Here is a 144,179-nt window from a genome sequence, read left to right on the forward strand (position 1 = left end):
CGACTTTCCTAATTTTTATTTATTTAATTGACATGTATGTTGCTTTACTGTATTGCTGTATTTTCCTTGACAACTGAAAGTATATCTCTCAATTTTAATATTTTACTTTTACGCTTGGTTTTTAAAGCACCAAAGCACTATTTGTATGAAAGGTGCTCTATAAATAAAGTTTATTATTATTATTTTTAATATTATTATTATACTTTGTTACATTTTTGGTTAGGACAAAGATTCTAGTAGAGGTGACCTCTTTTACCCCGTTCCAAAAAATTGGAAAACTACCTTCAGAATACACTGACCATGACCATCTACTGTCTCCTTTAACTGTGTATTGTCATCATGCATATCTTGTGTATTATTTATTGTAGTTGGTTTTGTCATTCTGTAAAGAAGCCACCTTTCAAGGCACTATATAAAATAATGTTTGTTATTATTATTTACATTTTTCATCGTAAAATCTGGCGAAGAGTCTTAAGAGAATAACAAAGAACACGTTGCTCTTACCTTTCCATTCCAAGAAATGCCCTCAGCTCGGATTGCAGAGATTGACCTCTCTGTCTCAAATTCTGAGAAACATAGACTCGATTGAAAAACAACCATTTCCTAAGATTCACATAACATCACCAGTCAACATTTGCCACTTGACATCAATAGAAACCATAGAGTACATGACATTTCCAATCAGTTTTCTTTCAAGGTACAATACCAATCGCCTTGCCAGAAGAGTTATACTGCGGTAGATAAATATTACAAATGTCAGATACACGCAGAGTTGTTTGGATTACTATGAAAAGATTGGCAAATATATTTATGTTCATTATATTTCTTGGAGTGACCGAGCTAAAGAGAAAAAAATACTTACCTTTATCTCTGCAGACAGGATCGCAAGGGATTCCCTTATACTGGGTTCCTATATAACAAATAATACATTATTCAAAAAACATGATATTTCTCTGTCCATTGGCAGCATGATTGTTTATCATTACAGTTTTAGTTAGCTTTAATTTTGTAAACCCCAAGTAAACATAGTTTGTGCCTTTCTCTGAACTTTTTGGCATTTCAATTCAGTTGTTTGTAAGCTTATTTTACAGTTGCTAGGTTGATGAAGTTCCTGAACTGTGCAGTATTTCTTTTGGGTTTGGTGCGAATCATATTCTAGTGGTTGGGGGAAAAAAGCACAGGTGCCATCCCACCATTTAACCCTGAAACTTACCTTAGCCGATTCTTCAACTAAACCAGACATGTTAACTAAGTGTTACAGTATGTTTCAAAGTGTGTATTTTAGCAAACACAACTGAAGTTCTTTTGTCTCCTTGGAGACACCTGGAACTGGTGTGATGCTGGTTCTATGACATCATTTGTTCTAAATGTAAATGCAGGTATTGGCACAACATAGTAAATTGGTGTAAAGTTATGGATCCATTTATGATTTTCACTCAGTTTGAAAGAGTTCCTGTCGTGTAGTTAAACTTTGTGTTACGGAGGGTTAACTGGGGTTCTGGCGACTAGTTAGGCTTGGTCATTCAGTCATCTGGTTCATGAAATAGGAAGCTAAGAGATCTGTGTTTTAGTTTTACTGTTTGTTTTTGTTCCATAGAATAAGAAATGTTTCATTAATATTAGTAATAGAGTAGCTGTTTCTCTAAACAGTGTGTGTCAGTTTGCACTGCAGGTGTGCCAGGTAGAGACCATTTAAGAACCCAAAAATATGCTGTCATTTACTGCCGTGGCTAATTTCTGTTAACCTTGTCTCTCACTCACTTTGATGAGCAAAATGTTCATACATAAAGCATACATTTCTGATTGGTCAGAAGAAGCTTCTTAACATATAAGGTATAAACAAAGTCAGAAAGTTAGGCACTTAGGTCAGCCTTAGGCAGTTAACCAAGACCATAATCTGATAAGAAGCTATTCCCTTTCATGTTGCTAAATCACATGTAGGATACATGAGTTACACCTCCACTTAAGAGACCTTAAAGAGACCTTGGCCAGCCAGGAGTGTAGAAAACCGTAAAACAGTTCTTGAGGACCTAATTGTTAACTCTTAACAGGCAAAGGTTCCTTCAGTCCTATGAGAAATATTTTAGAATTGAACTAAAGTGTGTTTCCGATACAGGAGCATATGTCTGTCAGGGCCTGTTGGAGAGGCCCTGCATGAGAACCCCTGGCTGCAGTTCCACATCCCCCTGAAAGTAAATAGAGCCATAAGCACGGAGCTAAGGACACTGCTCCAGGACATGCTGGCTGTCGATCCTGACCAGCGACCAGAAGCCATCCAGCTGAAGAAGCAAGTCAGGCAAGCCATGGCACGAGAGAAAACATCTTTGTAGTGACTGATAGCAAGATGTCCGTGACCAAGGGCAAATCGTCTGAGTAAAGTCTGATTTCATTTTTATGTCCCGAAAGGCCACTGCCTTTGTGCTGTAGATTTCTGATTTAGACGGGCATTTCTATGGACAACTTTGACTTTTCTGTGGGTCCAATGAAAATAAGTTTTTTAACTTATTCTTTGTTACAGTTTTCGAAAGTTTAAAGACATTCACTGAGTTGACGATAAAGGAAAAGTTTCATCTTTCACCTCTTGGAAGGTAGGCCGGTCAGAGGTACAATATATGTCTTCATCCTCCATGTTTGTAACTACAGGTTTCACAGTGTTGAGCTAAGACACAAAAACACCTACAAATGGCAGTTCCAAATGTATCAAATGTATAAACCTGGGCTGAAAAAGTGTGTACAGTATATACTCTGTGTAGGTCTGATAAAAGTATTCGAGTCAAAGTGTCATATGGATACAAATTCTCATGATTTTGTATTGTGTGTTTTTTCTCTGTTCTGCTTTATTGAAAGAAATCAGATGCTCTTCCTGAAACTTACCTTAGCTGATTCTTCAGCTAAACCAGACAGACTTCTGAAATTCTCAAATATTATCAAATCTTGTTGGTTCAGAGGTGGTGGAGCCCATTACCAACAGACTCACAGCTGAAATTGCTGTGAAAAGGGCTTCTACCAAATATTAACATGTGGGTGAAAATGTATACAATTGTAATATTTCCTTTTTTCCCTTTGAAAGTATAACATATGTGGTGTGAGAAAGAGGTCCTCATTTAATTGCATGAAACTCTGGCACTGGCGCAACAAACTGAACAAAGTTCAAGGGGGTATACGCTTTCTGTAGACACTTTATTTCCTCTTTTTCCATACTCTAAGAAATGATTTGGGAAACCTGTGGGACACTGGAGGTCATTATACATGAGCCTCTTTCTGCACCTTTTAAGCCATTGAAACCTAGTTGCCTCGTTACAAGGTCTAATATTACAGTAGGTGTGGTTTCCGTCTCCTAATTTCTGAGAATGATCAAATTGGGGAATAAGTTGTAGGGAATACCACTCTTGCACTTCTAAGAAAAGACTATCTCAAATGAAACTCGCTATAGAAAGACATCTTGTTGAAAAATTCTTTATTTTTTGTCATTTCTAAAGAAAAAACATTCATCAAGTCCTTCACAAATGTTTTGTTTGTGACTTTCTCTGTTGTTCCCTTTCACACTCAACTGAACTATGTGTTATGTCTTGTAAACGTAATCAAACATTTCACTTAGGTGTGTGGGTTAACACAAACCCATATTGTATGAAACATTCAGTTTTTCATTCAAGTTTTTTCTAACAATTGCATCCATGCTAGGACTACAGTAAACAACACTTTTTACTAAAGTAAATGAAATTGTTCATTTAACAAGACACATTGTTTTAAATGTATGCAATACGACGACACTAAAAACAACACTGAAACTTTTCATTGAAATACTGGACGAGATTGTGCATATTCAATGGATTTCTCCTGGTGCTTTTTTTCATCAGTCTTTTCATATTCTTGTTCTCTACTCAGGTGTCTCCTGTTCCTTTGGTGATGTCTGCTGTATACACATGGTATCATACACTTGAGCAAAGTGTGATACCACCGTTTGTTCTTCTCCTAAAATAAAGATGAACATTGACAAAAGTCAGAAGCACTCTTTTCTTTGACAGACGAACAAAACAATGCAAGAATAACCATACTCTCTGTTCCTTACTCATTTCTACCTACCTGTTTGACCACTTTGTCTGCTTCAATCAGGACAGGGTGCTGGGGCTGACTCTGAGCAATCTGAGAAGAGCTCTCTGTGATCTTCTCCCCTACAGTGGCTACATTGTACTCTGTTTGAAATCCAGGTATCGCCTCCGGTAAGTTCCTCGGTCCTTTTTGGGACTTGAAAGGGTAGAATCATTTTGTGACTACATTTCCTTGTCATGCACTGATATGTTCTGGTTTGTGTTCGATTACTGCAGGCGTTCAAGTACTTTCTTTTTGTTCTAGATTGGCAGTGTTTGAGATGGTAGGAACTTGTCATATTCTCAACTCTGAATGCTCTGTAAACATACTATTTTAGCAATTCTTAGAAATCTGAAAGCAGTGTTACCTGTATCATTTTTTGTCTTGGTAGTAGTATTGCAGCTCCAACATCAGCACTTAAATAATGGTTTGTGATGTTACTTGTCCTTGGAGTTAGTATACTCCTGAGAAGTCAAGAGAAATCTTACGTAAGCATTAATTATGTTTCACTTTTGAAAGCAAAGTACGTGTCAAGTACTTTGAAGGCATTTGTTGATACTTTTAAGCACTTTCGTTGATTATTATTATCCTTCAATTAGTTATTACAAGTCCAACATTCTCTACATGATCTCACTCCATATTCCGAATGTGGGAATACAGTTGTTTTAAGGAAATGCCACTGAATAGATAGTAGCTGCACTCTACAAAGATGAATTTGCTAATTAATCAGTCAGGGACACAGCTTATACTTCAGTAGTCTTAGATCATGTAATGATGATTATTGTACTTTATAACTAGCAAAATCCCCATATCCTGTTCATTGCCCCCTTTTCAGTTATGTGGATTGACTTATCCCTGAAGTGGTTAATTCTCACCTTGACATCTCATAGAACAACTGAATCTCTACCAAGGGTGAATGTGTCCTTCCTCTTAATGTCTAAAAGAAAAGGTTAAAATTCATTGAAGCAAAATGCAACAACCCAAAATGTTGGGGAGGTCGTTTCCACAGTTATTTCATATGACAGTGCTTGGAGTGAAACTACATGACCATGGTGAAGAAGAAAAAACACTTTACCTTGTTCCTCCTGACTGATGTCCTTATGCGTGTTTTGCACAGTTGAGTGTTTTGTGTCTTGTCGTCTGTGTAGGCAACAGCCCTCTTCCCTGGGATAGAACTAGATGATATTTAGACACGTTAATTTGACTTCTCCATTGCTCACATTGATGTGGATATGATTATAATGCTCTGTTTTGTGGGCTTCCCAAGAAAACAATAAATCCCTTACTACTTGTTCGAAATGCAGTAGCACAGATCCTAACCAATACAAGAAAGAGAATATCATTCCTATTTTGAAAAAACTTCACTTTTCACCTGTATTATCTAGGATAAATTTGAAAGTTATTTTACTTGATTTTTAAGCTTTAAGCGACCTAGCACGTCTGTACCTTCCTGAATGTCTGTCTTCCTATGTTCCTATACGTGACCTGAGATCTGCACATACTGGCCTACTGCAAATACCACATGTGAAATGCAGAAAGAGTGGAGAGGCTGCTTTTTGTTTTTATGCTTCTAAATTATGAAACTCACTTCCACTTTTTATTAGGCAGTCAAGCTCGGTACATTGTTTTAAAAAACATTTGAAAATGTTGCTTTTAGTTAAAGTGGTTCTTTGTTCTTTCTATTTCTGTTTCTTTTTTTAATTCTCTTTAATTGTTCTTATTTTATTACGACTTTCCTAATTTTTATTTATTTAATTGACATGTATGTTGCTTTACTGTATTGCTGTATTTTCCTTGACAACTGAAAGTATATCTCTCAATTTTAATATTTTACTTTTACGCTTGGTTTTTAAAGCACCAAAGCACTATTTGTATGAAAGGTGCTCTATAAATAAAGTTTATTATTATTATTTTTAATATTATTATTATACTTTGTTACATTTTTGGTTAGGACAAAGATTCTAGTAGAGGTGACCTCTTTTACCCCGTTCCAAAAAATTGGAAAACTACCTTCAGAATACACTGACCATGACCATCTACTGTCTCCTTTAACTGTGTATTGTCATCATGCATATCTTGTGTATTATTTATTGTAGTTGGTTTTGTCATTCTGTAAAGAAGCCACCTTTCAAGGCACTATATAAAATAATGTTTGTTATTATTATTTACATTTTTCATCGTAAAATCTGGCGAAGAGTCTTAAGAGAATAACAAAGAACACGTTGCTCTTACCTTTCCATTCCAAGAAATGCCCTCAGCTCGGATTGCAGAGATTGACCTCTCTGTCTCAAATTCTGAGAAACATAGACTCGATTGAAAAACAACCATTTCCTAAGATTCACATAACATCACCAGTCAACATTTGCCACTTGACATCAATAGAAACCATAGAGTACATGACATTTCCAATCAGTTTTCTTTCAAGGTACAATACCAATCGCCTTGCCAGAAGAGTTATACTGCGGTAGATAAATATTACAAATGTCAGATACACGCAGAGTTGTTTGGATTACTATGAAAAGATTGGCAAATATATTTATGTTCATTATATTTCTTGGAGTGACCGAGCTAAAGAGAAAAAAATACTTACCTTTATCTCTGCAGACAGGATCGCAAGGGATTCCCTTATACTGGGTTCCTATATAACAAATAATACATTATTCAAAAAACATGATATTTCTCTGTCCATTGGCAGCATGATTGTTTATCATTACAGTTTTAGTTAGCTTTAATTTTGTAAACCCCAAGTAAACATAGTTTGTGCCTTTCTCTGAACTTTTTGGCATTTCAATTCAGTTGTTTGTAAGCTTATTTTACAGTTGCTAGGTTGATGAAGTTCCTGAACTGTGCAGTATTTCTTTTGGGTTTGGTGCGAATCATATTCTAGTGGTTGGGGGAAAAAAGCACAGGTGCCATCCCACCATTTAACCCTGAAACTTACCTTAGCCGATTCTTCAACTAAACCAGACATGTTAACTAAGTGTTACAGTATGTTTCAAAGTGTGTATTTTAGAAAACACAACTGAAGTTCTTTTGTCTCCTTGGAGACACCTGGAACTGGTGTGATGCTGGTTCTATGACATCATTTGTTCTAAATGTAAATGCAGGTATTGGCACAACATAGTAAATTGGTGTAAAGTTATGGATCCATTTATGATTTTCACTCAGTTTGAAAGAGTTCCTGTCGTGTAGTTAAACTTTGTGTTACGGAGGGTTAACTGGGGTTCTGGCGACTAGTTAGGCTTGGTCATTCAGTCATCTGGTTCATGAAATAGGAAGCTAAGAGATCTGTGTTTTAGTTTTACTGTTTGTTTTTGTTCCATAGAATAAGAAATGTTTCATTAATATTAGTAATAGAGTAGCTGTTTCTCTAAACAGTGTGTGTCAGTTTGCACTGCAGGTGTGCCAGGTAGAGACCATTTAAGAACCCAAAAATATGCTGTCATTTACTGCCGTGGCTAATTTCTGTTAACCTTGTCTCTCACTCACTTTGATGAGCAAAATGTTCATACATAAAGCATACATTTCTGATTGGTCAGAAGAAGCTTCTTAACATATAAGGTATAAACAAAGTCAGAAAGTTAGGCACTTAGGTCAGCCTTAGGCAGTTAACCAAGACCATAATCTGATAAGAAGCTATTCCCTTTCATGTTGCTAAATCACATGTAGGATACATGAGTTACACCTCCACTTAAGAGACCTTAAAGAGACCTTGGCCAGCCAGGAGTGTAGAAAACCGTAAAACAGTTCTTGAGGACCTAATTGTTAACTCTTAACAGGCAAAGGTTCCTTCAGTCCTATGAGAAATATTTTAGAATTGAACTAAAGTGTGTTTCCGATACAGGAGCATATGTCTGTCAGGGCCTGTTGGAGAGGCCCTGCATGAGAACCCCTGGCTGCAGTTCCACATCCCCCTGAAAGTAAATAGAGCCATAAGCACGGAGCTAAGGACACTGCTCCAGGACATGCTGGCTGTCGATCCTGACCAGCGACCAGAAGCCATCCAGCTGAAGAAGCAAGTCAGGCAAGCCATGGCACGAGAGAAAACATCTTTGTAGTGACTGATAGCAAGATGTCCGTGACCAAGGGCAAATCGTCTGAGTAAAGTCTGATTTCATTTTTATGTCCCGAAAGGCCACTGCCTTTGTGCTGTAGATTTCTGATTTAGACGGGCATTTCTATGGACAACTTTGACTTTTCTGTGGGTCCAATGAAAATAAGTTTTTTAACTTATTCTTTGTTACAGTTTTCGAAAGTTTAAAGACATTCACTGAGTTGACGATAAAGGAAAAGTTTCATCTTTCACCTCTTGGAAGGTAGGCCGGTCAGAGGTACAATATATGTCTTCATCCTCCATGTTTGTAACTACAGGTTTCACAGTGTTGAGCTAAGACACAAAAACACCTACAAATGGCAGTTCCAAATGTATCAAATGTATAAACCTGGGCTGAAAAAGTGTGTACAGTATATACTCTGTGTAGGTCTGATAAAAGTATTCGAGTCAAAGTGTCATATGGATACAAATTCTCATGATTTTGTATTGTGTGTTTTTTCTCTGTTCTGCTTTATTGAAAGAAATCAGATGCTCTTCCTGAAACTTACCTTAGCTGATTCTTCAGCTAAACCAGACAGACTTCTGAAATTCTCAAATATTATCAAATCTTGTTGGTTCAGAGGTGGTGGAGCCCATTACCAACAGACTCACAGCTGAAATTGCTGTGAAAAGGGCTTCTACCAAATATTAACATGTGGGTGAAAATGTATACAATTGTAATATTTCCTTTTTTCCCTTTGAAAGTATAACATATGTGGTGTGAGAAAGAGGTCCTCATTTAATTGCATGAAACTCTGGCACTGGCGCAACAAACTGAACAAAGTTCAAGGGGGTATACGCTTTCTGTAGACACTTTATTTCCTCTTTTTCCATACTCTAAGAAATGATTTGGGAAACCTGTGGGACACTGGAGGTCATTATACATGAGCCTCTTTCTGCACCTTTTAAGCCATTGAAACCTAGTTGCCTCGTTACAAGGTCTAATATTACAGTAGGTGTGGTTTCCGTCTCCTAATTTCTGAGAATGATCAAATTGGGGAATAAGTTGTAGGGAATACCACTCTTGCACTTCTAAGAAAAGACTATCTCAAATGAAACTCGCTATAGAAAGACATCTTGTTGAAAAATTCTTTATTTTTTGTCATTTCTAAAGAAAAAACATTCATCAAGTCCTTCACAAATGTTTTGTTTGTGACTTTCTCTGTTGTTCCCTTTCACACTCAACTGAACTATGTGTTATGTCTTGTAAACGTAATCAAACATTTCACTTAGGTGTGTGGGTTAACACAAACCCATATTGTATGAAACATTCAGTTTTTCATTCAAGTTTTTTCTAACAATTGCATCCATGCTAGGACTACAGTAAACAACACTTTTTACTAAAGTAAATGAAATTGTTCATTTAACAAGACACATTGTTTTAAATGTATGCAATACGACGACACTAAAAACAACACTGAAACTTTTCATTGAAATACTGGACGAGATTGTGCATATTCAATGGATTTCTCCTGGTGCTTTTTTTCATCAGTCTTTTCATATTCTTGTTCTCTACTCAGGTGTCTCCTGTTCCTTTGGTGATGTCTGCTGTATACACATGGTATCATACACTTGAGCAAAGTGTGATACCACCGTTTGTTCTTCTCCTAAAATAAAGATGAACATTGACAAAAGTCAGAAGCACTCTTTTCTTTGACAGACGAACAAAACAATGCAAGAATAACCATACTCTCTGTTCCTTACTCATTTCTACCTACCTGTTTGACCACTTTGTCTGCTTCAATCAGGACAGGGTGCTGGGGCTGACTCTGAGCAATCTGAGAAGAGCTCTCTGTGATCTTCTCCCCTACAGTGGCTACATTGTACTCTGTTTGAAATCCAGGTATCGCCTCCGGTAAGTTCCTCGGTCCTTTTTGGGACTTGAAAGGGTAGAATCATTTTGTGACTACATTTCCTTGTCATGCACTGATATGTTCTGGTTTGTGTTCGATTACTGCAGGCGTTCAAGTACTTTCTTTTTGTTCTAGATTGGCAGTGTTTGAGATGGTAGGAACTTGTCATATTCTCAACTCTGAATGCTCTGTAAACATACTATTTTAGCAATTCTTAGAAATCTGAAAGCAGTGTTACCTGTATCATTTTTTGTCTTGGTAGTAGTATTGCAGCTCCAACATCAGCACTTAAATAATGGTTTGTGATGTTACTTGTCCTTGGAGTTAGTATACTCCTGAGAAGTCAAGAGAAATCTTACGTAAGCATTAATTATGTTTCACTTTTGAAAGCAAAGTACGTGTCAAGTACTTTGAAGGCATTTGTTGATACTTTTAAGCACTTTCGTTGATTATTATTATCCTTCAATTAGTTATTACAAGTCCAACATTCTCTACATGATCTCACTCCATATTCCGAATGTGGGAATACAGTTGTTTTAAGGAAATGCCACTGAATAGATAGTAGCTGCACTCTACAAAGATGAATTTGCTAATTAATCAGTCAGGGACACAGCTTATACTTCAGTAGTCTTAGATCATGTAATGATGATTATTGTACTTTATAACTAGCAAAATCCCCATATCCTGTTCATTGCCCCCTTTTCAGTTATGTGGATTGACTTATCCCTGAAGTGGTTAATTCTCACCTTGACATCTCATAGAACAACTGAATCTCTACCAAGGGTGAATGTGTCCTTCCTCTTAATGTCTAAAAGAAAAGGTTAAAATTCATTGAAGCAAAATGCAACAACCCAAAATGTTGGGGAGGTCGTTTCCACAGTTATTTCATATGACAGTGCTTGGAGTGAAACTACATGACCATGGTGAAGAAGAAAAAACACTTTACCTTGTTCCTCCTGACTGATGTCCTTATGCGTGTTTTGCACAGTTGAGTGTTTTGTGTCTTGTCGTCTGTGTAGGCAACAGCCCTCTTCCCTGGGATAGAACTAGATGATATTTAGACACGTTAATTTGACTTCTCCATTGCTCACATTGATGTGGATATGATTATAATGCTCTGTTTTGTGGGCTTCCCAAGAAAACAATAAATCCCTTACTACTTGTTCGAAATGCAGTAGCACAGATCCTAACCAATACAAGAAAGAGAATATCATTCCTATTTTGAAAAAACTTCACTTTTCACCTGTATTATCTAGGATAAATTTGAAAGTTATTTTACTTGATTTTTAAGCTTTAAGCGACCTAGCACGTCTGTACCTTCCTGAATGTCTGTCTTCCTATGTTCCTATACGTGACCTGAGATCTGCACATACTGGCCTACTGCAAATACCACATGTGAAATGCAGAAAGAGTGGAGAGGCTGCTTTTTGTTTTTATGCTTCTAAATTATGAAACTCACTTCCACTTTTTATTAGGCAGTCAAGCTCGGTACATTGTTTTAAAAAACATTTGAAAATGTTGCTTTTAGTTAAAGTGGTTCTTTGTTCTTTCTATTTCTGTTTCTTTTTTTAATTCTCTTTAATTGTTCTTATTTTATTACGACTTTCCTAATTTTTATTTATTTAATTGACATGTATGTTGCTTTACTGTATTGCTGTATTTTCCTTGACAACTGAAAGTATATCTCTCAATTTTAATATTTTACTTTTACGCTTGGTTTTTAAAGCACCAAAGCACTATTTGTATGAAAGGTGCTCTATAAATAAAGTTTATTATTATTATTTTTAATATTATTATTATACTTTGTTACATTTTTGGTTAGGACAAAGATTCTAGTAGAGGTGACCTCTTTTACCCCGTTCCAAAAAATTGGAAAACTACCTTCAGAATACACTGACCATGACCATCTACTGTCTCCTTTAACTGTGTATTGTCATCATGCATATCTTGTGTATTATTTATTGTAGTTGGTTTTGTCATTCTGTAAAGAAGCCACCTTTCAAGGCACTATATAAAATAATGTTTGTTATTATTATTTACATTTTTCATCGTAAAATCTGGCGAAGAGTCTTAAGAGAATAACAAAGAACACGTTGCTCTTACCTTTCCATTCCAAGAAATGCCCTCAGCTCGGATTGCAGAGATTGACCTCTCTGTCTCAAATTCTGAGAAACATAGACTCGATTGAAAAACAACCATTTCCTAAGATTCACATAACATCACCAGTCAACATTTGCCACTTGACATCAATAGAAACCATAGAGTACATGACATTTCCAATCAGTTTTCTTTCAAGGTACAATACCAATCGCCTTGCCAGAAGAGTTATACTGCGGTAGATAAATATTACAAATGTCAGATACACGCAGAGTTGTTTGGATTACTATGAAAAGATTGGCAAATATATTTATGTTCATTATATTTCTTGGAGTGACCGAGCTAAAGAGAAAAAAATACTTACCTTTATCTCTGCAGACAGGATCGCAAGGGATTCCCTTATACTGGGTTCCTATATAACAAATAATACATTATTCAAAAAACATGATATTTCTCTGTCCATTGGCAGCATGATTGTTTATCATTACAGTTTTAGTTAGCTTTAATTTTGTAAACCCCAAGTAAACATAGTTTGTGCCTTTCTCTGAACTTTTTGGCATTTCAATTCAGTTGTTTGTAAGCTTATTTTACAGTTGCTAGGTTGATGAAGTTCCTGAACTGTGCAGTATTTCTTTTGGGTTTGGTGCGAATCATATTCTAGTGGTTGGGGGAAAAAAGCACAGGTGCCATCCCACCATTTAACCCTGAAACTTACCTTAGCCGATTCTTCAACTAAACCAGACATGTTAACTAAGTGTTACAGTATGTTTCAAAGTGTGTATTTTAGCAAACACAACTGAAGTTCTTTTGTCTCCTTGGAGACACCTGGAACTGGTGTGATGCTGGTTCTATGACATCATTTGTTCTAAATGTAAATGCAGGTATTGGCACAACATAGTAAATTGGTGTAAAGTTATGGATCCATTTATGATTTTCACTCAGTTTGAAAGAGTTCCTGTCGTGTAGTTAAACTTTGTGTTACGGAGGGTTAACTGGGGTTCTGGCGACTAGTTAGGCTTGGTCATTCAGTCATCTGGTTCATGAAATAGGAAGCTAAGAGATCTGTGTTTTAGTTTTACTGTTTGTTTTTGTTCCATAGAATAAGAAATGTTTCATTAATATTAGTAATAGAGTAGCTGTTTCTCTAAACAGTGTGTGTCAGTTTGCACTGCAGGTGTGCCAGGTAGAGACCATTTAAGAACCCAAAAATATGCTGTCATTTACTGCCGTGGCTAATTTCTGTTAACCTTGTCTCTCACTCACTTTGATGAGCAAAATGTTCATACATAAAGCATACATTTCTGATTGGTCAGAAGAAGCTTCTTAACATATAAGGTATAAACAAAGTCAGAAAGTTAGGCACTTAGGTCAGCCTTAGGCAGTTAACCAAGACCATAATCCGATAAGAAGCTATTCCCTTTCATGTTGCTAAATCACATGTAGGATACATGAGTTACACCTCCACTTAAGAGACCTTAAAGAGACCTTGGCCAGCCAGGAGTGTAGAAAACCGTAAAACAGTTCTTGAGGACCTAATTGTTAACTCTTAACAGGCAAAGGTTCCTTCAGTCCTATGAGAAATATTTTAGAATTGAACTAAAGTGTGTTTCCGATACAGGAGCATATGTCTGTCAGGGCCTGTTGGAGAGGCCCTGCATGAGAACCCCTGGCTGCAGTTCCACATCCCCCTGAAAGTAAATAGAGCCATAAGCACGGAGCTAAGGACACTGCTCCAGGACATGCTGGCTGTCGATCCTGACCAGCGACCAGAAGCCATCCAGCTGAAGAAGCAAGTCAGGCAAGCCATGGCACGAGAGAAAACATCTTTGTAGTGACTGATAGCAAGATGTCCGTGACCAAGGGCAAATCGTCTGAGTAAAGTCTGATTTCATTTTTATGTCCCGAAAGGCCACTGCCTTTGTGCTGTAGATTTCTGATTTAGACGGGCATTTCTATGGACAACTTTGACTTTTCTGTGGGTCCAATGAAAATAAGTTTTTTAACTTATTCTTTGTTACAGTTTTCGAAAGTTTAAAGACATTCACTGAGTTGACGATAAAGGAAAAGTTTCATCTTTCACCTCTTGGAAGGTAGGCCGGTCAGAGGTACAATATATGTCTTCATCCTCCATGTTTGTAACTACAGGTTTCACAGTGTTGAGCTAAGACACAAAAACACCTACAAATGGCAGTTCCAAATGTATCAAATGTATAAACCTGGGCTGAAAAAGTGTGTACAGTATATACTCTGTGTAGGTCTGATAAAAGTATTCGAGTCAAAGTGTCATATGGATACAAATTCTCATGATTTTGTATTGTGTGTTTTTTCTCTGTTCTGCTTTATTGAAAGAAATCAGATGCTCTTCCTGAAACTTACCTTAGCTGATTCTTCAGCTAAACCAGACAGACTTCTGAAATTCTCAAATATTATCAAATCTTGTTGGTTCAGAGGTGGTGGAGCCCATTACCAACAGACTCACAGCTGAAATTGCTGTGAAAAGGGCTTCTACCAAATATTAACATGTGGGTGAAAATGTATACAATTGTAATATTTCCTTTTTTCCCTTTGAAAGTATAACATATGTGGTGTGAGAAAGAGGTCCTCATTTAATTGCATGAAACTCTGGCACTGGCGCAACAAACTGAACAAAGTTCAAGGGGGTATACGCTTTCTGTAGACACTTTATTTCCTCTTTTTCCATACTCTAAGAAATGATTTGGGAAACCTGTGGGACACTGGAGGTCATTATACATGAGCCTCTTTCTGCACCTTTTAAGCCATTGAAACCTAGTTGCCTCGTTACAAGGTCTAATATTACAGTAGGTGTGGTTTCCGTCTCCTAATTTCTGAGAATGATCAAATTGGGGAATAAGTTGTAGGGAATACCACTCTTGCACTTCTAAGAAAAGACTATCTCAAATGAAACTCGCTATAGAAAGACATCTTGTTGAAAAATTCTTTATTTTTTGTCATTTCTAAAGAAAAAACATTCATCAAGTCCTTCACAAATGTTTTGTTTGTGACTTTCTCTGTTGTTCCCTTTCACACTCAACTGAACTATGTGTTATGTCTTGTAAACGTAATCAAACATTTCACTTAGGTGTGTGGGTTAACACAAACCCATATTGTATGAAACATTCAGTTTTTCATTCAAGTTTTTTCTAACAATTGCATCCATGCTAGGACTACAGTAAACAACACTTTTTACTAAAGTAAATGAAATTGTTCATTTAACAAGACACATTGTTTTAAATGTATGCAATACGACGACACTAAAAACAACACTGAAACTTTTCATTGAAATACTGGACGAGATTGTGCATATTCAATGGATTTCTCCTGGTGCTTTTTTTCATCAGTCTTTTCATATTCTTGTTCTCTACTCAGGTGTCTCCTGTTCCTTTGGTGATGTCTGCTGTATACACATGGTATCATACACTTGAGCAAAGTGTGATACCACCGTTTGTTCTTCTCCTAAAATAAAGATGAACATTGACAAAAGTCAGAAGCACTCTTTTCTTTGACAGACGAACAAAACAATGCAAGAATAACCATACTCTCTGTTCCTTACTCATTTCTACCTACCTGTTTGACCACTTTGTCTGCTTCAATCAGGACAGGGTGCTGGGGCTGACTCTGAGCAATCTGAGAAGAGCTCTCTGTGATCTTCTCCCCTACAGTGGCTACATTGTACTCTGTTTGAAATCCAGGTATCGCCTCCGGTAAGTTCCTCGGTCCTTTTTGGGACTTGAAAGGGTAGAATCATTTTGTGACTACATTTCCTTGTCATGCACTGATATGTTCTGGTTTGTGTTCGATTACTGCAGGCGTTCAAGTACTTTCTTTTTGTTCTAGATTGGCAGTGTTTGAGATGGTAGGAACTTGTCATATTCTCAACTCTGAATGCTCTGTAAACATACTATTTTAGCAATTCTTAGAAATCTGAAAGCAGTGTTACCTGTATCATTTTTTGTCTTGGTAGTAGTATTGCAGCTCCAACATCAGCACTTAAATAATGGTTTGTGATGTTACTTGTCCTTGGAGTTAGTATACTCCTGAGAAGTCAAGAGAAATCTTACGTAAGCATTAATTATGTTTCACTTTTGAAAGCAAAGTACGTGTCAAGTACTTTGAAGGCATTTGTTGATACTTTTAAGCACTTTCGTTGATTATTATTATCCTTCAATTAGTTATTACAAGTCCAACATTCTCTACATGATCTCACTCCATATTCCGAATGTGGGAATACAGTTGTTTTAAGGAAATGCCACTGAATAGATAGTAGCTGCACTCTACAAAGATGAATTTGCTAATTAATCAGTCAGGGACACAGCTTATACTTCAGTAGTCTTAGATCATGTAATGATGATTATTGTACTTTATAACTAGCAAAATCCCCATATCCTGTTCATTGCCCCCTTTTCAGTTATGTGGATTGACTTATCCCTGAAGTGGTTAATTCTCACCTTGACATCTCATAGAACAACTGAATCTCTACCAAGGGTGAATGTGTCCTTCCTCTTAATGTCTAAAAGAAAAGGTTAAAATTCATTGAAGCAAAATGCAACAACCCAAAATGTTGGGGAGGTCGTTTCCACAGTTATTTCATATGACAGTGCTTGGAGTGAAACTACATGACCATGGTGAAGAAGAAAAAACACTTTACCTTGTTCCTCCTGACTGATGTCCTTATGCGTGTTTTGCACAGTTGAGTGTTTTGTGTCTTGTCGTCTGTGTAGGCAACAGCCCTCTTCCCTGGGATAGAACTAGATGATATTTAGACACGTTAATTTGACTTCTCCATTGCTCACATTGATGTGGATATGATTATAATGCTCTGTTTTGTGGGCTTCCCAAGAAAACAATAAATCCCTTACTACTTGTTCGAAATGCAGTAGCACAGATCCTAACCAATACAAGAAAGAGAATATCATTCCTATTTTGAAAAAACTTCACTTTTCACCTGTATTATCTAGGATAAATTTGAAAGTTATTTTACTTGATTTTTAAGCTTTAAGCGACCTAGCACGTCTGTACCTTCCTGAATGTCTGTCTTCCTATGTTCCTATACGTGACCTGAGATCTGCACATACTGGCCTACTGCAAATACCACATGTGAAATGCAGAAAGAGTGGAGAGGCTGCTTTTTGTTTTTATGCTTCTAAATTATGAAACTCACTTCCACTTTTTATTAGGCAGTCAAGCTCGGTACATTGTTTTAAAAAACATTTGAAAATGTTGCTTTTAGTTAAAGTGGTTCTTTGTTCTTTCTATTTCTGTTTCTTTTTTTAGTTCTCTTTAATTGTTCTTATTTTATTACGACTTTCCTAATTTTTATTTATTTAGTTGACATGTATGTTGCTTTACTGTATTGCTGTATTTTCCTTGACAACTGAAAGTATATCTCTCAATTTTAATATTTTACTTTTACGCTTGGTTTTTAAAGCACCAAAGCACTATTTGTATGAAAGGTGCTCTATAAATAAAGTTTATTATTATTATTTTTAATATTATTATTATACTTTGTTACATTTTTGGTTAGGACAAAGATTCTAGTAGAGGTTACCTCTTTTACCCCGTTCCAAAAAATTGGAAAACTACCTTCAGAATACACTGACCATGACCATCTACTGTCTCCTTTAACTGTGTATTGTCATCATGCATATCTTGTGTATTATTTATTGTAGTTGGTTTTGTCATTCTGTAAAGAAGCCACCTTTCAAGGCACTATATAAAATAATGTTTGTTATTATTATTTACATTTTTCATCGTAAAATCTGGCGAAGAGTCTTAAGAGAATAACAAAGAACACGTTGCTCTTACCTTTCCATTCCAAGAAATGCCCTCAGCTCGGATTGCAGAGATTGACCTCTCTGTCTCAAATTCTGAGAAACATAGACTCGATTGAAAAACAACCATTTCCTAAGATTCACATAACATCACCAGTCAACATTTGCCACTTGACATCAATAGAAACCATAGAGTACATGACATTTCCAATCAGTTTTCTTTCAAGGTACAATACCAATCGTCTTGCCAGAAGAGTTATACTGCGGTAGATAAATATTACAAATGTCAGATACACGCAGAGTTGTTTGGATTACTATGAAAAGATTGGCAAATATATTTATGTTCATTATATTTCTTGGAGTGACAGAGCTAAAGAGAAAAAAATACTTACCTTTATCTCTGCAGACAGGATCGCAAGGGATTCCCTTATACTGGGTTCCTATATAACAAATAATACATTATTCAAAAAACATGATATTTCTCTGTCCATTGGCAGCATGATTGTTTATCATTACAGTTTTAGTTAGCTTTAATTTTGTAAACCCCAAGTAAACATAGTTTGTGCCTTTCTCTGAACTTTTTGGCATTTCAATTCAGTTGTTTGTAAGCTTATTTTACAGTTGCTAGGTTGATGAAGTTCCTGAACTGTGCAGTATTTCTTTTGGGTTTGGTGCGAATCATATTCTAGTGGTTGGGGGAAAAAAGCACAGGTGCCATCCCACCATTTAACCCTGAAACTTACCTTAGCCGATTCTTCAACTAAACCAGACATGTTAACTAAGTGTTACAGTATGTTTCAAAGTGTGTATTTTAGCAAACACAACTGAAGTTCTGTTGTCTCCTTGGAGACACCTGGAACTGGTGTGATGCTGGTTCTATGACATCATTCGTTCTAAATGTAAATGCAGGTATTGGCACAACATAGTAAATTGATGTAAAGTTATGGATCCATTTATGATTTTCACTCAGTTTGAAAGAGTTCCTGTCGTGTAGTTAAACTTTGTGTTACGGAGGGTTAACTGGGGTTCTGGCTACTAGTTAGGCTTGGTCATTCAGTCATCTGGTTCATGAAATAGGAAGCTAAGAGATCTGTGTTTTAGTTTTACTGTTTGTTTTTGTTCCATAGAATAAGAAATGTTTCATTAATATTAGTAATAGAGTAGCTGTTTCTCTAAACAGTGTGTGTCAGTTTGCACTGCAGGTGTGCCAGGTAGAGACCATTTAAGAACCCAAAAATATGCTGTCATTTACTGCCGTGGCTAATTTCTGTTAACCTTGTCTCTCACTCACTTTGATGAGCAAAATGTTCATACATAAAGCATACATTTCTGATTGGTCAGAAGAAGCTTCTTAACATATAAGGTATAAACAAAGTCAGAAAGTTAGGCACTTAGGTCAGCCTTAGGCAGTTAACCAAGACCATAATCTGATAAGAAGCTATTCCCTTTCATGTTGCTAAATCACATGTAGGATACATGAGTTACACCTCCACTTAAGAGACCTTAAAGAGACCTTGGCCAGCCAGGAGTGTAGAAAACCGTAAAACAGTTCTTTAGGACCTAATTGTTAACTCTTAACAGGCAAAGGTTCCTTCAGTCCTATGAGAAATATTTTAGAATTGAACTAAAGTGTGTTTCCGATACAGGAGCATATGTCTGTCAGGGCCTGTTGGAGAGGCCCTGCATGAGAACCCCTGGCTGCAGTTCCACATCCCCCTGAAAGTAAATAGAGCCATAAGCACGGAGCTAAGGACACTGCTCCAGGACATGCTGGCTGTCGATCCTGACCAGCGACCAGAAGCCATCCAGCTGAAGAAGCAAGTCAGGCAAGCCATGGCACGAGAGAAAACATCTTTGTAGTGACTGATAGCAAGATGTCCGTGACCAAGGGCAAATCGTCTGAGTAAAGTCTGATTTCATTTTTATGTCCCGAAAGGCCACTGCCTTTGTGCTGTAGATTTCTGATTTAGACGGGCATTTCTATGGACAACTTTGACTTTTCTGTGGGTCCAATGAAAATAAGTTTTTTAACTTATTCTTTGTTACAGTTTTCGAAAGTTTAAAGACATTCACTGAGTTGACGATAAAGGAAAAGTTTCATCTTTCACCTCTTGGAAGGTAGGCCGGTCAGAGGTACAATATATGTCTTCATCCTCCATGTTTGTAACTACAGGTTTCACAGTGTTGAGCTAAGACACAAAAACACCTACAAATGGCAGTTCCAAATGTATCAAATGTATAAACCTGGGCTGAAAAAGTGTGTACAGTATATACTCTGTGTAGGTCTGATAAAAGTATTCGAGTCAAAGTGTCATATGGATACAAATTCTCATGATTTTGTATTGTGTGTTTTTTCTCTGTTCTGCTTTATTGAAAGAAATCAGATGCTCTTCCTGAAACTTACCTTAGCTGATTCTTCAGCTAAACCAGACAGACTTCTGAAATTCTCAAATATTATCAAATCTTGTTGGTTCAGAGGTGGTGGAGCCCATTACCAACAGACTCACAGCTGAAATTGCTGTGAAAAGGGCTTCTACCAAATATTAACATGTGGGTGAAAATGTATACAATTGTAATATTTCCTTTTTTCCCTTTGAAAGTATAACATATGTGGTGTGAGAAAGAGGTCCTCATTTAATTGCATGAAACTCTGGCACTGGCGCAACAAACTGAACAAAGTTCAAGGGGGTATACGCTTTCTGTAGACACTTTATTTCCTCTTTTTCCATACTCTAAGAAATGATTTGGGAAACCTGTGGGACACTGGAGGTCATTATACATGAGCCTCTTTCTGCACCTTTTAAGCCATTGAAACCTAGTTGCCTCGTTACAAGGTCTAATATTACAGTAGGTGTGGTTTCCGTCTCCTAATTTCTGAGAATGATCAAATTGGGGAATAAGTTGTAGGGAATACCACTCTTGCACTTCTAAGAAAAGACTATCTCAAATGAAACTCGCTATAGAAAGACATCTTGTTGAAAAATTCTTTATTTTTTGTCATTTCTAAAGAAAAAACATTCATCAAGTCCTTCACAAATGTTTTGTTTGTGACTTTCTCTGTTGTTCCCTTTCACACTCAACTGAACTATGTGTTATGTCTTGTAAACGTAATCAAACATTTCACTTAGGTGTGTGGGTTAACACAAACCCATATTGTATGAAACATTCAGTTTTTCATTCAAGTTTTTTCTAACAATTGCATCCATGCTAGGACTACAGTAAACAACACTTTTTACTAAAGTAAATGAAATTGTTCATTTAACAAGACACATTGTTTTAAATGTATGCAATACGACGACACTAAAAACAACACTGAAACTTTTCATTGAAATACTGGACGAGATTGTGCATATTCAATGGATTTCTCCTGGTGCTTTTTTTCATCAGTCTTTTCATATTCTTGTTCTCTACTCAGGTGTCTCCTGTTCCTTTGGTGATGTCTGCTGTATACACATGGTATCATACACTTGAGCAAAGTGTGATACCACCGTTTGTTCTTCTCCTAAAATAAAGATGAACATTGACAAAAGTCAGAAGCACTCTTTTCTTTGACAGACGAACAAAACAATGCAAGAATAACCATACTCTCTGTTCCTTACTCATTTCTACCTACCTGTTTGACCACTTTGTCTGCTTCAATCAGGACAGGGTGCTGGGGCTGACTCTGAGCAATCTGAGAAGAGCTCTCTGTGATCTTCTCCCCTACAGTGGCTACATTGTACTCTGTTTGAAATCCAGGTATCGCCTCCGGTAAGTTCCTCGGTCCTTTTTGGGACTTGAAAGGGTAGAATCATTTTGTGACTACATTTCCTTGTCATGCACTGATATGTTCTGGTTTGTGTTCGATTACTGCAGGCGTTCAAGTACTTTCTTTTTGTTCTAGATTGGCAGTGTTTGAGATGGTAGGAACTTGTCATATTCTCAACTCTGAATGCTCTGTAAACATACTATTTTAGCAATTCTTAGAAATCTGAAAGCAGTGTTACCTGTATCATTTTTTGTCTTGGTAGTAGTATTGCAGCTCCAACATCAGCACTTAAATAATGGTTTGTGATGTTACTTGTCCTTGGAGTTAGTATACTCCTGAGAAGTCAAGAGAAATCTTACGTAAGCATTAATTATGTTTCACTTTTGAAAGCAAAGTACGTGTCAAGTACTTTGAAGGCATTTGTTGATACTTTTAAGCACTTTCGTTGATTATTATTATCCTTCAATTAGTTATTACAAGTCCAACATTCTCTACATGATCTCACTCCATATTCCGAATGTGGGAATACAGTTGTTTTAAGGAAATGCCACTGAATAGATAGTAGCTGCACTCTACAAAGATGAATTTGCTAATTAATCAGTCAGGGACACAGCTTATACTTCAGTAGTCTTAGATCATGTAATGATGATTATTGTACTTTATAACTAGCAAAATCCCCATATCCTGTTCATTGCCCCCTTTTCAGTTATGTGGATTGACTTATCCCTGAAGTGGTTAATTCTCACCTTGACATCTCATAGAACAACTGAATCTCTACCAAGGGTGAATGTGTCCTTCCTCTTAATGTCTAAAAGAAAAGGTTAAAATTCATTGAAGCAAAATGCAACAACCCAAAATGTTGGGGAGGTCGTTTCCACAGTTATTTCATATGACAGTGCTTGGAGTGAAACTACATGACCATGGTGAAGAAGAAAAAACACTTTACCTTGTTCCTCCTGACTGATGTCCTTATGCGTGTTTTGCACAGTTGAGTGTTTTGTGTCTTGTCGTCTGTGTAGGCAACAGCCCTCTTCCCTGGGATAGAACTAGATGATATTTAGACACGTTAATTTGACTTCTCCATTGCTCACATTGATGTGGATATGATTATAATGCTCTGTTTTGTGGGCTTCCCAAGAAAACAATAAATCCCTTACTACTTGTTCGAAATGCAGTAGCACAGATCCTAACCAATACAAGAAAGAGAATATCATTCCTATTTTGAAAAAACTTCACTTTTCACCTGTATTATCTAGGATAAATTTGAAAGTTATTTTACTTGATTTTTAAGCTTTAAGCGACCTAGCACGTCTGTACCTTCCTGAATGTCTGTCTTCCTATGTTCCTATACGTGACCTGAGATCTGCACATACTGGCCTACTGCAAATACCACATGTGAAATGCAGAAAGAGTGGAGAGGCTGCTTTTTGTTTTTATGCTTCTAAATTATGAAACTCACTTCCACTTTTTATTAGGCAGTCAAGCTCGGTACATTGTTTTAAAAAACATTTGAAAATGTTGCTTTTAGTTAAAGTGGTTCTTTGTTCTTTCTATTTCTGTTTCTTTTTTTAGTTCTCTTTAATTGTTCTTATTTTATTACGACTTTCCTAATTTTTATTTATTTAGTTGACATGTATGTTGCTTTACTGTATTGCTGTATTTTCCTTGACAACTGAAAGTATATCTCTCAATTTTAATATTTTACTTTTACGCTTGGTTTTTAAAGCACCAAAGCACTATTTGTATGAAAGGTGCTCTATAAATAAAGTTTATTATTATTATTTTTAATATTATTATTATACTTTGTTACATTTTTGGTTAGGACAAAGATTCTAGTAGAGGTTACCTCTTTTACCCCGTTCCAAAAAATTGGAAAACTACCTTCAGAATACACTGACCATGACCATCTACTGTCTCCTTTAACTGTGTATTGTCATCATGCATATCTTGTGTATTATTTATTGTAGTTGGTTTTGTCATTCTGTAAAGAAGCCACCTTTCAAGGCACTATATAAAATAATGTTTGTTATTATTATTTACATTTTTCATCGTAAAATCTGGCGAAGAGTCTTAAGAGAATAACAAAGAACACGTTGCTCTTACCTTTCCATTCCAAGAAATGCCCTCAGCTCGGATTGCAGAGATTGACCTCTCTGTCTCAAATTCTGAGAAACATAGACTCGATTGAAAAACAACCATTTCCTAAGATTCACATAACATCACCAGTCAACATTTGCCACTTGACATCAATAGAAACCATAGAGTACATGACATTTCCAATCAGTTTTCTTTCAAGGTACAATACCAATCGTCTTGCCAGAAGAGTTATACTGCGGTAGATAAATATTACAAATGTCAGATACACGCAGAGTTGTTTGGATTACTATGAAAAGATTGGCAAATATATTTATGTTCATTATATTTCTTGGAGTGACAGAGCTAAAGAGAAAAAAATACTTACCTTTATCTCTGCAGACAGGATCGCAAGGGATTCCCTTATACTGGGTTCCTATATAACAAATAATACATTATTCAAAAAACATGATATTTCTCTGTCCATTGGCAGCATGATTGTTTATCATTACAGTTTTAGTTAGCTTTAATTTTGTAAACCCCAAGTAAACATAGTTTGTGCCTTTCTCTGAACTTTTTGGCATTTCAATTCAGTTGTTTGTAAGCTTATTTTACAGTTGCTAGGTTGATGAAGTTCCTGAACTGTGCAGTATTTCTTTTGGGTTTGGTGCGAATCATATTCTAGTGGTTGGGGGAAAAAAGCACAGGTGCCATCCCACCATTTAACCCTGAAACTTACCTTAGCCGATTCTTCAACTAAACCAGACATGTTAACTAAGTGTTACAGTATGTTTCAAAGTGTGTATTTTAGCAAACACAACTGAAGTTCTGTTGTCTCCTTGGAGACACCTGGAACTGGTGTGATGCTGGTTCTATGACATCATTCGTTCTAAATGTAAATGCAGGTATTGGCACAACATAGTAAATTGATGTAAAGTTATGGATCCATTTATGATTTTCACTCAGTTTGAAAGAGTTCCTGTCGTGTAGTTAAACTTTGTGTTACGGAGGGTTAACTGGGGTTCTGGCTACTAGTTAGGCTTGGTCATTCAGTCATCTGGTTCATGAAATAGGAAGCTAAGAGATCTGTGTTTTAGTTTTACTGTTTGTTTTTGTTCCATAGAATAAGAAATGTTTCATTAATATTAGTAATAGAGTAGCTGTTTCTCTAAACAGTGTGTGTCAGTTTGCACTGCAGGTGTGCCAGGTAGAGACCATTTAAGAACCCAAAAATATGCTGTCATTTACTGCCGTGGCTAATTTCTGTTAACCTTGTCTCTCACTCACTTTGATGAGCAAAATGTTCATACATAAAGCATACATTTCTGATTGGTCAGAAGAAGCTTCTTAACATATAAGGTATAAACAAAGTCAGAAAGTTAGGCACTTAGGTCAGCCTTAGGCAGTTAACCAAGACCATAATCTGATAAGAAGCTATTCCCTTTCATGTTGCTAAATCACATGTAGGATACATGAGTTACACCTCCACTTAAGAGACCTTAAAGAGACCTTGGCCAGCCAGGAGTGTAGAAAACCGTAAAACAGTTCTTTAGGACCTAATTGTTAACTCTTAACAGGCAAAGGTTCCTTCAGTCCTATGAGAAATATTTTAGAATTGAACTAAAGTGTGTTTCCGATACAGGAGCATATGTCTGTCAGGGCCTGTTGGAGAGGCCCTGCATGAGAACCCCTGGCTGCAGTTCCACATCCCCCTGAAAGTAAATAGAGCCATAAGCACGGAGCTAAGGACACTGCTCCAGGACATGCTGGCTGTCGATCCTGACCAGCGACCAGAAGCCATCCAGCTGAAGAAGCAAGTCAGGCAAGCCATGGCACGAGAGAAAACATCTTTGTAGTGACTGATAGCAAGATGTCCGTGACCAAGGGCAAATCGTCTGAGTAAAGTCTGATTTCATTTTTATGTCCCGAAAGGCCACTGCCTTTGTGCTGTAGATTTCTGATTTAGACGGGCATTTCTATGGACAACTTTGACTTTTCTGTGGGTCCAATGAAAATAAGTTTTTTAACTTATTCTTTGTTACAGTTTTCGAAAGTTTAAAGACATTCACTGAGTTGACGATAAAGGAAAAGTTTCATCTTTCACCTCTTGGAAGGTAGGCCGGTCAGAGGTACAATATATGTCTTCATCCTCCATGTTTGTAACTACAGGTTTCACAGTGTTGAGCTAAGACACAAAAACACCTACAAATGGCAGTTCCAAATGTATCAAATGTATAAACCTGGGCTGAAAAAGTGTGTACAGTATATACTCTGTGTAGGTCTGATAAAAGTATTCGAGTCAAAGTGTCATATGGATACAAATTCTCATGATTTTGTATTGTGTGTTTTTTCTCTGTTCTGCTTTATTGAAAGAAATCAGATGCTCTTCCTGAAACTTACCTTAGCTGATTCTTCAGCTAAACCAGACAGACTTCTGAAATTCTCAAATATTATCAAATCTTGTTGGTTCAGAGGTGGTGGAGCCCATTACCAACAGACTCACAGCTGAAATTGCTGTGAAAAGGGCTTCTACCAAATATTAACATGTGGGTGAAAATGTATACAATTGTAATATTTCCTTTTTTCCCTTTGAAAGTATAACATATGTGGTGTGAGAAAGAGGTCCTCATTTAATTGCATGAAACTCTGGCACTGGCGCAACAAACTGAACAAAGTTCAAGGGGGTATACGCTTTCTGTAGACACTTTATTTCCTCTTTTTCCATACTCTAAGAAATGATTTGGGAAACCTGTGGGACACTGGAGGTCATTATACATGAGCCTCTTTCTGCACCTTTTAAGCCATTGAAACCTAGTTGCCTTGTTACAAGGTCTAATATTACAGTAGGTGTGGTTTCCGTCTCCTAATTTCTGAGAATGATCAAATTGGGGAATAAGTTGTAGGGAATACCACTCTTGCACTTCTAAGAAAAGACTATCTCAAATGAAACTCGCTATAGAAAGACATCTTGTTGAAAAATTCTTTATTTTTTGTCATTTCTAAAGAAAAAACATTCATCAAGTCCTTCACAAATGTTTTGTTTGTGACTTTCTCTGTTGTTCCCTTTCACACTCAACTGAACTATGTGTTATGTCTTGTAAACGTAATCAAACATTTCACTTAGGTGTGTGGGTTAACACAAACCCATATTGTATGAAACATTCAGTTTTTCATTCAAGTTTTTTCTAACAATTGCATCCATGCTAGGACTACAGTAAACAACACTTTTTACTAAAGTAAATGAAATTGTTCATTTAACAAGACACATTGTTTTAAATGTATGCAATACGACGACACTAAAAACAACACTGAAACTTTTCATTGAAATACTGGACGAGATTGTGCATATTCAATGGATTTCTCCTGGTGCTTTTTTTCATCAGTCTTTTCATATTCTTGTTCTCTACTCAGGTGTCTCCTGTTCCTTTGGTGATGTCTGCTGTATACACATGGTATCATACACTTGAGCAAAGTGTGATACCACCGTTTGTTCTTCTCCTAAAATAAAGATGAACATTGACAAAAGTCAGAAGCACTCTTTTCTTTGACAGACGAACAAAACAATGCAAGAATAACCATACTCTCTGTTCCTTACTCATTTCTACCTACCTGTTTGACCACTTTGTCTGCTTCAATCAGGACAGGGTGCTGGGGCTGACTCTGAGCAATCTGAGAAGAGCTCTCTGTGATCTTCTCCCCTACAGTGGCTACATTGTACTCTGTTTGAAATCCAGGTATCGCCTCCGGTAAGTTCCTCGGTCCTTTTTGGGACTTGAAAGGGTAGAATCATTTTGTGACTACATTTCCTTGTCATGCACTGATATGTTCTGGTTTGTGTTCGATTACTGCAGGCGTTCAAGTACTTTCTTTTTGTTCTAGATTGGCAGTGTTTGAGATGGTAGGAACTTGTCATATTCTCAACTCTGAATGCTCTGTAAACATACTATTTTAGCAATTCTTAGAAATCTGAAAGCAGTGTTACCTGTATCATTTTTTGTCTTGGTAGTAGTATTGCAGCTCCAACATCAGCACTTAAATAATGGTTTGTGATGTTACTTGTCCTTGGAGTTAGTATACTCCTGAGAAGTCAAGAGAAATCTTACGTAAGCATTAATTATGTTTCACTTTTGAAAGCAAAGTACGTGTCAAGTACTTTGAAGGCATTTGTTGATACTTTTAAGCACTTTCGTTGATTATTATTATCCTTCAATTAGTTATTACAAGTCCAACATTCTCTACATGATCTCACTCCATATTCCGAATGTGGGAATACAGTTGTTTTAAGGAAATGCCACTGAATAGATAGTAGCTGCACTCTACAAAGATGAATTTGCTAATTAATCAGTCAGGGACACAGCTTATACTTCAGTAGTCTTAGATCATGTAATGATGATTATTGTACTTTATAACTAGCAAAATCCCCATATCCTGTTCATTGCCCCTTTTTCAGTCATGTGGATTGACTTATCCCTGAAGTGGTTAATTCTCACCTTGACATCTCATAGAACAACTGAATCTCTACCAAGGGTGAATGTGTCCTTCCTCTTAATGTCTAAAAGAAAAGGTTAAAATTCATTGAAGCAAAATGCAACAACCCAAAATGTTGGGGAGGTCGTTTCCACAGTTATTTCATATGACAGTGCTTGGAGTGAAACTACATGACCATGGTGAAGAAGAAAAAACACTTTACCTTGTTCCTCCTGACTGATGTCCTTATGCGTGTTTTGCACAGTTGAGTGTTTTGTGTCTTGTCGTCTGTGTAGGCAACAGCCCTCTTCCCTGGGATAGAACTAGATGATATTTAGACACGTTAATTTGACTTCTCCATTGCTCACATTGATGTGGATATGATTATAATGCTCTGTTTTGTGGGCTTCCCAAGAAAACAATAAATCCCTTACTACTTGTTCGAAATGCAGTAGCACAGATCCTAACCAATACAAGAAAGAGAATATCATTCCTATTTTGAAAAAACTTCACTTTTCACCTGTATTATCTAGGATAAATTTGAAAGTTATTTTACTTGATTTTTAAGCTTTAAGCGACCTAGCACGTCTGTACCTTCCTGAATGTCTGTCTTCCTATGTTCCTATACGTGACCTGAGATCTGCACATACTGGCCTACTGCAAATACCACATGTGAAATGCAGAAAGAGTGGAGAGGCTGCTTTTTGTTTTTATGCTTCTAAATTATGAAACTCACTTCCACTTTTTATTAGGCAGTCAAGCTCGGTACATTGTTTTAAAAAACATTTGAAAATGTTGCTTTTAGTTAAAGTGGTTCTTTGTTCTTTCTATTTCTGTTTCTTTTTTTAATTCTCTTTAATTGTTCTTATTTTATTACGACTTTCCTAATTTTTATTTATTTAATTGACATGTATGTTGCTTTACTGTATTGCTGTATTTTCCTTGACAACTGAAAGTATATCTCTCAATTTTAATATTTTACTTTTACGCTTGGTTTTTAAAGCACCAAAGCACTATTTGTATGAAAGGTGCTCTATAAATAAAGTTTATTATTATTATTTTTAATATTATTATTATACTTTGTTACATTTTTGGTTAGGACAAAGATTCTAGTAGAGGTGACCTCTTTTACCCCGTTCCAAAAAATTGGAAAACTACCTTCAGAATACACTGACCATGACCATCTACTGTCTCCTTTAACTGTGTATTGTCATCATGCATATCTTGTGTATTATTTATTGTAGTTGGTTTTGTCATTCTGTAAAGAAGCCACCTTTCAAGGCACTATATAAAATAATGTTTGTTATTATTATTTACATTTTTCATCGTAAAATCTGGCGAAGAGTCTTAAGAGAATAACAAAGAACACGTTGCTCTTACCTTTCCATTCCAAGAAATGCCCTCAGCTCGGATTGCAGAGATTGACCTCTCTGTCTCAAATTCTGAGAAACATAGACTCGATTGAAAAACAACCATTTCCTAAGATTCACATAACATCACCAGTCAACATTTGCCACTTGACATCAATAGAAACCATAGAGTACATGACATTTCCAATCAGTTTTCTTTCAAGGTACAATACCAATCGCCTTGCCAGAAGAGTTATACTGCGGTAGATAAATATTACAAATGTCAGATACACGCAGAGTTGTTTGGATTACTATGAAAAGATTGGCAAATATATTTATGTTCATTATATTTCTTGGAGTGACCGAGCTAAAGAGAAAAAAATACTTACCTTTATCTCTGCAGACAGGATCGCAAGGGATTCCCTTATACTGGGTTCCTATATAACAAATAATACATTATTCAAAAAACATGATATTTCTCTGTCCATTGGCAGCATGATTGTTTATCATTACAGTTTTAGTTAGCTTTAATTTTGTAAACCCCAAGTAAACATAGTTTGTGCCTTTCTCTGAACTTTTTGGCATTTCAATTCAGTTGTTTGTAAGCTTATTTTACAGTTGCTAGGTTGATGAAGTTCCTGAACTGTGCAGTATTTCTTTTGGGTTTGGTGCGAATCATATTCTAGTGGTTGGGGGAAAAAAGCACAGGTGCCATCCCACCATTTAACCCTGAAACTTACCTTAGCCGACTCTTCAACTAAACCAGACATGTTAACTAAGTGTTACAGTATGTTTCAAAGTGTGTATTTTAGCAAACACAACTGAAGTTCTTTTGTCTCCTTGGAGACACCTGGAACTGGTGTGATGCTGGTTCTATGACATCATTTGTTCTAAATGTAAATGCAGGTATTGGCACAACATAGTAAATTGGTGTAAAGTTATGGATCCATTTATGATTTTCACTCAGTTTGAAAGAGTTCCTGTCGTGTAGTTAAACTTTGTGTTACGGAGGGTTAACTGGGGTTCTGGCGACTAGTTAGGCTTGGTCATTCAGTCATCTGGTTCATGAAATAGGAAGCTAAGAGATCTGTGTTTTAGTTTTACTGTTTGTTTTTGTTCCATAGAATAAGAAATGTTTCATTAATATTAGTAATAGAGTAGCTGTTTCTCTAAACAGTTTGTGTCAGTTTGCACTGCAGGTGTGCCAGGTAGAGACCATTTAAGAACCCAAAAATATGCTGTCATTTACTGCCGTGGCTAATTTCTGTTAACCTTGTCTCTCACTCACTTTGATGAGCAAAATGTTCATACATAAAGCATACATTTCTGATTGGTCAGAAGAAGCTTCTTAACATATAAGGTATAAACAAAGTCAGAAAGTTAGGCACTTAGGTCAGCCTTAGGCAGTTAACCAAGACCATAATCTGATAAGAAGCTATTCCCTTTCATGTTGCTAAATCACATGTAGGATACATGAGTTACACCTCCACTTAAGAGACCTTAAAGAGACCTTGGCCAGCCAGGAGTGTAGAAAACCGTAAAACAGTTCTTGAGGACCTAATTGTTAACTCTTAACAGGCAAAGGTTCCTTCAGTCCTATGAGAAATATTTTAGAATTGAACTAAAGTGTGTTTCCGATACAGGAGCATATGTCTGTCAGGGCCTGTTGGAGAGGCCCTGCATGAGAACCCCTGGCTGCAGTTCCACATCCCCCTGAAAGTAAATAGAGCCATAAGCACGGAGCTAAGGACACTGCTCCAGGACATGCTGGCTGTCGATCCTGACCAGCGACCAGAAGCCATCCAGCTGAAGAAGCAAGTCAGGCAAGCCATGGCACGAGAGAAAACATCTTTGTAGTGACTGATAGCAAGATGTCCGTGACCAAGGGCAAATCGTCTGAGTAAAGTCTGATTTCATTTTTATGTCCCGAAAGGCCACTGCCTTTGTGCTGTAGATTTCTGATTTAGACGGGCATTTCTATGGACAACTTTGACTTTTCTGTGGGTCCAATGAAAATAAGTTTTTTAACTTATTCTTTGTTACAGTTTTCGAAAGTTTAAAGACATTCACTGAGTTGACGATAAAGGAAAAGTTTCATCTTTCACCTCTTGGAAGGTAGGCCGGTCAGAGGTACAATATATGTCTTCATCCTCCATGTTTGTAACTACAGGTTTCACAGTGTTGAGCTAAGACACAAAAACACCTACAAATGGCAGTTCCAAATGTATCAAATGTATAAACCTGGGCTGAAAAAGTGTGTACAGTATATACTCTGTGTAGGTCTGATAAAAGTATTCGAGTCAAAGTGTCATATGGATACAAATTCTCATGATTTTGTATTGTGTGTTTTTTCTCTGTTCTGCTTTATTGAAAGAAATCAGATGCTCTTCCTGAAACTTACCTTAGCTGATTCTTCAGCTAAACCAGACAGACTTCTGAAATTCTCAAATATTATCAAATCTTGTTGGTTCAGAGGTGGTGGAGCCCATTACCAACAGACTCACAGCTGAAATTGCTGTGAAAAGGGCTTCTACCAAATATTAACATGTGGGTGAAAATGTATACAATTGTAATATTTCCTTTTTTCCCTTTGAAAGTATAACATATGTGGTGTGAGAAAGAGGTCCTCATTTAATTGCATGAAACTCTGGCACTGGCGCAACAAACTGAACAAAGTTCAAGGGGGTATACGCTTTCTGTAGACACTTTATTTCCTCTTTTTCCATACTCTAAGAAATGATTTGGGAAACCTGTGGGACACTGGAGGTCATTATACATGAGCCTCTTTCTGCACCTTTTAAGCCATTGAAACCTAGTTGCCTCGTTACAAGGTCTAATATTACAGTAGGTGTGGTTTCCGTCTCCTAATTTCTGAGAATGATCAAATTGGGGAATAAGTTGTAGGGAATACCACTCTTGCACTTCTAAGAAAAGACTATCTCAAATGAAACTCGCTATAGAAAGACATCTTGTTGAAAAATTCTTTATTTTTTGTCATTTCTAAAGAAAAAACATTCATCAAGTCCTTCACAAATGTTTTGTTTGTGACTTTCTCTGTTGTTCCCTTTCACACTCAACTGAACTATGTGTTATGTCTTGTAAACGTAATCAAACATTTCACTTAGGTGTGTGGGTTAACACAAACCCATATTGTATGAAACATTCAGTTTTTCATTCAAGTTTTTTCTAACAATTGCATCCATGCTAGGACTACAGTAAACAACACTTTTTACTAAAGTAAATGAAATTGTTCATTTAACAAGACACATTGTTTTAAATGTATGCAATACGACGACACTAAAAACAACACTGAAACTTTTCATTGAAATACTGGACGAGATTGTGCATATTCAATGGATTTCTCCTGGTGCTTTTTTTCATCAGTCTTTTCATATTCTTGTTCTCTACTCAGGTGTCTCCTGTTCCTTTGGTGATGTCTGCTGTATACACATGGTATCATACACTTGAGCAAAGTGTGATACCACCGTTTGTTCTTCTCCTAAAATAAAGATGAACATTGACAAAAGTCAGAAGCACTCTTTTCTTTGACAGACGAACAAAACAATGCAAGAATAACCATACTCTCTGTTCCTTACTCATTTCTACCTACCTGTTTGACCACTTTGTCTGCTTCAATCAGGACAGGGTGCTGGGGCTGACTCTGAGCAATCTGAGAAGAGCTCTCTGTGATCTTCTCCCCTACAGTGGCTACATTGTACTCTGTTTGAAATCCAGGTATCGCCTCCGGTAAGTTCCTCGGTCCTTTTTGGGACTTGAAAGGGTAGAATCATTTTGTGACTACATTTCCTTGTCATGCACTGATATGTTCTGGTTTGTGTTCGATTACTGCAGGCGTTCAAGTACTTTCTTTTTGTTCTAGATTGGCAGTGTTTGAGATGGTAGGAACTTGTCATATTCTCAACTCTGAATGCTCTGTAAACATACTATTTTAGCAATTCTTAGAAATCTGAAAGCAGTGTTACCTGTATCATTTTTTGTCTTGGTAGTAGTATTGCAGCTCCAACATCAGCACTTAAATAATGGTTTGTGATGTTACTTGTCCTTGGAGTTAGTATACTCCTGAGAAGTCAAGAGAAATCTTACGTAAGCATTAATTATGTTTCACTTTTGAAAGCAAAGTACGTGTCAAGTACTTTGAAGGCATTTGTTGATACTTTTAAGCACTTTCGTTGATTATTATTATCCTTCAATTAGTTATTACAAGTCCAACATTCTCTACATGATCTCACTCCATATTCCGAATGTGGGAATACAGTTGTTTTAAGGAAATGCCACTGAATAGATAGTAGCTGCACTCTACAAAGATGAATTTGCTAATTAATCAGTCAGGGACACAGCTTATACTTCAGTAGTCTTAGATCATGTAATGATGATTATTGTACTTTATAACTAGCAAAATCCCCATATCCTGTTCATTGCCCCCTTTTCAGTTATGTGGATTGACTTATCCCTGAAGTGGTTAATTCTCACCTTGACATCTCATAGAACAACTGAATCTCTACCAAGGGTGAATGTGTCCTTCCTCTTAATGTCTAAAAGAAAAGGTTAAAATTCATTGAAGCAAAATGCAACAACCCAAAATGTTGGGGAGGTCGTTTCCACAGTTATTTCATATGACAGTGCTTGGAGTGAAACTACATGACCATGGTGAAGAAGAAAAAACACTTTACCTTGTTCCTCCTGACTGATGTCCTTATGCGTGTTTTGCACAGTTGAGTGTTTTGTGTCTTGTCGTCTGTGTAGGCAACAGCCCTCTTCCCTGGGATAGAACTAGATGATATTTAGACACGTTAATTTGACTTCTCCATTGCTCACATTGATGTGGATATGATTATAATGCTCTGTTTTGTGGGCTTCCCAAGAAAACAATAAATCCCTTACTACTTGTTCGAAATGCAGTAGCACAGATCCTAACCAATACAAGAAAGAGAATATCATTCCTATTTTGAAAAAACTTCACTTTTCACCTGTATTATCTAGGATAAATTTGAAAGTTATTTTACTTGATTTTTAAGCTTTAAGCGACCTAGCACGTCTGTACCTTCCTGAATGTCTGTCTTCCTATGTTCCTATACGTGACCTGAGATCTGCACATACTGGCCTACTGCAAATACCACATGTGAAATGCAGAAAGAGTGGAGAGGCTGCTTTTTGTTTTTATGCTTCTAAATTATGAAACTCACTTCCACTTTTTATTAGGCAGTCAAGCTCGGTACATTGTTTTAAAAAACATTTGAAAATGTTGCTTTTAGTTAAAGTGGTTCTTTGTTCTTTCTATTTCTGTTTCTTTTTTTAGTTCTCTTTAATTGTTCTTATTTTATTACGACTTTCCTAATTTTTATTTATTTAGTTGACATGTATGTTGCTTTACTGTATTGCTGTATTTTCCTTGACAACTGAAAGTATATCTCTCAATTTTAATATTTTACTTTTACGCTTGGTTTTTAAAGCACCAAAGCACTATTTGTATGAAAGGTGCTCTATAAATAAAGTTTATTATTATTATTTTTAATATTATTATTATACTTTGTTACATTTTTGGTTAGGACAAAGATTCTAGTAGAGGTTACCTCTTTTACCCCGTTCCAAAAAATTGGAAAACTACCTTCAGAATACACTGACCATGACCATCTACTGTCTCCTTTAACTGTGTATTGTCATCATGCATATCTTGTGTATTATTTATTGTAGTTGGTTTTGTCATTCTGTAAAGAAGCCACCTTTCAAGGCACTATATAAAATAATGTTTGTTATTATTATTTACATTTTTCATCGTAAAATCTGGCGAAGAGTCTTAAGAGAATAACAAAGAACACGTTGCTCTTACCTTTCCATTCCAAGAAATGCCCTCAGCTCGGATTGCAGAGATTGACCTCTCTGTCTCAAATTCTGAGAAACATAGACTCGATTGAAAAACAACCATTTCCTAAGATTCACATAACATCACCAGTCAACATTTGCCACTTGACATCAATAGAAACCATAGAGTACATGACATTTCCAATCAGTTTTCTTTCAAGGTACAATACCAATCGCCTTGCCAGAAGAGTTATACTGCGGTAGATAAATATTACAAATGTCAGATACACGCAGAGTTGTTTGGATTACTATGAAAAGATTGGCAAATATATTTATGTTCATTATATTTCTTGGAGTGACCGAGCTAAAGAGAAAAAAATACTTACCTTTATCTCTGCAGACAGGATCGCAAGGGATTCCCTTATACTGGGTTCCTATATAACAAATAATACATTATTCAAAAAACATGATATTTCTCTGTCCATTGGCAGCATGATTGTTTATCATTACAGTTTTAGTTAGCTTTAATTTTGTAAACCCCAAGTAAACATAGTTTGTGCCTTTCTCTGAACTTTTTGGCATTTCAATTCAGTTGTTTGTAAGCTTATTTTACAGTTGCTAGGTTGATGAAGTTCCTGAACTGTGCAGTATTTCTTTTGGGTTTGGTGCGAATCATATTCTAGTGGTTGGGGGAAAAAAGCACAGGTGCCATCCCACCATTTAACCCTGAAACTTACCTTAGCCGATTCTTCAACTAAACCAGACATGTTAACTAAGTGTTACAGTATGTTTCAAAGTGTGTATTTTAGCAAACACAACTGAAGTTCTTTTGTCTCCTTGGAGACACCTGGAACTGGTGTGATGCTGGTTCTATGACATCATTTGTTCTAAATGTAAATGCAGGTATTGGCACAACATAGTAAATTGGTGTAAAGTTATGGATCCATTTATGATTTTCACTCAGTTTGAAAGAGTTCCTGTCGTGTAGTTAAACTTTGTGTTACGGAGGGTTAACTGGGGTTCTGGCGACTAGTTAGGCTTGGTCATTCAGTCATCTGGTTCATGAAATAGGAAGCTAAGAGATCTGTGTTTTAGTTTTACTGTTTGTTTTTGTTCCATAGAATAAGAAATGTTTCATTAATATTAGTAATAGAGTAGCTGTTTCTCTAAACAGTGTGTGTCAGTTTGCACTGCAGGTGTGCCAGGTAGAGACCATTTAAGAACCCAAAAATATGCTGTCATTTACTGCCGTGGCTAATTTCTGTTAACCTTGTCTCTCACTCACTTTGATGAGCAAAATGTTCATACATAAAGCATACATTTCTGATTGGTCAGAAGAAGCTTCTTAACATATAAGGTATAAACAAAGTCAGAAAGTTAGGCACTTAGGTCAGCCTTAGGCAGTTAACCAAGACCATAATCTGATAAGAAGCTATTCCCTTTCATGTTGCTAAATCACATGTAGGATACATGAGTTACACCTCCACTTAAGAGACCTTAAAGAGACCTTGGCCAGCCAGGAGTGTAGAAAACCGTAAAACAGTTCTTGAGGACCTAATTGTTAACTCTTAACAGGCAAAGGTTCCTTCAGTCCTATGAGAAATATTTTAGAATTGAACTAAAGTGTGTTTCCGATACAGGAGCATATGTCTGTCAGGGCCTGTTGGAGAGGCCCTGCATGAGAACCCCTGGCTGCAGTTCCACATCCCCCTGAAAGTAAATAGAGCCATAAGCACGGAGCTAAGGACACTGCTCCAGGACATGCTGGCTGTCGATCCTGACCAGCGACCAGAAGCCATCCAGCTGAAGAAGCAAGTCAGGCAAGCCATGGCACGAGAGAAAACATCTTTGTAGTGACTGATAGCAAGATGTCCGTGACCAAGGGCAAATCGTCTGAGTAAAGTCTGATTTCATTTTTATGTCCCGAAAGGCCACTGCCTTTGTGCTGTAGATTTCTGATTTAGACGGGCATTTCTATGGACAACTTTGACTTTTCTGTGGGTCCAATGAAAATAAGTTTTTTAACTTATTCTTTGTTACAGTTTTCGAAAGTTTAAAGACATTCACTGAGTTGACGATAAAGGAAAAGTTTCATCTTTCACCTCTTGGAAGGTAGGCCGGTCAGAGGTACAATATATGTCTTCATCCTCCATGTTTGTAACTACAGGTTTCACAGTGTTGAGCTAAGACACAAAAACACCTACAAATGGCAGTTCCAAATGTATCAAATGTATAAACCTGGGCTGAAAAAGTGTGTACAGTATATACTCTGTGTAGGTCTGATAAAAGTATTCGAGTCAAAGTGTCATATGGATACAAATTCTCATGATTTTGTATTGTGTGTTTTTTCTCTGTTCTGCTTTATTGAAAGAAATCAGATGCTCTTCCTGAAACTTACCTTAGCTGATTCTTCAGCTAAACCAGACAGACTTCTGAAATTCTCAAATATTATCAAATCTTGTTGGTTCAGAGGTGGTGGAGCCCATTACCAACAGACTCACAGCTGAAATTGCTGTGAAAAGGGCTTCTACCAAATATTAACATGTGGGTGAAAATGTATACAATTGTAATATTTCCTTTTTTCCCTTTGAAAGTATAACATATGTGGTGTGAGAAAGAGGTCCTCATTTAATTGCATGAAACTCTGGCACTGGCGCAACAAACTGAACAAAGTTCAAGGGGGTATACGCTTTCTGTAGACACTTTATTTCCTCTTTTTCCATACTCTAAGAAATGATTTGGGAAACCTGTGGGACACTGGAGGTCATTATACATGAGCCTCTTTCTGCACCTTTTAAGCCATTGAAACCTAGTTGCCTCGTTACAAGGTCTAATATTACAGTAGGTGTGGTTTCCGTCTCCTAATTTCTGAGAATGATCAAATTGGGGAATAAGTTGTAGGGAATACCACTCTTGCACTTCTAAGAAAAGACTATCTCAAATGAAACTCGCTATAGAAAGACATCTTGTTGAAAAATTCTTTATTTTTTGTCATTTCTAAAGAAAAAACATTCATCAAGTCCTTCACAAATGTTTTGTTTGTGACTTTCTCTGTTGTTCCCTTTCACACTCAACTGAACTATGTGTTATGTCTTGTAAACGTAATCAAACATTTCACTTAGGTGTGTGGGTTAACACAAACCCATATTGTATGAAACATTCAGTTTTTCATTCAAGTTTTTTCTAACAATTGCATCCATGCTAGGACTACAGTAAACAACACTTTTTACTAAAGTAAATGAAATTGTTCATTTAACAAGACACATTGTTTTAAATGTATGCAATACGACGACACTAAAAACAACACTGAAACTTTTCATTGAAATACTGGACGAGATTGTGCATATTCAATGGATTTCTCCTGGTGCTTTTTTTCATCAGTCTTTTCATATTCTTGTTCTCTACTCAGGTGTCTCCTGTTCCTTTGGTGATGTCTGCTGTATACACATGGTATCATACACTTGAGCAAAGTGTGATACCACCGTTTGTTCTTCTCCTAAAATAAAGATGAACATTGACAAAAGTCAGAAGCACTCTTTTCTTTGACAGACGAACAAAACAATGCAAGAATAACCATACTCTCTGTTCCTTACTCATTTCTACCTACCTGTTTGACCACTTTGTCTGCTTCAATCAGGACAGGGTGCTGGGGCTGACTCTGAGCAATCTGAGAAGAGCTCTCTGTGATCTTCTCCCCTACAGTGGCTACATTGTACTCTGTTTGAAATCCAGGTATCGCCTCCGGTAAGTTCCTCGGTCCTTTTTGGGACTTGAAAGGGTAGAATCATTTTGTGACTACATTTCCTTGTCATGCACTGATATGTTCTGGTTTGTGTTCGATTACTGCAGGCGTTCAAGTACTTTCTTTTTGTTCTAGATTGGCAGTGTTTGAGATGGTAGGAACTTGTCATATTCTCAACTCTGAATGCTCTGTAAACATACTATTTTAGCAATTCTTAGAAATCTGAAAGCAGTGTTACCTGTATCATTTTTTGTCTTGGTAGTAGTATTGCAGCTCCAACATCAGCACTTAAATAATGGTTTGTGATGTTACTTGTCCTTGGAGTTAGTATACTCCTGAGAAGTCAAGAGAAATCTTACGTAAGCATTAATTATGTTTCACTTTTGAAAGCAAAGTACGTGTCAAGTACTTTGAAGGCATTTGTTGATACTTTTAAGCACTTTCGTTGATTATTATTATCCTTCAATTAGTTATTACAAGTCCAACATTCTCTACATGATCTCACTCCATATTCCGAATGTGGGAATACAGTTGTTTTAAGGAAATGCCACTGAATAGATAGTAGCTGCACTCTACAAAGATGAATTTGCTAATTAATCAGTCAGGGACACAGCTTATACTTCAGTAGTCTTAGATCATGTAATGATGATTATTGTACTTTATAACTAGCAAAATCCCCATATCCTGTTCATTGCCCCCTTTTCAGTTATGTGGATTGACTTATCCCTGAAGTGGTTAATTCTCACCTTGACATCTCATAGAACAACTGAATCTCTACCAAGGGTGAATGTGTCCTTCCTCTTAATGTCTAAAAGAAAAGGTTAAAATTCATTGAAGCAAAATGCAACAACCCAAAATGTTGGGGAGGTCGTTTCCACAGTTATTTCATATGACAGTGCTTGGAGTGAAACTACATGACCATGGTGAAGAAGAAAAAACACTTTACCTTGTTCCTCCTGACTGATGTCCTTATGCGTGTTTTGCACAGTTGAGTGTTTTGTGTCTTGTCGTCTGTGTAGGCAACAGCCCTCTTCCCTGGGATAGAACTAGATGATATTTAGACACGTTAATTTGACTTCTCCATTGCTCACATTGATGTGGATATGATTATAATGCTCTGTTTTGTGGGCTTCCCAAGAAAACAATAAATCCCTTACTACTTGTTCGAAATGCAGTAGCACAGATCCTAACCAATACAAGAAAGAGAATATCATTCCTATTTTGAAAAAACTTCACTTTTCACCTGTATTATCTAGGATAAATTTGAAAGTTATTTTACTTGATTTTTAAGCTTTAAGCGACCTAGCACGTCTGTACCTTCCTGAATGTCTGTCTTCCTATGTTCCTATACGTGACCTGAGATCTGCACATACTGGCCTACTGCAAATACCACATGTGAAATGCAGAAAGAGTGGAGAGGCTGCTTTTTGTTTTTATGCTTCTAAATTATGAAACTCACTTCCACTTTTTATTAGGCAGTCAAGCTCGGTACATTGTTTTAAAAAACATTTGAAAATGTTGCTTTTAGTTAAAGTGGTTCTTTGTTCTTTCTATTTCTGTTTCTTTTTTTAGTTCTCTTTAATTGTTCTTATTTTATTACGACTTTCCTAATTTTTATTTATTTAGTTGACATGTATGTTGCTTTACTGTATTGCTGTATTTTCCTTGACAACTGAAAGTATATCTCTCAATTTTAATATTTTACTTTTACGCTTGGTTTTTAAAGCACCAAAGCACTATTTGTATGAAAGGTGCTCTATAAATAAAGTTTATTATTATTATTTTTAATATTATTATTATACTTTGTTACATTTTTGGTTAGGACAAAGATTCTAGTAGAGGTGACCTCTTTTACCCCGTTCCAAAAAATTGGAAAACTACCTTCAGAATACACTGACCATGACCATCTACTGTCTCCTTTAACTGTGTATTGTCATCATGCATATCTTGTGTATTATTTATTGTAGTTGGTTTTGTCATTCTGTAAAGAAGCCACCTTTCAAGGCACTATATAAAATAATGTTTGTTATTATTATTTACATTTTTCATCGTAAAATCTGGCGAAGAGTCTTAAGAGAATAACAAAGAACACGTTGCTCTTACCTTTCCATTCCAAGAAATGCCCTCAGCTCAGATTGCAGAGATTGACCTCTCTGTCTCAAATTCTGAGAAACATAGACTCGATTGAAAAATGACCATTTCCTAAGATTCACATAACATCACCAGTCAACATTTGCCACTTGACATCAATAGAAACCATAGAGTACATGACATTTCCAATCAGTTTTCTTTCAAGGTACAATACCAATCGCCTTGCCAGAAGAGTTATACTGCGGTAGATAAATATTACAAATGTCAGATACACGCAGAGTTGTTTGGATTACTATGAAAAGATTGGCAAATATATTTATGTTCATTATATTTCTTGGAGTGACCGAGCTAAAGAGAAAAAAATACTTACCTTTATCTCTGCAGACAGGATCGCAAGGGATTCCCTTATACTGGGTTCCTATATAACAAATAATACATTATTCAAAAAACATGATATTTCTCTGTCCATTGGCAGCATGATTGTTTATCATTACAGTTTTAGTTAGCTTTAATTTTGTAAACCCCAAGTAAACATAGTTTGTGCCTTTCTCTGAACTTTTTGGCTTTTCAATTCAGTTGTTTGTAAGCTTATTTTACAGTTGCTAGGTTGATGAAGTTCCTGAACTGTGCAGTATTTCTTTTGGGTTTGGTGCGAATCATATTCTAGTGGTTGGGGGAAAAAAGCACAGGTGCCATCCCACCATTTAACCCTGAAACTTACCTTAGCCGATTCTTCAACTAAACCAGACATGTTAACTAAGTGTTACAGTATGTTTCAAAGTGTGTATTTTAGCAAACACAACTGAAGTTCTTTTGTCTCCTTGGAGACACCTGGAACTGGTGTGATGCTGGTTCTATGACATCATTCGTTCTAAATGTAAATGCAGGTATTGGCACAACATAGTAAATTGGTGTAAAGTTATGGATCCATTTATGATTTTCACTCAGTTTGAAAGAGTTCCTGTCGTGTAGTTAAACTTTGTGTTACGGAGGGTTAACTGGGGTTCTGGCTACTAGTTAGGCTTGGTCATTCAGTCATCTGGTTCATGAAATAGGAAGCTAAGAGATCTGTGTTTTAGTTTTACTGTTTGTTTTTGTTCCATAGAATAAGAAATGTTTCATTAATATTAGTAATAGAGTAGCTGTTTCTCTAAACAGTGTGTGTCAGTTTGCACTGCAGGTGTGCCAGGTAGAGACCATTTAAGAACCCAAAAATATGCTGTCATTTACTGCCGTGGCTAATTTCTGTTAACCTTGTCTCTCACTCACTTTGATGAGCAAAATGTTCATACATAAAGCATACATTTCTGATTGGTCAGAAGAAGCTTCTTAACATATAAGGTATAAACAAAGTCAGAAAGTTAGGCACTTAGGTCAGCCTTAGGCAGTTAACCAAGACCATAATCCGATAAGAAGCTATTCCCTTTCATGTTGCTAAATCACATGTAGGATACATGAGTTACACCTCCACTTAAGAGACCTTAAAGAGACCTTGGCCAGCCAGGAGTGTAGAAAACCGTAAAACAGTTCTTGAGGACCTAATTGTTAACTCTTAACAGGCAAAGGTTCCTTCAGTCCTATGAGAAATATTTTAGAATTGAACTAAAGTGTGTTTCCGATACAGGAGCATATGTCTGTCAGGGCCTGTTGGAGAGGCCCTGCATGAGAACCCCTGGCTGCAGTTCCACATCCCCCTGAAAGTAAATAGAGCCATAAGCACGGAGCTAAGGACACTGCTCCAGGACATGCTGGCTGTCGATCCTGACCAGCGACCAGAAGCCATCCAGCTGAAGAAGCAAGTCAGGCAAGCCATGGCACGAGAGAAAACATCTTTGTAGTGACTGATAGCAAGATGTCCGTGACCAAGGGCAAATCGTCTGAGTAAAGTCTGATTTCATTTTTATGTCCCGAAAGGCCACTGCCTTTGTGCTGTAGATTTCTGATTTAGACGGGCATTTCTATGGACAACTTTGACTTTTCTGTGGGTCCAATGAAAATAAGTTTTTTAACTTATTCTTTGTTACAGTTTTCGAAAGTTTAAAGACATTCACTGAGTTGACGATAAAGGAAAAGTTTCATCTTTCACCTCTTGGAAGGTAGGCCGGTCAGAGGTACAATATATGTCTTCATCCTCCATGTTTGTAACTACAGGTTTCACAGTGTTGAGCTAAGACACAAAAACACCTACAAATGGCAGTTCCAAATGTATCAAATGTATAAACCTGGGCTGAAAAAGTGTGTACAGTATATACTCTGTGTAGGTCTGATAAAAGTATTCGAGTCAAAGTGTCATATGGATACAAATTCTCATGATTTTGTATTGTGTGTTTTTTCTCTGTTCTGCTTTATTGAAAGAAATCAGATGCTCTTCCTGAAACTTACCTTAGCTGATTCTTCAGCTAAACCAGACAGACTTCTGAAATTCTCAAATATTATCAAATCTTGTTGGTTCAGAGGTGGTGGAGCCCATTACCAACAGACTCACAGCTGAAATTGCTGTGAAAAGGGCTTCTACCAAATATTAACATGTGGGTGAAAATGTATACAATTGTAATATTTCCTTTTTTCCCTTTGAAAGTATAACATATGTGGTGTGAGAAAGAGGTCCTCATTTAATTGCATGAAACTCTGGCACTGGCGCAACAAACTGAACAAAGTTCAAGGGGGTATACGCTTTCTGTAGACACTTTATTTCCTCTTTTTCCATACTCTAAGAAATGATTTGGGAAACCTGTGGGACACTGGAGGTCATTATACATGAGCCTCTTTCTGCACCTTTTAAGCCATTGAAACCTAGTTGCCTTGTTACAAGGTCTAATATTACAGTAGGTGTGGTTTCCGTCTCCTAATTTCTGAGAATGATCAAATTGGGGAATAAGTTGTAGGGAATACCACTCTTGCACTTCTAAGAAAAGACTATCTCAAATGAAACTCGCTATAGAAAGACATCTTGTTGAAAAATTCTTTATTTTTTGTCATTTCTAAAGAAAAAACATTCATCAAGTCCTTCACAAATGTTTTGTTTGTGACTTTCTCTGTTGTTCCCTTTCACACTCAACTGAACTATGTGTTATGTCTTGTAAACGTAATCAAACATTTCACTTAGGTGTGTGGGTTAACACAAACCCATATTGTATGAAACATTCAGTTTTTCATTCAAGTTTTTTCTAACAATTGCATCCATGCTAGGACTACAGTAAACAACACTTTTTACTAAAGTAAATGAAATTGTTCATTTAACAAGACACATTGTTTTAAATGTATGCAATACGACGACACTAAAAACAACACTGAAACTTTTCATTGAAATACTGGACGAGATTGTGCATATTCAATGGATTTCTCCTGGTGCTTTTTTTCATCAGTCTTTTCATATTCTTGTTCTCTACTCAGGTGTCTCCTGTTCCTTTGGTGATGTCTGCTGTATACACATGGTATCATACACTTGAGCAAAGTGTGATACCACCGTTTGTTCTTCTCCTAAAATAAAGATGAACATTGACAAAAGTCAGAAGCACTCTTTTCTTTGACAGACGAACAAAACAATGCAAGAATAACCATACTCTCTGTTCCTTACTCATTTCTACCTACCTGTTTGACCACTTTGTCTGCTTCAGTCAGGACAGGGTGCTGGGGCTGACTCTGAGCAATCTGAGAAGAGCTCTCTGTGATCTTCTCCCCTACAGTGGCTACATTGTACTCTGTTTGAAATCCAGGTATCGCCTCCGGTAAGTTCCTCGGTCCTTTTTGGGACTTGAAAGGGTAGAATCATTTTGTGACTACATTTCCTTGTCATGCACTGATATGTTCTGGTTTGTGTTCGATTACTGCAGGCGTTCAAGTACTTTCTTTTTGTTCTAGATTGGCAGTGTTTGAGATGGTAGGAACTTGTCATATTCTCAACTCTGAATGCTCTGTAAACATACTATTTTAGCAATTCTTAGAAATCTGAAAGCAGTGTTACCTGTATCATTTTTTGTCTTGGTAGTAGTATTGCAGCTCCAACATCAGCACTTAAATAATGGTTTGTGATGTTACTTGTCCTTGGAGTTAGTATACTCCTGAGAAGTCAAGAGAAATCTTACGTAAGCATTAATTATGTTTCACTTTTGAAAGCAAAGTACGTGTCAAGTACTTTGAAGGCATTTGTTGATACTTTTAAGCACTTTCGTTGATTATTATTATCCTTCAATTAGTTATTACAAGTCCAACATTCTCTACATGATCTCACTCCATATTCCGAATGTGGGAATACAGTTGTTTTAAGGAAATGCCACTGAATAGATAGTAGCTGCACTCTACAAAGATGAATTTGCTAATTAATCAGTCAGGGACACAGCTTATACTTCAGTAGTCTTAGATCATGTAATGATGATTATTGTACTTTATAACTAGCAAAATCCCCATATCCTGTTCATTGCCCCCTTTTCAGTTATGTGGATTGACTTATCCCTGAAGTGGTTAATTCTCACCTTGACATCTCATAGAACAACTGAATCTCTACCAAGGGTGAATGTGTCCTTCCTCTTAATGTCTAAAAGAAAAGGTTAAAATTCATTGAAGCAAAATGCAACAACCCAAAATGTTGGGGAGGTCGTTTCCACAGTTATTTCATATGACAGTGCTTGGAGTGAAACTACATGACCATGGTGAAGAAGAAAAAACACTTTACCTTGTTCCTCCTGACTGATGTCCTTATGCGTGTTTTGCACAGTTGAGTGTTTTGTGTCTTGTCGTCTGTGTAGGCAACAGCCCTCTTCCCTGGGATAGAACTAGATGATATTTAGACACGTTAATTTGACTTCTCCATTGCTCACATTGATGTGGATATGATTATAATGCTCTGTTTTGTGGGCTTCCCAAGAAAACAATAAATCCCTTACTACTTGTTCGAAATGCAGTAGCACAGATCCTAACCAATACAAGAAAGAGAATATCATTCCTATTTTGAAAAAACTTCACTTTTCACCTGTATTATCTAGGATAAATTTGAAAGTTATTTTACTTGATTTTTAAGCTTTAAGCGACGTAGCACGTCTGTACCTTCCTGAATGTCTGTCTTCCTATGTTCCTATACGTGACCTGAGATCTGCACATACTGGCCTACTGCAAATACCACATGTGAAATGCAGAAAGAGTAGAGAGGCTGCTTTTTGTTTTTATGCTTCTAAATTATGAAACTCACTTCCACTTTTTATTAGGCAGTCAAGCTCGGTACATTGTTTTAAAAAACATTTGAAAATGTTGCTTTTAGTTAAAGTGGTTCTTTGTTCTTTCTATTTCTGTTTCTTTTTTTAGTTCTCTTTAATTGTTCTTATTTTATTACGACTTTCCTAATTTTTATTTATTTAGTTGACATGTATGTTGCTTTACTGTATTGCTGTATTTTCCTTGACAACTGAAAGTATATCTCTCAATTTTAATATTTTACTTTTACGCTTGGTTTTTAAAGCACCAAAGCACTATTTGTATGAAAGGTGCTCTATAAATAAAGTTTATTATTATTATTTTTAATATTATTATTATACTTTGTTACATTTTTGGTTAGGACAAAGATTCTAGTAGAGGTGACCTCTTTTACCCCGTTCCAAAAAATTGGAAAACTACCTTCAGAATACACTGACCATGACCATCTACTGTCTCCTTTAACTGTGTATTGTCATCATGCATATCTTGTGTATTATTTATTGTAGTTGGTTTTGTCATTCTGTAAAGAAGCCACCTTTCAAGGCACTATATAAAATAATGTTTGTTATTATTATTTACATTTTTCATCGTAAAATCTGGCGAAGAGTCTTAAGAGAATAACAAAGAACACGTTGCTCTTACCTTTCCATTCCAAGAAATGCCCTCAGCTCGGATTGCAGAGATTGACCTCTCTGTCTCAAATTCTGAGAAACATAGACTCGATTGAAAAACAACCATTTCCTAAGATTCACATAACATCACCAGTACACATTTGCCACTTGACATCAATAGAAACCATAGAGTACATGACATTTCCAATCAGTTTTCTTTCAAGGTACAATACCAATCGTCTTGCCAGAAGAGTTATACTGCGGTAGATAAATATTACAAATGTCAGATACACGCAGAGTTGTTTGGATTACTATGAAAAGATTGGCAAATATATTTATGTTCATTATATTTCTTGGAGTGACAGAGCTAAAGAGAAAAAAATACTTACCTTTATCTCTGCAGACAGGATCGCAAGGGATTCCCTTATACTGGGTTCCTATATAACAAATAATACATTATTCAAAAAACATGATATTTCTCTGTCCATTGGCAGCATGATTGTTTATCATTACAGTTTTAGTTAGCTTTAATTTTGTAAACCCCAAGTAAACATAGTTTGTGCCTTTCTCTGAACTTTTTGGCATTTCAATTCAGTTGTTTGTAAGCTTATTTTACAGTTGCTAGGTTGATGAAGTTCCTGAACTGTGCAGTATTTCTTTTGGGTTTGGTGCGAATCATATTCTAGTGGTTGGGGGAAAAAAGCACAGGTGCCATCCCACCATTTAACCCTGAAACTTACCTTAGCCGATTCTTCAACTAAACCAGACATGTTAACTAAGTGTTACAGTATGTTTCAAAGTGTGTATTTTAGCAAACACAACTGAAGTTCTGTTGTCTCCTTGGAGACACCTGGAACTGGTGTGATGCTGGTTCTATGACATCATTCATTCTAAATGTAAATGCAGGTATTGGCACAACATAGTAAATTGATGTAAAGTTATGGATCCATTTATGATTTTCACTCAGTTTGAAAGAGTTCCTGTCGTGTAGTTAAACTTTGTGTTACGGAGGGTTAACTGGGGTTCTGGCTACTAGTTAGGCTTGGTCATTCAGTCATCTGGTTCATGAAATAGGAAGCTAAGAGATCTGTGTTTTAGTTTTACTGTTTGTTTTTGTTCCATAGAATAAGAAATGTTTCATTAATATTAGTAATAGAGTAGCTGTTTCTCTAAACAGTGTGTGTCAGTTTGCACTGCAGGTGTGCCAGGTAGAGACCATTTAAGAACCCAAAAATATGCTGTCATTTACTGCCGTGGCTAATTTCTGTTAACCTTGTCTCTCACTCACTTTGATGAGCAAAATGTTCATACATAAAGCATACATTTCTGATTGGTCAGAAGAAGCTTCTTAACATATAAGGTATAAACAAAGTCAGAAAGTTAGGCACTTAGGTCAGCCTTAGGCAGTTAACCAAGACCATAATCTGATAAGAAGCTATTCCCTTTCATGTTGCTAAATCACATGTAGGATACATGAGTTACACCTCCACTTAAGAGACCTTAAAGAGACCTTGGCCAGCCAGGAGTGTAGAAAACCGTAAAACAGTTCTTGAGGACCTAATTGTTAACTCTTAACAGGCAAAGGTTCCTTCAGTCCTATGAGAAATATTTTAGAATTGAACTAAAGTGTGTTTCCGATACAGGAGTATATGTCTGTCAGGGCCTGTTGGAGAGGCCCTGCATGAGAACCCCTGGCTGCAGTTCCACATCCCCCTGAAAGTAAATAGAGCCATAAGCACGGAGCTAAGGACACTGCTCCAGGACATGCTGGCTGTCGATCCTGACCAGCGACCAGAAGCCATCCAGCTGAAGAAGCAAGTCAGGCAAGCCATGGCACGAGAGAAAACATCTTTGTAGTGACTGATAGCAAGATGTCCGTGACCAAGGGCAAATCGTCTGAGTAAAGTCTGATTTCATTTTTATGTCCCGAAAGGCCACTGCCTTTGTGCTGTAGATTTCTGATTTAGACGGGCATTTCTATGGACAACTTTGACTTTTCTGTGGGTCCAATGAAAATAAGTTTTTTAACTTATTCTTTGTTACAGTTTTCGAAAGTTTAAAGACATTCACTGAGTTGACGATAAAGGAAAAGTTTCATCTTTCACCTCTTGGAAGGTAGGCCGGTCAGAGGTACAATATATGTCTTCATCCTCCATGTTTGTAACTACAGGTTTCACAGTGTTGAGCTAAGACACAAAAACACCTACAAATGGCAGTTCCAAATGTATCAAATGTATAAACCTGGGCTGAAAAAGTGTGTACAGTATATACTCTGTGTAGGTCTGATAAAAGTATTCGAGTCAAAGTGTCATATGGATACAAATTCTCATGATTTTGTATTGTGTGTTTTTTCTCTGTTCTGCTTTATTGAAAGAAATCAGATGCTCTTCCTGAAACTTACCTTAGCTGATTCTTCAGCTAAACCAGACAGACTTCTGAAATTCTCAAATATTATCAAATCTTGTTGGTTCAGAGGTGGTGGAGCCCATTACCAACAGACTCACAGCTGAAATTGCTGTGAAAAGGGCTTCTACCAAATATTAACATGTGGGTGAAAATGTATACAATTGTAATATTTCCTTTTTTCCCTTTGAAAGTATAACATATGTGGTGTGAGAAAGAGGTCCTCATTTAATTGCATGAAACTCTGGCACTGGCGCAACAAACTGAACAAAGTTCAAGGGGGTATACGCTTTCTGTAGACACTTTATTTCCTCTTTTTCCATACTCTAAGAAATGATTTGGGAAACCTGTGGGACACTGGAGGTCATTATACATGAGCCTCTTTCTGCACCTTTTAAGCCATTGAAACCTAGTTGCCTTGTTACAAGGTCTAATATTACAGTAGGTGTGGTTTCCGTCTCCTAATTTCTGAGAATGATCAAATTGGGGAATAAGTTGTAGGGAATACCACTCTTGCACTTCTAAGAAAAGACTATCTCAAATGAAACTCGCTATAGAAAGACATCTTGTTGAAAAATTCTTTATTTTTTGTCATTTCTAAAGAAAAAACATTCATCAAGTCCTTCACAAATGTTTTGTTTGTGACTTTCTCTGTTGTTCCCTTTCACACTCAACTGAACTATGTGTTATGTCTTGTAAACGTAATCAAACATTTCACTTAGGTGTGTGGGTTAACACAAACCCATATTGTATGAAACATTCAGTTTTTCATTCAAGTTTTTTCTAACAATTGCATCCATGCTAGGACTACAGTAAACAACACTTTTTACTAAAGTAAATGAAATTGTTCATTTAACAAGACACATTGTTTTAAATGTATGCAATACGACGACACTAAAAACAACACTGAAACTTTTCATTGAAATACTGGACGAGATTGTGCATATTCAATGGATTTCTCCTGGTGCTTTTTTTCATCAGTCTTTTCATATTCTTGTTCTCTACTCAGGTGTCTCCTGTTCCTTTGGTGATGTCTGCTGTATACACATGGTATCATACACTTGAGCAAAGTGTGATACCACCGTTTGTTCTTCTCCTAAAATAAAGATGAACATTGACAAAAGTCAGAAGCACTCTTTTCTTTGACAGACGAACAAAACAATGCAAGAATAACCATACTCTCTGTTCCTTACTCATTTCTACCTACCTGTTTGACCACTTTGTCTGCTTCAATCAGGACAGGGTGCTGGGGCTGACTCTGAGCAATCTGAGAAGAGCTCTCTGTGATCTTCTCCCCTACAGTGGCTACATTGTACTCTGTTTGAAATCCAGGTATCGCCTCCGGTAAGTTCCTCGGTCCTTTTTGGGACTTGAAAGGGTAGAATCATTTTGTGACTACATTTCCTTGTCATGCACTGATATGTTCTGGTTTGTGTTCGATTACTGCAGGCGTTCAAGTACTTTCTTTTTGTTCTAGATTGGCAGTGTTTGAGATGGTAGGAACTTGTCATATTCTCAACTCTGAATGCTCTGTAAACATACTATTTTAGCAATTCTTAGAAATCTGAAAGCAGTGTTACCTGTATCATTTTTTGTCTTGGTAGTAGTATTGCAGCTCCAACATCAGCACTTAAATAATGGTTTGTGATGTTACTTGTCCTTGGAGTTAGTATACTCCTGAGAAGTCAAGAGAAATCTTACGTAAGCATTAATTATGTTTCACTTTTGAAAGCAAAGTACGTGTCAAGTACTTTGAAGGCATTTGTTGATACTTTTAAGCACTTTCGTTGATTATTATTATCCTTCAATTAGTTATTACAAGTCCAACATTCTCTACATGATCTCACTCCATATTCCGAATGTGGGAATACAGTTGTTTTAAGGAAATGCCACTGAATAGATAGTAGCTGCACTCTACAAAGATGAATTTGCTAATTAATCAGTCAGGGACACAGCTTATACTTCAGTAGTCTTAGATCATGTAATGATGATTATTGTACTTTATAACTAGCAAAATCCCCATATCCTGTTCATTGCCCCCTTTTCAGTTATGTGGATTGACTTATCCCTGAAGTGGTTAATTCTCACCTTGACATCTCATAGAACAACTGAATCTCTACCAAGGGTGAATGTGTCCTTCCTCTTAATGTCTAAAAGAAAAGGTTAAAATTCATTGAAGCAAAATGCAACAACCCAAAATGTTGGGGAGGTCGTTTCCACAGTTATTTCATATGACAGTGCTTGGAGTGAAACTACATGACCATGGTGAAGAAGAAAAAACACTTTACCTTGTTCCTCCTGACTGATGTCCTTATGCGTGTTTTGCACAGTTGAGTGTTTTGTGTCTTGTCGTCTGTGTAGGCAACAGCCCTCTTCCCTGGGATAGAACTAGATGATATTTAGACACGTTAATTTGACTTCTCCATTGCTCACATTGATGTGGATATGATTATAATGCTCTGTTTTGTGGGCTTCCCAAGAAAACAATAAATCCCTTACTACTTGTTCGAAATGCAGTAGCACAGATCCTAACCAATACAAGAAAGAGAATATCATTCCTATTTTGAAAAAACTTCACTTTTCACCTGTATTATCTAGGATAAATTTGAAAGTTATTTTACTTGATTTTTAAGCTTTAAGCGACGTAGCACGTCTGTACCTTCCTGAATGTCTGTCTTCCTATGTTCCTATACGTGACCTGAGATCTGCACATACTGGCCTACTGCAAATACCACATGTGAAATGCAGAAAGAGTAGAGAGGCTACTTTTTGTTTTTATGCTTCTAAATTATGAAACTCACTTCCACTTTTTATTAGGCAGTCAAGCTCGGTACATTGTTTTAAAAAACATTTGAAAATGTTGCTTTTAGTTAAAGTGGTTCTTTGTTCTTTCTATTTCTGTTTCTTTTTTTAGTTCTCTTTAATTGTTCTTATTTTATTACGACTTTCCTAATTTTTATTTATTTAGTTGACATGTATGTTGCTTTACTGTATTGCTGTATTTTCCTTGACAACTGAAAGTATATCTCTCAATTTTAATATTTTACTTTTACGCTTGGTTTTTAAAGCACCAAAGCACTATTTGTATGAAAGGTGCTCTATAAATAAAGTTTATTATTATTATTTTTAATATTATTATTATACTTTGTTACATTTTTGGTTAGGACAAAGATTCTAGTAGAGGTGACCTCTTTTACCCCGTTCCAAAAAATTGGAAAACTACCTTCAGAATACACTGACCATGACCATCTACTGTCTCCTTTAACTGTGTATTGTCATCATGCATATCTTGTGTATTATTTATTGTAGTTGGTTTTGTCATTCTGTAAAGAAGCCACCTTTCAAGGCACTATATAAAATAATGTTTGTTATTATTATTTACATTTTTCATCGTAAAATCTGGCGAAGAGTCTTAAGAGAATAACAAAGAACACGTTGCTCTTACCTTTCCATTCCAAGAAATGCCCTCAGCTCGGATTGCAGAGATTGACCTCTCTGTCTCAAATTCTGAGAAACATAGACTCGATTGAAAAACAACCATTTCCTAAGATTCACATAACATCACCAGTCAACATTTGCCACTTGACATCAATAGAAACCATAGAGTACATGACATTTCCAATCAGTTTTCTTTCAAGGTACAATACCAATCGTCTTGCCAGAAGAGTTATACTGCGGTAGATAAATATTACAAATGTCAGATACACGCAGAGTTGTTTGGATTACTATGAAAAGATTGGCAAATATATTTATGTTCATTATATTTCTTGGAGTGACAGAGCTAAAGAGAAAAAAATACTTACCTTTATCTCTGCAGACAGGATCGCAAGGGATTCCCTTATACTGGGTTCCTATATAACAAATAATACATTATTCAAAAAACATGATATTTCTCTGTCCATTGGCAGCATGATTGTTTATCATTACAGTTTTAGTTAGCTTTAATTTTGTAAACCCCAAGTAAACATAGTTTGTGCCTTTCTCTGAACTTTTTGGCATTTCAATTCAGTTGTTTGTAAGCTTATTTTACAGTTGCTAGGTTGATGAAGTTCCTGAACTGTGCAGTATTTCTTTTGGGTTTGGTGCGAATCATATTCTAGTGGTTGGGGGAAAAAAGCACAGGTGCCATCCCACCATTTAACCCTGAAACTTACCTTAGCCGATTCTTCAACTAAACCAGACATGTTAACTAAGTGTTACAGTATGTTTCAAAGTGTGTATTTTAGCAAACACAACTGAAGTTCTGTTGTCTCCTTGGAGACACCTGGAACTGGTGTGATGCTGGTTCTATGACATCATTCGTTCTAAATGTAAATGCAGGTATTGGCACAACATAGTAAATTGATGTAAAGTTATGGATCCATTTATGATTTTCACTCAGTTTGAAAGAGTTCCTGTCGTGTAGTTAAACTTTGTGTTACGGAGGGTTAACTGGGGTTCTGGCTACTAGTTAGGCTTGGTCATTCAGTCATCTGGTTCATGAAATAGGAAGCTAAGAGATCTGTGTTTTAGTTTTACTGTTTGTTTTTGTTCCATAGAATAAGAAATGTTTCATTAATATTAGTAATAGAGTAGCTGTTTCTCTAAACAGTGTGTGTCAGTTTGCACTGCAGGTGTGCCAGGTAGAGACCATTTAAGAACCCAAAAATATGCTGTCATTTACTGCCGTGGCTAATTTCTGTTAACCTTGTCTCTCACTCACTTTGATGAGCAAAATGTTCATACATAAAGCATACATTTCTGATTGGTCAGAAGAAGCTTCTTAACATATAAGGTATAAACAAAGTCAGAAAGTTAGGCACTTAGGTCAGCCTTAGGCAGTTAACCAAGACCATAATCTGATAAGAAGCTATTCCCTTTCATGTTGCTAAATCACATGTAGGATACATGAGTTACACCTCCACTTAAGAGACCTTAAAGAGACCTTGGCCAGCCAGGAGTGTAGAAAACCGTAAAACAGTTCTTGAGGACCTAATTGTTAACTCTTAACAGGCAAAGGTTCCTTCAGTCCTATGAGAAATATTTTAGAATTGAACTAAAGTGTGTTTCCGATACAGGAGTATATGTCTGTCAGGGCCTGTTGGAGAGGCCCTGCATGAGAACCCCTGGCTGCAGTTCCACATCCCCCTGAAAGTAAATAGAGCCATAAGCACGGAGCTAAGGACACTGCTCCAGGACATGCTGGCTGTCGATCCTGACCAGCGACCAGAAGCCATCCAGCTGAAGAAGCAAGTCAGGCAAGCCATGGCACGAGAGAAAACATCTTTGTAGTGACTGATAGCAAGATGTCCGTGACCAAGGGCAAATCGTCTGAGTAAAGTCTGATTTCATTTTTATGTCCCGAAAGGCCACTGCCTTTGTGCTGTAGATTTCTGATTTAGACGGGCATTTCTATGGACAACTTTGACTTTTCTGTGGGTCCAATGAAAATAAGTTTTTTAACTTATTCTTTGTTACAGTTTTCGAAAGTTTAAAGACATTCACTGAGTTGACGATAAAGGAAAAGTTTCATCTTTCACCTCTTGGAAGGTAGGCCGGTCAGAGGTACAATATATGTCTTCATCCTCCATGTTTGTAACTACAGGTTTCACAGTGTTGAGCTAAGACACAAAAACACCTACAAATGGCAGTTCCAAATGTATCAAATGTATAAACCTGGGCTGAAAAAGTGTGTACAGTATATACTCTGTGTAGGTCTGATAAAAGTATTCGAGTCAAAGTGTCATATGGATACAAATTCTCATGATTTTGTATTGTGTGTTTTTTCTCTGTTCTGCTTTATTGAAAGAAATCAGATGCTCTTCCTGAAACTTACCTTAGCTGATTCTTCAGCTAAACCAGACAGACTTCTGAAATTCTCAAATATTATCAAATCTTGTTGGTTCAGAGGTGGTGGAGCCCATTACCAACAGACTCACAGCTGAAATTGCTGTGAAAAGGGCTTCTACCAAATATTAACATGTGGGTGAAAATGTATACAATTGTAATATTTCCTTTTTTCCCTTTGAAAGTATAACATATGTGGTGTGAGAAAGAGGTCCTCATTTAATTGCATGAAACTCTGGCACTGGCGCAACAAACTGAACAAAGTTCAAGGGGGTATACGCTTTCTGTAGACACTTTATTTCCTCTTTTTCCATACTCTAAGAAATGATTTGGGAAACCTGTGGGACACTGGAGGTCATTATACATGAGCCTCTTTCTGCACCTTTTAAGCCATTGAAACCTAGTTGCCTTGTTACAAGGTCTAATATTACAGTAGGTGTGGTTTCCGTCTCCTAATTTCTGAGAATGATCAAATTGGGGAATAAGTTGTAGGGAATACCACTCTTGCACTTCTAAGAAAAGACTATCTCAAATGAAACTCGCTATAGAAAGACATCTTGTTGAAAAATTCTTTATTTTTTGTCATTTCTAAAGAAAAAACATTCATCAAGTCCTTCACAAATGTTTTGTTTGTGACTTTCTCTGTTGTTCCCTTTCACACTCAACTGAACTATGTGTTATGTCTTGTAAACGTAATCAAACATTTCACTTAGGTGTGTGGGTTAACACAAACCCATATTGTATGAAACATTCAGTTTTTCATTCAAGTTTTTTCTAACAATTGCATCCATGCTAGGACTACAGTAAACAACACTTTTTACTAAAGTAAATGAAATTGTTCATTTAACAAGACACATTGTTTTAAATGTATGCAATACGACGACACTAAAAACAACACTGAAACTTTTCATTGAAATACTGGACGAGATTGTGCATATTCAATGGATTTCTCCTGGTGCTTTTTTTCATCAGTCTTTTCATATTCTTGTTCTCTACTCAGGTGTCTCCTGTTCCTTTGGTGATGTCTGCTGTATACACATGGTATCATACACTTGAGCAAAGTGTGATACCACCGTTTGTTCTTCTCCTAAAATAAAGATGAACATTGACAAAAGTCAGAAGCACTCTTTTCTTTGACAGACGAACAAAACAATGCAAGAATAACCATACTCTCTGTTCCTTACTCATTTCTACCTACCTGTTTGACCACTTTGTCTGCTTCAATCAGGACAGGGTGCTGGGGCTGACTCTGAGCAATCTGAGAAGAGCTCTCTGTGATCTTCTCCCCTACAGTGGCTACATTGTACTCTGTTTGAAATCCAGGTATCGCCTCCGGTAAGTTCCTCGGTCCTTTTTGGGACTTGAAAGGGTAGAATCATTTTGTGACTACATTTCCTTGTCATGCACTGATATGTTCTGGTTTGTGTTCGATTACTGCAGGCGTTCAAGTACTTTCTTTTTGTTCTAGATTGGCAGTGTTTGAGATGGTAGGAACTTGTCATATTCTCAACTCTGAATGCTCTGTAAACATACTATTTTAGCAATTCTTAGAAATCTGAAAGCAGTGTTACCTGTATCATTTTTTGTCTTGGTAGTAGTATTGCAGCTCCAACATCAGCACTTAAATAATGGTTTGTGATGTTACTTGTCCTTGGAGTTAGTATACTCCTGAGAAGTCAAGAGAAATCTTACGTAAGCATTAATTATGTTTCACTTTTGAAAGCAAAGTACGTGTCAAGTACTTTGAAGGCATTTGTTGATACTTTTAAGCACTTTCGTTGATTATTATTATCCTTCAATTAGTTATTACAAGTCCAACATTCTCTACATGATCTCACTCCATATTCCGAATGTGGGAATACAGTTGTTTTAAGGAAATGCCACTGAATAGATAGTAGCTGCACTCTACAAAGATGAATTTGCTAATTAATCAGTCAGGGACACAGCTTATACTTCAGTAGTCTTAGATCATGTAATGATGATTATTGTACTTTATAACTAGCAAAATCCCCATATCCTGTTCATTGCCCCCTTTTCAGTTATGTGGATTGACTTATCCCTGAAGTGGTTAATTCTCACCTTGACATCTCATAGAACAACTGAATCTCTACCAAGGGTGAATGTGTCCTTCCTCTTAATGTCTAAAAGAAAAGGTTAAAATTCATTGAAGCAAAATGCAACAACCCAAAATGTTGGGGAGGTCGTTTCCACAGTTATTTCATATGACAGTGCTTGGAGTGAAACTACATGACCATGGTGAAGAAGAAAAAACACTTTACCTTGTTCCTCCTGACTGATGTCCTTATGCGTGTTTTGCACAGTTGAGTGTTTTGTGTCTTGTCGTCTGTGTAGGCAACAGCCCTCTTCCCTGGGATAGAACTAGATGATATTTAGACACGTTAATTTGACTTCTCCATTGCTCACATTGATGTGGATATGATTATAATGCTCTGTTTTGTGGGCTTCCCAAGAAAACAATAAATCCCTTACTACTTGTTCGAAATGCAGTAGCACAGATCCTAACCAATACAAGAAAGAGAATATCATTCCTATTTTGAAAAAACTTCACTTTTCACCTGTATTATCTAGGATAAATTTGAAAGTTATTTTACTTGATTTTTAAGCTTTAAGCGACGTAGCACGTCTGTACCTTCCTGAATGTCTGTCTTCCTATGTTCCTATACGTGACCTGAGATCTGCACATACTGGCCTACTGCAAATACCACATGTGAAATGCAGAAAGAGTGGAGAGGCTGCTTTTTGTTTTTATGCTTCTAAATTATGAAACTCACTTCCACTTTTTATTAGGCAGTCAAGCTCGGTACATTGTTTTAAAAAACATTTGAAAATGTTGCTTTTAGTTAAAGTGGTTCTTTGTTCTTTCTATTTCTCTTTCTTTTTTTAGTTCTCTTTAATTGTTCTTATTTTATTACGACTTTCCTAATTTTTATTTATTTAGTTGACATGTATGTTGCTTTACTGTATTGCTGTATTTTCCTTGACAACTGAAAGTATATCTCTCAATTTTAATATTTTACTTTTACGCTTGGTTTTTAAAGCACCAAAGCACTATTTGTATGAAAGGTGCTCTATAAATAAAGTTTATTATTATTATTTTTAATATTATTATTATACTTTGTTACATTTTTGGTTAGGACAAAGATTCTAGTAGAGGTGACCTCTTTTACCCCGTTCCAAAAAATTGGAAAACTACCTTCAGAATACACTGACCATGACCATCTACTGTCTCCTTTAACTGTGTATTGTCATCATGCATATCTTGTGTATTATTTATTGTAGTTGGTTTTGTCATTCTGTAAAGAAGCCACCTTTCAAGGCACTATATAAAATAATGTTTGTTATTATTATTTACATTTTTCATCGTAAAATCTGGCGAAGAGTCTTAAGAGAATAACAAAGAACACGTTGCTCTTACCTTTCCATTCCAAGAAATGCCCTCAGCTCGGATTGCAGAGATTGACCTCTCTGTCTCAAATTCTGAGAAACATAGACTCGATTGAAAAATGACCATTTCCTAAGATTCACATAACATCACCAGTCAACATTTGCCACTTGACATCAATAGAAACCATAGAGTACATGACATTTCCAATCAGTTTTCTTTCAAGGTACAATACCAATCGCCTTGCCAGAAGAGTTATACTGCGGTAGATAAATATTACAAATGTCAGATACACGCAGAGTTGTTTGGATTACTATGAAAAGATTGGCAAATATATTTATGTTCATTATATTTCTTGGAGTGACCGAGCTAAAGAGAAAAAAATACTTACCTTTATCTCTGCAGACAGGATCGCAAGGGATTCCCTTATACTGGGTTCCTATATAACAAATAATACATTATTCAAAAAACATGATATTTCTCTGTCCATTGGCAGCATGATTGTTTATCATTACAGTTTTAGTTAGCTTTAATTTTGTAAACCCCAAGTAAACATAGTTTGTGCCTTTCTCTGAACTTTTTGGCTTTTCAATTCAGTTGTTTTTAAGCTTATTTTACAGTTGCTAGGTTGATGAAGTTCCTGAACTGTGCAGTATTTCTTTTGGGTTTGGTGCGAATCATATTCTAGTGGTTGGGGGAAAAAAGCACAGGTGCCATCCCACCATTTAACCCTGAAACTTACCTTAGCCGATTCTTCAACTAAACCAGACATGTTAACTAAGTGTTACAGTATGTTTCAAAGTGTGTATTTTAGCAAACACAACTGAAGTTCTTTTGTCTCCTTGGAGACACCTGGAACTGGTGTGATGCTGGTTCTATGACATCATTCGTTCTAAATGTAAATGCAGGTATTGGCACAACATAGTAAATTGGTGTAAAGTTATGGATCCATTTATGATTTTCACTCAGTTTGAAAGAGTTCCTGTCGTGTAGTTAAACTTTGTGTTACGTAGGGTTAACTGGGGTTCTGGCTACTAGTTAGGCTTGGTCATTCAGTCATCTGGTTCATGAAATAGGAAGCTAAGAGATCTGTGTTTTAGTTTTACTGTTTGTTTTTGTTCCATAGAATAAGAAATGTTTCATTAATATTAGTAATAGAGTAGCTGTTTCTCTAAACAGTGTGTGTCAGTTTGCACTGCAGGTGTGCCAGGTAGAGACCATTTAAGAACCCAAAAATATGCTGTCATTTACTGCCGTGGCTAATTTCTGTTAACCTTGTCTCTCACTCACTTTGATGAGCAAAATGTTCATACATAAAGCATACATTTCTGATTGGTCAGAAGAAGCTTCTTAACATATAAGGTATAAACAAAGTCAGAAAGTTAGGCACTTAGGTCAGCCTTAGGCAGTTAACCAAGACCATAATCCGATAAGAAGCTATTCCCTTTCATGTTGCTAAATCACATGTAGGATACATGAGTTACACCTCCACTTAAGAGACCTTAAAGAGACCTTGGCCAGCCAGGAGTGTAGAAAACCGTAAAACAGTTCTTGAGGACCTAATTGTTAACTCTTAACAGGCAAAGGTTCCTTCAGTCCTATGAGAAATATTTTAGAATTGAACTAAAGTGTGTTTCCGATACAGGAGCATATGTCTGTCAGGGCCTGTTGGAGAGGCCCTGGATGAGAACCCCTGGCTGCAGTTCCACATCCCCCTGAAAGTAAATAGAGCCATAAGCACGGAGCTAAGGACACTGCTCCAGGACATGCTGGCTGTCGATCCTGACCAGCGACCAGAAGCCATCCAGCTGAAGAAGCAAGTCAGGCAAGCCATGGCACGAGAGAAAACATCTTTGTAGTGACTGATAGCAAGATGTCCGTGACCAAGGGCAAATCGTCTGAGTAAAGTCTGATTTCATTTTTATGTCCCGAAAGGCCACTGCCTTTGTGCTGTAGATTTCTGATTTAGACGGGCATTTCTATGGACAACTTTGACTTTTCTGTGGGTCCAATGAAAATAAGTTTTTTAACTTATTCTTTGTTACAATTTTCGAAAGTTTAAAGACATTCACTGAGTTGACGATAAAGGAAAAGTTTCATCTTTCACCTCTTGGAAGGTAGGCCGGTCAGAGGTACAATATATGTCTTCATCCTCCATGTTTGTAACTACAGGTTTCACAGTGTTGAGCTAAGACACAAAAACACCTACAAATGGCAGTTCCAAATGTATCAAATGTATAAACCTGGGCTGAAAAAGTGTGTACAGTATATACTCTGTGTAGGTCTGATAAAAGTATTCGAGTCAAAGTGTCATATGGATACAAATTCTCATGATTTTGTATTGTGTGTTTTTTCTCTGTTCTGCTTTATTGAAAGAAATCAGATGCTCTTCCTGAAACTTACCTTAGCTGATTCTTCAGCTAAACCAGGCAGACTTCTGAAATTCTCAAATATTATCAAATCTTGTTGGTTCAGAGGTGGTGGAGCCCATTACCAACAGACTCACAGCTGAAATTGCTGTGAAAAGGGCTTCTACCAAATATTAACATGTGGGTGAAAATGTATACAATTGTAATATTTCCTTTTTTCCCTTTGAAAGTATAACATATGTGGTGTGAGAAAGAGGTCCTCATTTAATTGCATGAAACTCTGGCACTGGCGCAACAAACTGAACAAAGTTCAAGGGGGTATACGCTTTCTGTAGACACTTTATTTCCTCTTTTTCCATACTCTAAGAAATGATTTGGGAAACCTGTGGGACACTGGAGGTCATTATACATGAGCCTCTTTCTGCACCTTTTAAGCCATTGAAACCTAGTTGCCTCGTTACAAGGTCTAATATTACAGTAGGTGTGGTTTCCGTCTCCTAATTTCTGAGAATGATCAAATTGGGGAATAAGTTGTAGGGAATACCACTCTTGCACTTCTAAGAAAAGACTATCTCAAATGAAACTCGCTATAGAAAGACATCTTGTTGAAAAATTCTTTATTTTTTGTCATTTCTAAAGAAAAAACATTCATCAAGTCCTTCACAAATGTTTTGTTTGTGACTTTCTCTGTTGTTCCCTTTCACACTCAACTGAACTATGTGTTATGTCTTGTAAACGTAATCAAACATTTCACTTAGGTGTGTGGGTTAACACAAACCCATATTGTATGAAACATTCAGTTTTTCATTCAAGTTTTTTCTAACAATTGCATCCATGCTAGGACTACAGTAAACAACACTTTTTACTAAAGTAAATGAAATTGTTCATTTAACAAGACACATTGTTTTAAATGTATGCAATACGACGACACTAAAAACAACACTGAAACTTTTCATTGAAATACTGGACGAGATTGTGCATATTCAATGGATTTCTCCTGGTGCTTTTTTTCATCAGTCTTTTCATATTCTTGTTCTCTACTCAGGTGTCTCCTGTTCCTTTGGTGATGTCTGCTGTATACACATGGTATCATACACTTGAGCAAAGTGTGATACCACCGTTTGTTCTTCTCCTAAAATAAAGATGAACATTGACAAAAGTCAGAAGCACTCTTTTCTTTGACAGACGAACAAAACAATGCAAGAATAACCATACTCTCTGTTCCTTACTCATTTCTACCTACCTGTTTGACCACTTTGTCTGCTTCAATCAGGACAGGGTGCTGGGGCTGACTCTGAGCAATCTGAGAAGAGCTCTCTGTGATCTTCTCCCCTACAGTGGCTACATTGTACTCTGTTTGAAATCCAGGTATCGCCTCCGGTAAGTTCCTCGGTCCTTTTTGGGACTTGAAAGGGTAGAATCATTTTGTGACTACATTTCCTTGTCATGCACTGATATGTTCTGGTTTGTGTTCGATTACTGCAGGCGTTCAAGTACTTTCTTTTTGTTCTAGATTGGCAGTGTTTGAGATGGTAGGAACTTGTCATATTCTCAACTCTGAATGCTCTGTAAACATACTATTTTAGCAATTCTTAGAAATCTGAAAGCAGTGTTACCTGTATCATTTTTTGTCTTGGTAGTAGTATTGCAGCTCCAACATCAGCACTTAAATAATGGTTTGTGATGTTACTTGTCCTTGGAGTTAGTATACTCCTGAGAAGTCAAGAGAAATCTTACGTAAGCATTAATTATGTTTCACTTTTGAAAGCAAAGTACGTGTCAAGTACTTTGAAGGCATTTGTTGATACTTTTAAGCACTTTCGTTGATTATTATTATCCTTCAATTAGTTATTACAAGTCCAACATTCTCTACATGATCTCACTCCATATTCCGAATGTGGGAATACAGTTGTTTTAAGGAAATGCCACTGAATAGATAGTAGCTGCACTCTACAAAGATGAATTTGCTAATTAATCAGTCAGGGACACAGCTTATACTTCAGTAGTCTTAGATCATGTAATGATGATTATTGTACTTTATAACTAGCAAAATCCCCATATCCTGTTCATTGCCCCCTTTTCAGTTATGTGGATTGACTTATCCCTGAAGTGGTTAATTCTCACCTTGACATCTCATAGAACAACTGAATCTCTACCAAGGGTGAATGTGTCCTTCCTCTTAATGTCTAAAAGAAAAGGTTAAAATTCATTGAAGCAAAATGCAACAACCCAAAATGTTGGGGAGGTCGTTTCCACAGTTATTTCATATGACAGTGCTTGGAGTGAAACTACATGACCATGGTGAAGAAGAAAAAACACTTTACCTTGTTCCTCCTGACTGATGTCCTTATGCGTGTTTTGCACAGTTGAGTGTTTTGTGTCTTGTCGTCTGTGTAGGCAACAGCCCTCTTCCCTGGGATAGAACTAGATGATATTTAGACACGTTAATTTGACTTCTCCATTGCTCACATTGATGTGGATATGATTATAATGCTCTGTTTTGTGGGCTTCCCAAGAAAACAATAAATCCCTTACTACTTGTTCGAAATGCAGTAGCACAGATCCTAACCAATACAAGAAAGAGAATATCATTCCTATTTTGAAAAAACTTCACTTTTCACCTGTATTATCTAGGATAAATTTGAAAGTTATTTTACTTGATTTTTAAGCTTTAAGCGACCTAGCACGTCTGTACCTTCCTGAATGTCTGTCTTCCTATGTTCCTATACGTGACCTGAGATCTGCACATACTGGCCTACTGCAAATACCACATGTGAAATGCAGAAAGAGTGGAGAGGCTGCTTTTTGTTTTTATGCTTCTAAATTATGAAACTCACTTCCACTTTTTATTAGGCAGTCAAGCTCGGTACATTGTTTTAAAAAACATTTGAAAATGTTGCTTTTAGTTAAAGTGGTTCTTTGTTCTTTCTATTTCTGTTTCTTTTTTTAGTTCTCTTTAATTGTTCTTATTTTATTACGACTTTCCTAATTTTTATTTATTTAGTTGACATGTATGTTGCTTTACTGTATTGCTGTATTTTCCTTGACAACTGAAAGTATATCTCTCAATTTTAATATTTTACTTTTACGCTTGGTTTTTAAAGCACCAAAGCACTATTTGTATGAAAGGTGCTCTATAAATAAAGTTTATTATTATTATTTTTAATATTATTATTATACTTTGTTACATTTTTGGTTAGGACAAAGATTCTAGTAGAGGTTACCTCTTTTACCCCGTTCCAAAAAATTGGAAAACTACCTTCAGAATACACTGACCATGACCATCTACTGTCTCCTTTAACTGTGTATTGTCATCATGCATATCTTGTGTATTATTTATTGTAGTTGGTTTTGTCATTCTGTAAAGAAGCCACCTTTCAAGGCACTATATAAAATAATGTTTGTTATTATTATTTACATTTTTCATCGTAAAATCTGGCGAAGAGTCTTAAGAGAATAACAAAGAACACGTTGCTCTTACCTTTCCATTCCAAGAAATGCCCTCAGCTCGGATTGCAGAGATTGACCTCTCTGTCTCAAATTCTGAGAAACATAGACTCGATTGAAAAACAACCATTTCCTAAGATTCACATAACATCACCAGTCAACATTTGCCACTTGACATCAATAGAAACCATAGAGTACATGACATTTCCAATCAGTTTTCTTTCAAGGTACAATACCAATCGCCTTGCCAGAAGAGTTATACTGCGGTAGATAAATATTACAAATGTCAGATACACGCAGAGTTGTTTGGATTACTATGAAAAGATTGGCAAATATATTTATGTTCATTATATTTCTTGGAGTGACCGAGCTAAAGAGAAAAAAATACTTACCTTTATCTCTGCAGACAGGATCGCAAGGGATTCCCTTATACTGGGTTCCTATATAACAAATAATACATTATTCAAAAAACATGATATTTCTCTGTCCATTGGCAGCATGATTGTTTATCATTACAGTTTTAGTTAGCTTTAATTTTGTAAACCCCAAGTAAACATAGTTTGTGCCTTTCTCTGAACTTTTTGGCATTTCAATTCAGTTGTTTGTAAGCTTATTTTACAGTTGCTAGGTTGATGAAGTTCCTGAACTGTGCAGTATTTCTTTTGGGTTTGGTGCGAATCATATTCTAGTGGTTGGGGGAAAAAAGCACAGGTGCCATCCCACCATTTAACCCTGAAACTTACCTTAGCCGATTCTTCAACTAAACCAGACATGTTAACTAAGTGTTACAGTATGTTTCAAAGTGTGTATTTTAGCAAACACAACTGAAGTTCTTTTGTCTCCTTGGAGACACCTGGAACTGGTGTGATGCTGGTTCTATGACATCATTTGTTCTAAATGTAAATGCAGGTATTGGCACAACATAGTAAATTGGTGTAAAGTTATGGATCCATTTATGATTTTCACTCAGTTTGAAAGAGTTCCTGTCGTGTAGTTAAACTTTGTGTTACGGAGGGTTAACTGGGGTTCTGGCGACTAGTTAGGCTTGGTCATTCAGTCATCTGGTTCATGAAATAGGAAGCTAAGAGATCTGTGTTTTAGTTTTACTGTTTGTTTTTGTTCCATAGAATAAGAAATGTTTCATTAATATTAGTAATAGAGTAGCTGTTTCTCTAAACAGTGTGTGTCAGTTTGCACTGCAGGTGTGCCAGGTAGAGACCATTTAAGAACCCAAAAATATGCTGTCATTTACTGCCGTGGCTAATTTCTGTTAACCTTGTCTCTCACTCACTTTGATGAGCAAAATGTTCATACATAAAGCATACATTTCTGATTGGTCAGAAGAAGCTTCTTAACATATAAGGTATAAACAAAGTCAGAAAGTTAGGCACTTAGGTCAGCCTTAGGCAGTTAACCAAGACCATAATCTGATAAGAAGCTATTCCCTTTCATGTTGCTAAATCACATGTAGGATACATGAGTTACACCTCCACTTAAGAGACCTTAAAGAGACCTTGGCCAGCCAGGAGTGTAGAAAACCGTAAAACAGTTCTTGAGGACCTAATTGTTAACTCTTAACAGGCAAAGGTTCCTTCAGTCCTATGAGAAATATTTTAGAATTGAACTAAAGTGTGTTTCCGATACAGGAGCATATGTCTGTCAGGGCCTGTTGGAGAGGCCCTGCATGAGAACCCCTGGCTGCAGTTCCACATCCCCCTGAAAGTAAATAGAGCCATAAGCACGGAGCTAAGGACACTGCTCCAGGACATGCTGGCTGTCGATCCTGACCAGCGACCAGAAGCCATCCAGCTGAAGAAGCAAGTCAGGCAAGCCATGGCACGAGAGAAAACATCTTTGTAGTGACTGATAGCAAGATGTCCGTGACCAAGGGCAAATCGTCTGAGTAAAGTCTGATTTCATTTTTATGTCCCGAAAGGCCACTGCCTTTGTGCTGTAGATTTCTGATTTAGACGGGCATTTCTATGGACAACTTTGACTTTTCTGTGGGTCCAATGAAAATAAGTTTTTTAACTTATTCTTTGTTACAGTTTTCGAAAGTTTAAAGACATTCACTGAGTTGACGATAAAGGAAAAGTTTCATCTTTCACCTCTTGGAAGGTAGGCCGGTCAGAGGTACAATATATGTCTTCATCCTCCATGTTTGTAACTACAGGTTTCACAGTGTTGAGCTAAGACACAAAAACACCTACAAATGGCAGTTCCAAATGTATCAAATGTATAAACCTGGGCTGAAAAAGTGTGTACAGTATATACTCTGTGTAGGTCTGATAAAAGTATTCGAGTCAAAGTGTCATATGGATACAAATTCTCATGATTTTGTATTGTGTGTTTTTTCTCTGTTCTGCTTTATTGAAAGAAATCAGATGCTCTTCCTGAAACTTACCTTAGCTGATTCTTCAGCTAAACCAGACAGACTTCTGAAATTCTCAAATATTATCAAATCTTGTTGGTTCAGAGGTGGTGGAGCCCATTACCAACAGACTCACAGCTGAAATTGCTGTGAAAAGGGCTTCTACCAAATATTAACATGTGGGTGAAAATGTATACAATTGTAATATTTCCTTTTTTCCCTTTGAAAGTATAACATATGTGGTGTGAGAAAGAGGTCCTCATTTAATTGCATGAAACTCTGGCACTGGCGCAACAAACTGAACAAAGTTCAAGGGGGTATACGCTTTCTGTAGACACTTTATTTCCTCTTTTTCCATACTCTAAGAAATGATTTGGGAAACCTGTGGGACACTGGAGGTCATTATACATGAGCCTCTTTCTGCACCTTTTAAGCCATTGAAACCTAGTTGCCTCGTTACAAGGTCTAATATTACAGTAGGTGTGGTTTCCGTCTCCTAATTTCTGAGAATGATCAAATTGGGGAATAAGTTGTAGGGAATACCACTCTTGCACTTCTAAGAAAAGACTATCTCAAATGAAACTCGCTATAGAAAGACATCTTGTTGAAAAATTCTTTATTTTTTGTCATTTCTAAAGAAAAAACATTCATCAAGTCCTTCACAAATGTTTTGTTTGTGACTTTCTCTGTTGTTCCCTTTCACACTCAACTGAACTATGTGTTATGTCTTGTAAACGTAATCAAACATTTCACTTAGGTGTGTGGGTTAACACAAACCCATATTGTATGAAACATTCAGTTTTTCATTCAAGTTTTTTCTAACAATTGCATCCATGCTAGGACTACAGTAAACAACACTTTTTACTAAAGTAAATGAAATTGTTCATTTAACAAGACACATTGTTTTAAATGTATGCAATACGACGACACTAAAAACAACACTGAAACTTTTCATTGAAATACTGGACGAGATTGTGCATATTCAATGGATTTCTCCTGGTGCTTTTTTTCATCAGTCTTTTCATATTCTTGTTCTCTACTCAGGTGTCTCCTGTTCCTTTGGTGATGTCTGCTGTATACACATGGTATCATACACTTGAGCAAAGTGTGATACCACCGTTTGTTCTTCTCCTAAAATAAAGATGAACATTGACAAAAGTCAGAAGCACTCTTTTCTTTGACAGACGAACAAAACAATGCAAGAATAACCATACTCTCTGTTCCTTACTCATTTCTACCTACCTGTTTGACCACTTTGTCTGCTTCAATCAGGACAGGGTGCTGGGGCTGACTCTGAGCAATCTGAGAAGAGCTCTCTGTGATCTTCTCCCCTACAGTGGCTACATTGTACTCTGTTTGAAATCCAGGTATCGCCTCCGGTAAGTTCCTCGGTCCTTTTTGGGACTTGAAAGGGTAGAATCATTTTGTGACTACATTTCCTTGTCATGCACTGATATGTTCTGGTTTGTGTTCGATTACTGCAGGCGTTCAAGTACTTTCTTTTTGTTCTAGATTGGCAGTGTTTGAGATGGTAGGAACTTGTCATATTCTCAACTCTGAATGCTCTGTAAACATACTATTTTAGCAATTCTTAGAAATCTGAAAGCAGTGTTACCTGTATCATTTTTTGTCTTGGTAGTAGTATTGCAGCTCCAACATCAGCACTTAAATAATGGTTTGTGATGTTACTTGTCCTTGGAGTTAGTATACTCCTGAGAAGTCAAGAGAAATCTTACGTAAGCATTAATTATGTTTCACTTTTGAAAGCAAAGTACGTGTCAAGTACTTTGAAGGCATTTGTTGATACTTTTAAGCACTTTCGTTGATTATTATTATCCTTCAATTAGTTATTACAAGTCCAACATTCTCTACATGATCTCACTCCATATTCCGAATGTGGGAATACAGTTGTTTTAAGGAAATGCCACTGAATAGATAGTAGCTGCACTCTACAAAGATGAATTTGCTAATTAATCAGTCAGGGACACAGCTTATACTTCAGTAGTCTTAGATCATGTAATGATGATTATTGTACTTTATAACTAGCAAAATCCCCATATCCTGTTCATTGCCCCCTTTTCAGTTATGTGGATTGACTTATCCCTGAAGTGGTTAATTCTCACCTTGACATCTCATAGAACAACTGAATCTCTACCAAGGGTGAATGTGTCCTTCCTCTTAATGTCTAAAAGAAAAGGTTAAAATTCATTGAAGCAAAATGCAACAACCCAAAATGTTGGGGAGGTCGTTTCCACAGTTATTTCATATGACAGTGCTTGGAGTGAAACTACATGACCATGGTGAAGAAGAAAAAACACTTTACCTTGTTCCTCCTGACTGATGTCCTTATGCGTGTTTTGCACAGTTGAGTGTTTTGTGTCTTGTCGTCTGTGTAGGCAACAGCCCTCTTCCCTGGGATAGAACTAGATGATATTTAGACACGTTAATTTGACTTCTCCATTGCTCACATTGATGTGGATATGATTATAATGCTCTGTTTTGTGGGCTTCCCAAGAAAACAATAAATCCCTTACTACTTGTTCGAAATGCAGTAGCACAGATCCTAACCAATACAAGAAAGAGAATATCATTCCTATTTTGAAAAAACTTCACTTTTCACCTGTATTATCTAGGATAAATTTGAAAGTTATTTTACTTGATTTTTAAGCTTTAAGCGACCTAGCACGTCTGTACCTTCCTGAATGTCTGTCTTCCTATGTTCCTATACGTGACCTGAGATCTGCACATACTGGCCTACTGCAAATACCACATGTGAAATGCAGAAAGAGTGGAGAGGCTGCTTTTTGTTTTTATGCTTCTAAATTATGAAACTCACTTCCACTTTTTATTAGGCAGTCAAGCTCGGTACATTGTTTTAAAAAACATTTGAAAATGTTGCTTTTAGTTAAAGTGGTTCTTTGTTCTTTCTATTTCTGTTTCTTTTTTTAGTTCTCTTTAATTGTTCTTATTTTATTACGACTTTCCTAATTTTTATTTATTTAGTTGACATGTATGTTGCTTTACTGTATTGCTGTATTTTCCTTGACAACTGAAAGTATATCTCTCAATTTTAATATTTTACTTTTACGCTTGGTTTTTAAAGCACCAAAGCACTATTTGTATGAAAGGTGCTCTATAAATAAAGTTTATTATTATTATTTTTAATATTATTATTATACTTTGTTACATTTTTGGTTAGGACAAAGATTCTAGTAGAGGTGACCTCTTTTACCCCGTTCCAAAAAATTGGAAAACTACCTTCAGAATACACTGACCATGACCATCTACTGTCTCCTTTAACTGTGTATTGTCATCATGCATATCTTGTGTATTATTTATTGTAGTTGGTTTTGTCATTCTGTAAAGAAGCCACCTTTCAAGGCACTATATAAAATAATGTTTGTTATTATTATTTACATTTTTCATCGTAAAATCTGGCGAAGAGTCTTAAGAGAATAACAAAGAACACGTTGCTCTTACCTTTCCATTCCAAGAAATGCCCTCAGCTCGGATTGCAGAGATTGACCTCTCTGTCTCAAATTCTGAGAAACATAGACTCGATTGAAAAATGACCATTTCCTAAGATTCACATAACATCACCAGTCAACATTTGCCACTTGACATCAATAGAAACCATAGAGTACATGACATTTCCAATCAGTTTTCTTTCAAGGTACAATACCAATCGCCTTGCCAGAAGAGTTATACTGCGGTAGATAAATATTACAAATGTCAGATACACGCAGAGTTGTTTGGATTACTATGAAAAGATTGGCAAATATATTTATGTTCATTATATTTCTTGGAGTGACCGAGCTAAAGAGAAAAAAATACTTACCTTTATCTCTGCAGACAGGATCGCAAGGGATTCCCTTATACTGGGTTCCTATATAACAAATAATACATTATTCAAAAAACATGATATTTCTCTGTCCATTGGCAGCATGATTGTTTATCATTACAGTTTTAGTTAGCTTTAATTTTGTAAACCCCAAGTAAACATAGTTTGTGCCTTTCTCTGAACTTTTTGGCTTTTCAATTCAGTTGTTTGTAAGCTTATTTTACAGTTGCTAGGTTGATGAAGTTCCTGAACTGTGCAGTATTTCTTTTGGGTTTGGTGCGAATCATATTCTAGTGGTTGGGGGAAAAAAGCACAGGTGCCATCCCACCATTTAACCCTGAAACTTACCTTAGCCGATTCTTCAACTAAACCAGACATGTTAACTAAGTGTTACAGTATGTTTCAAAGTGTGTATTTTAGCAAACACAACTGAAGTTCTTTTGTCTCCTTGGAGACACCTGGAACTGGTGTGATGCTGGTTCTATGACATCATTCGTTCTAAATGTAAATGCAGGTATTGGCACAACATAGTAAATTGGTGTAAAGTTATGGATCCATTTATGATTTTCACTCAGTTTGAAAGAGTTCCTGTCGTGTAGTTAAACTTTGTGTTACGGAGGGTTAACTGGGGTTCTGGCTACTAGTTAGGCTTGGTCATTCAGTCATCTGGTTCATGAAATAGGAAGCTAAGAGATCTGTGTTTTAGTTTTACTGTTTGTTTTTGTTCCATAGAATAAGAAATGTTTCATTAATATTAGTAATAGAGTAGCTGTTTCTCTAAACAGTGTGTGTCAGTTTGCACTGCAGGTGTGCCAGGTAGAGACCATTTAAGAACCCAAAAATATGCTGTCATTTACTGCCGTGGCTAATTTCTGTTAACCTTGTCTCTCACTCACTTTGATGAGCAAAATGTTCATACATAAAGCATACATTTCTGATTGGTCAGAAGAAGCTTCTTAACATATAAGGTATAAACAAAGTCAGAAAGTTAGGCACTTAGGTCAGCCTTAGGCAGTTAACCAAGACCATAATCCGATAAGAAGCTATTCCCTTTCATGTTGCTAAATCACATGTAGGATACATGAGTTACACCTCCACTTAAGAGACCTTAAAGAGACCTTGGCCAGCCAGGAGTGTAGAAAACCGTAAAACAGTTCTTGAGGACCTAATTGTTAACTCTTAACAGGCAAAGGTTCCTTCAGTCCTATGAGAAATATTTTAGAATTGAACTAAAGTGTGTTTCCGATACAGGAGCATATGTCTGTCAGGGCCTGTTGGAGAGGCCCTGGATGAGAACCCCTGGCTGCAGTTCCACATCCCCCTGAAAGTAAATAGAGCCATAAGCACGGAGCTCAGGACACTGCTCCAGGACATGCTGGCTGTCGATCCTGACCAGCGACCAGAAGCCATCCAGCTGAAGAAGCAAGTCAGGCAAGCCATGGCACGAGAGAAAACATCTTTGTAGTGACTGATAGCAAGATGTCCGTGACCAAGGGCAAATCGTCTGAGTAAAGTCTGATTTCATTTTTATGTCCCGAAAGGCCACTGCCTTTGTGCTGTAGATTTCTGATTTAGACGGGCATTTCTATGGACAACTTTGACTTTTCTGTGGGTCCAATGAAAATAAGTTTTTTAACTTATTCTTTGTTACAGTTTTCGAAAGTTTAAAGACATTCACTGAGTTGACGATAAAGGAAAAGTTTCATCTTTCACCTCTTGGAAGGTAGGCCGGTCAGAGGTACAATATATGTCTTCATCCTCCATGTTTGTAACTACAGGTTTCACAGTGTTGAGCTAAGACACAAAAACACCTACAAATGGCAGTTCCAAATGTATCAAATGTATAAACCTGGGCTGAAAAAGTGTGTACAGTATATACTCTGTGTAGGTCTGATAAAAGTATTCGAGTCAAAGTGTCATATGGATACAAATTCTCATGATTTTGTATTGTGTGTTTTTTCTCTGTTCTGCTTTATTGAAAGAAATCAGATGCTCTTCCTGAAACTTACCTTAGCTGATTCTTCAGCTAAACCAGACAGACTTCTGAAATTCTCAAATATTATCAAATCTTGTTGGTTCAGAGGTGGTGGAGCCCATTACCAACAGACTCACAGCTGAAATTGCTGTGAAAAGGGCTTCTACCAAATATTAACATGTGGGTGAAAATGTATACAATTGTAATATTTCCTTTTTTCCCTTTGAAAGTATAACATATGTGGTGTGAGAAAGAGGTCCTCATTTAATTGCATGAAACTCTGGCACTGGCGCAACAAACTGAACAAAGTTCAAGGGGGTATACGCTTTCTGTAGACACTTTATTTCCTCTTTTTCCATACTCTAAGAAATGATTTGGGAAACCTGTGGGACACTGGAGGTCATTATACATGAGCCTCTTTCTGCACCTTTTAAGCCATTGAAACCTAGTTGCCTTGTTACAAGGTCTAATATTACAGTAGGTGTGGTTTCCGTCTCCTAATTTCTGAGAATGATCAAATTGGGGAATAAGTTGTAGGGAATACCACTCTTGCACTTCTAAGAAAAGACTCAAATGAAACTCGCTATAGAAAGACATCTTGTTGAAAAATTCTTTATTTTTTGTCATTTCTAAAGAAAAAACATTCATCAAGTCCTTCACAAATGTTTTGTTTGTGACTTTCTCTGTTGTTCCCTTTCACACTCAACTGAACTATGTGTTATGTCTTGTAAACGTAATCAAACATTTCACTTAGGTGTGTGGGTTAACACAAACCCATATTGTATGAAACATTCAGTTTTTCATTCAAGTTTTTTCTAACAATTGCATCCATGCTAGGACTACAGTAAACAACACTTTTTACTAAAGTAAATGAAATTGTTCATTTAACAAGACACATTGTTTTAAATGTATGCAATACGACGACACTAAAAACAACACTGAAACTTTTCATTGAAATACTGGACGAGATTGTGCATATTCAATGGATTTCTCCTGGTGCTTTTTTTCATCAGTCTTTTCATATTCTTGTTCTCTACTCAGGTGTCTCCTGTTCCTTTGGTGATGTCTGCTGTATACACATGGTATCATACACTTGAGCAAAGTGTGATACCACCGTTTGTTCTTCTCCTAAAATAAAGATGAACATTGACAAAAGTCAGAAGCACTCTTTTCTTTGACAGACGAACAAAACAATGCAAGAATAACCATACTCTCTGTTCCTTACTCATTTCTACCTACCTGTTTGACCACTTTGTCTGCTTCAGTCAGGACAGGGTGCTGGGGCTGACTCTGAGCAATCTGAGAAGAGCTCTCTGTGATCTTCTCCCCTACAGTGGCTACATTGTACTCTGTTTGAAATCCAGGTATCGCCTCCGGTAAGTTCCTCGGTCCTTTTTGGGACTTGAAAGGGTAGAATCATTTTGTGACTACATTTCCTTGTCATGCACTGATATGTTCTGGTTTGTGTTCGATTACTGCAGGCGTTCAAGTACTTTCTTTTTGTTCTAGATTGGCAGTGTTTGAGATGGTAGGAACTTGTCATATTCTCAACTCTGAATGCTCTGTAAACATACTATTTTAGCAATTCTTAGAAATCTGAAAGCAGTGTTACCTGTATCATTTTTTGTCTTGGTAGTAGTATTGCAGCTCCAACATCAGCACTTAAATAATGGTTTGTGATGTTACTTGTCCTTGGAGTTAGTATACTCCTGAGAAGTCAAGAGAAATCTTACGTAAGCATTAATTATGTTTCACTTTTGAAAGCAAAGTACGTGTCAAGTACTTTGAAGGCATTTGTTGATACTTTTAAGCACTTTCGTTGATTATTATTATCCTTCAATTAGTTATTACAAGTCCAACATTCTCTACATGATCTCACTCCATATTCCGAATGTGGGAATACAGTTGTTTTAAGGAAATGCCACTGAATAGATAGTAGCTGCACTCTACAAAGATGAATTTGCTAATTAATCAGTCAGGGACACAGCTTATACTTCAGTAGTCTTAGATCATGTAATGATGATTATTGTACTTTATAACTAGCAAAATCCCCATATCCTGTTCATTGCCCCCTTTTCAGTTATGTGGATTGACTTATCCCTGAAGTGGTTAATTCTCACCTTGACATCTCATAGAACAACTGAATCTCTACCAAGGGTGAATGTGTCCTTCCTCTTAATGTCTAAAAGAAAAGGTTAAAATTCATTGAAGCAAAATGCAACAACCCAAAATGTTGGGGAGGTCGTTTCCACAGTTATTTCATATGACAGTGCTTGGAGTGAAACTACATGACCATGGTGAAGAAGAAAAAACACTTTACCTTGTTCCTCCTGACTGATGTCCTTATGCGTGTTTTGCACAGTTGAGTGTTTTGTGTCTTGTCGTCTGTGTAGGCAACAGCCCTCTTCCCTGGGATAGAACTAGATGATATTTAGACACGTTAATTTGACTTCTCCATTGCTCACATTGATGTGGATATGATTATAATGCTCTGTTTTGTGGGCTTCCCAAGAAAACAATAAATCCCTTACTACTTGTTCGAAATGCAGTAGCACAGATCCTAACCAATACAAGAAAGAGAATATCATTCCTATTTTGAAAAAACTTCACTTTTCACCTGTATTATCTAGGATAAATTTGAAAGTTATTTTACTTGATTTTTAAGCTTTAAGCGACGTAGCACGTCTGTACCTTCCTGAATGTCTGTCTTCCTATGTTCCTATACGTGACCTGAGATCTGCACATACTGGCCTACTGCAAATACCACATGTGAAATGCAGAAAGAGTAGAGAGGCTGCTTTTTGTTTTTATGCTTCTAAATTATGAAACTCACTTCCACTTTTTATTAGGCAGTCAAGCTCGGTACATTGTTTTAAAAAACATTTGAAAATGTTGCTTTTAGTTAAAGTGGTTCTTTGTTCTTTCTATTTCTGTTTCTTTTTTTAGTTCTCTTTAATTGTTCTTATTTTATTACGACTTTCCTAATTTTTATTTATTTAGTTGACATGTATGTTGCTTTACTGTATTGCTGTATTTTCCTTGACAACTGAAAGTATATCTCTCAATTTTAATATTTTACTTTTACGCTTGGTTTTTAAAGCACCAAAGCACTATTTGTATGAAAGGTGCTCTATAAATAAAGTTTATTATTATTATTTTTAATATTATTATTATACTTTGTTACATTTTTGGTTAGGACAAAGATTCTAGTAGAGGTGACCTCTTTTACCCCGTTCCAAAAAATTGGAAAACTACCTTCAGAATACACTGACCATGACCATCTACTGTCTCCTTTAACTGTGTATTGTCATCATGCATATCTTGTGTATTATTTATTGTAGTTGGTTTTGTCATTCTGTAAAGAAGCCACCTTTCAAGGCACTATATAAAATAATGTTTGTTATTATTATTTACATTTTTCATCGTAAAATCTGGCGAAGAGTCTTAAGAGAATAACAAAGAACACGTTGCTCTTACCTTTCCATTCCAAGAAATGCCCTCAGCTCGGATTGCAGAGATTGACCTCTCTGTCTCAAATTCTGAGAAACATAGACTCGATTGAAAAACAACCATTTCCTAAGATTCACATAACATCACCAGTACACATTTGCCACTTGACATCAATAGAAACCATAGAGTACATGACATTTCCAATCAGTTTTCTTTCAAGGTACAATACCAATCGTCTTGCCAGAAGAGTTATACTGCGGTAGATAAATATTACAAATGTCAGATACACGCAGAGTTGTTTGGATTACTATGAAAAGATTGGCAAATATATTTATGTTCATTATATTTCTTGGAGTGACAGAGCTAAAGAGAAAAAAATACTTACCTTTATCTCTGCAGACAGGATCGCAAGGGATTCCCTTATACTGGGTTCCTATATAACAAATAATACATTATTCAAAAAACATGATATTTCTCTGTCCATTGGCAGCATGATTGTTTATCATTACAGTTTTAGTTAGCTTTAATTTTGTAAACCCCAAGTAAACATAGTTTGTGCCTTTCTCTGAACTTTTTGGCATTTCAATTCAGTTGTTTGTAAGCTTATTTTACAGTTGCTAGGTTGATGAAGTTCCTGAACTGTGCAGTATTTCTTTTGGGTTTGGTGCGAATCATATTCTAGTGGTTGGGGGAAAAAAGCACAGGTGCCATCCCACCATTTAACCCTGAAACTTACCTTAGCCGATTCTTCAACTAAACCAGACATGTTAACTAAGTGTTACAGTATGTTTCAAAGTGTGTATTTTAGCAAACACAACTGAAGTTCTGTTGTCTCCTTGGAGACACCTGGAACTGGTGTGATGCTGGTTCTATGACATCATTCGTTCTAAATGTAAATGCAGGTATTGGCACAACATAGTAAATTGATGTAAAGTTATGGATCCATTTATGATTTTCACTCAGTTTGAAAGAGTTCCTGTCGTGTAGTTAAACTTTGTGTTACGGAGGGTTAACTGGGGTTCTGGCTACTAGTTAGGCTTGGTCATTCAGTCATCTGGTTCATGAAATAGGAAGCTAAGAGATCTGTGTTTTAGTTTTACTGTTTGTTTTTGTTCCATAGAATAAGAAATGTTTCATTAATATTAGTAATAGAGTAGCTGTTTCTCTAAACAGTGTGTGTCAGTTTGCACTGCAGGTGTGCCAGGTAGAGACCATTTAAGAACCCAAAAATATGCTGTCATTTACTGCCGTGGCTAATTTCTGTTAACCTTGTCTCTCACTCACTTTGATGAGCAAAATGTTCATACATAAAGCATACATTTCTGATTGGTCAGAAGAAGCTTCTTAACATATAAGGTATAAACAAAGTCAGAAAGTTAGGCACTTAGGTCAGCCTTAGGCAGTTAACCAAGACCATAATCTGATAAGAAGCTATTCCCTTTCATGTTGCTAAATCACATGTAGGATACATGAGTTACACCTCCACTTAAGAGACCTTAAAGAGACCTTGGCCAGCCAGGAGTGTAGAAAACCGTAAAACAGTTCTTGAGGACCTAATTGTTAACTCTTAACAGGCAAAGGTTCCTTCAGTCCTATGAGAAATATTTTAGAATTGAACTAAAGTGTGTTTCCGATACAGGAGTATATGTCTGTCAGGGCCTGTTGGAGAGGCCCTGCATGAGAACCCCTGGCTGCAGTTCCACATCCCCCTGAAAGTAAATAGAGCCATAAGCACGGAGCTAAGGACACTGCTCCAGGACATGCTGGCTGTCGATCCTGACCAGCGACCAGAAGCCATCCAGCTGAAGAAGCAAGTCAGGCAAGCCATGGCACGAGAGAAAACATCTTTGTAGTGACTGATAGCAAGATGTCCGTGACCAAGGGCAAATCGTCTGAGTAAAGTCTGATTTCATTTTTATGTCCCGAAAGGCCACTGCCTTTGTGCTGTAGATTTCTGATTTAGACGGGCATTTCTATGGACAACTTTGACTTTTCTGTGGGTCCAATGAAAATAAGTTTTTTAACTTATTCTTTGTTACAGTTTTCGAAAGTTTAAAGACATTCACTGAGTTGACGATAAAGGAAAAGTTTCATCTTTCACCTCTTGGAAGGTAGGCCGGTCAGAGGTACAATATATGTCTTCATCCTCCATGTTTGTAACTACAGGTTTCACAGTGTTGAGCTAAGACACAAAAACACCTACAAATGGCAGTTCCAAATGTATCAAATGTATAAACCTGGGCTGAAAAAGTGTGTACAGTATATACTCTGTGTAGGTCTGATAAAAGTATTCGAGTCAAAGTGTCATATGGATACAAATTCTCATGATTTTGTATTGTGTGTTTTTTCTCTGTTCTGCTTTATTGAAAGAAATCAGATGCTCTTCCTGAAACTTACCTTAGCTGATTCTTCAGCTAAACCAGACAGACTTCTGAAATTCTCAAATATTATCAAATCTTGTTGGTTCAGAGGTGGTGGAGCCCATTACCAACAGACTCACAGCTGAAATTGCTGTGAAAAGGGCTTCTACCAAATATTAACATGTGGGTGAAAATGTATACAATTGTAATATTTCCTTTTTTCCCTTTGAAAGTATAACATATGTGGTGTGAGAAAGAGGTCCTCATTTAATTGCATGAAACATTGGCACTGGCGCAACAAACTGAACAAAGTTCAAGGGGGTATACGCTTTCTGTAGACACTTTATTTCCTCTTTTTCCATACTCTAAGAAATGATTTGGGAAACCTGTGGGACACTGGAGGTCATTATACATGAGCCTCTTTCTGCACCTTTTAAGCCATTGAAACCTAGTTGCCTTGTTACAAGGTCTAATATTACAGTAGGTGTGGTTTCCGTCTCCTAATTTCTGAGAATGATCAAATTGGGGAATAAGTTGTAGGGAATACCACTCTTGCACTTCTAAGAAAAGACTATCTCAAATGAAACTCGCTATAGAAAGACATCTTGTTGAAAAATTCTTTATTTTTTGTCATTTCTAAAGAAAAAACATTCATCAAGTCCTTCACAAATGTTTTGTTTGTGACTTTCTCTGTTGTTCCCTTTCACACTCAACTGAACTATGTGTTATGTCTTGTAAACGTAATCAAACATTTCACTTAGGTGTGTGGGTTAACACAAACCCATATTGTATGAAACATTCAGTTTTTCATTCAAGTTTTTTCTAACAATTGCATCCATGCTAGGACTACAGTAAACAACACTTTTTACTAAAGTAAATGAAATTGTTCATTTAACAAGACACATTGTTTTAAATGTATGCAATACGACGACACTAAAAACAACACTGAAACTTTTCATTGAAATACTGGACGAGATTGTGCATATTCAATGGATTTCTCCTGGTGCTTTTTTTCATCAGTCTTTTCATATTCTTGTTCTCTACTCAGGTGTCTCCTGTTCCTTTGGTGATGTCTGCTGTATACACATGGTATCATACACTTGAGCAAAGTGTGATACCACCGTTTGTTCTTCTCCTAAAATAAAGATGAACATTGACAAAAGTCAGAAGCACTCTTTTCTTTGACAGACGAACAAAACAATGCAAGAATAACCATACTCTCTGTTCCTTACTCATTTCTACCTACCTGTTTGACCACTTTGTCTGCTTCAATCAGGACAGGGTGCTGGGGCTGACTCTGAGCAATCTGAGAAGAGCTCTCTGTGATCTTCTCCCCTACAGTGGCTACATTGTACTCTGTTTGAAATCCAGGTATCGCCTCCGGTAAGTTCCTCGGTCCTTTTTGGGACTTGAAAGGGTAGAATCATTTTGTGACTACATTTCCTTGTCATGCACTGATATGTTCTGGTTTGTGTTCGATTACTGCAGGCGTTCAAGTACTTTCTTTTTGTTCTAGATTGGCAGTGTTTGAGATGGTAGGAACTTGTCATATTCTCAACTCTGAATGCTCTGTAAACATACTATTTTAGCAATTCTTAGAAATCTGAAAGCAGTGTTACCTGTATCATTTTTTGTCTTGGTAGTAGTATTGCAGCTCCAACATCAGCACTTAAATAATGGTTTGTGATGTTACTTGTCCTTGGAGTTAGTATACTCCTGAGAAGTCAAGAGAAATCTTACGTAAGCATTAATTATGTTTCACTTTTGAAAGCAAAGTACGTGTCAAGTACTTTGAAGGCATTTGTTGATACTTTTAAGCACTTTCGTTGATTATTATTATCCTTCAATTAGTTATTACAAGTCCAACATTCTCTACATGATCTCACTCCATATTCCGAATGTGGGAATACAGTTGTTTTAAGGAAATGCCACTGAATAGATAGTAGCTGCACTCTACAAAGATGAATTTGCTAATTAATCAGTCAGGGACACAGCTTATACTTCAGTAGTCTTAGATCATGTAATGATGATTATTGTACTTTATAACTAGCAAAATCCCCATATCCTGTTCATTGCCCCCTTTTCAGTTATGTGGATTGACTTATCCCTGAAGTGGTTAATTCTCACCTTGACATCTCATAGAACAACTGAATCTCTACCAAGGGTGAATGTGTCCTTCCTCTTAATGTCTAAAAGAAAAGGTTAAAATTCATTGAAGCAAAATGCAACAACCCAAAATGTTGGGGAGGTCGTTTCCACAGTTATTTCATATGACAGTGCTTGGAGTGAAACTACATGACCATGGTGAAGAAGAAAAAACACTTTACCTTGTTCCTCCTGACTGATGTCCTTATGCGTGTTTTGCACAGTTGAGTGTTTTGTGTCTTGTCGTCTGTGTAGGCAACAGCCCTCTTCCCTGGGATAGAACTAGATGATATTTAGACACGTTAATTTGACTTCTCCATTGCTCACATTGATGTGGATATGATTATAATGCTCTGTTTTGTGGGCTTCCCAAGAAAACAATAAATCCCTTACTACTTGTTCGAAATGCAGTAGCACAGATCCTAACCAATACAAGAAAGAGAATATCATTCCTATTTTGAAAAAACTTCACTTTTCACCTGTATTATCTAGGATAAATTTGAAAGTTATTTTACTTGATTTTTAAGCTTTAAGCGACGTAGCACGTCTGTACCTTCCTGAATGTCTGTCTTCCTATGTTCCTATACGTGACCTGAGATCTGCACATACTGGCCTACTGCAAATACCACATGTGAAATGCAGAAAGAGTAGAGAGGCTACTTTTTGTTTTTATGCTTCTAAATTATGAAACTCACTTCCACTTTTTATTAGGCAGTCAAGCTCGGTACATTGTTTTAAAAAACATTTGAAAATGTTGCTTTTAGTTAAAGTGGTTCTTTGTTCTTTCTATTTCTGTTTCTTTTTTTAGTTCTCTTTAATTGTTCTTATTTTATTACGACTTTCCTAATTTTTATTTATTTAGTTGACATGTATGTTGCTTTACTGTATTGCTGTATTTTCCTTGACAACTGAAAGTATATCTCTCAATTTTAATATTTTACTTTTACGCTTGGTTTTTAAAGCACCAAAGCACTATTTGTATGAAAGGTGCTCTATAAATAAAGTTTATTATTATTATTTTTAATATTATTATTATACTTTGTTACATTTTTGGTTAGGACAAAGATTCTAGTAGAGGTGACCTCTTTTACCCCGTTCCAAAAAATTGGAAAACTACCTTCAGAATACACTGACCATGACCATCTACTGTCTCCTTTAACTGTGTATTGTCATCATGCATATCTTGTGTATTATTTATTGTAGTTGGTTTTGTCATTCTGTAAAGAAGCCACCTTTCAAGGCACTATATAAAATAATGTTTGTTATTATTATTTACATTTTTCATCGTAAAATCTGGCGAAGAGTCTTAAGAGAATAACAAAGAACACGTTGCTCTTACCTTTCCATTCCAAGAAATGCCCTCAGCTCGGATTGCAGAGATTGACCTCTCTGTCTCAAATTCTGAGAAACATAGACTCGATTGAAAAACAACCATTTCCTAAGATTCACATAACATCACCAGTCAACATTTGCCACTTGACATCAATAGAAACCATAGAGTACATGACATTTCCAATCAGTTTTCTTTCAAGGTACAATACCAATCGTCTTGCCAGAAGAGTTATACTGCGGTAGATAAATATTACAAATGTCAGATACACGCAGAGTTGTTTGGATTACTATGAAAAGATTGGCAAATATATTTATGTTCATTATATTTCTTGGAGTGACAGAGCTAAAGAGAAAAAAATACTTACCTTTATCTCTGCAGACAGGATCGCAAGGGATTCCCTTATACTGGGTTCCTATATAACAAATAATACATTATTCAAAAAACATGATATTTCTCTGTCCATTGGCAGCATGATTGTTTATCATTACAGTTTTAGTTAGCTTTAATTTTGTAAACCCCAAGTAAACATAGTTTGTGCCTTTCTCTGAACTTTTTGGCATTTCAATTCAGTTGTTTGTAAGCTTATTTTACAGTTGCTAGGTTGATGAAGTTCCTGAACTGTGCAGTATTTCTTTTGGGTTTGGTGCGAATCATATTCTAGTGGTTGGGGGAAAAAAGCACAGGTGCCATCCCACCATTTAACCCTGAAACTTACCTTAGCCGATTCTTCAACTAAACCAGACATGTTAACTAAGTGTTACAGTATGTTTCAAAGTGTGTATTTTAGCAAACACAACTGAAGTTCTGTTGTCTCCTTGGAGACACCTGGAACTGGTGTGATGCTGGTTCTATGACATCATTCGTTCTAAATGTAAATGCAGGTATTGGCACAACATAGTAAATTGATGTAAAGTTATGGATCCATTTATGATTTTCACTCAGTTTGAAAGAGTTCCTGTCGTGTAGTTAAACTTTGTGTTACGGAGGGTTAACTGGGGTTCTGGCTACTAGTTAGGCTTGGTCATTCAGTCATCTGGTTCATGAAATAGGAAGCTAAGAGATCTGTGTTTTAGTTTTACTGTTTGTTTTTGTTCCATAGAATAAGAAATGTTTCATTAATATTAGTAATAGAGTAGCTGTTTCTCTAAACAGTGTGTGTCAGTTTGCACTGCAGGTGTGCCAGGTAGAGACCATTTAAGAACCCAAAAATATGCTGTCATTTACTGCCGTGGCTAATTTCTGTTAACCTTGTCTCTCACTCACTTTGATGAGCAAAATGTTCATACATAAAGCATACATTTCTGATTGGTCAGAAGAAGCTTCTTAACATATAAGGTATAAACAAAGTCAGAAAGTTAGGCACTTAGGTCAGCCTTAGGCAGTTAACCAAGACCATAATCTGATAAGAAGCTATTCCCTTTCATGTTGCTAAATCACATGTAGGATACATGAGTTACACCTCCACTTAAGAGACCTTAAAGAGACCTTGGCCAGCCAGGAGTGTAGAAAACCGTAAAACAGTTCTTGAGGACCTAATTGTTAACTCTTAACAGGCAAAGGTTCCTTCAGTCCTATGAGAAATATTTTAGAATTGAACTAAAGTGTGTTTCCGATACAGGAGTATATGTCTGTCAGGGCCTGTTGGAGAGGCCCTGCATGAGAACCCCTGGCTGCAGTTCCACATCCCCCTGAAAGTAAATAGAGCCATAAGCACGGAGCTAAGGACACTGCTCCAGGACATGCTGGCTGTCGATCCTGACCAGCGACCAGAAGCCATCCAGCTGAAGAAGCAAGTCAGGCAAGCCATGGCACGAGAGAAAACATCTTTGTAGTGACTGATAGCAAGATGTCCGTGACCAAGGGCAAATCGTCTGAGTAAAGTCTGATTTCATTTTTATGTCCCGAAAGGCCACTGCCTTTGTGCTGTAGATTTCTGATTTAGACGGGCATTTCTATGGACAACTTTGACTTTTCTGTGGGTCCAATGAAAATAAGTTTTTTAACTTATTCTTTGTTACAGTTTTCGAAAGTTTAAAGACATTCACTGAGTTGACGATAAAGGAAAAGTTTCATCTTTCACCTCTTGGAAGGTAGGCCGGTCAGAGGTACAATATATGTCTTCATCCTCCATGTTTGTAACTACAGGTTTCACAGTGTTGAGCTAAGACACAAAAACACCTACAAATGGCAGTTCCAAATGTATCAAATGTATAAACCTGGGCTGAAAAAGTGTGTACAGTATATACTCTGTGTAGGTCTGATAAAAGTATTCGAGTCAAAGTGTCATATGGATACAAATTCTCATGATTTTGTATTGTGTGTTTTTTCTCTGTTCTGCTTTATTGAAAGAAATCAGATGCTCTTCCTGAAACTTACCTTAGCTGATTCTTCAGCTAAACCAGACAGACTTCTGAAATTCTCAAATATTATCAAATCTTGTTGGTTCAGAGGTGGTGGAGCCCATTACCAACAGACTCACAGCTGAAATTGCTGTGAAAAGGGCTTCTACCAAATATTAACATGTGGGTGAAAATGTATACAATTGTAATATTTCCTTTTTTCCCTTTGAAAGTATAACATATGTGGTGTGAGAAAGAGGTCCTCATTTAATTGCATGAAACTCTGGCACTGGCGCAACAAACTGAACAAAGTTCAAGGGGGTATACGCTTTCTGTAGACACTTTATTTCCTCTTTTTCCATACTCTAAGAAATGATTTGGGAAACCTGTGGGACACTGGAGGTCATTATACATGAGCCTCTTTCTGCACCTTTTAAGCCATTGAAACCTAGTTGCCTTGTTACAAGGTCTAATATTACAGTAGGTGTGGTTTCCGTCTCCTAATTTCTGAGAATGATCAAATTGGGGAATAAGTTGTAGGGAATACCACTCTTGCACTTCTAAGAAAAGACTATCTCAAATGAAACTCGCTATAGAAAGACATCTTGTTGAAAAATTCTTTATTTTTTGTCATTTCTAAAGAAAAAACATTCATCAAGTCCTTCACAAATGTTTTGTTTGTGACTTTCTCTGTTGTTCCCTTTCACACTCAACTGAACTATGTGTTATGTCTTGTAAACGTAATCAAACATTTCACTTAGGTGTGTGGGTTAACACAAACCCATATTGTATGAAACATTCAGTTTTTCATTCAAGTTTTTTCTAACAATTGCATCCATGCTAGGACTACAGTAAACAACACTTTTTACTAAAGTAAATGAAATTGTTCATTTAACAAGACACATTGTTTTAAATGTATGCAATACGACGACACTAAAAACAACACTGAAACTTTTCATTGAAATACTGGACGAGATTGTGCATATTCAATGGATTTCTCCTGGTGCTTTTTTTCATCAGTCTTTTCATATTCTTGTTCTCTACTCAGGTGTCTCCTGTTCCTTTGGTGATGTCTGCTGTATACACATGGTATCATACACTTGAGCAAAGTGTGATACCACCGTTTGTTCTTCTCCTAAAATAAAGATGAACATTGACAAAAGTCAGAAGCACTCTTTTCTTTGACAGACGAACAAAACAATGCAAGAATAACCATACTCTCTGTTCCTTACTCATTTCTACCTACCTGTTTGACCACTTTGTCTGCTTCAATCAGGACAGGGTGCTGGGGCTGACTCTGAGCAATCTGAGAAGAGCTCTCTGTGATCTTCTCCCCTACAGTGGCTACATTGTACTCTGTTTGAAATCCAGGTATCGCCTCCGGTAAGTTCCTCGGTCCTTTTTGGGACTTGAAAGGGTAGAATCATTTTGTGACTACATTTCCTTGTCATGCACTGATATGTTCTGGTTTGTGTTCGATTACTGCAGGCGTTCAAGTACTTTCTTTTTGTTCTAGATTGGCAGTGTTTGAGATGGTAGGAACTTGTCATATTCTCAACTCTGAATGCTCTGTAAACATACTATTTTAGCAATTCTTAGAAATCTGAAAGCAGTGTTACCTGTATCATTTTTTGTCTTGGTAGTAGTATTGCAGCTCCAACATCAGCACTTAAATAATGGTTTGTGATGTTACTTGTCCTTGGAGTTAGTATACTCCTGAGAAGTCAAGAGAAATCTTACGTAAGCATTAATTATGTTTCACTTTTGAAAGCAAAGTACGTGTCAAGTACTTTGAAGGCATTTGTTGATACTTTTAAGCACTTTCGTTGATTATTATTATCCTTCAATTAGTTATTACAAGTCCAACATTCTCTACATGATCTCACTCCATATTCCGAATGTGGGAATACAGTTGTTTTAAGGAAATGCCACTGAATAGATAGTAGCTGCACTCTACAAAGATGAATTTGCTAATTAATCAGTCAGGGACACAGCTTATACTTCAGTAGTCTTAGATCATGTAATGATGATTATTGTACTTTATAACTAGCAAAATCCCCATATCCTGTTCATTGCCCCCTTTTCAGTTATGTGGATTGACTTATCCCTGAAGTGGTTAATTCTCACCTTGACATCTCATAGAACAACTGAATCTCTACCAAGGGTGAATGTGTCCTTCCTCTTAATGTCTAAAAGAAAAGGTTAAAATTCATTGAAGCAAAATGCAACAACCCAAAATGTTGGGGAGGTCGTTTCCACAGTTATTTCATATGACAGTGCTTGGAGTGAAACTACATGACCATGGTGAAGAAGAAAAAACACTTTACCTTGTTCCTCCTGACTGATGTCCTTATGCGTGTTTTGCACAGTTGAGTGTTTTGTGTCTTGTCGTCTGTGTAGGCAACAGCCCTCTTCCCTGGGATAGAACTAGATGATATTTAGACACGTTAATTTGACTTCTCCATTGCTCACATTGATGTGGATATGATTATAATGCTCTGTTTTGTGGGCTTCCCAAGAAAACAATAAATCCCTTACTACTTGTTCGAAATGCAGTAGCACAGATCCTAACCAATACAAGAAAGAGAATATCATTCCTATTTTGAAAAAACTTCACTTTTCACCTGTATTATCTAGGATAAATTTGAAAGTTATTTTACTTGATTTTTAAGCTTTAAGCGACGTAGCACGTCTGTACCTTCCTGAATGTCTGTCTTCCTATGTTCCTGTACGTGACCTGAGATCTGCACATACTGGCCTACTGCAAATACCACATGTGAAATGCAGAAAGAGTGGAGAGGCTGCTTTTTGTTTTTATGCTTCTAAATTATGAAACTCACTTCCACTTTTTATTAGGCAGTCAAGCTCGGTACATTGTTTTAAAAAACATTTGAAAATGTTGCTTTTAGTTAAAGTGGTTCTTTGTTCTTTCTATTTCTCTTTCTTTTTTTAGTTCTCTTTAATTGTTCTTATTTTATTACGACTTTCCTAATTTTTATTTATTTAGTTGACATGTATGTTGCTTTACTGTATTGCTGTATTTTCCTTGACAACTGAAAGTATATCTCTCAATTTTAATATTTTACTTTTACGCTTGGTTTTTAAAGCACCAAAGCACTATTTGTATGAAAGGTGCTCTATAAATAAAGTTTATTATTATTATTTTTAATATTATTATTATACTTTGTTACATTTTTGGTTAGGACAAAGATTCTAGTAGAGGTGACCTCTTTTACCCCGTTCCAAAAAATTGGAAAACTACCTTCAGAATACACTGACCATGACCATCTACTGTCTCCTTTAACTGTGTATTGTCATCATGCATATCTTGTGTATTATTTATTGTAGTTGGTTTTGTCATTCTGTAAAGAAGCCACCTTTCAAGGCACTATATAAAATAATGTTTGTTATTATTATTTACATTTTTCATCGTAAAATCTGGCGAAGAGTCTTAAGAGAATAACAAAGAACACGTTGCTCTTACCTTTCCATTCCAAGAAATGCCCTCAGCTCGGATTGCAGAGATTGACCTCTCTGTCTCAAATTCTGAGAAACATAGACTCGATTGAAAAATGACCATTTCCTAAGATTCACATAACATCACCAGTCAACATTTGCCACTTGACATCAATAGAAACCATAGAGTACATGACATTTCCAATCAGTTTTCTTTCAAGGTACAATACCAATCGCCTTGCCAGAAGAGTTATACTGCGGTAGATAAATATTACAAATGTCAGATACACGCAGAGTTGTTTGGATTACTATGAAAAGATTGGCAAATATATTTATGTTCATTATATTTCTTGGAGTGACCGAGCTAAAGAGAAAAAAATACTTACCTTTATCTCTGCAGACAGGATCGCAAGGGATTCCCTTATACTGGGTTCCTATATAACAAATAATACATTATTCAAAAAACATGATATTTCTCTGTCCATTGGCAGCATGATTGTTTATCATTACAGTTTTAGTTAGCTTTAATTTTGTAAACCCCAAGTAAACATAGTTTGTGCCTTTCTCTGAACTTTTTGGCTTTTCAATTCAGTTGTTTTTAAGCTTATTTTACAGTTGCTAGGTTGATGAAGTTCCTGAACTGTGCAGTATTTCTTTTGGGTTTGGTGCGAATCATATTCTAGTGGTTGGGGGAAAAAAGCACAGGTGCCATCCCACCATTTAACCCTGAAACTTACCTTAGCCGATTCTTCAACTAAACCAGACATGTTAACTAAGTGTTACAGTATGTTTCAAAGTGTGTATTTTAGCAAACACAACTGAAGTTCTTTTGTCTCCTTGGAGACACCTGGAACTGGTGTGATGCTGGTTCTATGACATCATTCGTTCTAAATGTAAATGCAGGTATTGGCACAACATAGTAAATTGGTGTAAAGTTATGGATCCATTTATGATTTTCACTCAGTTTGAAAGAGTTCCTGTCGTGTAGTTAAACTTTGTGTTACGTAGGGTTAACTGGGGTTCTGGCTACTAGTTAGGCTTGGTCATTCAGTCATCTGGTTCATGAAATAGGAAGCTAAGAGATCTGTGTTTTAGTTTTACTGTTTGTTTTTGTTCCATAGAATAAGAAATGTTTCATTAATATTAGTAATAGAGTAGCTGTTTCTCTAAACAGTGTGTGTCAGTTTGCACTGCAGGTGTGCCAGGTAGAGACCATTTAAGAACCCAAAAATATGCTGTCATTTACTGCCGTGGCTAATTTCTGTTAACCTTGTCTCTCACTCACTTTGATGAGCAAAATGTTCATACATAAAGCATACATTTCTGATTGGTCAGAAGAAGCTTCTTAACATATAAGGTATAAACAAAGTCAGAAAGTTAGGCACTTAGGTCAGCCTTAGGCAGTTAACCAAGACCATAATCCGATAAGAAGCTATTCCCTTTCATGTTGCTAAATCACATGTAGGATACATGAGTTACACCTCCACTTAAGAGACCTTAAAGAGACCTTGGCCAGCCAGGAGTGTAGAAAACCGTAAAACAGTTCTTGAGGACCTAATTGTTAACTCTTAACAGGCAAAGGTTCCTTCAGTCCTATGAGAAATATTTTAGAATTGAACTAAAGTGTGTTTCCGATACAGGAGCATATGTCTGTCAGGGCCTGTTGGAGAGGCCCTGGATGAGAACCCCTGGCTGCAGTTCCACATCCCCCTGAAAGTAAATAGAGCCATAAGCACGGAGCTAAGGACACTGCTCCAGGACATGCTGGCTGTCGATCCTGACCAGCGACCAGAAGCCATCCAGCTGAAGAAGCAAGTCAGGCAAGCCATGGCACGAGAGAAAACATCTTTGTAGTGACTGATAGCAAGATGTCCGTGACCAAGGGCAAATCGTCTGAGTAAAGTCTGATTTCATTTTTATGTCCCGAAAGGCCACTGCCTTTGTGCTGTAGATTTCTGATTTAGACGGGCATTTCTATGGACAACTTTGACTTTTCTGTGGGTCCAATGAAAATAAGTTTTTTAACTTATTCTTTGTTACAATTTTCGAAAGTTTAAAGACATTCACTGAGTTGACGATAAAGGAAAAGTTTCATCTTTCACCTCTTGGAAGGTAGGCCGGTCAGAGGTACAATATATGTCTTCATCCTCCATGTTTGTAACTACAGGTTTCACAGTGTTGAGCTAAGACACAAAAACACCTACAAATGGCAGTTCCAAATGTATCAAATGTATAAACCTGGGCTGAAAAAGTGTGTACAGTATATACTCTGTGTAGGTCTGATAAAAGTATTCGAGTCAAAGTGTCATATGGATACAAATTCTCATGATTTTGTATTGTGTGTTTTTTCTCTGTTCTGCTTTATTGAAAGAAATCAGATGCTCTTCCTGAAACTTACCTTAGCTGATTCTTCAGCTAAACCAGGCAGACTTCTGAAATTCTCAAATATTATCAAATCTTGTTGGTTCAGAGGTGGTGGAGCCCATTACCAACAGACTCACAGCTGAAATTGCTGTGAAAAGGGCTTCTACCAAATATTAACATGTGGGTGAAAATGTATACAATTGTAATATTTCCTTTTTTCCCTTTGAAAGTATAACATATGTGGTGTGAGAAAGAGGTCCTCATTTAATTGCATGAAACTCTGGCACTGGCGCAACAAACTGAACAAAGTTCAAGGGGGTATACGCTTTCTGTAGACACTTTATTTCCTCTTTTTCCATACTCTAAGAAATGATTTGGGAAACCTGTGGGACACTGGAGGTCATTATACATGAGCCTCTTTCTGCACCTTTTAAGCCATTGAAACCTAGTTGCCTTGTTACAAGGTCTAATATTACAGTAGGTGTGGTTTCCGTCTCCTAATTTCTGAGAATGATCAAATTGGGGAATAAGTTGTAGGGAATACCACTCTTGCACTTCTAAGAAAAGACTATCTCAAATGAAACTCGCTATAGAAAGACATCTTGTTGAAAAATTCTTTATTTTTTGTCATTTCTAAAGAAAAAACATTCATCAAGTCCTTCACAAATGTTTTGTTTGTGACTTTCTCTGTTGTTCCCTTTCACACTCAACTGAACTATGTGTTATGTCTTGTAAACGTAATCAAACATTTCACTTAGGTGTGTGGGTTAACACAAACCCATATTGTATGAAACATTCAGTTTTTCATTCAAGTTTTTTCTAACAATTGCATCCATGCTAGGACTACAGTAAACAACACTTTTTACTAAAGTAAATGAAATTGTTCATTAAACAAGACACATTGTTTTAAATGTATGCAATACGACGACACTAAAAACAACACTGAAACTTTTCATTGAAATACTGGACGAGATTGTGCATATTCAATGGATTTCTCCTGGTGCTTTTTTTCATCAGTCTTTTCATGTTCTTGTTCTCTACTCAGGTGTCTCCTGTTCCTTTGGTGATGTCTGCTGTACACACATGGTATCATACACTTGAGCAAAGTGTGATACCACCGTTTGTTCTTCTCCTAAAATAAAGATGAACATTGACAAAAGTCAGAAGCACTCTTTTCTTTGACAGACGAACAAAACAATGCAAGAATAACCATACTCTCTGTTCCTTACTCATTTCTACCTACCTGTTTGACCACTTTGTCTGCTTCAGTCAGGACAGGGTGCTGGGGCTGACTCTGAGCAATCTGAGAAGAGCTCTCTGTGATCTTCTCCCCTACAGTGGCTACATTGTACTCTGTTTGAAATCCAGGTATCGCCTCCGGTAAGTTCCTCGGTCCTTTTTGGGACTTGAAAGGGCAGAATCATTTTGTGACTACATTTCCTTGTCATGCACTGATATGTTCTGGTTTGTGTTCGATTACTGCAGGCGTTCAAGTACTTTCTTTTTGTTCTAGATTGGCAGTGTTTGAGATGGTAGGAACTTGTCATATTCTCAACTCTGAATGCTCTGTAAACATACTATTTTAGCAATTCTTAGAAATCTGAAAGCAGTGTTACCTGTATCATTTTTTGTCTTGGTAGTAGTATTGCAGCTCCAACATCAGCACTTAAATAATGGTTTGTGATGTTACTTGTCCTTGGAGTTAGTATACTCCTGAGAAGTCAAGAGAAATCTTACGTAAGCATTAATTATGTTTCACTTTTGAAAGCAAAGTACGTGTCAAGTACTTTGAAGGCATTTGTTGATACTTTTAAGCACTTTCGTTGATTATTATTATCCTTCAATTAGTTATTACAAGTCCAACATTCTCTACATGATCTCACTCCATATTCCGAATGTGGGAATACAGTTGTTTTAAGGAAATGCCACTGAATAGATAGTAGCTGCACTCTACAAAGATGAATTTGCTAATTAATCAGTCAGGGACACAGCTTATACTTCAGTAGTCTTAGATCATGTAATGATGATTATTGTACTTTATAACTAGCAAAATCCCCATATCCTGTTCATTGCCCCTTTTTCAGTCATGTGGATTGACTTATCCCTGAAGTGGTTAATTCTCACCTTGACATCTCATAGAACAACTGAATCTCTACCAAGGGTGAATGTGTCCTTCCTCTTAATGTCTAAAAGAAAAGGTTAAAATTCATTGAAGCAAAATGCAACAACCCAAAATGTTGGGGAGGTCGTTTCCACAGTTATTTCATATGACAGTGCTTGGAGTGAAACTACATGACCATGGTGAAGAAGAAAAAACACTTTACCTTGTTCCTCCTGACTGATGTCCTTATGCGTGTTTTGCACAGTTGAGTGTTTTGTGTCTTGTCGTCTGTGTAGGCAACAGCCCTCTTCCCTGGGATAGAACTAGATGATATTTAGACACGTTAATTTGACTTCTCCATTGCTCACATTGATGTGGATATGATTATAATGCTCTGTTTTGTGGGCTTCCCAAGAAAACAATAAATCCCTTACTACTTGTTCGAAATGCAGTAGCACAGATCCTAACAAATACAAGAAAGAGAATATCATTCCTGTTTTGAAAAAACTTCACTGGTCACCTGTATTATCTAGGATAAATTTGAAAGTTCTTTTACTTGTTTTTAAAGCTTTAAGCGACCTAGCACGTCTGTACCTTACTGAATGTCTGTCTTCATATGTTCCTATACGTGACCTGAGATCTGCACATACTGGCCTACTGCAAATACCACATGTGAAATGCAGAAAGAGTGGAGAGGCTGCTTTTTGTTTTTATGCTTCCAAATTATGAAACTCACTTCCACTTTTTATTAGGCAGTCAAGCTCGGTACATTGTTTTAAAAAACATTTGAAAATGTTGCTTTTAGTTAAAGTGGTTCTTTGTTCTTTCTATTTCTGTTTCTTTTTTTAATTCTCTTTAATTGTTCTTATTTTATTACGACTTTCCTAATTTTTATTTAATTGACATGTATGTTGCTTTACTGTATTGCTGTATTTTCCTTTACAACTGAGAGTATATCTCTCAATTTTAATATTTTATTTTTACTCTTGGTTTTTAAAGCACCAAAGCACTATTTGTATGAAAGGTGCTCAATAGATAAAGTTTATTATTATTATTTTTAATATTATTATTATACTTTGTTACATTTTTGGTTAGGACAAAGATTCTAGTAGAGGTGGCCTCTTTTACCCCGTTCCAAAAAATTGGAAAACTACCTTCAGAATACACTGACAATGACCATCTAATGTCTCCTCTAACTGTGTATTGTCATCATGCATATCTTGTGTATTATTTATTGTAGTTGGTTTTGTCATTCTGTAAAGAAGCCACCTTTCAAGGCACTATATAAAATAATGTTTGTTATTATTATTTACATTTTTCATCGTTAAATCTGGCGAAGAGTCTTAAGAGAATATCAAAGAACAAGTTGCTCTTACCTTTCCATTCCAAGAAATGCCCTCAGCTCGGATTGCAGAGATTGACCTCTCTGTCTCAAATTCTGAGAAACATAGACTCGATTGAAAAATGACCATTTCCTAAGATTCACATAACATCACCAGTCAACATTTGCCACTTGACATCAATAGAAACCATAGAGTACATGACATTTCCAATCAGTTTTCTTTCAAGGTACAATACCAATCGCCTTGCCAGAAGAGTTATACTGCGGTAGATAAATATTACAAATGTCAGATACACGCAGAGTTGTTTGGATTACTATGAAAAGATTGGCAAATATATTTATGTTCATTATATTTCTTGGAGTGACAGAGCTAAAGAGAAAACAATACTTACCTTTATCTCTGCAGACAGGATCGCAAGGGATTCCCTTATACTGGGTTCCTATGTAACAAATAATACATTATTCAAAAAACATGATATTTCTCTGTCCATTGGCAGCATGATTGTTTATCATTACAGTTTTAGTTAGCTTTAATTTTGTAAACCCCAAGTAAACATAGTTTGTGCCTTTCTCTGAACTTTTTGGCATTTCAATTCAGTTGTTTGTAAGCTTATTTTACAGTTGCTAGGTTGATGAAGTTCCTGAACTGTGCAGTATTTCTTTTGGGTTTGGTGCGAATCATATTCTAGCGGTTGGGGGAAAAAAGCACAGGTGCCATCCCACCATTAACCCTGAAACTTACCTTAGCCGATTCTTCAACTAAACCAGACATGTTAACTAAGTGTTACAGTATGTTTCAAAGTGTGTATTTTAGCAAACACAACTGAAGTTCTGTTGTCTCCTTGGAGACACCTGGAACTGGTGTGATGCTGGTTCTATGACATCATTCGTTCTAAATGTAAATGCAGGTATTGGCACAACATAGTAAATTGATGTAAAGTTATGGATCCATTTATGATTTTCACTCAGTTTGAAAGAGTTCCTGTCGTGTGGTTAAACTTTGTGTTTGTGTTACGGAGGGTTAACTGGGGTTCTGGCTACTAGTTAGGCTTGGTCATTCAGTCATCTGGTTCATGAAATAGGAAGCTAAGAGATCTGTGTTTTAGTTTTACTGTTTGTTTTTGTTCCATAGAATCAGAAATGTTTCATTAATATTAGTAATAGAGTAGCTGTTTCTCTAAACAGTGTGTGTCAGTTTGCACTGCAGGTGTGCCAGGTAGAGACCATTTAAGAACCCAAAAATATGCTGTCATTTACTGCCGTGGCTAATTTCTGTTAACCTTGTCTCTCACTCACTTTGATGAGCAAAATGTTCATACATAAAGCATACATTTCTGATTGGTCAGAAGAAGCTTCTTAACATATAAGGTATAAAGAAAGTCAGAAAGTTAGGCACTTAGGTCAGCCTTAGGCAGTTAACCAAGACCATAATCCGATAAGAAGCTATTCCCTTTCATGTTGCTAAATCACATGTAGGATACATGAGTTACACCTCCACTTAAGAGACCTTAAAGAGACCTTGGCCAGCCAGGAGTGTAGAAAACCGTAAAACAGTTCTTGAGGACCTAATTGTTAACTCTTAACAGGCAAAGGTTCCTTCAGTCCTATGAGAAATATTTTAGAATTGAACTAAAGTGTGTTTCCGATACAGGAGCATATGTCTGTCAGGGCCTGTTGGAGAGGCCCTGGATGAGAACCCCTGGCTGCAGTTCCACATCCCCCTGAAAGTAAATAGAGCCATAAGCACGGAGCTAAGGACACTGCTCCAGGACATGCTGGCTGTCGATCCTGACCAGCGACCAGAAGCCATCCAGCAGAAGAAGCAAGTCAGGCAAGCCATGGCACGAGAGAAAACATCTTTGTAGTGACTGATAGCAAGATGTCCGTGACCAAGGGCAAATCGTCTGAGTAAAGTCTGATTTCATTTTTATGTCCCGAAAGGCCACTGCCTTTGTGCTGTAGATTTCTGATTTAGACGGGCATTTCTATGGACAACTTTGACTTTTCTGTGGGTCCAATGAAAATAAGTTTTTTAACTTATTCTTTGTTACAGTTTTCGAAAGTTTAAAGACATTCACTGAGTTGACGATAAAGGAAAAGTTTCATCTTTCACCTCTTGGAAGGTAGGCCGGTCAGAGGTACAATATATGTCTTCATGTCTTCATCCTCCATGTTTGTAACTACAGGTTTCACAGTGTTGAGCTAAGACACAAAAACACCTACAAATGGCAGTTCCAAATGTATCAAATGTATAAACCTGGGCTGAAAAAGTGTGTACAGTATATACTCTGTGTAGGTCTGATAAAAGTATTCGAGTCAAAGTGTCATATGGATACAAATTCTCATGATTTTGTATTGTGTGTTTTTTCTCTGTTCTGCTTTATTGAAAGAAATCAGATGCTCTTCCTGAAACTTACCTTAGCTGATTCTTCAGCTAAACCAGACAGACTTCTGAAATTCTCAAATATTATCAAATCTTGTTGGTTCAGAGGTGGTGGAGCCCATTACCAACAGACTCACAGCTGAAATTGCTGTGAAAAGGGCTTCTACCAAATATTAACATGTGGGTGAAAATGTATACAATTGTAATATTTCCTTTTTTCCCTTTGAAAGTATAACATATGTGGTGTGAGAAAGAGGTCCTCATTTAATTGCATGAAACTCTGGCACTTGCGCAACAAACTGAACAAAGTTCAAGGGGGTATACGCTTTCTGTAGACACTTTATTTCCTCTTTTTCCATACTCTAAGAAATGATTTGGGAAACCTGTGGGACACTGGAGGTCATTATACATGAGCCTCTTTCTGCACCTTTTAAGCCATTGAAACCTAGTTGCCTTGTTACAAGGTCTAATATTACAGTAGGTGTGGTTTCCATCTCCTAATTTCTGAGAATGATCAAATTGGGGAATAAGTTGTAGGGAATACCACTCTTGCACTTCTAAGAAAAGACTATCTCAAATGAAACTCGCTATAGAAAGACATCTTGTTGAAAAATTCTTTATTTTTTGTCATTTCTAAAGAAAAAACATTCATCAAGTCCTTCACAAATGTTTTGTTTGTGACTTTCTCTGTTGTTCCCTTTCACACTCAACTGAACTATGTGTTATGTCTTGTAAACGTAATCAAACATTTCACTTAGGTGTGTGGGTTAACACAAACCCATATTGTATGAAACATTCAGTTTTTCATTCAAGTTTTTTCTAACAATTGCATCCATGCTAGGACTACAGTAAACAACACTTTTTACTAAAGTAAATGAAATTGTTCATTAAACAAGACACATTGTTTTAAATGTATGCAATACGACAACACTAAAAACAACAATGAAACTTTTCATTGAAATACTGGACGAGATTGTGCATATTCAATGGATTTCTCCTGGTGCTTTTTTTCATCAGTCTTTTCATGTTCTTGTTCTCTACTCAGGTGTCTCCTGTTCCTTTGGTGATGTCTGCTGTACACACATGGTATCATACACTTGAGCAAAGTGTGATACCACCGTTTGTTCTTCTCCTAAAATAAAGATGAACATTGACAAAAGTCAGAAGCACTCTTTTCTTTGACAGACGAACAAAACAATGCAAGAATAACCATACTCTCTGTTCCTTACTCATTTCTACCTACCTGTTTGACCACTTTGTCTGCTTCAGTCAGGACAGGGTGCTGGGGCTGACTCTGAGCAATCTGAGAAGAGCTCTCTGTGATCTTCTCCCCTACAGTGGCTACATTGTACTCTGTTTGAAATCCAGGTATCGCCTCCGGTAAGTTCCTCGGTCCTTTTTGGGACTTGAAAGGGCAGAATCATTTTGTGACTACATTTCCTTGTCATGCACTGATATGTTCTGGTTTGTGTTCGATTACTGCAGGCGTTCAAGTACTTTCTTTTTGTTCTAGATTGGCAGTGTTTGAGATGGTAGGAACTTGTCATATTCTCAACTCTGAATGCTCTGTAAACATACTATTTTAGCAATTCTTAGAAATCTGAAAGCAGTGTTACCTGTATCATTTTTTGTCTTGGTAGTAGTATTGCAGCTCCAACATCAGCACTTAAATAATGGTTTGTGATGTTACTTGTCCTTGGAGTTAGTATACTCCTGAGAAGTCAAGAGAAATCTTACGTAAGCATTAATTATGTTTCACTTTTGAAAGCAAAGTACGTGTCAAGTACTTTGAAGGCATTTGTTGATACTTTTAAGCACTTTCGTTGATTATTATTATCCTTCAATTAGTTATTACAAGTCCAACATTCTCTACATGATCTCACTCCATATTCAGATGTGGGAATACAATTGTTTTAAGGAAATGCCACTGAATAGATAGTAGCTGCACTCTACAAAGATGAATTTGCTAATTAATCAGTCAGGGACACAGCTTATACTTCAGTACTCTTAGATCATGTAATGATGATTATTGTACTTTATAACTAGCAAAATCCCCATATCCTGTTCATTGCCCCTTTTTCAGTTATGTGGATTGACTTATCCCTGAAGTGGTTAATTCTCACCTTGACATCTCATAGAACAACTGAATCTCTACCAAGGGTGAATGTGTCCTTCCTCTTAATGTCTAAAAGAAAAGGTTAAAATTCATTGAAGCAAAATGCAACAACCCAAAATGTTGGGGAGGTCGTTTCCACAGTTATTTCATATGACAGTGCTTGGAGTGAAACTACATGACCATGGTGAAGAAGAAAAAACACTTTACCTTGTTCCTCCTGACTGATGTCCTTATGCGTGTTTTGCACAGTTGAGTGTTTTGTGTCTTGTCGTCTGTGTAGGCAACAGCCCTCTTCCCTGGGATAGAACTAGATGATATTTAGACACGTTAATTTGACTTCTCCATTGCTCACATTGATGTGGATATGATTATAATGCTCTGTTTTGTGGGCTTCCCAAGAAAACAATAAATCCCTTACTACTTGTTCGAAATGCAGTAGCACAGATCCTAACCAATACAAGAAAGAGAATATCATTCCTATTTTGAAAAAACTTCACTTTTCACCTGTATTATCTAGGATAAATTTGAAAGTTATTTTACTTGATTTTTAAGCTTTAAGCGACCTAGCACGTCTGTACCTTCCTGAATGTCTGTCTTCCTATGTTCCTATACGTGACCTGAGATCTGCACATACTGGCCTACTGCAAATACCACATGTGAAATGCAGAAAGAGTGGAGAGGCTGCTTTTTGTTTTTATGCTTCTAAATTATGAAACTCACTTCCACTTTTTATTAGGCAGTCAAGCTCGGTACATTGTTTTAAAAAACATTTGAAAATGTTGCTTTTAGTTAAAGTGGTTCTTTGTTCTTTCTATTTCTGTTTCTTTTTTTAATTCTCTTTAATTGTTCTTATTTTATTACGACTTTCCTAATTTTTATTTATTTAATTGACATGTATGTTGCTTTACTGGATTGCTGTATTTTCCTTTACAACTGAAAGTATATCTCTCAATTTTAATATTTTACTTTTACGCTTGGTTTTTAAAGCACCAAAGCACTATTTGTATGAAAGGTGCTCTATAGATAAAGTTTATTATTATTATTTTTAATATTATTATTATACTTTGTTACATTTTTGGTTAGGACAAAGATTCTAGTAGAGGTGGCCTCTTTTACCCCGTTCCAAAAAATTGGAAAACTACCTTCAGAATACACTGACAATGACCATCTACTGTCTCCTTTAACTGTGTATTGTCATCATGCATATCTTGTGTGTTATTTATTGTAGTTGGTTTTGTCATTCTGTAAAGAAGCCACCTTTCAAGGCACTATATAAAATAATGTTTGTTATTATTATTTACATTTTTCATCGTTAAATCTGGCGAAGAGTCTTAAGAGAATATCAAAGAACAAGTTGCTCTTACCTTTCCATTCCAAGAAATGCCCTCAGCTCGGATTGCAGAGATTGACCTCTCTGTCTCAAATTCTGAGAAACATAGACTCGATTGAAAAATGACCATTTCCTAAGATTCACATAACATCACCAGTCAACATTTGCCACTTGACATCAATAGAAACCATAGAGTACATGACATTTCCAATCAGTTTTCTTTCAAGGTACAATACCAATCGCCTTGCCAGAAGAGTTATACTGCGGTAGATAAATATTACAAATGTCAGATACACGCAGAGTTGTTTGGATTACTATGAAAAGATTGGCAAATATATTTATGTTCATTATATTTCTTGGAGTGACAGAGCTAAAGAGAAAACAATACTTACCTTTATCTCTGCAGACAGGATCGCAAGGGATTCCCTTATACTGGGTTCCTATGTAACAAATAATACATTATTCAAAAAACATGATATTTCTCTGTCCATTGGCAGCATGATTGTTTATCATTACAGTTTTAGTTAGCTTTAATTTTGTAAACCCCAAGTAAACATAGTTTGTGCCTTTCTCTGAACTTTTTGGCATTTCAATTCAGTTGTTTGTAAGCTTATTTTACAGTTGCTAGGTTGATGAAGTTCCTGAACTGTGCAGTATTTCTTTTGGGTTTGGTGCGAATCATATTCTAGCGGTTGGGGGAAAAAAGCACAGGTGCCATCCCACCATTAACCCTGAAACTTACCTTAGCCGATTCTTCAACTAAACCAGACATGTTAACTAAGTGTTACAGTATGTTTCAAAGTGTGTATTTTAGCAAACACAACTGAAGTTCTGTTGTCTCCTTGGAGACACCTGGAACTGGTGTGATGCTGGTTCTATGACATCATTCGTTCTAAATGTAAATGCAGGTATTGGCACAACATAGTAAATTGATGTAAAGTTATGGATCCATTTATGATTTTCACTCAGTTTGAAAGAGTTCCTGTCGTGTGGTTAAACTTTGTGTTTGTGTTACGGAGGGTTAACTGGGGTTCTGGCTACTAGTTAGGCTTGGTCATTCAGTCATCTGGTTCATGAAATAGGAAGCTAAGAGATCTGTGTTTTAGTTTTACTGTTTGTTTTTGTTCCATAGAATCAGAAATGTTTCATTAATATTAGTAATAGAGTAGCTGTTTCTCTAAACAGTGTGTGTCAGTTTGCACTGCAGGTGTGCCAGGTAGAGACCATTTAAGAACCCAAAAATATGCTGTCATTTACTGCCGTGGCTAATTTCTGTTAACCTTGTCTCTCACTCACTTTGATGAGCAAAATGTTCATACATAAAGCATACATTTCTGATTGGTCAGAAGAAGCTTCTTAACATATAAGGTATAAAGAAAGTCAGAAAGTTAGGCACTTAGGTCAGCCTTAGGCAGTTAACCAAGACCATAATCCGATAAGAAGCTATTCCCTTTCATGTTGCTAAATCACATGTAGGATAAATGAGTTACACCTCCACTTAAGAGACCTTAAAGAGACCTTGGCCAGCCAGGAGTTGAGAAAACTGTAAAACAGTTCTTGAGGACCTAATTGTTAACTCTTAACAGGCAAAGGTTCCTTCAGTCCTATGAGAAATATTTTAGAATTGAACTAAAGTGTGTTTCCGATACAGGAGCATATGTCTGTCAGGGCCTGTTGGAGAGGCCCTGGATGAGAACCCCTGGCTGCAGTTCCACATCCCCCTGAAAGTAAATAGAGCCATAAGCACGGAGCTAAGGACACTGCTCCAGGACATGCTGGCTGTCGATCCTGACCAGCGACCAGAAGCCATCCAGCAGAAGAAGCAAGTCAGGCAAGCCATGGCACGAGAGAAAACATCTTTGTAGTGACTGATAGCAAGATGTCCGTGACCAAGGGCAAATCGTCTGAGTAAAGTCTGATTTCATTTTTATGTCCCGAAAGGCCACTGCCTTTGTGCTGTAGATTTCTGATTTAGACGGGCATTTCTATGGACAACTTTGACTTTTCTGTGGGTCCAATGAAAATAAGTTTTTTAACTTATTCTTTGTTACAGTTTTCGAAAGTTTAAAGACATTCACTGAGTTGACGATAAAGGAAAAGTTTCATCTTTCACCTCTTGGAAGGTAGGCCGGTCAGAGGTACAATATATGTCTTCATGTCTTCATCCTCCATGTTTGTAACTACAGGTTTCACAGTGTTGAGCTAAGACACAAAAACACCTACAAATGGCAGTTCCAAATGTATCAAATGTATAAACCTGGGCTGAAAAAGTGTGTACAGTATATACTCTGTGTAGGTCTGATAAAAGTATTCGAGTCAAAGTGTCATATGGATACAAATTCTCATGATTTTGTATTGTGTGTTTTTTCTCTGTTCTGCTTTATTGAAAGAAATCAGATGCTCTTCCTGAAACTTACCTTAGCTGATTCTTCAGCTAAACCAGACAGACTTCTGAAATTCTCAAATATTATCAAATCTTGTTGGTTCAGAGGTGGTGGAGCCCATTACCAACAGACTCACAGCTGAAATTGCTGTGAAAAGGGCTTCTACCAAATATTAACATGTGGGTGAAAATGTATACAATTGTAATATTTCCTTTTTTCCCTTTGAAAGTATAACATATGTGGTGTGAGAAAGAGGTCCTCATTTAATTGCATGAAACTCTGGCACTTGCGCAACAAACTGAACAAAGTTCAAGGGGGTATACGCTTTCTGTAGACACTTTATTTCCTCTTTTTCCATACTCTAAGAAATGATTTGGGAAACCTGTGGGACACTGGAGGTCATTATACATGAGCCTCTTTCTGCACCTTTTAAGCCATTGAAACCTAGTTGCCTTGTTACAAGGTCTAATATTACAGTAGGTGTGGTTTCCGTCTCCTAATTTCTGAGAATGATCAAATTGGGGAATAAGTTGTAGGGAATACCACTCTTGCACTTCTAAGAAAAGACTATCTCAAATGAAACTCGCTATAGAAAGACATCTTGTTGAAAAATTCTTTATTTTTTGTCATTTCTAAAGAAAAAACATTCATCAAGTCCTTCACAAATGTTTTGTTTGTGACTTTCTCTGTTGTTCCCTTTCACACTCAACTGAACTATGTGTTATGTCTTGTAAACGTAACCAAACATTTCACTTAGGTGTGTGGGTTAACACAAACCCATATTGTATGAAACATTCAGTTTTTCATTCAAGTTTTTTCTAACAATTGCATCCATGCTAGGACTACAGTAAACAACACTTTTTACTAAAGTAAATGAAATTGTTCATTAAACAAGACACATTGTTTTAAATGTATGCAATACGACAACACTAAAAACAACAATGAAACTTTTCATTGAAATACTGGACGAGATTGTGCATATTCAATGGATTTCTCCTGGTGCTTTTTTTCATCAGTCTTTTCATGTTCTTGTTCTCTACTCAGGTGTCTCCTGTTCCTTTGGTGATGTCTGCTGTACACACATGGTATCATACACTTGAGCAAAGTGTGATACCACCGTTTGTTCTTCTCCTAAAATAAAGATGAACATTGACAAAAGTCAGAAGCACTCTTTTCTTTGACAGACGAACAAAACAATGCAAGAATAACCATACTCTCTGTTCCTTACTCATTTCTACCTACCTGTTTGACCACTTTGTCTGCTTCAGTCAGGACAGGGTGCTGGGGCTGACTCTGAGCAATCTGAGAAGAGCTCTCTGTGATCTTCTCCCCTACAGTGGCTACATTGTACTCTGTTTGAAATCCAGGTATCGCCTCCGGTAAGTTCCTCGGTCCTTTTTGGGACTTGAAAGGGCAGAATCATTTTGTGACTACATTTCCTTGTCATGCACTGATATGTTCTGGTTTGTGTTCGATTACTGCAGGCGTTCAAGTACTTTCTTTTTGTTCTAGATTGGCAGTGTTTGAGATGGTAGGAACTTGTCATATTCTCAACTCTGAATGCTCTGTAAACATACTATTTTAGCAATTCTTAGAAATCTGAAAGCAGTGTTACCTGTATCATTTTTTGTCTTGGTAGTAGTATTGCAGCTCCAACATCAGCACTTAAATAATGGTTTGTGATGTTACTTGTCCTTGGAGTTAGTATACTCCTGAGAAGTCAAGAGAAATCTTACGTAAGCATTAATTATGTTTCACTTTTGAAAGCAAAGTACGTGTCAAGTACTTTGAAGGCATTTGTTGATACTTTTAAGCACTTTCGTTGATTATTATTATCCTTCAATTAGTTATTACAAGTCCAACATTCTCTACATGATCTCACTCCATATTCAGATGTGGGAATACAATTGTTTTAAGGAAATGCCACTGAATAGATAGTAGCTGCACTCTACAAAGATGAATTTGCTAATTAATCAGTCAGGGACACAGCTTATACTTCAGTAGTCTTAGATCATGTAATGATGATTATTGTACTTTATAACTAGCAAAATCCCCATATCCTGTTCATTGCCCCTTTTTCAGTTATGTGGATTGACTTATCCCTGAAGTGGTTAATTCTCACCTTAACATCTCATAGAACAACTGAATCTCTACCAAGGGTGAATGTGTCCTTCCTCTTAATGTCTAAAAGAAAAGGTTAAAATTCATTGAAGCAAAATGCAACAACCCAAAATGTTGGGGAGGTCGTTTCCACAGTTATTTCATATGACAGTGCTTGGAGTGAAACTACATGACCATGGTGAAGAAGAAAAAACACTTTACCTTGTTCCTCCTGACTGATGTCCTTATGCGTGTTTTGCACAGTTGAGTGTTTTGTGTCTTGTCGTCTGTGTAGGCAACAGCCCTCTTCCCTGGGATAGAACTAGATGATATTTAGACACGTTAATTTGACTTCTCCATTGCTCACATTGATGTGGATATGATTATAATGCTCTGTTTTGTGGGCTTCCCAAGAAAACAATAAATCCCTTACTACTTGTTCGAAATGCAGTAGCACAGATCCTAACCAATACAAGAAAGAGAATATCATTCCTATTTTGAAAAAACTTCACTTTTCACCTGTATTATCTAGGATAAATTTGAAAGTTATTTTACTTGATTTTTAAGCTTTAAGCGACCTAGCACGTCTGTACCTTCCTGAATGTCTGTCTTCCTATGTTCCTATACGTGACCTGAGATCTGCACATACTGGCCTACTGCAAATACCACATGTGAAATGCAGAAAGAGTGGAGAGGCTGCTTTTTGTTTTTATGCTTCTAAATTATGAAACTCACTTCCACTTTTTATTAGGCAGTCAAGCTCGGTACATTGTTTTAAAAAACATTTGAAAATGTTGCTTTTAGTTAAAGTGGTTCTTTGTTCTTTCTATTTCTGTTTCTTTTTTTAATTCTCTTTAATTGTTCTTATTTTATTACGACTTTCCTAATTTTTATTTATTTAATTGACATGTATGTTGCTTTACTGGATTGCTGTATTTTCCTTTACAACTGAAAGTATATCTCTCAATTTTAATATTTTACTTTTACGCTTGGTTTTTAAAGCACCAAAGCACTATTTGTATGAAAGGTGCTCTATAGATAAAGTTTATTATTATTATTTTTAATATTATTATTATACTTTGTTACATTTTTGGTTAGGACAAAGATTCTAGTAGAGGTGGCCTCTTTTACCCCGTTCCAAAAAATTGGAAAACTACCTTCAGAATACACTGACAATGACCATCTACTGTCTCCTTTAACTGTGTATTGTCATCATGCATATCTTGTGTGTTATTTATTGTAGTTGGTTTTGTCATTCTGTAAAGAAGCCACCTTTCAAGGCACTATATAAAATAATGTTTGTTATTATTATTTACATTTTTCATCGTTAAATCTGGCGAAGAGTCTTAAGAGAATATCAAAGAACAAGTTGCTCTTACCTTTCCATTCCAAGAAATGCCCTCAGCTCGGATTGCAGAGATTGACCTCTCTGTCTCAAATTCTGAGAAACATAGACTCGATTGAAAAATGACCATTTCCTAAGATTCACATAACATCACCAGTCAACATTTGCCACTTGACATCAATAGAAACCATAGAGTACATGACATTTCCAATCAGTTTTCTTTCAAGGTACAATACCAATCGCCTTGCCAGAAGAGTTATACTGCGGTAGATAAATATTACAAATGTCAGATACACGCAGAGTTGTTTGGATTACTATGAAAAGATTGGCAAATATATTTATGTTCATTATATTTCTTGGAGTGACAGAGCTAAAGAGAAAACAATACTTACCTTTATCTCTGCAGACAGGATCGCAAGGGATTCCCTTATACTGGGTTCCTATGTAACAAATAATACATTATTCAAAAAACATGATATTTCTCTGTCCATTGGCAGCATGATTGTTTATCATTACAGTTTTAGTTAGCTTTAATTTTGTAAACCCCAAGTAAACATAGTTTGTGCCTTTCTCTGAACTTTTTGGCATTTCAATTCAGTTGTTTGTAAGCTTATTTTACAGTTGCTAGGTTGATGAAGTTCCTGAACTGTGCAGTATTTCTTTTGGGTTTGGTGCGAATCATATTCTAGTGGTTGGGGGAAAAAAGCACAGGTGCCATCCCACCATTTAACCCTGAAACTTACCTTAGCCGATTCTTCAACTAAACCAGACATGTTAACTAAGTGTTACAGTATGTTTCAAAGTGTGTATTTTAGCAAACACAACTGAAGTTCTGTTGTCTCCTTGGAGACACCTGGAACTGGTGTGATGCTGGTTCTATGACATCATTCGTTCTAAATGTAAATGCAGGTATTGGCACAACATAGTAAATTGATGTAAAGTTATGGATCCATTTATGATTTTCACTCAGTTTGAAAGAGTTCCTGTCGTGTGGTTAAACTTTGTGTTTGTGTTACGGAGGGTTAACTGGGGTTCTGGCTACTAGTTAGGCTTGGTCATTCAGTCATCTGGTTCATGAAATAGGAAGCTAAGAGATCTGTGTTTTAGTTTTACTGTTTGTTTTTGTTCCATAGAATCAGAAATGTTTCATTAATATTAGTAATAGAGTAGCTGTTTCTCTAAACAGTGTGTGTCAGTTTGCACTGCAGGTGTGCCAGGTAGAGACCATTTAAGAACCCAAAAATATGCTGTCATTTACTGCCGTGGCTAATTTCTGTTAACCTTGTCTCTCACTCACTTTGATGAGCAAAATGTTCATACATAAAGCATACATTTCTGATTGGTCAGAAGAAGCTTCTTAACATATAAGGTATAAAGAAAGTCAGAAAGTTAGGCACTTAGGTCAGCCTTAGGCAGTTAACCAAGACCATAATCCGATAAGAAGCTATTCCCTTTCATGTTGCTAAATCACATGTAGGATAAATGAGTTACACCTCCACTTAAGAGACCTTAAAGAGACCTTGGCCAGCCAGGAGTTGAGAAAACTGTAAAACAGTTCTTGAGGACCTAATTGTTAACTCTTAACAGGCAAAGGTTCCTTCAGTCCTATGAGAAATATTTTAGAATTGAACTAAAGTGTGTTTCCGATACAGGAGCATATGTCTGTCAGGGCCTGTTGGAGAGGCCCTGGATGAGAACCCCTGGCTGCAGTTCCACATCCCCCTGAAAGTAAATAGAGCCATAAGCACGGAGCTAAGGACACTGCTCCAGGACATGCTGGCTGTCGATCCTGACCAGCGACCAGAAGCCATCCAGCAGAAGAAGCAAGTCAGGCAAGCCATGGCACGAGAGAAAACATCTTTGTAGTGACTGATAGCAAGATGTCCGTGACCAAGGGCAATTCGTCTGAGTAAAGTCTGATTTCATTTTTATGTCCCGAAAGGCCACTGCCTTTGTGCTGTAGATTTCTGATTTAGACGGGCATTTCTATGGACAACTTTGACTTTTCTGTGGGTCCAATGAAAATACGTTTTTTAACTTATTCTTTGTTACAGTTTTCGAAAGTTTAAAGACATTCACTGAGTTGACGATAAAGGAAAAGTTTCATCTTTCACCTCTTGGAAGGTAGGCCGGTCAGAGGTACAATATATGTCTTCATGTCTTCATCCTCCATGTTTGTAACTACAGGTTTCACAGTGTTGAGCTAAGACACAAAAACACCTACAAATGGCAGTTCCAAATGTATCAAATGTATAAACCTGGGCTGAAAAAGTGTGTACAGTATATACTCTGTGTAGGTCTGATAAAAGTATTCGAGTCAAAGTGTCATATGGATACAAATTCTCATGATTTTGTATTGTGTGTTTTTTCTCTGTTCTGCTTTATTGAAAGAAATCAGATGCTCTTCCTGAAACTTACCTTAGCTGATTCTTCAGCTAAACCAGACAGACTTCTGAAATTCTCAAATATTATCAAATCTTGTTGGTTCAGAGGTGGTGGAGCCCATTACCAACAGACTCACAGCTGAAATTGCTGTGAAAAGGGCTTCTACCAAATATTAACATGTGGGTGAAAATGTATACAATTGTAATATTTCCTTTTTTCCCTTTGAAAGTATAACATGTGGTGTGAGAAAGAGGTCCTCATTTAATTGCATGAAACTCTGGCACTGGCGCAACAAACTGAACAAAGTTCAAGGGGGTATACGCTTTCTGTAGACACTTTATTTCCTCTTTTTCCATACTCTAAGAAATGATTTGGGAAACCTGTGGGACACTGGAGGTCATTATACATGAGCCTCTTTCTGCACCTTTTAAGCCATTGAAACCTAGTTGCCTTGTTACAAGGTCTAATATTACAGTAGGTGTGGTTTCCGTCTCCTAATTTCTGAGAATGATCAAATTGGGGAATAAGTTGTAGGGAATACCACTCTTGCACTTCTAAGAAAAGACTATCTCAAATGAAACTCGCTATAGAAAGACATCTTGTTGAAAAATTCTTTATTTTTTGTCATTTCTAAAGAAAAAACATTCATCAAGTCCTTCACAAATGTTTTGTTTGTGACTTTCTCTGTTGTTCCCCTTCACACTCAACTGAACTATGTGTTATGTCTTGTAAACGTAATCAAACATTTCACTTAGGTGTGTGGGTTAACACAAACCCATATTGTATGAAACATTCAGTTTTTCATTCAAGTTTTTTCTAACAATTGCATCCATGCTAGGACTACAGTAAACAACACTTTTTACTAAAGTAAATGAAATTGTTCATTTAACAAGACACATTGTTTTAAATGTATGCAATACGACGACACTAAAAACAACACTGAAACTTTTCATTGAAATACTGGACGAGATTGTGCATATTCAATGGATTTCTCCTGGTGCTTTTTTTCATCAGTCTTTTCATATTCTTGTTCTCTACTCAGGTGTCTCCTGTTCCTTTGGTGATGTCTGCTGTATACACATGGTATCATACACTTGAGCAAAGTGTGATACCACCGTTTGTTCTTCTCCTAAAATAAAGATGAACATTGACAAAAGTCAGAAGCACTCTTTTCTTTGACAGACGAACAAAACAATGCAAGAATAACCATACTCTCTGTTCCTTACTCATTTCTACCTACCTGTTTGACCACTTTGTCTGCTTCAGTCAGGACAGGGTGCTGGGGCTGACTCTGAGCAATCTGAGAAGAGCTCTCTGTGATCTTCTCCCCTACAGTGGCTGCATTGTACTCTGTTTGAAATCCAGGTATCGCCTCCGGTAAGTTCCTCTGTCCTTTTTGGGACTTGAAAGGGTAGAATCATTTTGTGACTACATTTCCTTGTCATGCACTGATATGTTCTGGTTTGTGTTCGATTACTGCAGGCGTTCAAGTACTTTCTTTTTGTTCTAGATTGGCAGTGTTTGAGATGGTAGGAACTTGTCATATTCTCAACTCTGAATGCTCTGTAAACATACTATTTTAGCAATTCTTAGAAATCTGAAAGCAGTGTTACCTGTATCATTTTTTGTCTTGGTAGTAGTATTGCAGCTCCAACATCAGCACTTAAATAATGGTTTGTGATGTTACTTGTCCTTGGAGTTAGTATACTCCTGAGAAGTCAAGAGAAATCTTACGTAAGCATTAATTATGTTTCACTTTTGAAAGCAAAGTACGTGTCAAGTACTTTGAAGGCATTTGTTGATACTTTTAAGCACTTTCGTTGATTATTATTATCCTTCAATTAGTTATTACAAGTCCAACATTCTCTACATGATCTCACTCCATATTCAGAATGTGGGAATACAGTTGTTTTAAGGAAATGCCACTGAATAGATAGTAGCTGCACTCTACAAAGATGAATTTGCTAATTAATCAGTCAGGGACACAGCTTATACTTCAGTAGTCTTAGATCATGTAATGATGATTATTGTACTTTATAACTAGCAAAATCCCCATATCCTGTTCATTGCCCCTTTTTCAGTTATGTGGATTGACTTATCCCTGAAGTGGTTAATTCTCACCTTGACATCTCATAGAACAACTGAATCTCTACCAAGGGTGAATGTGTCCTTCCTCTTAATGTCTAAAAGAAAAGGTTAAAATTCATTGAAGCAAAATGCAACAACCCAAAATGTTGGGGAGGTCGTTTCCACAGTTATTTCATATGACAGTGCTTGGAGTGAAACTACATGACCATGGTGAAGAAGAAAAAACACTTTACCTTGTTCCTCCTGACTGATGTCCTTATGCGTGTTTTGCACAGTTGAGTGTTTTGTGTCTTGTCGTCTGTGTAGGCAACAGCCCTCTTCCCTGGGATAGAACTAGATGATATTTAGACACGTTAATTTGACTTCTCCATTGCTCACATTGATGTGGATATGATTATAATGCTCTGTTTTGTGGGCTTCCCAAGAAAACAATAAATCCCTTACTACTTGTTCGAAATGCAGTAGCACAGATCCTAACCAATACAAGAAAGAGAATATCATTCCTATTTTGAAAAAACTTCACTTTTCACCTGTATTATCTAGGATAAATTTGAAAGTTATTTTACTTGATTTTTAAGCTTTAAGCGACCTAGCACGTCTGTACCTTCCTGAATGTCTGTCTTCCTATGTTCCTATACGTGACCTGAGATCTGCACATACTGGCCTACTGCAAATACCACATGTGAAATGCAGAAAGAGTGGAGAGGCTGCTTTTTGTTTTTATGCTTCTAAATTATGAAACTCACTTCCACTTTTTATTAGGCAGTCAAGCTCGGTACATTGTTTTAAAAAACATTTGAAAATGTTGCTTTTAGTTAAAGTGGTTCTTTGTTCTTTCTATTTCTGTTTCTTTTTTTAATTCTCTTTAATTGTTCTTATTTTATTACGACTTTCCTAATTTTTATTTATTTAATTGACATGTATGTTGCTTTACTGGATTGCTGTATTTTCCTTTACAACTGAAAGTATATCTCTCAATTTTAATATTTTACTTTTACGCTTGGTTTTTAAAGCACCAAAGCACTATTTGTATGAAAGGTGCTCTATAGATAAAGTTTATTATTATTATTTTTAATATTATTATTATACTTTGTTACATTTTTGGTTAGGACAAAGATTCTAGTAGAGGTGGCCTCTTTTACCCCGTTCCAAAAAATTGGAAAACTACCTTCAGAATACACTGACAATGACCATCTACTGTCTCCTTTAACTGTGTATTGTCATCATGCATATCTTGTGTGTTATTTATTGTAGTTGGTTTTGTCATTCTGTAAAGAAGCCACCTTTCAAGGCACTATATAAAATAATGTTTGTTATTATTATTTACATTTTTCATCGTTAAATCTGGCGAAGAGTCTTAAGAGAATATCAAAGAACAAGTTGCTCTTACCTTTCCATTCCAAGAAATGCCCTCAGCTCGGATTGCAGAGATTGACCTCTCTGTCTCAAATTCTGAGAAACATAGACTCGATTGAAAAATGACCATTTCCTAAGATTCACATAACATCACCAGTCAACATTTGCCACTTGACATCAATAGAAACCATAGAGTACATGACATTTCCAATCAGTTTTCTTTCAAGGTACAATACCAATCGCCTTGCCAGAAGAGTTATACTGCGGTAGATAAATATTACAAATGTCAGATACACGCAGAGTTGTTTGGATTACTATGAAAAGATTGGCAAATATATTTATGTTCATTATATTTCTTGGAGTGACAGAGCTAAAGAGAAAACAATACTTACCTTTATCTCTGCAGACAGGATCGCAAGGGATTCCCTTATACTGGGTTCCTATGTAACAAATAATACATTATTCAAAAAACATGATATTTCTCTGTCCATTGGCAGCATGATTGTTTATCATTACAGTTTTAGTTAGCTTTAATTTTGTAAACCCCAAGTAAACATAGTTTGTGCCTTTCTCTGAACTTTTTGGCATTTCAATTCAGTTGTTTGTAAGCTTATTTTACAGTTGCTAGGTTGATGAAGTTCCTGAACTGTGCAGTATTTCTTTTGGGTTTGGTGCGAATCATATTCTAGCGGTTGGGGGAAAAAAGCACAGGTGCCATCCCACCATTAAACCCTGAAACTTACCTTAGCCGATTCTTCAACTAAACCAGACATGTTAACTAAGTGTTACAGTATGTTTCAAAGTGTGTATTTTAGCAAACACAACTGAAGTTCTGTTGTCTCCTTGGAGACACCTGGAACTGGTGTGATGCTGGTTCTATGACATCATTCGTTCTAAATGTAAATGCAGGTATTGGCACAACATAGTAAATTGATGTAAAGTTATGGATCCATTTATGATTTTCACTCAGTTTGAAAGAGTTCCTGTCGTGTGGTTAAACTTTGTGTTTGTGTTACGGAGGGTTAACTGGGGTTCTGGCTACTAGTTAGGCTTGGTCATTCAGTCATCTGGTTCATGAAATAGGAAGCTAAGAGATCTGTGTTTTAGTTTTACTGTTTGTTTTTGTTCCATAGAATCAGAAATGTTTCATTAATATTAGTAATAGAGTAGCTGTTTCTCTAAACAGTGTGTGTCAGTTTGCACTGCAGGTGTGCCAGGTAGAGACCATTTAAGAACCCAAAAATATGCTGTCATTTACTGCCGTGGCTAATTTCTGTTAACCTTGTCTCTCACTCACTTTGATGAGCAAAATGTTCATACATAAAGCATACATTTCTGATTGGTCAGAAGAAGCTTCTTAACATATAAGGTATAAAGAAAGTCAGAAAGTTAGGCACTTAGGTCAGCCTTAGGCAGTTAACCAAGACCATAATCCGATAAGAAGCTATTCCCTTTCATGTTGCTAAATCACATGTTGGATACATGAGTTACACCTCCACTTAAGAGACCTTAAAGAGACCTTGGCCAGCCAGGAGTTGAGAAAACCGTAAAACAGTTCTTGAGGACCTAATTGTTAACTCTTAACAGGCAAAGGTTCCTTCAGTCCTATGAGAAATATTTTAGAATTGAACTAAAGTGTGTTTCCGATACAGGAGCATATGTCTGTCAGGGCCTGTTGGAGAGGCCCTGGATGAGAACCCCTGGCTGCAGTTCCACATCCCCCTGAAAGTAAATAGAGCCATAAGCACGGAGCTAAGGACACTGCTCCAGGACATGCTGGCTGTCGATCCTGACCAGCGACCAGAAGCCATCCAGCAGAAGAAGCAAGTCAGGCAAGCCATGGCACGAGAGAAAACATCTTTGTAGTGACTGATAGCAAGATGTCCGTGACCAAGGGCAATTCGTCTGAGTAAAGTCTGATTTCATTTTTATGTCCCGAAAGGCCACTGCCTTTGTGCTGTAGATTTCTGATTTAGACGGGCATTTCTATGGACAACTTTGACTTTTCTGTGGGTCCAATGAAAATAAGTTTTTTAACTTATTCTTTCTTACAGTTTTCGAAAGTTTAAAGACATTCACTGAGTTGACGATAAAGGAAAAGTTTCATCTTTCACCTCTTGGAAGGTAGGCCGGTCAGAGGTACAATATATGTCTTCATGTCTTCATCCTCCATGTTTGTAACTACAGGTTTCACAGTGTTGAGCTAAGACACAAAAACACCTACAAATGGCAGTTCCAAATGTATCAAATGTATAAACCTGGGCTGAAAAAGTGTGTACAGTATATACTCTGTGTAGGTCTGATAAAAGTATTCGAGTCAAAGTGTCATATGGATACAAATTCTCATGATTTTGTATTGTGTGTTTTTTCTCTGTTCTGCTTTATTGAAAGAAATCAGATGCTCTTCCTGAAACTTACCTTAGCTGATTCTTCAGCTAAACCAGACAGACTTCTGAAATTCTCAAATATTATCAAATCTTGTTGGTTCAGAGGTGGTGGAGCCCATTACCAACAGACTCACAGCTGAAATTGCTGTGAAAAGGGCTTCTACCAAATATTAACATGTGGGTGAAAATGTATACAATTGTAATATTTCCTTTTTTCCCTTTGAAAGTATAACATGTGGTGTGAGAAAGAGGTCCTCATTTAATTGCATGAAACTCTGGCACTGGCGCAACAAACTGAACAAAGTTCAAGGGGGTATACGCTTTCTGTAGACACTTTATTTCCTCTTTTTCCATACTCTAAGAAATGATTTGGGAAACCTGTGGGACACTGGAGGTCATTATACATGAGCCTCTTTCTGCACCTTTTAAGCCATTGAAACCTAGTTGCCTTGTTACAAGGTCTAATATTACAGTAGGTGTGGTTTCCGTCTCCTAATTTCTGAGAATGATCAAATTGGGGAATAAGTTGTAGGGAATACCACTCTTGCACTTCTAAGAAAAGACTATCTCAAATGAAACTCGCTATAGAAAGACATCTTGTTGAAAAATTCTTTATTTTTTGTCATTTCTAAAGAAAAAACATTCATCAAGTCCTTCACAAATGTTTTGTTTGTGACTTTCTCTGTTGTTCCCCTTCACACTCAACTGAACTATGTGTTATGTCTTGTAAACGTAATCAAACATTTCACTTAGGTGTGTGGGTTAACACAAACCCATATTGTATGAAACATTCAGTTTTTCATTCAAGTTTTTTCTAACAATTGCATCCATGCTAGGACTACAGTAAACAACACTTTTTACTAAAGTAAATGAAATTGTTCATTTAACAAGACACATTGTTTTAAATGTATGCAATACGACGACACTAAAAACAACACTGAAACTTTTCATTGAAATACTGGACGAGATTGTGCATATTCAATGGATTTCTCCTGGTGCTTTTTTTCATCAGTCTTTTCATATTCTTGTTCTCTACTCAGGTGTCTCCTGTTCCTTTGGTGATGTCTGCTGTATACACATGGTATCATACACTTGAGCAAAGTGTGATACCACCGTTTGTTCTTCTCCTAAAATAAAGATGAACATTGACAAAAGTCAGAAGCACTCTTTTCTTTGACAGACGAACAAAACAATGCAAGAATAACCATACTCTCTGTTCCTTACTCATTTCTACCTACCTGTTTGACCACTTTGTCTGCTTCAGTCAGGACAGGGTGCTGGGGCTGACTCTGAGCAATCTGAGAAGAGCTCTCTGTGATCTTCTCCCCTACAGTGGCTGCATTGTACTCTGTTTGAAATCCAGGTATCGCCTCCGGTAAGTTCCTCTGTCCTTTTTGGGACTTGAAAGGGTAGAATCATTTTGTGACTACATTTCCTTGTCATGCACTGATATGTTCTGGTTTGTGTTCGATTACTGCAGGCGTTCAAGTACTTTCTTTTTGTTCTAGATTGGCAGTGTTTGAGATGGTAGGAACTTGTCATATTCTCAACTCTGAATGCTCTGTAAACATACTATTTTAGCAATTCTTAGAAATCTGAAAGCAGTGTTACCTGTATCATTTTTTGTCTTGGTAGTAGTATTGCAGCTCCAACATCAGCACTTAAATAATGGTTTGTGATGTTACTTGTCCTTGGAGTTAGTATACTCCTGAGAAGTCAAGAGAAATCTTACGTAAGCATTAATTATGTTTCACTTTTGAAAGCAAAGTACGTGTCAAGTACTTTGAAGGCATTTGTTGATACTTTTAAGCACTTTCGTTGATTATTATTATCCTTCAATTAGTTATTACAAGTCCAACATTCTCTACATGATCTCACTCCATATTCAGAATGTGGGAATACAGTTGTTTTAAGGAAATGCCACTGAATAGATAGTAGCTGCACTCTACAAAGATGAATTTGCTAATTAATCAGTCAGGGACACAGCTTATACTTCAGTAGTCTTAGATCATGTAATGATGATTATTGTACTTTATAACTAGCAAAATCCCCATATCCTGTTCATTGCCCCCTTTTCAGTTATGTGGATTGACTTATCCCTGAAGTGGTTAATTCTCACCTTGACATCTCATAGAACAACTGAATCTCTACCAAGGGTGAATGTGTCCTTCCTCTTAATGTCTAAAAGAAAAGGTTAAAATTCATTGAAGCAAAATGCAACAACCCAAAATGTTGGGGAGGTCGTTTCCACAGTTATTTCATATGACAGTGCTTGGAGTGAAACTACATGACCATGGTGAAGAAGAAAAAACACTTTACCTTGTTCCTCCTGACTGATGTCCTTATGCGTGTTTTGCACAGTTGAGTGTTTTGTGTCTTGTCGTCTGTGTAGGCAACAGCCCTCTTCCCTGGGATAGAACTAGATGATATTTAGACACGTTAATTTGACTTCTCCATTGCTCACATTGATGTGGATATGATTATAATGCTCTGTTTTGTGGGCTTCCCAAGAAAACAATAAATCCCTTACTACTTGTTCGAAATGCAGTAGCACAGATCCTAACAAATACAAGAAAGAGAATATCATTCCTGTTTTGAAAAAACTTCACTGGTCACCTGTATTATCTAAGATAAATTTGAAAGTTCTTTTACTTGTTTTTAAAGCTTTAAGCGACCTAGCACGTCTGTACCTTAATGAATGTCTGTCTTCATATGTTCCTATACGTGACCTGAGATCTGCACATACTGGCCTATTGCAAATACCACATGTGAAATGCAGAAAGAGTGGAGAGGCTGCTTTTTGTTTTTATGCTTCTAAATTATGAAACTCACTTCCACTTTTTATTAGGCAGTCAAGCTCGGTACATTGTTTTAAAAAACATTTGAAAATGTTGCTTTTAGTTAAAATGGTTCTTTGTTCTTTCTATTTCTGTTTCTTTTTTTAGTTCTCTTTAATTGTTCTTATTTTATTACGACTTTCCTAATTTTTATTTATTTAGTTGACATGTATGTTGCTTTACTGTATTGCTGTATTTTCCTTGACAACTGAAAGTATATCTCTCAATTTTAATATTTTACTTTTACGCTTGGTTTTTAAAGCACCAAAGCACTATTTGTATGAAAGGTGCTCTATAAATAAAGTTTATTATTATTATTTTTAATATTATTATTATACTTTGTTACATTTTTGGTTAGGACAAAGATTCTAGTAGAGGTGACCTCTTTTACCCCGTTCCAAAAAATTGGAAAACTACCTTCAGAATACACTGACCATGACCATCTACTGTCTCCTTTAACTGTGTATTGTCATCATGCATATCTTGTGTATTATTTATTGTAGTTGGTTTTGTCATTCTGTAAAGAAGCCACCTTTCAAGGCACTATATAAATAATGTTTGTTATTATTATTTACATTTTTCATCATAAAATCTGGCGAAGAGTCTTAAGAGAATAACAAAGAACACGTTGCTCTTACCTTTCCATTCCAAGAAATGCCCTCAGCTCGGATTGCAGAGATTGACCTCTCTGTCTCAAGTTCTGAGAAACATAGACTCGATTGAAAAACAACCATTTCCTAAGATTCACATAACATCACCAGTCAACATTTGCCACTTGACATCAATAGAAACCATAGAGTACATGACATTTCCAATCAGTTTTCTTTCAAGGTACAATACCAATCGTCTTGCCAGAAGAGTTATACTGCGGTAGATAAATATTACAAATGTCAGATACACGCAGAGTTGTTTGGATTACTATGAAAAGATTGGCAAATATATTTATGTTCATTATATTTCTTGGAGTGACAGAGCTAAAGAGAAAAAAATACTTACCTTTATCTCTGCAGACAGGATCGCAAGGGATTCCCTTATACTGGGTTCCTATATAACAAATAATACATTATTCAAAAAACATGATATTTCTCTGTCCATTGGCAGCATGATTGTTTATCATTACAGTTTTAGTTAGCTTTAATTTTGTAAACCCCAAGTAAACATAGTTTGTGCCTTTCTCTGAACTTTTTGGCATTTCAATTCAGTTGTTTGTAAGCTTATTTTACAGTTGCTAGGTTGATGAAGTTCCTGAACTGTGCAGTATTTCTTTTGGGTTTGGTGCGAATCATATTCTAGTGGTTGGGGGAAAAAAGCACAGGTGCCATCCCACCATTAACCCTGAAACTTACCTTAGCCGATTCTTCAACTAAACCAGACATGTTAACTAAGTGTTACAGTATGTTTCAAAGTGTGTATTTTAGCAAACACAACTGAAGTTCTTTTGTCTCCTTGGAGACACCTGGAACTGGTGTGATGCTGGTTCTATGACATCATTTGTTCTAAATGTAAATGCAGGTATTGGCACAACATAGTAAATTGGTGTAAAGTTATGGATCCATTTATGATTTTCACTCAGTTTGAAAGAGTTCCTGTCGTGTAGTTAAACTTTGTGTTACGGAGGGTTAACTGGGGTTCTGGCTACTAGTTAGGCTTGGTCATTCAGTCATCTGGTTCATGAAATAGGAAGCTAAGAGATCTGTGTTTTAGTTTTACTGTTTGTTTTTGTTCCATAGAATAAGAAATGTTTCATTAATATTAGTAATAGAGTAGCTGTTTCTCTAAACAGTGTGTGTCAGTTTGCACTGCAGGTGTGCCAGGTAGAGACCATTTAAGAACCCAAAAATATGCTGTCATTTACTGCCGTGGCTAATTTCTGTTAACCTTGTCTCTCACTCACTTTGATGAGCAAAATGTTCATACATAAAGCATCCATTTCTGATTGGTCAGAAGAAGCTTCTTAACATATAAGGTATAAACAAAGTCAGAAAGTTAGGCACTTAGGTCAGCCTTAGGCAGTTAACCAAGACCATAATCCGATAAGAAGCTATTCCCTTTCATGTTGCTAAATCACATGTAGGATACATGAGTTACACCTCCACTTAAGAGACCTTAAAGAGACCTTGGCCAGCCAGGAGTGTAGAAAACCGTAAAACAGTTCTTGAGCACCTAATTGTTAACTCTTAACAGGCAAAGGTTCCTTCAGTCCTATGAGAAATATTTTAGAATTGAACTAAAGTGTGTTTCCGATACAGGAGCATATGTCTGTCAGGGCCTGTTGGAGAGGCCCTGCATGAGAACCCCTGGCTGCAGTTCCACATCCCCCTGAAAGTAAATAGAGCCATAAGCACGGAGCTAAGGACACTGCTCCAGGACATGCTGGCTGTCGATCCTGACCAGCGACCAGAAGCCATCCAGCTGAAGAAGCAAGTCAGGCAAGCCATGGCACGAGAGAAAACATCTTTGTAGTGACTGTTAGCAAGATGTCCGTGACCAAGGGCAAATCGTCTGAGTAAAGTCTGATTTCATTTTTATGTCCTGAAAGGCCACTGCCTTTGTGCTGTAGATTTCTGATTTAGACGGGCATTTCTATGGACAACTTTGACTTTTCTGTGGGTCCAATGAAAATACGTTTTTTAACTTATTCTTTGTTACAGTTTTCGAAAGTTTAAAGACATTCACTGAGTTGACGATAAAGGAAAAGTTTCATCTTTCACCTCTTGGAAGGTAGGCCGGTCAGAGGTACAATATATGTCTTCATGTCTTCATCCTCCATGTTTGTAACTACAGGTTTCACAGTGTTGAGCTAAGACACAAAAACACCTACAAATGGCAGTTCCAAATGTATCAAATGTATAAACCTGGGCTGAAAAAGTGTGTACAGTATATACTCTGTGTAGGTCTGATAAAAGTATTCGAGTCAAAGTGTCATATGGATACAAACTCTCATGATTTTGTATTGTGTGTTTTTTCTATGTTCTGCTTTATTGAAAGAAATCAGATGCTCTTCCTGAAACTTACCTTAGCTGATTCTTCAGCTAAACCAGACAGACTTCTGAAATTCTCAAATATTATCAAATCTTGTTGGTGCAGAGGTGGTGGAGCCCATTACCAACAGATTCACAGCTGAAATTGCTGTGAAAAGGGCTTCTACCAAATATTACCATGTGGGTGAAAATGTATACAATTGTAATATTTCCTTTATTCCCATTGAAAGTATAACATATGTGGTGTGAGAAAGAGGTCCTCATTTAATTGCATGAAACTCTGGCACTGGCGCAACAAACTGAACAAAGTTCAAGGGGGTATACGCTTTCTGTAGACACTTTATTTCCTCTTTTTCCATACTCTAAGAAATGATTTGGGAAACCTGTGGGACACTGGAGGTCATTATACATGAGCCTCTTTCTGCACCTTTTAAGCCATTGAAACCTAGTTGCCTTGTTACAAGGTCTAATATTACAGTAGGTGTGGTTCACGTCTCCTAATTTCTGAGAATGATCAAATTGGGGAATAAGTTGTAGGGAATACCACTCTTGCACTTCTAAGAAAAGACTATCTCAAATGAAACTCGTTATAGAAAGACATCTTGTTGAAAAATTCTTTATTTTTTGTCATTTCTAAAGAAAAAACATTCATCAAGTCCTTCACAAATGTTTTGTTTGTGACTTTCTCTGTTGATCCCTTTCACACTCAACTGAACTATGTGTTATGTCTTGTAAACGTAATCAAACATTTCACTTAGGTGTGTGGGTTAACACAAACCCATATTGTATGAAACATTCAGTTTTTCATTCAAGTTTTTTCTAACAATTGCATCCATGCTAGGACTACAGTAAACAACACTTTTTACTAAAGTAAATGAAATTGTTCATTTAACAAGACACATTGTTTTAAATGTATGCAATACGACGACACTAAAAACAACACTGAAACTTTTCATTGAAATACTGGACGAGATTGTGCATATTCAATGGATTTCTCCTGGTGCTTTTTTTCATCAGTCTTTTCATATTCTTGTTCTCTACTCAGGTGTCTCCTGTTCCTTTGGTGATGTCTGCTGTATACACATGGTATCATACACTTGAGCAAAGTGTGATACCACCGTTTGTTCTTCTCCTAAAATAAAGATGAACATTGACAAAAGTCAGAAGCACTCTTTTCTTTGACAGATGAACAAAACAATGCAAGAATAACCATACTCTCTGTTCCTTACTCATTTCTACCTACCTGTTTGACCACTTTGTCTGCTTCAGTCAGGAAAGGGTGCTGGGGCTGACTCTGAGCAATCTGAGAAGAGCTCTCTGTGATCTTCTCCCCTACAGTGGCTACATTGTACTCTGTTTGAAATCCAGGTATCGCCTCCGGTAAGTTCCCCGGTCCTTTTTGGGACTTGAAAGGGTAGAATCATTTTGTGACTACATTTCCTTGTCATGCACTGATATGTTCTGGTTTGTGTTCGATTACTGCAGGCGTTCAAGTACTTTCTTTTTGTTCTAGATTGGCAGTGTTTGAGATGGTAGGAACTTGTCATATTCTCAACTCTGAATGCTCTGTAAACATACTATTTTAGCAATTCTTAGAAATCTGAAAGCAGTGTTACCTGTATCATTTTTTGTCTTGGTAGTAGTATTGCAGCTCCAACATCAGCACTTAAATAATGGTTTGTGATGTTACTTGTCCTTGGAGTTAGTATACTCCTGAGAAGTCAAGAGAAATCTTACGTAAGCATTAATTATGTTTCACTTTTGAAAGCAAAGTACGTGTCAAGTACTTTGAAGGCATTTGTTGATACTTTTAAGCACTTTCGTTGATTATTATTATCCTTCAATTAGTTATTACAAGTCCAACATTCTCTACATGATCTCACTCCATATTCAGAATGTGGGAATACAGTTGTTTTAAGGAAATGCCACTGAATAGATAGTAGCTGCACTCTACAAAGATGAATTTGCTAATTAATCAGTCAGGGACACAGCTTATACTTCAGTAGTCTTAGATCATGTAATGATGATTATTGTACTTTATAACTAGCAAAATCCCCATATCCTGTTCATTGCCCCCTTTTCAGTTATGTGGATTGACTTATCCCTGAAGTGGTTAATTCTCACCTTGACATCTCATAGAACAACTGAATCTCTACCAAGGGTGAATGTGTCCTTCCTCTTAATGTCTAAAAGAAAAGGTTAAAATTCATTGAAGCAAAATGCAACAACCCAAAATGTTGGGGAGGTCGTTTCCACAGTTATTTCATATGACAGTGCTTGGAGTGAAACTACATGACCATGGTGAAGAAGAAAAAACACTTTACCTTGTTCCTCCTGACTGATGTCCTTATGCGTGTTTTGCACAGTTGAGCGTTTTGTGTCTTGTCGTCTGTGTAGGCAACAGCCCTCTTCCCTGGGATAGAACTAGATGATATTTAGACACGTTAATTTGACTTCTCCATTGCTCACATTGATGTGGATATGATTATAATGCTCTGTTTTGTGGGCTTCCCAAGAAAACAATAAATCCCTTACTACTTGTTCGAAATGCAGTAGCACAGATCCTAACAAATACAAGAAAGAGAATATCATTCCTGTTTTGAAAAAACTTCACTGGTCACCTGTATTATCTAAGATAAATTTGAAAGTTCTTTTACTTGTTTTTAAAGCTTTAAGCGACCTAGCACGTCTGTACCTTAATGAATGTCTGTCTTCATATGTTCCTATACGTGACCTGAGATCTGCACATACTGGCCTATTGCAAATACCACATGTGAAATGCAGAAAGAGTGGAGAGGCTGCTTTTTGTTTTTATGCTTCTAAATTATGAAACTCACTTCCACTTTTTATTAGGCAGTCAAGCTCGGTACATTGTTTTAAAAAACATTTGAAAATGTTGCTTTTAGTTAAAATGGTTCTTTGTTCTTTCTATTTCTGTTTCTTTTTTTAGTTCTCTTTAATTGTTCTTATTTTATTACGACTTTCCTAATTTTTATTTATTTAGTTGACATGTATGTTGCTTTACTGTATTGCTGTATTTTCCTTGACAACTGAAAGTATATCTCTCAATTTTAATATTTTACTTTTACGCTTGGTTTTTAAAGCACCAAAGCACTATTTGTATGAAAGGTGCTCTATAAATAAAGTTTATTATTATTATTTTTAATATTATTATTATACTTTGTTACATTTTTGGTTAGGACAAAGATTCTAGTAGAGGTGACCTCTTTTACCCCGTTCCAAAAAATTGGAAAACTACCTTCAGAATACACTGACCATGACCATCTACTGTCTCCTTTAACTGTGTATTGTCATCATGCATATCTTGTGTATTATTTATTGTAGTTGGTTTTGTCATTCTGTAAAGAAGCCACCTTTCAAGGCACTATATAAATAATGTTTGTTATTATTATTTACATTTTTCATCATAAAATCTGGCGAAGAGTCTTAAGAGAATAACAAAGAACACGTTGCTCTTACCTTTCCATTCCAAGAAATGCCCTCAGCTCGGATTGCAGAGATTGACCTCTCTGTCTCAAATTCTGAGAAACATAGACTCGATTGAAAAATGACCATTTCCTAAGATTCACATAACATCACCAGTCAACATTTGCCACTTGACATCAATAGAAACCATAGAGTACATGACATTTCCAATCAGTTTTCTTTCAAGGTACAATACCAATCGCCTTGCCAGAAGAGTTATACTGCGGTAGATAAATATTACAAATGTCAGATACACGCAGAGTTGTTTGGATTACTATGAAAAGATTGGCAAATATATTTATGTTCATTATATTTCTTGGAGTGACAGAGCTAAAGAGAAAAAAATACTTACCTTTATCTCTGCAGACAGGATCGCAAGGGATTCCCTTATACTGGGTTCCTATATAACAAATAATACATTATTCAAAAAACATGATATTTCTCTGTCCATTGGCAGCATGATTGTTTATCATTACAGTTTTAGTTAGCTTTAATTTTGTAAACCCCAAGTAAACATAGTTTGTGCCTTTCTCTGAACTTTTTGGCATTTCAATTCAGTTGTTTGTAAGCTTATTTTACAGTTGCTAGGTTGATGAAGTTCCTGAACTGTGCAGTATTTCTTTTGGGTTTGGTGCGAATCATATTTTAGTGGTTGGGGGAAAAAAGCACAGGTGCCATCCCACCATTTAACCCTGAAACTTACCTTAGCCGATTCTTCAACTAAACCAGACATGTTAACTAAGTGTTACAGTATGTTTCAAAGTGTGTATTTTAGCAAACACAACTGAAGTTCTTTTGTCTCCTTGGAGACACCTGGAACTGGTGTGATGCTGGTTCTATGACATCATTCGTTCTAAATGTAAATGCAGGTATTGGCACAACATAGTAAATTGGTGTAAAGTTATGGATCCATTTATGATTTTCACTCAGTTTGAAAGAGTTCCTGTCGTGTAGTTAAACTTTGTGTTACGGAGGGTTAACTGGGGTTCTGGCTACTAGTTAGGCTTGGTCATTCAGTCATCTGGTTCATGAAATAGGAAGCTAAGAGATCTGTGTTTTAGTTTTACTGTTTGTTTTTGTTCCATAGAATAAGAAATGTTTCATTAATATTAGTAATAGATAGCTGTTTCTCTAAACAGTGTGTGTCAGTTTGCACTGCAGGTGTGCCAGGTAGAGACCATTTAAGAACCCAAAAATATGCTGTCATTTACTGCCGTGGCTAATTTCTGTTAACCTTGTCTCTCACTCACTTTGATGAGCAAAATGTTCATACATAAAGCATACATTTCTGATTGGTCAGAAGAAGCTTCTTAACATATAAGGTATAAACAAAGTCAGAAAGTTAGGCACTTAGGTCAGCCTTAGGCAGTTAACCAAGACCATAATCCGATAAGAAGCTATTCCCTTTCATGTTGCTAAATCACATGTAGGATACATGAGTTACACCTCCACTTAAGAGACCTTAAAGAGACCTTGGCCAGCCAGGAGTGTAGAAAACCGTAAAACAGTTCTTGAGGACCTAATTGTTAACTCTTAACAGGCAAAGGTTCCTTCAGTCCTATGAGAAATATTTTAGAATTGAACTAAAGTGTGTTTCCGATACAGGAGCATATGTCTGTCAGGGCCTGTTGGAGAGGCCCTGCATGAGAACCCCTGGCTGCAGTTCCACATCCCCCTGAAAGTAAATAGAGCCATAAGCACGGAGCTAAGGACACTGCTCCAGGACATGCTGGCTGTCGATCCTGACCAGCGACCAGAAGCCATCCAGCTGTTCTTATTTCTTATTTTATTACGACTTTCCTAATTTTTATTTCTTTAATTGACATGTATGTTGCTTTACTGTATTGCTGTATTTTCCTTTACAACTGAAAGTATATCTCTCAATTTTAATATTGTATTTTTACGCTTGGTTTTTAAAGCACCAAAGCACTATTTGTATGAAAGGTGCTCTATAAATAAAGTTTATTATTATTCTTTTTAATATTATTATTATACTTTGTTACATTTTTGGTTAGGACAAAAATTCTAGTAGAGGTGGCCTCTTTTACCCCGTTCCAAAAAATTGGAAAACTACCTTCAGGATACACTGACAATGACCATCTACTATCTCCTCTAACTGTGTATTGTCATCATGCATATCTTGTGTATTATTTATTGTAGTTGGTTTTGTCATTCTGTAAAGAAGCCACCTTTCAAGGCACTATATCAAATAATGTTTGTTATTATTATTTACATTTTTCATCGTAAAATCTGGCGAAGAGTCTTAAGAGAATAACAAAGAACTCTTACCAAAGTTGCTCTTACCTTTCCATTCCAAGAAATGCCCTCAGCTCGGATTGCAGAGATTGACCTCTCTGTCTCAAATTCTGAGAAACATAGACTCGATTGAAAAATGACCATTTCCTAAGATTCACATAACATCACCATTCAACATTTGCCACTTGACATTGAAGAATGATGTGAAGACGGGGGTTTGAATTTAATCCTTTCTGTAGGGGGTTTAGACTTCTAAGTCACAAGCTGGGGTTTATGGCATGAAAGGGGATTAACTGATAAGAACTGCAGATGCAAGCTAGGAACCCCCCTGGGTGTAATCTTAAACTGACCATTTGTCCAGAACATCGTAAACTGGCCCCCTCTTTACCATCAGACCGAGTGACGTCAGAAACGGAGAAGAAAACACTATATAACCCAAAAGTTTGTAACAGTACGGCGAACAATACTTCGGTTTTGTTGTTTCTTGCGGGAAACAAGACTTCGGCTTTATTGTTCCTTGCATGCAATAAACTCATTTGTTTTACTTCATCTCGGGATCAAGAACCTTATCTCTTCTGTTACACCAGTCCCCTACAAGTCTGATGTGCCCTACCGCTGATCAATTTCCATATGAGAATAGCCAGAGTGGAAACCGTCAGCTGGTGCCCTGTGAACTGTGTGACAGGAAGTTTGCTGTAGAGAGGCTGGAGAAACACAGCAAGATCTGCAAGAAGCTTCAGAATTCAAAGAGGAAGGTTTTTGACTCTTTCAAGCACAGGGCCAAGGGAACAGAACTGGAGACATACATCCATAAGAAGAAGGTTAGACCGCCAATCGTGGTAAGGGCTATCCTTAAACTCTTTCCAAGCTTCCCTTGTTTTCTCCTAGAGTCAGACTCAGCTTATAAATCAATGTAAACAATAAATAAGTGTTTTATGAAGTACTCTTCTGAAAAACTGCCGCAAAGGCACATTTGCCAGACAGAATAAATGGGTCTTAGTGACTTCTGAATTCTGTTCAACCTGGAACGTACAATTAGCAGGCAATAGAACAGGTCACATTGGCCTTGGAACTATCAAAAAGTAGTATTCACACATTCTCTGCATCAATTTTCCTTTAAAACAACTGAAAAAGCAAGGTAAAGTGTGATTGATTTTTTTAATTAAAGTTATTTGATTTAATTTATTTAATTTTCATAATATTTGAAATATGTTGGGATTAATGTGACTCAATATTATCTGCAGCTCTTACACTCCAGACACCTGATAAAGTGGAACGCAGTGTCTTTGCCTTACATGGCGCTCAGCTCTTCCTCAATCCCAGCAGAAGCAGCAGCCTCCGGGTCCTGCCTCATGCACAGCTTAAAATGCAACACCGAGTAATACAACAAACAACAGGGAAAACCATTCACGATCAGACACATCCGTTGATTGCTGGCTCTCAGTAAAGGGACATTGCTGTGGTCCACGCATGAATCTGTTTTCTAAGTGCCTTATCCAATACAGTGTTGAGGCCAGTTTTCCCAGAAGCCATCTAAAGGGGAACACACAATAACTTGTAAAACCTCCAATTTACATCACAAAATAGACTACATTTCAAGGTTAAAGAATTACCATGTTCTGCGATTCAGAACGAGGCAGCAAAACTTCCTGTAATCTGATATGGCCCTGTGACATTGTAAAGGAGCAGGCTTGTGAATACATCTCGTTTAATCCAATGGAAATATTGCTCTCAACTTTTTTACGTTTTTGCCAATAAATAATATTACATTGTTAACTCTGCATAAAGAACCTTGGAATGGAACGTTTTTTGCAGTGAAATGTTTGCTGCATAACCTATACCTTTTCTCTCCTACATCACATTGCATTAGTCATTACAGTGATTAGTGAGCAGGAAGGGCTGCATCACATCGCAATTTGTGTGGAACTTGAATGCGAATTTGTTACAACATGGCGTAACTTACAGTACTTTCACAAAATTCATGATTTTGTGCTCAATTTTGAGTTTGTAAAGTTTTTCTATAATGTCAATGATTTTATTTTGTGACTGAAATTAAATACTTTTGTGTCTGCAAAATTGGGACTGTAGTTTCACCTTAACCTACTAGTACTGTATGTCTTTGGACTGTGGGAAGAAACTGGAGCACCTGGAAGAAATCCACACAAATGAAGGGAGAACATACAATTCCATCCAGACTGCACCCCAGGAATTGAACCCAGGACCCCAGCTCTGTGAACCACAGTGCCACCTCATTGCTATAGTCACTATAATTAATGTCAAAACACATTTCCAAATGAGCAGCCTGGGATCCAAAAGGATCAAGACAAGGATCCAAACAAAGCACTATCCCAAAGCTTGGCTTTGTACAGTATATCATACAGGGCTTGATGCAGAAGGCAGATAAGTCCATGCAATAATTGCTAAGGGAAAGTGACTTTGTGTTTTTGGAGGGAAGTCACTCAACATGGAGCTGTGTTAGTGAAATGATTGTTCTGATGTACGGCTGATGTCCAAACACTGAAAACATGATTGTGTATGCAATCGCACTCCCGAGCTCCATTGGGTATGGTTAAAATAACTTTTAATAGTTCATCACATTCAAAGTGTGTGTACTTGATGAAAGTGTAACACGCATTTGGAGGAGTTATTCAGGATTTTCTTTCATTCAACTATTTCAAGACCCATTATTTTCAGATGTTGTAGTATACGTGAATAATGAAAGGCCTTCATATTACACAATGAAGGAATGACTTCGCAGGTGTGAAGAATAAAAGATTAATTCAGCTCACTTTGGGGAGTTTCACAATGGCCCTCCTTATAGAAATGTGGGTTTGATTAAAGGAGTGAAGAAAAAGCACTGAATAATATTTGCTTCTGTAAACGTAATCATCTCAAAATATGGTTGAAGAAATTGAAGAAGGTTAAACATAATCCAAAACGTATAAGGTCAATTTAAGTACAACCAGAATTCTAGTGTTTATGCAATGCATCTGTGGGTTGATATGAAATACGGCCGTACTTAAACTAAACGAGGTTATCGAGAGCATATTCCGAATACGGCTTTGGCCAGTTGTACCGTGAACTGCGAGGACCGTATCTTATCCTGAACGGGCTGTGCGAATACCGTCCTCTGCTGGCAGAAGGAATAGATTACAACGGCACTGTATTGGCGATTAGTCCTATTGCTAGAATATTGAAACAACAAGGAGTCCGCGGAGTCAAGCAATGCTGAATAAACAAGTACCTGAAATTCAATAGGATTTTGTGTATTGATTACAAATAGGTGTGGAATTCTCATGTACAGTGGTATTCATGGATTCCTTACACAAGCAGCCGTTGTTATGATACTTTCGTAATCTGAATATAAATCTGTTATCTACTTAAAACTGTAATTATTGAATAGATTAATGTCTTTGAAATGCTTCATTAACTGGGCAGTTTCCATGTTTGGAAATGTTTTTATTTTGATTGCTGATTGCTAGATACTGTATGTTTAATAGGCATGCTGTTAATATTTTCTACAAGAGCCAAATAAGACAGTTATGCTGTAGTAAGTTATACATAAGTTATATAACATAAGTTATACAGTTTTTTGTTCTGAGGTCAATTTGAATCTCATACTAAATTACTGGTGTCCTTTTATCTGAGAAACACTACCTGATTGATCACCTGATGCCTAGAAATTAGCATGCACAGTAGCCCAGCTTTTAGCATTGCTAGCTCACAGTGCTGAGGCCCTGGGTACACTTCTGGACCTGGGGTGCTATCTGTATGGAGCTTGTATGTTCTCCCCATGTTTGCATGAGTTTGCTTTGGGTGCTCCGGCTTCCTCCCACACTTCAAAGAACTACTGGTAGGTTAATTGGCTTCTGGGATAATTGGTGAGTGTCTGTGTCTTCCCTGCATTGGACTACCATCCAGTCCCAGGTATCTCCTGCTTATTACTTTCTGAGGCTCTGGCTCCCCCGTGCCCCGCGACCCCCTGACCCCCTGACCCTGAATTGGATGAAGCGGTTAGAAAATGGGTGGTTTCTGTTATGCTCTGGTCATGCTCTGCCATAGCAACAACTTGTAAAAAATGCAGATGCTAGGATTTAACTCAAAGAAGGAGCTCAGATCACTGTGTTGGCATCGCTGTACAGGTGTCCGGTTTGTTTTAGAACATGTGCTAAAATCTTATTTACTCACTTCTAGACTTTTTACCCCCCATATCAGTCTGCAGGTGCACAGTGGTCTGTGGACACCCTCCTTGCTCTGTCGTAAAACAGGAAATAAAAAGCAACTGGTTTTGACTTTAATGCACTGAGACTGTGGAACTCACAGAACTCTCTTGTCAGAAAGGCAGCTTCTAACAGCTTTTAAGTGAAGACTAAGAACACTTTTCTATTTTATTCAAATAGATTATATATATTTTGTTTAAATATATGTTATAAATGTTAAAATGACAGCTCGTATAAGCTTGTATTTTTACCTTTCGATCATTTTTATAATTGCTTTGAGTTGCTTTTACCACGATTAACAGTACAAAATATGAGGTGTTGAACTTGTCAAAAGTTTTAAAGCGCTTTATGACGTAAAGTGTGATGACAGTCCTTGGCGGTCTATGTAACAATTCTTCTTGAAGTAGGTCATCGGGCCAACAGTATATAAACATTACAGCTCAAGTGCTTTTGTATCTGAACGCTTTTAGGTAAGTAATTTAGCAGCTGCGGTATTAATAATGATTTTAATGGCAAATTCAATTGCAGGTAAAATAAAAATGGCGGATAACTTTCTTTCTAGCTTCGTGAAGCGGTCGCTCTATATTATACATATATACCATAATAAGAAACATAATATGTACAGTAGAATTTTTCACTTTAAGCTGGCATTATCCAGAACCGGGTCAGGGCCCGGACCCGGACCGTGCAGTGTGGTCCGTCGGCCTTCTAAAGATGTTTAGGAGATGGAGGCGCCCTTGGATTTGATTAGAAACTTGCATAATTTCTTAACTTGACCCCATTATCTTAAAAAAAAAACGGCCAGGCCAAGACCAAAGCATGAAGGCTGCGAGGATCGGGGGACTCTCATTTTTGGTCACAGCGTACAGTAGTAGATCAGTAACCTCTGTTTATCGTGATAACCTTTAATTATTTTCCAGTACTTTTTTAAATGATAAAACACATTGTCTCGCCAGTTTTGCTAAAGATACGGTTTTAGTGTTTACTCATAAATTTGTAAGCCGTAGGTTTAAATCTCGTGGTCTTATTTTCTGCATTTTCATCGTAAGGGAAGGCGCTCGTTTGCGATTTACGCGCTGAACATTGTAAGCAGAGGAGCCTTAAGGCACAGCCTCGCCTTGACACCATCGTTTGCATTGTCATTGTCATCCAGAAAAGCAGTCGTAAGAAAATGAATCTGTGGCGGTTCCGAACATTAAAAAAACTATATCTAGACTGCAAATACATCCCAATCTTACTATCAACACGTTTTAAGAGCCCTCTCCTTTCCACCGGTATACAAGCTAAGAGAGAAATATTGGAAATCCCATCTGAAGTAGCCCTCGTCTCACCTTCGGAGCTGTGAGCGATGGGGATCATAATTAAAAGGGGTACAGTTACTTTGAAAATGTGTATGTGATACTTAAATTTAAATAAAATAAAAAGATAAATTATATAACACAGACTGCTATCTATGTCCATGTGTTTAAGACGTATGAATCGGTTTTAAAACAGGCACACCCCTTTACTTCTCACAAATCCAACTGGAGTCTCAGTCCGTCGTCGCGATGAATTAGGAGCTCAGATGTAGGCTAAGTGATTGCAATTTACTTATTTAATCGAACCACTTCAAATCAAAAGGGAGCCATTTTGTAATGGTAGTTATCGTATTATACAGTATACGTAATTGTAGATATACAGTACATAAAGGGTATGAATAGGTGTGAGCTTTTACTGTATATTTAATATTTTATCTGACCCACTTGTAGAAACCGCCTACTCAGATTTAGTTAAGTGGTCTGCCACCATAAAGACAGAAAAATATAATGACACCCTGTTACATTAACTGTAAAATAAACGCCGTAACTGCGGCCATATGAAAATTTGGATACAAATTATACAAACATCCTAAGGAGCTCTATGACATATGAGCGTCGTAATAATGGTTGGTGACCTGACGTAACAGTGCTCCCTGAATTACATGATCTGTATATACCCAAATACAGATATATCACTCAACACGGAACTGTGTTAGTGAAATGATTGTTCTGATGTACGGCTGATGTCCAAACACTGAAAACATGATTGTGTATGCAATCGCACTCCCGAGCTCCATTGGGTATGGTTAAAATAACTTTTTATAGTTCATCACATTCAAAGTGTGTGTACTTGATGAAAGTGTAACACGCATTTGGAGGAGTTATTCAGGATTTTCTTTCATTCAACTATTTCAAGACCCATTATTTTCAGATGTTGTAGTATACGTGAATAATGAAAGGCCTTCATATTACACAATGAAGGAATGACTTCGCAGGTGTGAAGAATAAAAGATTAATTCAGCTCACTTTGGGGAGTTTCACAATGGCCCTCCTTATAGAAATGTGGGTTTGATTAAAGGAGTGAAGAAAAAGCACTGAATAATATTTGCTTCTGTAAACGTAATCATCTCAAAATATGGTTGAAGAAATTGAAGAAGGTTAAACATAATCCAAAACGTATAAGGTCAATTTAAGTACAACCAGAATTCTAGTGTTTATGCAATGCATCTGTGGGTTGATATGAAATACGGCCGTACTTAAACTAAACGAGGTTATCGAGAGCATATTCCGAATACGGCTTTGGCCAGTTGTACCGTGAACTGCGAGGACCGTATCTTATCCTGAACGGGCTGTGCGAATACCGTCCTCTGCTGGCAGAAGGAATAGATTACAACGGCACTGTATTGGCGATTAGTCCTATTGCTAGAATATTGAAACAACAAGGAGTCCGCGGAGTCAAGCAATGCTGAATAAACAAGTACCTGAAATTCAATAGGATTTTGTGTATTGATTACAAATAGGTGTGGGATTCTCATGTACAGTGGTATTCATGGATTCCTTACACAAGCAGCCGTTGTTATGATACTTTCGTAATCTGAATATAAATCTGTTATCTACTTAAAACTGTAATTATTGAATAGATTAATGTCTTTGAAATGCTTCATTAACTGGGCAGTTTCCATGTTTGGAAATGTTTTTATTTTGATTGCTGATTGCTAGATACTGTATGTTTAATAGGCATGCTGTTAATATTTTCTACAAGAGCCAAATAAGACAGTTATGCTGTAGTAAGTTATACATAAGTTATATAACATAAGTTATACAGTTTTTTGTTCTGAGGTCAATTTGAATCTCATACTAAATTACTGGTGTCCTTTTATCTGAGAAGGAGATGGAGGCGCCCTTGGATTTGATTAGAAACTTGCATAATTTCTTAACTTGACCCCATTATCTTAAAAAAAAAACGGCCAGGCCAAGACCAAAGCATGAAGGCTGCAAGGATCGGGGGACTCTCATTTTTGGTCACAGCGTACAGTAGTAGATCAGTAACCTAGATCAGTAACCTCTGTTTATCGTGATAACCTTTAATTATTTTCTAGTACTTTTTTAAATGATAAAACACATTGTCTCGCCAGTTTTGCTAAAGATACGGTTTTAGTGTTTACGCATAAATTTGTAAGCCGTAGGTTTAAATCTCGTGGTCTTATTTTCTGCATTTTCATCGTAAGGGAAGGCGCTCGTTTGCGATTTACGCGCTGAACATTGTAAGCAGAGGAGCCTTAAGGCACAGCCTCGCCTTAACACCATCGTTTGCATTGTCATTGTCATCCAGAAAAGCAGTCGTAAGAAAATGAATCTGTGGCGGCTCCGAACATTAAAAAAACTATATCTAGACTGCAAATACATCCCAATCTTACTATCAACACGTTTTAAGAGCCCTCTCCTTTCCACCGGTATACAAGCTAAGAGAGAAATATTGGAAATCCCATCTGAAGTAGCCCTCGTCTCACCTTCGGAGCTGTGAGCGATGGGGATCATAATTAAAAGGGGTACAGTTACTTTGAAAATGTGTATGTGATACTTAAATTTAAATAAAATAAAAAGATAAATTATATAACACAGACAACTATCTATGTCCATGTGTTTAAGACGTATGAATCGGTTTTAAAACAGGCACACCCCTTTACTTCTCACAAATCCAACTGGAGTCTCAGTCCGTCGTCGCGATGAATTAGGAGCTCAGATGTAGGCTAAGTGATTGCAATTTACTTATTTAAAAGAACCACTTCAAATCAAAAGGGAGCCATTTTGTAATGGTAGTTATCGTATTATACAGTATACGTAATTGTAGATATACAGTACATAAAGGGTATGAATAGGTGTGAGCTTTTACTGTATATTTAATATTTTATCTGACCCATTTGTAGAAACCGCCTACTCAGATTTATTTAAGTGGTCTGCCACCATAAAGACAGAAAAATATAATGACACCCTGTTACATTAACTGTAAAATAAACGCCGTAACTGCGGCCATATGAAAATTTGGATACAAATTATACAAACATCCTAAGGAGCTCTATGACATATGAGCGTCGTAATAATGGTTGGTGACCTGACGTAACAGTGCTCCCTGAATTACATGATCTGTATATACCCAAATACAGATATATCACTCAACACGGAGCTGTGTTAGTGAAATGATTGTTCTGATGTACGGCTGATGTCCAAACACTGAAAACATGATTGTGTATGCAATCGCACTCCCGAGCTCCATTGGGTATGGTTAAAATAACTTTTTATAGTTCATCACATTCAAAGTGTGTGTACTTGATGAAAGTGTAACACGCATTTGGAGGAGTTATTCAGGATTTTCTTTCATTCAACTATTTCAAGACCCATTATTTTCAGATGTTGTAGTATACGTGAATAATGAAAGGCCTTCATATTACACAATGAGGGAATGACTTCGAAGGTGTGAAGAATAAAAGATTAATTCAGCTCACTTTGGGGAGTTTCACAATGGCCCTCCTTATAGAAATGTGGGTTTGATTAAAGGAGTGAAGAAAAAGCACTGAATAATATTTGCTTCTGTAAACGTAATCATCTCAAAATATGGTTGAAGAAATTGAAGAAGGTTAAACATAATCCAAAACGTATAAGGTCAATTTAAGTACAACCAGAATTCTAGTGTTTATGCAATGCATCTGTGGGTTGATATGAAATACGGCCGTACTTAAACTAAACGAGGTTATCGAGAGCATATTCCGAGTACGGCTGTGGCCAGTTGTACTGTGAACTGCGAGGACCGTATCTTATCCTGAACGGGCTGTGCGAATACCGTCCTCTGCTGGCAGAAGGAATAGATTACAACGGCACTGTATTGGCGATTAGTCCTATTGCTAGAATATTGAAACAACAAGGAGTCCGCGGAGTCAAGCAATGCTGAATAAACAAGTACCTGAAATTCAATAGGATTTTGTGTATTGATTACAAATAGGTGTGGAATTCTCATGTACAGTGGTATTCATGGATTCCTTACACAAGCAGCCGTTGTTATGATACTTTCGTAATCTGAATATAAATCTGTTATCTACTTAAAACTGTAATTATTGAATAGATTAATGTCTTTGAAATGCTTCATTAACTGGGCAGTTTCCATGTTTGGAAATGTTTTTATTTTGATTGCTGATTGCTAGATACTGTATGTTTAATAGGCATGCTGTTAATATTTTCTACAAGAGCCAAATAAGACAGTTATGCTGTAGTAAGTTATACATAAGTTATATAACATAAGTTATACAGTTTTTTGTTCTGAGGTCAATTTGAATCTCATACTAAATTACTGGTGTCCTTTTATCTGAGAAACACTACCTGATTGATCACCTGATGCCTAGAAATTAGCATGCACAGTAGCCCAGCTTTTAGCATTGCTAGCTCACAGTGCTGAGGCCCTGGGTACACTTCTGGACCTGGGGTGCTATCTGTATGGAGCTTGTATGTTCTCCCCATGTTTGCATGAGTTTGCTTTGGGTGCTCCGGCTTCCTCCCACACTTCAAAGAACTACTGGTAGGTTAATTGGCTTCTGGGATAATTGGTGAGTGTCTGTGTCTTCCCTGCATTGGACTACCATCCAGTCCCAGGTATCTCCTGCTTATTACTTTCTGAGGCTCTGGCTCCCCCGTGCCCCGCGACCCCCTGACCCCCTGACCCTGAATTGGATGAAGCGGTTAGAAAATGGGTGGTTTCTGTTATGCTCTGGTCATGCTCTGCCATAGCAACAACTTGTAAAAAATGCAGATGCTAGGATTTAACTCAAAGAAGGAGCTCAGATCACTGTGTTGGCATCGCTGTACAGGTGTCCGGTTTGTTTTAGAACATGTGCTAAAATCTTATTTACTCACTTCTAGACTTTTTACCCCCCATATCAGTCTGCAGGTGCACAGTGGTCTGTGGACACCCTCCTTGCTCTGTCGTAAAACAGGAAATAAAAAGCAACTGGTTTTGACTTTAATGCACTGAGACTGTGGAACTCACAGAACTCTCTTGTCAGAAAGGCAGCTTCTAACAGCTTTTAAGTGAAGACTAAGAACACTTTTCTATTTTATTCAAATAGATTATATATATTTTGTTTAAATATATGTTATAAATGTTAAAATGACAGCTCGTATAAGCTTGTATTTTTACCTTTCGATCATTTTTATAATTGCTTTGAGTTGCTTTTACCACGATTAACAGTACAAAATATGAGGTGTTGAACTTGTCAAAAGTTTTAAAGCGCTTTATGACGTAAAGTGTGATGACAGTCCTTGGCGGTCTATGTAACAATTCTTCTTGAAGTAGGTCATCGGGCCAACAGTATATAAACATTACAGCTCAAGTGCTTTTGTATCTGAACGCTTTTAGGTAAGTAATTTAGCAGCTGCGGTATTAATAATGATTTTAATGGCAAATTCAATTGCAGGTAAAATAAAAATGGCGGATAACTTTCTTTCTAGCTTCGTGAAGCGGTCGCGCCACATTATACATATATACCATAATAAGAAACATAATATGTACAGTAGAATTTTTCACTTTAAGCTGGCATTATCCAGAACCGGGTCAGGGCCCGGACCCGGACCGTGCAGTGTGGTCCGTCGGCCTTCTAAAGATGTTTAGGAGATGGAGGCGCCCTTGGATTTGATTAGAAACTTGCATAATTTCTTAACTTGACCCCATTATCTTAAAAAAAAAACGGCCAGGCCAAGACCAAAGCATGAAGGCTGCGAGGATCGGGGGACTCTCATTTTTGGTCACAGCGTACAGTAGTAGATCAGTAACCTCTGTTTATCGTGATAACCTTTAATTATTTTCCAGTACTTTTTTAAATGATAAAACACATTGTCTCGCCAGTTTTGCTAAAGATACGGTTTTAGTGTTTACTCATAAATTTGTAAGCCGTAGGTTTAAATCTCGTGGTCTTATTTTCTGCATTTTCATCGTAAGGGAAGGCGCTCGTTTGCGATTTACGCGCTGAACATTGTAAGCAGAGGAGCCTTAAGGCACAGCCTCGCCTTGACACCATCGTTTGCATTGTCATTGTCATCCAGAAAAGCAGTCGTAAGAAAATGAATCTGTGGCGGTTCCGAACATTAAAAAAACTATATCTAGACTGCAAATACATCCCAATCTTACTATCAACACGTTTTAAGAGCCCTCTCCTTTCCACCGGTATACAAGCTAAGAGAGAAATATTGGAAATCCCATCTGAAGTAGCCCTCGTCTCACCTTCGGAGCTGTGAGCGATGGGGATCATAATTAAAAGGGGTACAGTTACTTTGAAAATGTGTATGTGATACTTAAATTTAAATAAAATAAAAAGATAAATTATATAACACAGACTGCTATCTATGTCCATGTGTTTAAGACGTATGAATCGGTTTTAAAACAGGCACACCCCTTTACTTCTCACAAATCCAACTGGAGTCTCAGTCCGTCGTCGCGATGAATTAGGAGCTCAGATGTAGGCTAAGTGATTGCAATTTACTTATTTAATCGAACCACTTCAAATCAAAAGGGAGCCATTTTGTAATGGTAGTTATCGTATTATACAGTATACGTAATTGTAGATATACAGTACATAAAGGGTATGAATAGGTGTGAGCTTTTACTGTATATTTAATATTTTATCTGACCCACTTGTAGAAACCGCCTACTCAGATTTAGTTAAGTGGTCTGCCACCATAAAGACAGAAAAATATAATGACACCCTGTTACATTAACTGTAAAATAAACGCCGTAACTGCGGCCATATGAAAATTTGGATACAAATTATACAAACATCCTAAGGAGCTCTATGACATATGAGCGTCGTAATAATGGTTGGTGACCTGACGTAACAGTGCTCCCTGAATTACATGATCTGTATATACCCAAATACAGATATATCACTCAACACGGAACTGTGTTAGTGAAATGATTGTTCTGATGTACGGCTGATGTCCAAACACTGAAAACATGATTGTGTATGCAATCGCACTCCCGAGCTCCATTGGGTATGGTTAAAATAACTTTTTATAGTTCATCACATTCAAAGTGTGTGTACTTGATGAAAGTGTAACACGCATTTGGAGGAGTTATTCAGGATTTTCTTTCATTCAACTATTTCAAGACCCATTATTTTCAGATGTTGTAGTATACGTGAATAATGAAAGGCCTTCATATTACACAATGAAGGAATGACTTCGCAGGTGTGAAGAATAAAAGATTAATTCAGCTCACTTTGGGGAGTTTCACAATGGCCCTCCTTATAGAAATGTGGGTTTGATTAAAGGAGTGAAGAAAAAGCACTGAATAATATTTGCTTCTGTAAACGTAATCATCTCAAAATATGGTTGAAGAAATTGAAGAAGGTTAAACATAATCCAAAACGTATAAGGTCAATTTAAGTACAACCAGAATTCTAGTGTTTATGCAATGCATCTGTGGGTTGATATGAAATACGGCCGTACTTAAACTAAACGAGGTTATCGAGAGCATATTCCGAATACGGCTTTGGCCAGTTGTACCGTGAACTGCGAGGACCGTATCTTATCCTGAACGGGCTGTGCGAATACCGTCCTCTGCTGGCAGAAGGAATAGATTACAACGGCACTGTATTGGCGATTAGTCCTATTGCTAGAATATTGAAACAACAAGGAGTCCGCGGAGTCAAGCAATGCTGAATAAACAAGTACCTGAAATTCAATAGGATTTTGTGTATTGATTACAAATAGGTGTGGAATTCTCATGTACATCATCCAGGTGGATGCTGCACATTGGTGGTGGTGGAGGGGAGACCCCATTACCTGTAAAGCGCTTTGAGTGGAGTGTCCAGAAAAGCGCTATATAAGTGTAAGCAATTATTATTATAATTATTATTACAGTGGTATTCATGGATTCCTTACACAAGCAGCCGTTGTTATGATACTTTCGTAATCTGAATATAAATCTGTTATCTACTTAAAACTGTAATTATTGAATAGATTAATGTCTTTGAAATGCTTCATTAACTGGGCAGTTTCCATGTTTGGAAATGTTTTTATTTTGATTGCTGATTGCTAGATACTGTATGTTTAATAGGCATGCTGTTAATATTTTCTACAAGAGCCAAATAAGACAGTTATGCTGTAGTAAGTTATACATAAGTTATATAACATAAGTTATACAGTTTTTTGTTCTGAGGTCAATTTGAATCTCATACTAAATTACTGGTGTCCTTTTATCTGAGAAACACTACCTGATTGATCACCTGATGCCTAGAAATTAGCATGCACAGTAGCCCAGCGTTTAGCATTGCTAGCTCACAGTGCTGAGGCCCTGGGTACACTTCTGGACCTGGGGTGCTATCTGTATGGAGCTTGTATGTTCTCCCCATGTTTGCATGAGTTTGCTTTGGGTGCTCCGGCTTCCTCCCACACTTCAAAGAACTACTGGTAGGTTAATTGGCTTCTGGAATAATTGGTGAGTGTCTGTGTCTTCCCTGCATTGGACTACCATCCAGTCCCAGGTATCTCCTGCTTATTACTTTCTGAGGCTCTGGCTCCCCCGTGCCCCGCGACCCCCTGACCCCCTGACCCTCAATTGGATGAAGCGGTTAGAAAATGGGTGGTTTCTGTTATGCTCTGGTCATGCTCTGCCATAGCAACAACTTGTAAAAAATGCAGATGCTAGGATTTAACTCAAAGAAGGAGCTCAGATCACTGTGTTGGCATCGCTGTACAGGTGTCCGGTTTGTTTTAGAACATGTGCTAAAATCTTATTTACTCACTTCTAGACTTTTTACCCCCCATATCAGCCTGCAGGTGCACAGTGGTCTGTGGACACCCTCCTTGCTCTGTCGTAAAACAGGAAATAAAAAGCAACTGGTTTTGACTTTAATGCACTGAGACTGTGGAACTCACAGAACTCTCTTGTCAGAAAGGCAGCTTCTAACAGCTTTTAAGGGAAGACTAAGAACACTTTTCTATTTTATTCAAATAGATTATATATATTTTGTTTAAATATATGTTATAAATGTTAAAATGACAGCTCGTATAAGCTTGTATTTTTACCTTTCGATCATTTTTATAATTGCTTTGAGTTGCTTTTACCACGATAAACAGTACAAAATATGAGGTGTTGAACTTGTCAAACGTTTTAAAGCGCTTTATGACGTAAAGTGTGATGACAGTCCTTGGCGGTCTATGTAACAATTCTTCTTGAAGTAGGTCATCGGGCCAACAGTATATAAACATTACAGCTCAAGTGCTTTTGTATCTGAACGCTTTTAGGTAAGTAATTTAGCAGCTGCGGTATTAATAATGATTTTAATGGCAAATTCAATTGCAGGTAAAATAAAAATGGCGGATAACTTTCTTTCTAGCTTCGTGAAGCGGTCGCGGTATATTATACATATATACCATAATAAGAAACATAATATGTACAGTAGAATTTTTCACTTTAAGCTGGCATTATCCAGAACCGGGTCAGGGCCCGGACCCGGACCGTGCAGTGTGGACCGTCGGCCTTCTAAAGATGTTTAGGAGATGGAGGCGCCCTTGGATTTGATTAGAAACTTGCATAATTTCTTAACTTGACCCCATTATCTTAAAAAAAAAACGGCCAGGCCAAGACCAAAGCATGAAGGCTGCGAGGATCGGGGGACTCTCATTTTTGGTCACAGCGTACAGTAGTAGATCAGTAACCTCTGTTTATCGTGATAACCTTTAATTATTTTCCAGTACTTTTTTAAATGATAAAACACATTGTCTCGCCAGTTTTGCTAAAGATACGGTTTTAGTGTTTACGCATAAATTTGTAAGCCGTAGGTTTAAATCTCGTGGTCTTATTTTCTGCATTTTCATCGTAAGGGAAGGCGCTCGTTTGCGATTTACGCGCTGAACATTGTAAGCAGAGGAGCCTTAAGGCACAGCCTCGCCTTAACACCATCGTTTGCATTGTCATTGTCATCCAGAAAAGCAGTCGTAAGAAAATGAATCTGTGGCGGCTCCGAACATTAAAAAAACTATATCTAGACTGCAAATACATCCCAATCTTACTATCAACACGTTTTAAGAGCCCTCTCCTTTCCACCGGTATACAAGCTAAGAGAGAAATATTGGAAATCCCATCTGAAGTAGCCCTCGTCTCACCTTCGGAGCTGTGAGCGATGGGGATCATAATTAAAAGGGGTACAGTTACTTTGAAAATGTGTATGTGATACTTAAATTTAAATAAAATAAAAAGATAAATTATATAACACAGACTGCTATCTATGTCCATGTGTTTAAGACGTATGAATCGGTTTTAAAACAGGCACACCCCTTTACTTCTCACAAATCCAACTGGAGTCTCAGTCCGTCGTCGCGATGAATTAGGAGCTCAGATGTAGGCTAAGTGATTGCAATTTACTTATTTAAAAGAACCACTTCAAATCAAAAGGGAGCCATTTTGTAATGGTAGTTATCGTATTATACAGTATACGTAATTGTAGATATACAGTACATAAAGGGTATGAATAGGTGTGAGCTTTTACTGTATATTTAATATTTTATCTGACCCACTTGTAGAAACCGCCTACTCAGATTTATTTAAGTGGTCTGCCACCATAAAGACAGAAAAATATAATGACACCCTGTTACATTAACTGTAAAATAAACGCCGTAACTGCGGCCATATGAAAATTTGGATAAAGATTATACAAACATCCTAAGGAGCTCTATGACATATGAGCGTCGTAATAATGGTTGGTGACCTGACGTAACAGTGCTCCCTGAATTACGTGATCTGTATATACCCAAATACAGATATATCACATAGGGAGATGCAGTCAAACATTGCATTGCTATCGTCGTGGTGAACTATTTCTCCGCTGTTTAAAACTTGTTTGGTAAGTGTCATCAAATATGCTTGTCAATTTGTAGCGAAATCGATATACTGTATCATAATCCTTCAGCTATCTATAATGTAGTGAAACGGCTAATTAATATTGATAAATTCCCTTATTCACAGTGACTTTTGCTCAAACCCCTGTTGCATAATGGGTTAATTTTATATAAAAAAACATTTATATCATAGATATAATACAAGCTTTGAAATGAAATAGCACATTTCCAGGTTTCAGTTAAACATTTTTAAAAAAGCTCATGACTTTAAGCATTCTGAACATTGCGAATGTTATTTGGGAAACAAATGTTTATTATAATGTTTATGTTTAGGATCTGTCTCCTACTGAGTCAGCATGCAGCATTCAACACCATTAGGTTTAATATTAAAAAGTTGTGTATTTCCTGAATTGTTTTTTTTTATTCTTTTCTATTAGACCATACTAGACTGTGCAGGATATCATTTATTTGCCATTTTTGCCTTTTCCAGATACCTGGGAAACAAAGCTCATATCTCATTTGCCAATGGAGCCCAGTCCTAAGCCTGGTGCTCTGTCCCCCTCCCCGAAGGACACAGACTCGAATCGACCCGCGCCCTTAAGGCAACAGGATCTGATCTCCACGTACTGCCCGCCTCCCAAGATACAGCTTCTGAAGGACACCTTCCAAGAGAAACTGATGCAGGAAAAGGAGAAAAAAATGATCGCCATGTACAATCGGCGGCAGGAGGCAGCTCTACAGAAGATGAGAAAATGTTTCCAATATGTCAAATACGCTGCGGAGAAGAAGATGGGGAACAGCTATCGCTTCCAAGCCCAACAGGGCCCCGAGAAGAACATTGTGGGGTATGATCGGTCTTACCCCCTGAAGCCTATGGGTAACAGGAAAGTCTCCGGCCCTGGTGAGGTTCGGGCTGTGGACCGCCCGGACGCACAGAGTGATTCCTTGTTTGCCCCCACCCCGCCTCAGGATGGTCATGAGAGGCCCTGCGAGAGGCCGGGCAGGAGGGGCTCAAGAGTACGCAAACCTAAGGACAGGACTGTCCTTCCCATGGTGGCGACCCCTCCAGGGCAATGCCCTTCTCATGCCAATGGGAAGGAGCACTTTCAGTTGCAAGAGGAGCTACGAAAAGTGGCCGAGGCAGAGGCCGCGCTGAAGGAGGAGCATCGCCGGAGGGAGGCCAGCCTGCAGGATGAGATGCGCCGGAAGGAGGCCATGATGAAGGACGAGATTCGCCAGAAGGAGGCCATGATGCAGGCGAAGCTCTTCAGAGCTCAGGAGGAGCTGAGGATGGTTCCGAGAGAGATGGAAGACTCCAGAGAGGTGGCCGGAAGGGAAAATAGAGGCGAGGCAGAGCGAGCTTTGCCCCAGAGGACCATGGGCCAACCACCGCTCTAAGGCCGTGCCTCTTCTGACCTGCAGAATGGAGAAGCAAAAAGCCTTCACTCCAAGGAAAGCCCTTCCTATCAGAGGAGACAACCTTGATTATGGTTCTCCAATGGAAGATGGCGGATGCGCAGAATCGCACTTTCCCTCTGCGCTTTCCCATCAGGAGAGACGTCAATGAGCCCTTGCAGCCGTGGGCTAGAAGACGTCCCCTGTGGAAGGAGAAAGTATCTCAAGAAAGCAAGGCTCCCTGAAAGCGACGTGTCAGCGGCACAGGCCGCGCAGGGCCACTTCAGAAATAACACCACATGTCTGGATGAACAAACTCTGTCAGTGGAAAACAGATATTTGTCCCCTACAAGTCTGATGTGCCCTACCGCTGAGCAATTTCCATATGAGAATAGCCAGAGTGGAAACCCTCAGCTGGTGCCCTGTGAACTGTGTCACGGGAAGTTTGCTGTAGAGAGGCTGGAGAAACACAGCAAGATCTGCAAGAAGCTTCAGAATTCAAAGAGGAAGGTTTTTGACTCTTTCAAGCACAGGGCCAAGGGAACAGAACTGGAGACATACATCCATAAGAAGAAGGTTAAACCGCCAATCGTGGTAAGGGCTATCCTTAAACTCTTTCCAAGCTTCCCTTTTTTTCTCCTAGAGTCAGACTCAGCTTATAAATCAATGTAAACAATAAATAAGTGTTTTATGAAGTACTCTTCTGAAAAACTGCCGCAAAGGCACATTTGCCAGACAGAATAAATGTGTCTTAGTGACTTCTGAATTCTGTTGTAAAAATCTACATATCAAGCAAATAGCACTCACAGGAAACAAAACCATAATTACGTAAATTGTACTCTCTACCCAATGACCTGAAAGGTAGCCCCAGAAAGCTACGTTATTACTGTATTGATATTTTCTTGCCTTGTGAATGGTTTGCGACCAGACTGTGTACGCAGTGCTAGTCTGGACTTTTTCTGAAAGCTGTTTTATTGGTTTCATTTCCTGTTCCCAGCTGAGAAAGAACAACTGGAGGCAGAAGCACGAGGATTTCATTCGGAGCATCAAACAGGCCAGGGAGGTGCAGCAGGTGATCACGCAAGGAGGGAAAGTTGTGAACCTGCCCCAGCCCCCCGCGAATCCAAACCCCGACTACGTGCCCTGCCCTCACTGCGGCCGGCGCTTTGCCCCCAGGCCGGCACAGAGGCACATCCCCAAGTGTCAGCACATCAGGAGCCGCCCTCCTCCTCCTCCTCGCAGATGAAAACTGATGTGAAGAAGAGCAAAAGAGTCATGATCTTGGCTCACGACTCACGTCCTGCTTTTTCTTTTTAGAAACACATTTAGCACAGTTCATCCGTATGATGATGAAAAAAAAATGTTACCTTATTTTAATTAAATGATTTTTTTTTGGTTGACTGGTGTTTGCGTAGCT

This window comes from Lepisosteus platostomus, chromosome 18 (assembly GCF_059453375.1).
Source record: "Lepisosteus platostomus isolate fLepPlt1 chromosome 18, fLepPlt1.hap1, whole genome shotgun sequence".
Taxonomy (NCBI): domain Eukaryota; kingdom Metazoa; phylum Chordata; class Actinopteri; order Semionotiformes; family Lepisosteidae; genus Lepisosteus; species Lepisosteus platostomus.